General features: G+C 28.0%; 11 protein-coding genes across 18 annotated transcripts; 7 read left to right on the top strand and 4 right to left on the bottom strand.

Annotated features, from left to right (window-relative positions):
* Positions 1-3,192: 3,192 nt before the first annotated feature.
* On the bottom strand, positions 3,193-5,475 carry LOC129605936 (meiosis-specific nuclear structural protein 1). Of its 3 annotated transcripts, none has more exons than XM_055515967.1 (5): positions 5,399-5,475; positions 4,824-5,001; positions 4,174-4,764; positions 3,697-4,085; positions 3,193-3,636 (listed from the first exon to the last, which is right to left on the bottom strand). In XM_055515967.1, the coding sequence occupies exons 2-5, from the start codon at positions 4,896-4,898 to the stop codon at positions 3,498-3,500; spliced, it is 1,194 nt and encodes a 397-aa protein (XP_055371942.1). In that variant the 5' UTR covers positions 4,899-5,001; positions 5,399-5,475; the 3' UTR covers positions 3,193-3,497. The 3 variants fall into 3 exon arrangements, with proteins under 3 accessions (XP_055371942.1, XP_055371940.1, XP_055371939.1); XM_055515965.1 differs by lacking the exon at positions 5,399-5,475 and adding an exon at positions 5,141-5,331; XM_055515964.1 differs by lacking the exon at positions 5,399-5,475 and having other exon boundaries at positions 4,824-5,094.
* A 1,143-nt stretch (positions 5,476-6,618) lies between these two features.
* LOC129605866 (E3 ubiquitin-protein ligase MARCHF6) lies at positions 6,619-10,076 on the top strand. The gene is made up of 6 exons (XM_055515860.1): positions 6,619-6,797; positions 6,885-7,667; positions 7,735-8,363; positions 8,422-8,616; positions 8,673-8,913; positions 8,981-10,076. Exons 1-6 carry the CDS (start codon positions 6,743-6,745, stop codon positions 9,982-9,984), a joined length of 2,907 nt encoding a protein of 968 aa, XP_055371835.1. The 5' UTR covers positions 6,619-6,742; the 3' UTR covers positions 9,985-10,076.
* Positions 10,077-13,282: 3,206 nt separating this feature from the next.
* Positions 13,283-17,099, top strand: LOC129605864 (dipeptidyl peptidase 3). Of its 6 annotated transcripts, none has more exons than XM_055515857.1 (4): positions 13,283-13,375; positions 14,618-15,821; positions 15,888-16,030; positions 16,109-17,099. In XM_055515857.1, exons 2-4 carry the CDS (start codon positions 14,648-14,650, stop codon positions 16,946-16,948), a joined length of 2,157 nt encoding a protein of 718 aa, XP_055371832.1. In that variant the 5' UTR covers positions 13,283-13,375; positions 14,618-14,647; the 3' UTR covers positions 16,949-17,099. The 6 variants fall into 6 exon arrangements, with proteins under 6 accessions (XP_055371832.1, XP_055371830.1, XP_055371827.1 ...); XM_055515855.1 differs by having other exon boundaries at positions 13,344-13,468; XM_055515852.1 differs by lacking the exon at positions 13,283-13,375 and adding an exon at positions 13,555-13,931.
* Positions 17,100-24,863: 7,764 nt separating this feature from the next.
* On the bottom strand, positions 24,864-38,720 carry LOC129605926 (putative mediator of RNA polymerase II transcription subunit 26). The gene is made up of 10 exons (XM_055515954.1): positions 38,499-38,720; positions 37,361-37,578; positions 35,933-37,084; positions 34,532-35,792; positions 33,837-34,464; positions 33,006-33,777; positions 32,752-32,947; positions 30,836-32,671; positions 30,292-30,753; positions 24,864-26,505 (listed from the first exon to the last, which is right to left on the bottom strand). The coding sequence occupies exons 2-10, from the start codon at positions 37,397-37,399 to the stop codon at positions 26,156-26,158; spliced, it is 6,696 nt and encodes a 2,231-aa protein (XP_055371929.1). The 5' UTR covers positions 37,400-37,578; positions 38,499-38,720; the 3' UTR covers positions 24,864-26,155.
* A 3,883-nt stretch (positions 38,721-42,603) lies between these two features.
* On the top strand, positions 42,604-73,629 carry LOC129605900 (putative uncharacterized protein DDB_G0286901). Its single transcript, XM_055515905.1, has 3 exons — positions 42,604-42,804; positions 42,986-43,187; positions 70,835-73,629. The coding sequence occupies exons 2-3, from the start codon at positions 43,053-43,055 to the stop codon at positions 72,119-72,121; spliced, it is 1,422 nt and encodes a 473-aa protein (XP_055371880.1). The 5' UTR covers positions 42,604-42,804; positions 42,986-43,052; the 3' UTR covers positions 72,122-73,629.
* A 6,589-nt stretch (positions 73,630-80,218) lies between these two features.
* On the top strand, positions 80,219-82,857 carry LOC129605886 (N-acetylgalactosaminyltransferase 6-like). The gene is made up of 4 exons (XM_055515884.1): positions 80,219-80,268; positions 80,857-81,300; positions 81,361-82,123; positions 82,201-82,857. Exons 1-4 carry the CDS (start codon positions 80,219-80,221, stop codon positions 82,855-82,857), a joined length of 1,914 nt encoding a protein of 637 aa, XP_055371859.1.
* Positions 82,858-86,812: 3,955 nt separating this feature from the next.
* On the top strand, positions 86,813-88,911 carry LOC129605885 (N-acetylgalactosaminyltransferase 6-like). The gene is made up of 3 exons (XM_055515883.1): positions 86,813-87,369; positions 87,430-88,192; positions 88,254-88,911. Exons 1-3 carry the CDS (start codon positions 86,813-86,815, stop codon positions 88,878-88,880), a joined length of 1,947 nt encoding a protein of 648 aa, XP_055371858.1. The 3' UTR covers positions 88,881-88,911.
* Positions 88,912-89,398: 487 nt separating this feature from the next.
* Positions 89,399-90,810, bottom strand: LOC129605945 (ATP-dependent (S)-NAD(P)H-hydrate dehydratase). The gene is made up of 3 exons (XM_055515980.1): positions 90,580-90,810; positions 90,392-90,502; positions 89,399-90,335 (listed from the first exon to the last, which is right to left on the bottom strand). Exons 1-3 carry the CDS (start codon positions 90,758-90,760, stop codon positions 89,635-89,637), a joined length of 993 nt encoding a protein of 330 aa, XP_055371955.1. The 5' UTR covers positions 90,761-90,810; the 3' UTR covers positions 89,399-89,634.
* A 6,916-nt stretch (positions 90,811-97,726) lies between these two features.
* LOC129605944 (ER membrane protein complex subunit 10) lies at positions 97,727-98,922 on the top strand. Its single transcript, XM_055515979.1, has 4 exons — positions 97,727-97,984; positions 98,037-98,207; positions 98,282-98,656; positions 98,715-98,922. Exons 1-4 carry the CDS (start codon positions 97,931-97,933, stop codon positions 98,796-98,798), a joined length of 684 nt encoding a protein of 227 aa, XP_055371954.1. The 5' UTR covers positions 97,727-97,930; the 3' UTR covers positions 98,799-98,922.
* Positions 98,923-101,311: 2,389 nt separating this feature from the next.
* LOC129605899 (N-acetylgalactosaminyltransferase 6-like) lies at positions 101,312-105,424 on the bottom strand. Its single transcript, XM_055515904.1, has 4 exons — positions 105,223-105,424; positions 104,021-104,650; positions 103,185-103,947; positions 101,312-103,123 (listed from the first exon to the last, which is right to left on the bottom strand). Exons 2-4 carry the CDS (start codon positions 104,527-104,529, stop codon positions 102,464-102,466), a joined length of 1,932 nt encoding a protein of 643 aa, XP_055371879.1. The 5' UTR covers positions 104,530-104,650; positions 105,223-105,424; the 3' UTR covers positions 101,312-102,463.
* Positions 105,425-106,659: 1,235 nt separating this feature from the next.
* LOC129605856 (uncharacterized) lies at positions 106,660-111,672 on the top strand. The gene is made up of 5 exons (XM_055515833.1): positions 106,660-106,952; positions 107,590-107,765; positions 107,826-108,925; positions 108,988-110,456; positions 110,537-111,672. Exons 1-5 carry the CDS (start codon positions 106,865-106,867, stop codon positions 111,613-111,615), a joined length of 3,912 nt encoding a protein of 1,303 aa, XP_055371808.1. The 5' UTR covers positions 106,660-106,864; the 3' UTR covers positions 111,616-111,672.
* The last annotated feature ends 10,224 nt before the right edge of the window (positions 111,673-121,896 follow it).

Genomic DNA, 121,896 nt, shown 5'->3' with positions numbered 1-121,896 from the left:
CGTTAAAATATTAAAAATTTAAGAAAAACAAAGTTTTTAAATAAGAAAACCACAAAATAAGTTAAATAACAAAAATAATACAAAAAATTTAATAATGGATAAAAAATTACGGGATGAGGAAGTACAAAAAATTATTGAAGAGTTTTCAGAACCATCTTTACCAGATTTTTCTGCAGGTTCGGACGACGACTATGAACCGTTAGGTGACGAGGACGATTCTTTATCGTCTAATGATGAAAATGATGCCAGAAATCATAATACAAAATCCGTGGAAGGTCATAGTGCTTTTGTGTCAATAGGAACAGTTGAAGAATAAACAGAAATTGCGGAGGAAAATGTAGAAGTAGGAGAAAGCACGAAAAATTTTAGAAAGCGGCAAAAGAATGGATACAAATTCACGAATGGAAAAATTATGGATACAAAATCATAGCAAATTGATGCGAAATTCTGGACAACAATATCTGACTAAACATGGTAAATTAAAAAACCCAATCGACCTAAAAGCTGTATTAACAAATCGTTTTGGCAACTGAGCGAATATGGGGAACAACGGTTATTTATTAAGCATACAGTTTCTCACAAAATAAAAACGTTATCGGGAAATACTAGAAGAAATTTTACTTATAGTTATGAACTGAATGGTAAAACCGTTTGCAAAAAATTTTATCTTGCAAAATTAAATATTTCATCAGAAATCTCTGATGCATGTAAAAAATAAGGAAAAAGCAAACATAGCAGTGGAAAAAGATCGACGCGATTCACAAAACAATGCAAAAAAACTTGATCCTGCAATTGAAAACTCCATCAAAGAACATATAAAGTCCTATTGTTGAGTCTCATTATACTAGAAAAAACTCAAAAAAACTATATTTAGCCAGAAATTTAAGCATAAAAAAAATGTACGATCTACATATGTATATAAAGAAAAACACCCAGCAAATAAAGTTAGCGAATATACGTAACGAAGAATTTTTAATACAAGATTCAACATTTAGATAACAAAAATGATGCACGAGATGAAACAGAAAATGATAAAACTAAGGCCACGAATAATAGCAAAATTTAGGTACGCTCCTTGCTCGAATGTAAGTTAATTTTATTATACAAGAAAATTTGCATCATACAATTTAACTTTGTATGACTTCGTGACTAAAGAAGGCTATTGTAACTTTTGGATGGGAATTAATGGTGAACGAGGTTCTGATGAAGTTGGTTCAATTTTATTCAGATTGCTGTGGGGGACAAAATCGGCCAGAGAAATTAACCCAAAAAAATTTATTAGATGAACCAAATTATTCCGAAGATGAAACCGACGCTTAAAAAACATATAATTTGTTTTTGTAAAATTAAGCACCATGAAATTTTTGGAAAGTTGATATTTTGATTTTTGAATATTATGTTTTATTTTTGTTTTTGTAAAATATATTGAATAAAAAAAGTTTTGTTTGTCGAAATAAATAATTGAATAAACTTTATGTTAAAAATAAAACAGTGTATAAATAAAAATGAAATGGTATACCATACAAAAAAAATAAAATGAAACAGTGTATAATTTATTTCATACAATTATCTTCAAAATTAAAACAGTGTAAGAGGTACTCTAAACTTTCAAAACCACAATTTACTATGATCCATGCGAATCTATAATTTCTTTGAAGCGGAAATGTTTTATTAAAAGCTTTAAAAATTTGGTGTTGTCTTTCAAAATAATTACCGTGACTTCAATAATGCTTTAAAAAAGATTTAAGTACGGTATTAATACGGTATTAGTACCGTCTCAGAGCTTTCAATACCTTTACATTGTAAAAAAAACTACTAAAGCTTTTGATACATTTTGGAATACAATTTTTACCATATCAATACAACTTTGACATTTGTTTGAAAATTTTAATTTAAAGTTCTGTGCAAATGTTAATTTTAAAAAAATGAATGTGTTCGTAAATATTGTTGTAAATAATTCAATTGATTTTAATAGTAGCAACAGTTCAAGTAGTTGCAGCAATTTTAATAAAATTAAACAAATTATAACATTAAGAAAGCAAAAGAGATACATTTCTTATTACTGCAAAAATTAAATGTTAAATCAAGATTACATTTAATGAATTAAGGGTATAACTTACTGCTCTTTTTCCATTTTTTTCAAATTTAAAAAATAACATGTACGTGAATGTTTTCAAAAAACCTTTTTGTTTATGAATTTGAAATATGACAAATGACACTAAATTTTGTATAACTAACAAACGTTACCACACCACTGGAAAAATAGCATTCTTATGCTTTATTTTGGAAAAAACTTGATAGCTACCACTTTATTGCTGAAAATATATGCTAGTTTTTTTTAATCGGTTACTTCTGGTAACATTTATATGACAAGGTATAAGAAAAGCGTGCTCGATTTTTTCGATACCCGATTTACTTTTATTTTACGTCTCCATTACGTATAAAACGCATTTTGGAAAAGTGTACAATGTCAAGAGCTTTTAGTAAACTTTTTGGAATTTGATACTTTGTAAAATTTTACGTCTTAAGCGCATTATTGAAGTCACGGTTAACTTATATAAAAAGCTTTATGTACTTTTTAGACCATAAACGTAAGTTTAAATTTTCAAAAAACTTTAAATGCTCGAAAACTCGAAACTATATAGTAGGTATTTTTTTATACACTGTTTCATTTCTCAGCAGACGAAATTAAATATATTTATAAACGAAAAACCGTTTTGCTCTTAGAATAGGAAATACATACATCGGAGAAATAAAACAATAAGAGCTTTATCCTAAAACAAATGCAGGGGTACATTTTAATTTGGCTCAATCAAATACATGTATATAAAAATAAATGCAAAGAAAAATCTTGTAGTTTTTGGAATAGGAAATACTGCGGAAAAAAAACAGTAAGATCTTTAGCCTAACATTTAACGCAAAAGTGGCAATTGTTCCTTTTTATTATAAAGCCTTAAAATCTTAAAATTCGACTGTTTGAATGGTCGATAGCTCAAGTAAAAGAAAGCATTACACAAAAACAAAACTTAAAAAAAGTTAAAAAAAAAATTCATAAAAGTTAAGACCGAAAATGAAATGCAAAATAAACTGACTGGTTTCCAGCCCTTTATTAGGCTTTTAAAAATTCTGTTTGTTTGAAGCATCCATCTTCTTCAGAACAGGTGCTACAAGCAAAAAAAAAAAACGAACGAATAGAAATATGTGAAAGTTTATTAAGACTACTTTCAAAAACTGTCGAAATTTTACACCCAGTTAAAACAGAGATTTTACTCTTTTTTGATGCCATAAATCATATAAATATGTCAAAGGACTGATTACTCAATCAAGCTGTATATAAGTATAACATTTTATGTACTTATGTGTATACTTGCATCTTTCAAATTTCTACTTGCATTTTTCAAGTATTGTGATTTTATTTGCTTTTTTAATATGATAATTCTATTAAATGCAAAAACTTAAAACAATGGACGGTTAAAGTAGTGTTTTTAAAATATTGCCTACTTAAGATTTGCCTCTGATGACAACGGAAGGAATTCCTTGTCATTTCTTTTGAAAACACCTGGCGGGATGAATCCTTGAAGTACTGAAGCATGTTCTTGAAGCATTTTAATTCTTTCGTCTTCAATAAGTTGTTCCCTAAAAAATTGAAAAAAATTTATAATATCATTATATTTATTATATGTACATGATATTTACTTTCTCTGACTTTCTCGTATATCATTTTCTCTTTGATTAAGTAATTCAGAAAGTTCTGAAGCACGTAGTTGAACCTTTAAATCTAAATCTTCAAGAAATGCTTGTTTATGCAATAGAGTTTTTTGTTTCTTTTGTTCTTCCTTAACTTTTTCCAACTGGTCTTTTTTGGCTAGTTCTTCTAACAATATGTTATGATATAAACTATCCTGCCTGACTTGTTCTTGTGCCCTCTGTTTATTACTTTCTAGTAAAGCAAATAGTCCTAGCCTATATTCCATTTGCTTTTTTAAATTTTCTGCAAGCTGTTTTCTTTCTAACTCTTCATCGCGAGCTGCCTTTTCTTCTACTAACAAATCTTCAAGCACAGCCATTCTCTTACATTTCATCCGCTGAAAATTCATTTGTAATTTTTATCACTGATTAGTTTAATGCAATAATTTTTTTGAATCAAACAGTACATGTGTTAATAAGTCTTACTTCGTTCATATTTAATTTTTTTCCCAAATTTTCACTTATTTGCTGTCTCTCTGAAAGTTGAACTAGTTTTTTTTCTTTTTCTTTTTTCTCATATTCATCTCTTTCCTTTTGCAAAGCTTCGATTTTTTTATTTTCTTCAATTTCAGCTTCAAGCTTCTCTACTTCTAGCATTTGACGGACTCTAAAAAATTCTTCTGCATCTTTGTGAATTTCTAAACGTTTCTGGCTTTTACACTTTTGTTGTTCATGTTGTTCTTTCAAAATTTTTCGTGCAATATTATCTATTATTTTCTTTTCCTCTATATATTCTTCAATTTTTAAAGTTTTTTTATGTTCATTTTGCTTAATTTGCTTTTTCAATTCTGCCATAAGTACTAGTTTTTTGTGTTTATCTAACTCTTCTCTACGTCTTTCACTTTCTTCTCTTTCTATTCTGGCTTTTTCCTCCAATTCAATTTCGTAATTTTGCTTTTCTTTTTCTTTTGCTTTTAGAAACTCTCTTTCTGAAATTTGTGCGGCTAAACCTTTGGATATATAAGCAGTTCTCAATTTCATTTCTAGTTCCTTTAGTTCCTCCGTATTTTCACGCAACTAAATAATTGAATAAATTTTCTAAAAAATTTTGAACTCTTTAAAAACATTAAATCAACCTGCTGTCTTCTTTTTTCCTCCAAAAAGTTTTGTTTCTTCTGTTTTTTTAAGCTTTCTGCCATTTGTAAATCCATAAAGTCTATTTGATCTCTCGGCTTCAAATTGATTTTAAATTTTATACCATTCTCATTATCACTCGCTTTTTGATTGTAACTTTCAACTTCCTGCAATATTTCCCTTAAATTGGAAGACGAATTTTTAGCATATTTTCTGTTTTCAAAATAATTATTTACGCTAGGAATTTTATCTTTGAATGAATACATGTATTCTGTACAAAAAATCGAAAATTTATAAAAATAAATTATACACAACATACATATTATTATCATTATAAACATTCATGGTATCTTAGCAAGTAATAAGTGACATCTACCGTCAGAAATTTTAATCATCTACAATTTTTATTTTGGTCTCGTGAAGGGTGAAATGAAAGTGATGATTTTAAGTTTAATGTTTTTAAATTTTATTTAATTTAATTACTTAATTTTCGATAAATTGTTTTAATTTTAAAATACACTTTGACGTTGTCAAAATATAACTCAGTTATTTTAAAAGTAGCCTCTATTCGTATTACCTATTGAAATTTTACTTAGTTTTTTAGTTTTTGTCTCGTGAAAGAACCTTTTAATGATACCATGATACAAATAACAATAAATTTATTTTGGTCCTTTTACTGATTTTTTTGTAATTCGTAACCACATATGACAAAAAATCAAATCGGCATATGACAAAAAATACACGAAATTTGCAATACATAAATAAACCAAAAAGCACTCGAAAAAAAATTCGGAACAACTGATTTTATAATCTGATTTGATTAGGTAAAATATAAGATGAACATCGTTTTTTTCAAAATCTACATTAATTGTGCAAGACCCCGCGAGATGCCAATTACACATAATATTAAATATAAAGTGAAATCTGAATCTGATAAAAATATGGTCGAATGTAATATCAGATGTAATCTGCTGATAAAAATAGAAATCAATATCATCAAATTTATCAAATCTGATATGAATATAATTAAATTATCTGTCACATTTTTGAAAGCAACTAATGTTTTTTAAATTACAGTAAAATTTGTGTAGGCAGCAAAAGTACTCCAGGAGAATATATAAATGGAAACTAAACTATTCTTCAATTTTGGGCGGAAGATATTTTTTATATAAGCTGTCTAGACTTAATTAGTTATTAGTCTATTTATAATTATAAATATTAATTAATATTAGTTAAGTCTTTCGTTGGACAACTGTCCATCGAAATAATTGTCAGGTTCACATAAAACTCTTCATAAAAAAATCTTTACAAGTCCTTCTAGATCTTTATGTGATATTCAATTGAAATCAGTGGGAAGCAAAAATATCTCGATTTCAATTCGAAGCAAAAATAATATAACAATCACATATGATGTAAGAAACTGTATACGCATTTAGTTAAAACCCCAAGTCGTTTAATAATAATTGCGACGGAGAATATCAAAAAATTTGCCGTGGAAATAGTATTACCATGCGTTACATTTAAAAAGATTAAATGATTTTTTTGATTTTCTTTTGTATACTTCGGAAAATATGGAAAAAATTGTAAAAAATTCTATTTCTTAAATTAAAATTCATTAAAAAACATTAATTTTAGAGATATTTTTGTATGTAAAATTTTAAAAATCTTATTTTGAAGTTTCAGAGAAAAAATATTTCCAAAATACCTAAATTTTGAAGATGAATCTTCACCTTTGGTAGTGCTGGGTGGAATTCTTATTTTATATTTATATCTGTAGAATGTCAAAGTCATAAAACTAATAGTGAAGTCCGTGACATAAAAAAAACAGATCGGGAAGATTTTCTTATTTTTTTTATTTTAAATATTTACATTATTTAACCAAAGATTGCTTTTTCTTAAAAAATTTTAGAGTAGTAAGAGGATGGATGACATGTCTCAAAATGATATAATATCCCGGGAATGTCGTGTATGCAAATGTAATGCATTTGTATACATATGCACTTTATATACATAAAATAAAATGTGTAGTTATTTTATAATTTGCATTTGTGTTTTGTTTAAAGGTGAAGCTCAACCAGATCGACCTTTGTTTCATCCATGTATATGCACCGGTAGCATAAAGTGGATTCATCAAGACTGTTTAACACAATGGATGCGATACTCTCGAAAGGAATATTGTGAGTTATGTGGACATAGATTTACTTTTCAACCAATTTATTCCCCAAATATGCCAAGTGTTTTACCATTGAGGGATGTTATTGGTGGTTTATTGACTTCTGTTGGTACCGCAGCGAAATATTGGATACATTACACAATAGTAGCATTTGCATGGCTAGGTGTAGTACCTTTGTCAGCATATAGAACTTATCGTTTTATGTTTAGTGGCTCTTTTGAAATATTATCCCTGCCAGTTGATGTATTTTCAACAGAAAATATAGCTTCGGATGTTTTTAGAGGTTGTTTTGTTGTTACGTGTACCTTATTATCCTTTATTGGTATTGTGTGGTTACGTGAGCAGATTTTACATGGGGGTGGACCTGATTGGTTAAACGAACCCCAAAATATTCAACAGGATTTAGGAGATCCTAGAATGGCAATTTTAGGAGATTTAAGACCTGAAAATGATATTGGGAATGATGGAGTAAACGAAGGTCATATTGGTCTTGCTGATGAAGCCAACGATAATAATAACAATGAAAATAATAATAATGAGGTTGATGTAAATGATCCACCACCTGATTTACCAATTGACAATGCAGAACCTCCCCCACCAATTCCAGCTGCAGAAGCACCCGATGCAGCTGCAGGTGACGGAGCTGGTGATTTAGGAAATGGAAATGAAGAAGGTGAACAATTTACTGGTCAAACAGCAAAATTTTTAAGAGTTTAATTTATTTTATATGATTTTTTTAGGAAATTGGAACCCAATGGAATGGGATAGAGCCGCAGAAGAATTGACATGGGAAAGATTACTAGGATTAGATGGGTCAATGGTGTTTCTAGAGCATGTTTTTTGGGTGATCTCCCTAAACACAATCTTCATATTTACTTTTGCATTCTGTCCGCATTGCATAGGCAATTTTGTTATAAACTCTTTAGGATTGCAAAGACAAGACAAACCTTTAATGCATTTTCATGGATTCTTAACCACATTATTTGGGTATTGTAATATTGGAGTAACACTGGTTATATTGCACTCCATAGCACGATTATTTAAAATGCGAAAAATACGCTGGCTATTTGGTTTATGTTATATAGTTGTAAAAGTATCCCTTTTATCTGTGGTGGAAGTAGGGGTACTACCATTAGTTTGTGGCTGGTGGTTAGATATATGCTCTCTACCTTTATTTGATGCCACAATTAAAGATCGTAAAGCTAGTTTTAGAGCAGCGCCCGGAACTTCTCTTTTTATACATTGGATGTTTGGTATGGTTTATGTTTACTATTTTGCAGCTTTTGTATCATTGTTAAGGGAAGTTTTAAGGCCAGGCGTTTTATGGTTTTTTAGAAATTTAAATGACCCCGATTTTAGTCCCATACAAGTAAATATTATGTATTTATAATTGGTATTGTATTGAATATTCAAAATTATATTTTAAGGAAATGATAAATTTCTCAGTACTACGTCATACGCGTCGCTTAATTGCTTCCGCAGTTATTTTTGGAACCGCAGTGTTATTGATGCTTTGGCTACCAATACAAATTCTGAAATCATTTTGGCCAACGTTTTTGCCTTACGTTCTTTCAGGTGACGCAGAAGTTAATGAATTAAGTTTGCAAATTTTACTCTTGCAGGTATATACATTATTTTTATTTTAAAATTTTTTTTCATGTAATAAAAAATTGGCTAGATTATTCTCCCTGGCTTCTTTGAACAATCCCACACTCGTATATGGCTCAAAAGCCTGGTTAGAATTTGGTGTAAAAGTGTCGCATGGTTGTTGGGTCTAAAAAGTTATTTAGGAACTGAAGCAAATAATGATGATGAAGGCAACGAACGGCAGCCATTTGATGTGAATAATCAGGGTGGTCTAGGAGCAGCTCATCAAGCGTACTTGCAAAGAGGTGTTCCTGTAGCATTTCAACCATATGGTAGGAAATGTCAAATAGTATATTACGAATTAAGTTCTTTAACTATACTTATTGTTTTGTATTTCAGATCGGCCAACATTTTTTGCCATGCGGTTATTTGGTTTAATAGTTTTAATGTGCATAAGTCTTGTCATTACATCTCTTATAACATTAACTATTCCTATATGGATTGGTCGTCAGGCAATGGCATTTTGGTCTGTTAGTATTTCAAATCATAACAGTGCTACTAGTACTGTCGAAGGAAGAGGTGGAGAGATTCCTCTTCGACCACACGAATTGTATACCGCAGCTATGGGTACCTACCTTTGTTGGATATTTTCCCGTGGGGTTGCAATTGCAACTAATTTATTGCCGCAGGGGCGTACCGCAATAATGGAAAAGTTTCGTCATTGGTTGCAAACCGCTACAAGTTATGCTTTGGCCGCTATACTATTTGTATTGATGCTTGGAGTAATCCCTCTTTTGTTTGGGCTTTTATTAGAATTAGTTTTAGTAATACCTTTACGTGTGCCACTAGAACAGACACCAATTCACTTTTTGTGGCAAGATTGGGCCTTAGGAGTATTATACACTAAAATAGCTTGTGCTCTTACAATGATGGGCCCTGATTGGGTATTCAAACGTGCTATAGAAAGAGCGTATCGTGATGGATTGCGTGACATTGACTTAGGATTTATTATACGAGAACTGGCAGCCCCGGTTATAACTTGTTTTGGGTTAGCTTTATCGGTTCCCTACGTTATAGCTCATTCTGTAATGCCAATGTTTTTCACAAATCAACAAACACGAAGTATTATAGCCAGAGAAATTTATCCATTCTTTTTAATAGTATTTATAGCGGTTGCCATAATTTATTTCCAAATAAGACAGTTCAAGAAACTTTATATAGCTATAAAGAACGATAAATATTTGGTTGGTCAAAGATTGGTAAATTATGAGCACAAAAAGAAGAAAGCAGATACTCCGCCACCGGCTTCTCCAAAAACTGAATCCAGACCTCAACAAGCGAGACAAGACGATCGGGATAATGATTTGTTTAATTTTGATCCTGAGGTATTACCAAGAATATAAAGCTTAATTTTAAATTATATACTACGTGTAAAAATATTTATGTAATAAAATTTTTAAAAATCTTAAAATAAAAAACGCGAAAATTAAAATAATTTTTAATTTAAACTTATAATTCAACTTGTACATTTCAATAAAAAATCAAAAATGCTAATTTAAATTTTGAATTATTTGCCTTGCTCTTGAATATTTTACACTTTCTAGCAATTCTTTTTTTCCTTCTTCTATTTCTCTATCTAAATTTGATATTTCGTTTTGAGCTTTTTCTATAATTTTTTTTTTTGCCATACCTTCACTGCCTTCCAAATATTCTAAAACCAATGGCCATAAATAAATGTTTATTATATTTTCATCGAACATTTTCGACACAATTTCTATTTGTAACAATTTCTTATATTTCCAGTTTAAACGATCGTTTTTCCAGGTTTGAAGATATTTTTCTAAAATGGTTTTGTGCTGTAATTTATTCTTACACTTTTTTTGCTCAACGTTTTTGAAGTGTTTGACTTTCTGCTTAGCCCGAACAGATTGGATAGAATAAATATTTTCGGGTTTTGCTGATTGAGCTATTTGTTCTGCCGTCGGCTCTTTCAATCCTTCATCATCTTCAGAACTTGAATAATTTTTTTTCTCCTCTAATGCAACTTCTGAAGTGTCGTTGAGTTCCTTTAATTTTTTTTTGATTTTATGTTTCTGCAATATTTTCATTATAGGCGCGGGATAACAAAACAAATTACTACTAAATTGGTAAAACGTCAACTGGATGTCGAAATTACTTTATTTTGTCATCGCTACGGTGCGCTAAGATTTGGAAAATCAAATGTTTTTGACGTTAAAGTTCAAAACTTAATAATTTCATTTCAATATCATGAAGAGACGTTAAAAATGATTTGAGTTCGTTTACGGTGATTATTTTGTTTTGTGTTAATTTAGTTTATTTTGTTTATCAGCTTATTATGCAATAGATTTTCAACTCAATTTAGTTATTTTATCGGATCGCCTTCAGTTAAAAATTTCAAGTCAGTTCGGATGTGTAAATGACAATTATAATGACATATGGCTGATTTGACTGGTGGCATTTAACTTGAGGAATGAATACCAATTCTGCACTCTCTTTAGCAAAGGTAATATATAAATTTTTTTTATTACTATTTAATTAATTTATTAATTATTTTCTGCTATTATAGAATGTCGTTATTTCGTTTTTTGTCATACCTGACGTAACAAAAATATTTTGGACATGAATAATACATATAACTAAATCATTTCTTAATTGTCTGTTTGTGCAGTCAAACTTATAATAGGAGCGAATTTATTTTGATAACCTAACGTTTACTACGTATAAAATATACATAATTGATAACGCAATAATTGTAAAGCAATTTTTTTTTATAATAAAATTTTACCTGCAAATATTTCAAATAACCAAAATTCGCAGGTACGAGTATTACTAAATTTCAAATAAAAACAAATTTAAAGACGTTAACTTGTTTTTTTATTTTATAAATTGTTTGACAACTTAAAATTAAATATCTTATTGAAGTATAAAATCTTATGATATTAAGAAATATAAATCTTATGACCTTATTTTCATATATATTTAAAAAAATCATCAATTTCATTTGACAGTTTTATTCTACAAAATACATATTTTGTTACACAATATGCTACTTATATACATATTTGATTTTAAAATAAAAATACCCATGTTTGTGTTTGTGCTCCAACATATAACTATTTTAGTATATAAAAATATTTTTGATAAAATTTGGAGACTAATATTTCGGAAAATTTAAATACACTACATACATACATACATATTTAAGTTTACGTATTATATCTTTTCCGTTACCAAAATGAAACTCCTTATAATACATAAAAATTTGTGAAGCAGTACATCACATACCACTTCGCTTACAATTCATTTATTTTTGAAAAATTAATGCAAAAATTTTATAAATATAAATCATTTTAACTTAAATAAAAACTGCTCCTGTCACTCGAAACTTCATAAAAGAAAAGTTTAACAAATTTCCGAATTATTAATTAAAGTTAATACTATTACATAAATAATTGGTTTTATTTATTAAAATACTTAATAGAATTTACTTTATTCTCACCATTTTGCTGCAGGGTTGTTAGAAGTAAGGTGGCGACAATTACATAAACAACGGTTTTCCCCATTGAAATGTCAGAATTAATATAATAAAGAAATAAGTGAAATTACCGTCGTGATTTCCACGTCGGTGGTAAAATAGCCTAAATTGCTATATTACCGATGACATTTTTTTGGCAGCTGATCTTTTGCCATGTGTGTGTGACATTATATTCAAAATGCTGCGCAATTGATTTTGCCGTTTTGCTGTTGTTCTGGATTAACGAGGGAAATCGCCAGGTATTGCCGTTCACCGTTTTATTTCTGCTTTTACAGTTAGTGCGAAAATTAGTACTACGAACAGCTGATTTTTACTTTAGTCATAATTTCGTAGAAAATTGTTAGATTTTGACGTAAAATCCAAGATAATTTCAGTTAGTACGTAAACAGTTGTTACAGCCTATGTGGTAGATAAAATCTGATCTGATCTTTTTATCTTGATTTTGTCGTATAAATATGTAAACAGTACCTATTCGGGGTTTTTCAGTGTTCTAATGGAATCCTGTTTTCTTTTTTAATATACAATTTTTTAAAAAGCTAAGTGGCATGTGTAAGTAAAAGCTAAAAAAATAAATGTAACTTTATTAAAAACAAATAACTTTTGTGCTGTTTACATATTTGTATTGGACTTTTGTATAGAACTTAGTTTTTTTATGAGCAAAGTTTAAAAATTCAATATTTTGAAGCTACATTATTTAAAGGCTATAAAAAAATTTAAATACACAATAAAAAGCATGCATAAAAGGCACATAATATAGTGATATGTGCAATGCATCACTAGGCAACCAAATGTTTTTTTCACTTTTATGTGCTTTTGTTCGCGTATATGATATTGATGTCAAGTCAATAACCGTCTGCTGATGGAGAAAACTCTTTTGAAGTGCTTTTTCAGATTTTCATTCTTGGTCGTCATATTCTATGCATACATTGGTCTGAAAGTTTATTTTAGAATATAAGCTGCACACACTCATATTTGCAAAAATGTGTCTATGGAAGTCTTTTGTCTTCTCTATTTAGTTAATTCAAGGTTTTCCGTTTTTGTAGAATAGAATTCAAAAAGATAATGAAAAATAAAAAAAGAATGAAATGTAAATGAAAGAGACGTTCACAAAAATGCGAAGAATAAAAACAATCATAACACCATAACAGGTCTTGTATTGGTTGACATCGCTTGGTGAACATTGAACCGAGCTAAAAATTTTAATTGAAAATCTGTGTTGTTTAAAGTTTTTGTTGAAAGTTAGTTTTAAATTAAATTTACTTAAAATACATATGTATTATTTACTTAAAATACATACATGTTAAATACTTATTTATTTATATATACTAGAGGTTATACACTGAAGCTATATTTATTTTACCATATTTACGTTTTTTCATTTTCAAGATTTTTTATTTAATTAGTATAATTGTAAAATTTAGAGTGTGCATAAAAACTTGTTTTAAATTTTAGTAAACATTATGTATGTTACACTAATTTTTCTCTCGAAATTTCTTAAAAAATAATTTAAAATTTACATATTGTGTTTTCAAAAAATAGTTACATTTAAAATTAAAACATTTTTGCATATTTACATAATCACACGTATCCAAAGCAAAAAAAATAGATTGCTTTTGAAAATAGGTTGAAATTCAGAAAACATATGTCATATTTGTCAAAATCGAATTTTACGCTTACACAAACACATTAATTTCCGGCGTACACACAATATTGTAAAGTGCATTTCAGATTTGACAACAAATAAAAGCTGAAGACAAGTTTTCTTGAAAATAGTATAATTTAATTTAATTGAAGGTAAATTATCATAATTCAAACGATTCTAGATATGATAAAAAAGAATTTCCTCAAATAAAAGGTGCTTAATTTTAGAAAAATATTGTAAAGAAAATGAAACTAAGAATAACTGATAAATATTTATAATGTGTGATGACACAGCGTTTTTATAGGAATTTATTATAAAAACATTACAATGTCAGCAAAATTTTTAAGCAATTTTAAGCTTAAAATTAGACAAAATTAAAATTTTATACTAATTATCAAAATAGTTACATATAGATATTAAACAAAAATTTTTAGGTTGGCCAAAATCGTAAAGTTGCACATAAATGTATATTACCTATGTCAACAACCTTATTAGTAGCTCTAATAATTAAACCTAGAGCTACTAATTTATAACAATTTTTGTAGAAATTTTATGTTGGTAGGTAGGTCTAGGAATAATTCTATAGAAATAATTGAAATGTTTTCATAAAAACACATATAAGGACATAACTTGTTAGTTTTGTAATAAAAAAAAGGTAGAAATGTTGAAATATTTTAGAATACCTAATTTAGCACCGCATATATTGAGACAAAGAGTTATGACTGTAAGAAAATCTTTTTCTGACATGAAATCCATAAAGGTAACTCTTGACTATAGGTGGAATAAGTATGAAAAGTAATAAATAACAAAACTATAGAACTCTTATTTATTTTCACAGGCCACCTCAATTCTCAAACCGAAACTGAAAATGCTTGACGACAAACTGAAACAATTTGTTTTGCCAAACACTCAACCAATCGCTGATTTAAGTTGTAAAGACGCATTTCTTAATTTAACAGCGAAAGAAAAGTTATACGCACATTATTTTTCAAAAGCCTCATGGTATGGTGGATTAATTGCTTTAATTCAGTGTAGTCCTGAATCACCAGCTATATTTGCTTTACTTCACAAAATATTTAAAAATGAATCATTGAGTGATTTAAAGGAAAAAGCAGTAAATTCAGGGTCTATTTCCGACGATGAATTCACAGCTTTTTTGGTGTATGCTTGCGGGTTTTTTGCGAATTCTGGAAATTACAAAGGTTTTGGTGACAGTAAAATTATACCGAATTTACCAAAAGACAAATTTCAAAAAATTCTTGAGAATTCCAAGGTTTACAATGAAGACCTACAACTTCAGAAAGTTGCAAAGCAAATTTTAGAACAAATTTTTGAACTGAATGACAATAATGAAACTTTAGGTTTTTCTCCCAACGGTGTTACAACATATTGGTCTTCAAATTGTACTAAAAATGATTCAGAAATAGTTACTGAGTGGATGACATCCCGACAAATAGAAGCTTACATGAGCAGAACTTTTAAAACAATTGAAAATGAAAAACAAGTTTACAATATTAGAATAGCTTCCGTTGAAAAGGGTACGAAGGATGGCATTACGAAACCAGAAGAAGAATTCAAAAAAAACATCTTTCGTGTAACCCGAGGTGATTATTCGAAATTATTAGCTAAATGCGTTGAAAATCTTAAATTAGCTAAGCAATATGCTGCCAATGAAAATCAAAACCTTATGATTGAACATTACATTAAATGTTTTACTGAAGGCAGTCTTCCAGATCATAAAGAAGGTTCACGATTTTGGATTAAAGATAAAGGTCCAGTCATTGAAACTTATATAGGTTTTATTGAAACTTATCGTGATCCAGCTGGCGCGAGGGCAGAATTTGAAGGATTCGTAGCTATGGTCAACAAAGAAATGTCATCTAAATTTGGAAAACTAGTAACCTTAGCTGAAGAGTTTTTAAAACACTTACCATGGAATGAAGATTTTGAAAAAGACTCTTATTTGAAACCAGATTTCACTTCTCTAGATGTTTTAACTTTTGCAGGCAGCGGAGTTCCTGCTGGAATAAATATACCAAATTGTAATTTATAACAAACTGTTTGTTATTTAATAAATTCATATGTGTTTATCTTTTATAATATTGCAGATGACGAAATAAGACAAGATGAAGGATTTAAAAATGTTTCCTTAGGAAATGTTTTGTCAAATATAAATAAAAAGGACCCAATACCATTTTTATCAGAAGAAGATCAAGCACTGGTAAAGGAGTACAAAGTAAAATCATTTGAGGTAAGATTTCAAAAATATTAAATTTAATAATAGTGTGCGTGTATAAGAATAATAACAAAATTTAAAATCTTATTATAGGTTCAAGTAGGTTTGCATGAGCTTTTAGGTCATGGTAGTGGCAAATTATTCCGAGTTGATGAAGATGGAAAATTTAATTTTGATATAGAACATGTAAAGAACCCGTTAAACGGGGAGAAAATCACTAATTGGTATGTACCGGGAGAAACATATGACACAAAATTTGGATCGATGGGTTCATCCTACGAAGAATGCCGCGCGGAAGCAGTTGGTTTATATTTAAGTCTTCAAAAAGATGTTCTTAAAATTTTCGGTTTTGAAAGCGAAGAGGAGCAAGAAAAGATCATATACACAAACTGGATGAACTTAATATGGAATGGTGTAGGTGTAGCTTTAGAAATGTACAACCCGCAGACGAAACTGTGGATGCAAGCTCATAGTCAGGCACGTTATGTTATTATGAAAGTATTAGTTGAAGCTGGTCAAGATTTTATAACGATTATAGAAACTGAAGAGGGCAAAAACTTACTTCTTACTATCGACAGAACTAAAATTAATACAGTAGGCAAGAAAGCAATTTACCAATTTTTGTTAAAACTTCAAGTGTTCAAGTCAACAGCTGACATTGCTGCAGCAAAGAAAATGTATGATTACTATTCAGAAGTGAACGATTCGGGACCATATCCATGGGCCAAATGGCGTAATATTATACTATTGCATAAAAAACCTCGTATTATATTAGTACAAGCTAATACTGAAATAAATGGTGAAAATGTAGACTTAATTACGTATGACGCAAGCCATCAAGGTTATATTAAGTCCTGGGTAGATAGATTTCCAAATTCAGACATTGATGATGTTTTATTGGACATATGGGAAGAAAATAAGAAATTTTTTTAAGATAAGAATAAAAATTTTATATGCATACCATTTACAAAAAGTAATAAAATCAGTTATATCGGATTTGTGATTTTTCCATTACATGTATATAATTGAAATAAATATGTTAAGAGTTTTATAATTAAATCATTTTAAAATTTTGTTGATTAAATTATATTGTTCTTTATTTCAAAAGCTAAATAAACACAAAACAGTTTTCGAATTGCGTATGTTTGATAAATCTCTTCTACAAAACATGAAATATAATAGCAAAATTGAAAATATAGAGCCCACATATTACAAATTTACAAAGATAAACTATTTAACTTTTGCAGATTTTGTGATTATGCGAAAAAAAATTAGAATTGAAATTAGAACTTTAAGCTCATGTCTAATTTATAGATAATCTCTACATTTATAGATATTATTATCGTTTTATTTCTAATATTTTATCCTAACTTAAATTTTTCTATAAAATTTTAACAGTTTTCCGTATTTAATATGAACTAAATGCAATTTAAAAAGAACAAGAACGTGTTTAGCTGGTATTGAATTTGCAGTATAAAGATTAAATGACATTGCAGGAAAAAGAAAAAGTGAGAAAATAATAAATTCACTTGAGGTTTTTCAAATCATGTATGTGAAGAATAAACATGATTGAAAACATGGATTAGTAAGCTTACACTTATAGTGCATTTAATTATTTTAACTAATAATCATAATCTTACGTAAATTTTTTTAATATAATCTCCCATGTTCTGGATTACATGGGCGATGTAAATTCTGCTTTGATAAACTACTTTCGTGATTTATAAGTTCAGAAGATTTTCACCGGTTTCGGAGGATAATTTTTCAGAATATGTAATCAGTTTTTCATTATCTCATTTAGCTTTATAGATATTCAGGTGTTATTTTGATCCACCTATTCTATTTTTAAATCGATTTTGATCGACGCATTTTGATCAATATCCAAAATCATTGGTGATGTATTCAATTTTCATGGATCATTGTAAACCTGAAGTTTTAATATTTTATGAACAGAATTTTTATTATCCTCTTTGTAAAACACCATCTACTTTAAATATTTGAAAGTATCTTCTTACAAAATGGGATAATAATGAGGAGCGTCCGCTATGATTTATCTATTTATTGAATTTTGTATTTCTATGTACTTATATTTATTCTTTTCAATAATTTTCAAAACATGATATTCGTTTACGACTTGTCATCAATTATTTGGTTTTATTTATCGCACATAGTTTGTGAATGAAGTAATAAAGTCACTTGTTAAGTTTCTAAAAAGTTTTAAACCCTGTAACAAGGTTAAAATACGAATTTCTCAAAATATTATAACAATAATTAAAATAAAATATTAACAAAAAAAAAACGTAAATTGAAAACGTAAATGTTGGGTTTTGAAACAATTTTATGCAAATATACATATGTATGTATGTAGGTTTTTGTTGCAACACTAATTATTGAATACATACTTATTGTGGCATTTTGTTGCAACTAATTTAATGCCAATAAATAATTGCAACCTGGTATTTTTCAAATAAAATTTGTATTAAATTAATGTATTAAATTAAAAAAAAAAAACAAATTAATTTTAATTGGTAATTCAGTAAAATTTGAGAACAAAATAACAAAGAAATTCAAATTAATCAAACGAACATTAAGAAATTTATAATTTAAATCAAATGAAGCAAAACAATATTAAAACTAAACAAAAACTAATCCTTAAATTTACATCTTCCATATACATAAGTGTCACAGCATGTTACATAAAAATAAAAGCAAAAAACTTCATTTCATTTTGAGAACAATATAATAAGGCTTCAGAAAAGTTCTTAAATTAATTTTCAAATGTAGTCTTTTGAAGCAATTATTATATTCTGTCTCTATAATAATACAAACAAATGTAGGCAAAAAAGAAATTGTTTTGCAAGTACTGGATTTTTATACAACCAAAATTGGCCAAATTTGGGATTTTAATATAATCTCACACGTTGTTACCACTTTTCCTTATGCTACACTAATCAGTTATTGAAATATTTAACTATAAACAATAATAAAACTGTCAAGACATTCCACTAAAACTTCTATGACATATCAGAGTTGTGATTGGACACATAGCTGCCGAATTCATATAATTCATGTAATGTATAGCTGCCATAGCAGCTATCCGAATGTAAAGTTCGAATCGTTTTACTTAAAATAGCAACTGCCCTTAGCAGAAATAAAAAAAACAATTTTTAAATGTTTGGTGGTGTTTGTTCTTCTCTTTCTTGTTTTATTGTGCGAAGGAAGAAAGGCACTTGTTTAAATCAACGCAGAATTTTAAAAGAGAGCACTTATCAACACTCTCATTTATTTCGTTCGTAGCTCTGAAATTCGGAAAATAATGAATATCATATTATCAATCACGAATTACTACAATTCTGCTCTGTATATTCGTAATGAAGTAATCATAAATTAAGTTCGTAGTAAATTACACTCAAAAGAAAAAATCATTGTTTAAATTCTTTGAATCTAATTATGTTAAATACCCACATTTTACATATGTTTTAAATTTAAACTTCTTATTTTCCCGATATGATCATTTTTGTAATACAAGTGTGTGAGAAACAATGAGACATAAGGAACAGATTTATAATTTTAAGTAAGAACGTAGACGTGCACACGGACTAAAATCGCGCTAGATCTCTAATTAATAATAACTCTCAATTTTTTTGTCGAAATTGAACGAAATTTTAAATGGTTTAATTTTAAAATAAAATGTGTTTAAACTTCAAACGCTATTTTCGATAAATGATGCATGTGCATGAATATAGTACAATTCAAACTCATTTGCCTTCCGAATCCCACTTTTTAATCATAAATATGAATATATCTACAAAAGACTGTAAGTGTAAGAATTTTTGATTTACATGTTACAAAAATACTGTTTTCAGGAGATTACCTGATAAAAACGTATTATATCATTGTAATAACAAAATTTCGTTGTAATTACAAATTCATATATCATACATATAGAATGAACAAAAATTTATGTAATTTGAATTAAATCATTTTTTTATTATATTTAATCACAATTTTATTAAATTTGTTATTTTTATTATTTTTTTATATAATTTTATACTTTTCTTCTGTCTACCTAATCAAAGCCTATATTAAATATTTTTGAGTTTAATTTTTAAGTTTTAAATTTTATAATTTCTATACATACATTCATAGTGAATTTTTAGTATTTTTTTTATTTTTATTCTATGAAATTTCCAACGAAATTTCCAAAGAAGTTATGAAAAAATAAATTACAATTTTTCTTTTTATAATAAATTCTAATGTAAAACATTACGCATTATCCATGTTTCAGTGATGTTTCAAAGTGGTATACATATATATAAATTCATTATATATATATATATAATGAATATATAATATATATAATATATATATTATATATATTATATATATCATATATACTTGAGTGTATATACATTAGTATATATATACACACATGCATGCATGTGCATCATCAGTAAACATCGCATAAGGTGGTATATAATTTCAGAGAAGACTTTTTGAATTCCCAGTGTAAATGAAGTGTGAAACCAAACCGCGATGTTTACTCTTTGTCGCATGGTTCCGAAGTTATTAGCATTTATTTACATGCAGAAAAGATCTGTTACATTTTCTTTTTAACAGACTGTAGCTCGAAAACGAGTATATCTGCATTTTCCGCTCCCTCCCAAACAATTTTTTCCTGGAAATTGATCAAAGAAAATTATTTGCCACCTTATGCGAGACACCCTGTATACATGTATAGTCATAGAAATATATACCGAATAATGTATGCATATATACAAATACACGTTTTCAAAATTAAAAATATTTTTTTTAAAAAAACAAATCGTTTTGTTTATATAAAAATTTTATAGCATTATTTTATATAAAAATTAATGATTAGCTCAATTAATATTTTTTGGGGTTATTCAAAAAAAGCTGTTTGTTTTATTAATTTTATTAGTGAATCCTTATAGTAATTTTCAATAAATAGCTAAAATAATTATTTAAATTAACAAATAATTTAATTAACAATTCATGTTAAAACATACATATGTAAGCTTATATACATAACAAAATAAAAATGAGAATATTCTTGAAAATATAAAATTATCATTATACATATTTTGCTAAATGATTGTTAACTCGTTTTAAAGCCGAAATAAAATTCGAATTTGTGTTTTTAAAATTTTACAATAAAAAATTATTTTTCCATGTGTTTTGAAATATATTTCAAACATTAATTTCAAAGAAATGGATACAACAAGTGATATAAAGATTATAAAGATAAATTAATACTGAGAAATCACTTTTTTAACACATTATGAAAATTATATTAATTTCCCTATGTTAATAAAACATACATATGTATTTGTAATTTAATAAGTTGTATAATTTTGATTAATTAACGTTTTTATTAAAGTTATATCACTCTACATCACGAATCTTTAAATATACAATTCTAATCGTAAATAGTATTTTTTTTTCAGAATTATTAAAACTTTTTCAAATTTTATAAAAATATTGTTTTTGTTGCATATTTTCCTAATAATTATTTTTCTTTTAATAAAATAAAAACTTCCTAATAAATTCAAACTTTATTCAAACACTACGAAAAATTTATTATATTTTCTATAAATGTCCTATAACAGATCCAAATAAATTTTATTCCTCTCATCATTCATATGATGAGTGAGATCGTAAACTATTAACCTTGTAAACTTCTTTTTTCTGTTGAAACAAAGTGACTTTAGAGTGATAAACTGCATCAAGATTAAATTAATAATATTTATGCAGATAATGGAATAATCATAATTGTTAATTCACTATAATACTAGTAATTATATAATAATGTATTATACATATCTGCAAATGAAAATTACTATATAAATAATTTATATAACAATATCTTAAATTTGTGCCATTTCAATCAGTTTTTGTTTAAAAATTTTGACACCTCAATAAAACATTGAAATATTAATTTATAAAATTAAGTTTAAATTCTAGAAACCCCAGAAAATTTTTAGTTAAGCTTTATTAACAATTTATTTTGGAATTTAAAACATTATTGTTTTTTAATATGTGTAACATAAGTGTATACTGTATATAATTTTATAAAATTATGTGTATAGTTTTCTTTTAATAATTCAGTATTAATTTTATTAATAGAATGTTTATTAATAAAAATTAATTATAATTTTTATAAAAATATTGTTATTAATAATTTTTTTAATTCCTCTAATAAATTTTTTTTTGATATTCTGAATTATGCCAATTTATGTTGATTTTTATTTTAATTAGTTATTTTATAATATTGATTTTTGTAATTTGTGTCATATTTTTTTCAGTATTTTTCTGAATGCATGCATAAATATATATATAAATATATATGTATATTTGACCTTATCAAATTCTTCAGCAATGTATGTTTATATATATTCACGTATATGTTTTACTAACGGGAATTTTTAGTTTGCCTATTTTTAATAGAAACAGAGATAAATGTATTTAAAATTATATAAGCATACGTTATATACATACACATAATAAATATTTTTGTTAATATATTATTTTGTATATTTTATATTGTATATGTATAATATACATATATTTTATAAATTCTAAATTTTTAAATTTTAAATCATTTTTTCTTTCTGTTCTGAAAATGTTCTTGTTTTATATGATCTTAAAAGAAATAAAATTGTGGCAACTAAACAAAAAAAAACAAATTTAAATCAGTAATTAAAAGTACAATGTATTGCATATCTTTCTAATTAATTTATGTAAATAATTTTATTTTTTATTCCAAAATTTTTATACTATTTAAGTAACTATTTAAAAATTATGAATGAATTTTTTAATATATTATCCATTATATTATAAAAAATATTACAAATAATAAAATCGAAAATAAAAAATACAATAATCGTAATAATATTAATTGCTAAAATCCACATTTTTGTTCAATTTATTTATTTATTTAACATTTTTCAAAGAAAATAAATTAGTTTAAGTTAATAAAGAATAAATTTTACATTATTAAGAAATAGATTGTATTAAATGCATACAGTTAATGAATTGGCAGCATATTACCTCACACATCAAAATGAAACAATTAACTTTTAAATATGAAAATTGAATCTGCGCGATATTATTATATTTAGTTCAGATTTATAAATTATATAATAAATATATTATATAAAATATATTCATGCAATTTCAAGCAAATTAATATTTATAATTTATTTTTGTCGGTAACATGAAAGATAGGGCATATACATATTTATGTATAAAATTGACTTTCATAAGGAATGTTCAAAACAAACAATACATAAGATTCTTGATGACAATTCAATTTTAATAAAATTTTATATTAATTATTATTTGATTTTTAATAATACTAATATTTTAATTTTTGATTACTAAATATTTTCTCAAACTTTTTTTACAATTTTAAATTTGCTAACACAGGATTAATATGATAATAAGTTGATATCAATAAATATAAGCTAAAATATGTTAAATTTACTTAATATATAAATATACATAACAGAAATATATAACATATGTATATTATATAATATTTTACAAAACAGAGTTAGTTGAAAATTAAATTTCCGTTTTTATTCAGAAGTTTTTACTTTAATTTTTGATCCTAAAAGCCAATAAGGGTGCTTTTTATGCCATCAATGGCATTATAGCTATTAGTAAAATCAAAAATATTTAAAAATTAGAAACAAAACGTTAAAGATAATACAAAATTGACTTGTATTTTTAATAATTCAAAATGAATGACAAGTCATTAAACGCTCAGGAAGTTGAAGGTATTATAGAAAATTATTCAAAAATACATTATATATATATTTAAATTAATCTATTGAATGCTAGTTTTTCGATATATTAATTTAAGATATTTTATAGCACACAAAACTAAAATTGTGAATTTCTTAAAAGCAGAACATTCAATTTTTATATACAAAATGTAAACAACATAATATTTCTTGTCATTTAAAAAAAGAACCCTGAACATTTTAAACTTACCATTGAATAAAAAGCTCTTAGTAAAATACTATTATGAAATTATACGAGTTATTATACATTTTGCAGTCGTAATTCTGAACTTACATAATATCGAGTAGACTCTACTCAATTCTCTATAAAAAAATTTTACATTAATTATGTTATTTTTTGAATATAGGTAATTAATGCTTGAATTAATAATGTAATGCATTTTAATTCAATATATGCCGCGTGCACAATATCAGACACGCGTCTTTAAATACATATACATATGTATATTATGAAATATTTGCATATATATATTATATATGTATATATATATATCTATAAGCAAACTATATCTATTAAATATAATTATAATAATATGCGTGAACGTGTATGCATATGTATATAGATGTATATATGCATATAACTTATTGAGAGAATCTTCATTTTATTTTATTTAAATAATTTTCTAAAATTTATTGGAAAAAAATATCAATGGGAACAAAAAAATTTACGAAATTAATAGAATTTTTATGGGTACGCATTCCTGTTTTAACAATTTTGTTTTCTTTTTTACTTAATTTTTTATATTCAATATTATTTTACATATCCACTACTTATATCCGTTATTTATATATGTATATAAATTTCTAACTAAAAAATTAATATCTATCATACAATTTATGATGATTTTAACAAAATCGGAAAAAATATATATTTAAAAGAAAAAGAAACATTTCAAATTTTGTTATCTTTTTATTTTTAATAGTAAAATTTACTTATTATAACTTTTTTTTGAAATTTTTCACTTATTTTGTTTCTTTTTAATCCTAAGAGAAACATTAGACGATAATAATAATATTAATTAATAATAATTATAATAATTACATATCATGCACAATATAATTACAATATTATTTGTTGTTTTAATAATTAAACTTTATTTACTTAAACAGAAAATAATCATAAGAATAATAATATTAATTAATAATTATGTACAGCATTTTGGCGAAAAATTACCAATATTTTATATTTATGAATTGTTATTGCGTATAATATAGGCAAAAAAATAATAAAAGATTGACTGAATGTTTCATAGAATTCTTCATTACTTCAATTTGAAACAAGAAATAATATGAAATTACACATTTGGATAATTTGGGTTAAATAATATTTATAAATAAATTAAGTATTTTATTTTAGCAAATAATTTGAATAACAGTGAGAAAAAGGAATTTAGCCACCCAAAAGTAATACTATGCACTTTCTCCAACATCCACTGCTAATACGAATTATATGAAGTTTATAAGATATATTCCTTCTTTATATAAAAATAGAGACCTATTTTTCTTATATTCTCATAATTATTATAGAAATTATTTCTACGACTTCATGAGTCTATTTTGTTATTAAGGTGTAAAGGATTCTGTAAAATCTTTAACATTATTTAAACTGTAAAGTTATTTTACTTAGCGAATCTTAGCCAGTTCAAATTTAGCCGATTATGTATTCTAAGCATAAGAAATGCTAATCAGTTCTACACTCAAAAGGCACTATTTTAATTTGAATATTTTGAATGAAATTCTATGAAACAAACACTTGATTTTTTTTCGTATAAAATATAAAGTTTTATCCGAAAAATAATATGTACTTGATTTTCTAAAATAATTGAAAGTTCTTTTGACTATCAATGTTGTGCCTTTATTATTACCTATGGCGGTTAGAGCAAACCAACTGTAAGCTGATTTTATTCATTTTTACTATTTAAATTTTATAGATCTTATCTGAAATAATTATATAACCGAAAACTAACTTACTCCTATTGTGGTACCACCAAAACATTTTAAAATCTTTATAATTTTTCAAATTATTCCAAGAAAAAAAGGTTCTATATTTTTGTGATTTTAATATGGATTATAATATAATAATATTATATTATGTTTATATTTTTAATGAAGTATGTATTTTAAATATAAAAGATCTAAATATATGGTATTTATTTTATAGTTAAAAAATATTCCGAACTCTTCTTTAAAAAAAAAGTAGAAAAAAAAAGATAAATAAATCTTGAGTTTTTTTCCCAATCTTAATGTCTAGAAATGTTTAAATATTTTTAATGTATTCAACGATTTTTTATTTCACTGTATATTCTCAATTTTATTTATTTACATCAGTCGCCGATCTTCGTCGTTTCTGATTTGCTTGATTGGTCATAGCAACAGCAGCGGCTGCGGTTATAATACGCTGTTGTTGAGTTGGTTGCTGTTGTTGGGGTTGTTGCTGTGGTTGCCCTACAACATTTATGTTCGAAGAATTTGATGAATTTCCTAAGTTACCACCATTTGAATTAGAAATTATTTGCTGTTGTTGTTGCTGCTGATTTGTTTGCAATATTGTTTGTTGCTGCTGCTGAGTTAATCCTTGTTTTTGGAATTTTAATTGTAATTTTTGTGTAGTCATTACCAATGGATTGGCAGTTAAATTGGCTGTAGTTAATTGTGATGATGCTAAATAAAGAAATATAATTGAATTTTATGACAATTAGATAAGCAAATTGATATGCAAATTATAGCTATGTAAGCATTTCAATACCTTACTCATTAAAAGCTTCTAAAATATTATGTAGAAAATAATTGCATTACGCAATTGCATTGAGAAATAATTGCTACGAAGAGCATGTAGTTACATTTAATTTTTTTTTAATTGAAGTTTTACCAAGAGTTTCCGCAATAATGAAATCTGTTTTTAGACTAAATGGACATATTCTAGAATCTTTGGTCTTTTCAACAAGGCGTGAATTAATTAAGTAATATATTCCATAGGGAAGAAATATTGAAAGTAAAAAACTTTAAGTACAAAATATCTAAAAACACATTGGCCTGGCCTGTCTGTTATAATATTACTTTCTTACTTGTGCAAAGTACATATAAATTTGAATTATTTAGCCATGACATTTATCTATATAAATATATATATATTTATATAGATATGTATATAAACCTAAGATATACATATATATATATATATATATCTTAGGCTTTTATACGTGAGTCAAAAAAGGTTTTATACACTTTGAAGGTTTTATTTTCAAGTCCCAAAAAATTCATTTTTTGAGTTAATTTTTCAAAATAAATTTAAGCAATAGTTTCTTTCGGAAGTTAACAAAAAAGTTTATGTCAACTTAAAAAATGTTTATACGAAATAGAGAAGTCCCCGAATTAAACAGAATTTTAAGCATAATTTTTGATTAAAAACATTTTTCTTTATTAATATTCAAAAATCATTCTATTATTGTGTTACTAGTGTATTTTTGTTTTGGTAAAATTACTGTTATAAAAAAATATAGGCAGGTGCATAAAAATTTTAACAGGCATGCAAGTTACATTTGGAGCAAACATCTCTTCGAGATATTTTAGTCAGTGCAGGTATAAGTCACGCCACGGTCCAATATGTGATAAAAATTTAGAAAGAAAACAGAACAGCAACTATTAAACCACGAAGTGGTCGACCAAAAATATTCACTTCGAAAGAACAGCCGGTTACTGTCAACATGGTAAAAAATCTGATGTGGTCAGCACATAACCGACCGCAGTGTGTATTGTCTAGTTAAGTGAAAATGTTACAGAATATTATAAAAATGTCTGTTAAATACTTCTTTTCAATTTTTTGGACATTAGTAAGTTAACATACCTAGAAAAATGTAAATTTGGCTCTTAATAGCATTTCGCTTTGTGCTACCCAAATTCTCTGAAATGCTCGCCAGCTAGTTTCGTTAACAACCAGAACTCAAATATCAAATTTCACGAAATTCCATCAATTCGCTGCATAGATATGGTGAAAAATGTAAAATCAGCCCGCAGATCAGTTTTCGAGCCCTGATCTTTCCAAAAAATTTATATGTTAATTGTTTTAATACGAAGAATTTAAATATTTAATTTCAATGAAATCGGTTGATTATTTCTCTTTATATACGCAAAAATGTATATTTTACCCGTAATAAATGTCCAGTTGCTGATGCCTCATTTCTTCCAAAAGTTAGGAGGTTTTGCGGACGGTCGAGCGCAGCTTATATATGAAATTTCAAGCAAATCGGTTGAATATTTTCTTTAAAATGGTCAAAAATGTAAAACAGGCCCGCTAAAAAGTGCAGTTCCCGAGGCCTGATATATCCCAAAAGTTGATCAATCCGTGCCATGGTTGAAATTAACTTACATATAAAATTTCATCAAAATCGGACAGGTTGCTAAAAATAGTTTACTTGCACTTCCCTATTATGGAGAAGTGCATTCCCACCGAATAGTCGATATGCAAAATTTGTTGCCATCACATAACCTACCTATTGTGTGCACAATACGGTCAGCAAAAACGAACCAAAAATTTGAGCTTTTTCTATTCAGCACAAAATGAAAGATTTAGCAGAGAAGAACTGCATTCCTCAAACAACTCGAAATATTTTACAAAATGCTGGTTTTAATGGACGTTCATCTAAACAAAAACCTTTCATATGAAAGATTTTTATTTAGATGAACAAAACGGCTTAAATTTGCTAAAGAGCACTCAAATAAATCGAATGATTCTTGGAATAACGTCATTTTATAGTGATAAAAGTAAGTGTAATATTTTTGGTAGTGATGGTCATCCAAAATTGTGGCGAAAACCATATACTGCTTTCAACAAACGATAATGTGCTGTTGGAGTTGGTAACCTCGTTTTTATTGATAACATTATGAACAGAAATGGGTATTTAAATATTTTGCGAAATAATATAAAGCCAAGTGCCGAAAAAATCATAATGTGCGATCATTCATGTTTCAGCAGGTTAACGACCCTAAAAATTGTGCGAAAATCGTTAAAGAATGGCTAATTTTCAATATGCCAAAGCAGTTACGATGTATTAGAAAACATGAAATTACGTCAGCAACATCGTTTAAGGGAGTTCTTTTAAATGAGTAGACAAATATAACACCTCAAGAGATTTCCAAATTGGATGGTGGTATGAAAAATCGTTTAAATGCTGTAATAGCAATAAAAGGCAACTCAAAAATATATTAATAACAATTTTTTGCAATAACGTGAATAATAATATTACTGTATGAATACTTTTTGATGTTATTTTTTGTTAATTTTTTTGTTTTTTTTTAATTTTTTTTGTTGAATTAAACTTTAAATTATTTTTTGTTATAACTTAGTACAAATAATTGCTGTAAAAACTAAAATACAAAAATTAAATTGAAAATCTTTAACGGTTTAAGTTCTAGAGCTAACGAAAAAAAATAGAGTTGAATTTGTTATCTTATGTGCGAATAAATATGATATAACTGACTATGGGACAGATTATGACATTAAGTTGCCGTATTACCATATTAATTTATGCAAAATTTCAGTAGTGTTTTTTTTTCAAAATACTGTATGTGCCAAACTACTATTGAAGTTGTATGGCAGCTACCAGGAAGACCCAAGCAATTTTAAGGAATTTTATCAAACACATCGGCCCTTGTGCGACATATCAATATTACAGCTTTTATAGTTTCTGAGATATAGCCAAATGACTTTTGAAGTTGTACGGCAGCTACCAGAAGGAGCCAAGCAATTTCAACTACCTTTATCAAGCACATTGGCTCTAATAATATATTCGTTTGTGTGAAATTTCAATACCACAGCTTTTATAGTTTCTCAGATATAGCCAAATAATTTTTGAAGTTGTATGGCAGCTACCCGAACCGGTACCCGGATCATGTCCAATTTGAATAGGGCTCTGGCACTTTCAACAATAAATCATTTGTGAAAATTTGGTGAACTTAGCTCAATTAGTTTTTGAGTTATTGCTGGGACGGGCGGACGGACAGACAAAGCTAAATCAATTCAGAATTCGACGATGATCAAAAACATACACTTGAGTCTATATCTCAGAGCATTATTTCTTAGCGTTACAAACGGTAAGGCAAATTTAGTATACCCTTCGAACATATGTTCGTACGGGTATAAAAATATACAGAATCATTCAGTGTATGAAAACTTTTTTGACTGGCTGTATATATCTATATATAATTTTAGGCTTTTATAAAATACTTATATGTATATCTTAGGCTTATATATATATCTTGGTCTTACATATGTATATATCTTAGGCTTATCTATAGCTTTATATTACGTTACACTGACTGACATGTGTCAAAATTTGCTTTTTATAAGTCCACGGATATTAACAAAAGGAAGGGAAGACTTTTAGAGAAGAATATGAAATATTTTGATACAATCTATATTCTTGAATATGTGCGAATAAACCAACTTACATATTTTACCACTTATTGGTGTTGCTATTTTTAAGGTTTGGCCACCTATACTTCGTTGTGTATTTACAATTTGATTAGTACCGGTATTTCCAGCGATTGTAACATTTGCGCTACGATTACTTAATTGTTTAGCACCAACAACTTGTATGCTACGAGGTCTTTGCTGTAGAGTTCCAAGTAGTTGTATGTTACCAGTTGGATTCGTTTGCGCTGTTACATTGTTACTGGTTATTAAATTTGTATTAACCGCATTCTGTTGAGCTAAGCTAACGTTATTAATGCCACCAACTATACTAGATGTATTTAATCCCGTTGCTTGAATTATATTGCTAGTATTTACAACATTGGTCACACTGGTATTTTGCTGTGCTTGTTGAGATTGTTGTTGCTGCTGTTGCTGTGGCTGTTGAACAGCTCTTATAGTTTGTGGATGCATTTTTACTCCTGAAGCAACTAGTTGAGCTAAAAGAAAAATTTTCGGTGAATTTTACAATAAATAGATTCAAATTTTGGCATATTATTTGCACGAAAAAGCAACACTAACCTAATGGTAATGATAGTGAATGTGTGCCAGGAACTAAATTTTGTCCTGAAGCATTTGTTAACACAACCGTCTGTGTCGCGGCAACACTAGCAGGTACAGTCACAATATTCGTATTACCACCATTATTACCAATTCCATTGTTATTATTGCTAATTAAGGTTGGCGTGCCATTATTACCACCATTACCAGGAACTGTTTGAATTGTTTGTGTTGTACTTGTTACAGGAACTGATACTAGAAGGCTTGTAGTTTGTTGTGTTTGCTGTTGTTGTTGATTGTTTTGTTGATGCTGTTGATGCTGCGCAGCAGCTATTATTGCATTATGTTGCTGTTGCAAAGCTGCGGACAAACTTGCACCTGACACCGATAAGTGAATTGGTTGAGCTAAACCAGGTATTTGAACTTGAACATTTTGTAAACTAGGAAAGGTTGCTATAGCACCGCTTAGTGAACTTAAATTAGTTCCTACTAAATTTAATGTTGTAGTCTGCTGCCCAGAATTGTGTTGTAAAGTTGCTGGTGTTATTTGTATTTGTTGTTGAGTTTGATGTTGTTGGTGCTGTTGTTGCGGCGAAGGTTGGGCTTGTTGTGGAGGCGGACTAGACATAGGAGATATTGAAGGAACTGGAGATTGGACATTAACAATTTGTTGTTGCAAAATAGATTTTTGTGTTTGTTGCTGCTGTTGTTGTGATTGCTGAGGAGACAATCCAGGTTGAGTTGTTGTTGCCACTGGACTGTTTGCACCAACCATATTTGTACCACTATTCAGTCTTTCTAATAATGTCTGATTCGTTATTGTTTGACCAGTTTGCGTAATACCAACTAAAGTTCCTTGTTGTCCAGCCGCTTGTTGCGGTTGTACTTGCGTTGAATGTTCATTAATAACATTAGCAGAAGGACTAGGTGTAGCAGGAGCGGCTAGCAAAGCACTTAAACCCGGCATCGCGAAACCAAGATTCGAAGTGGCTGATTGATTTGATTGATTTGAATCACTTCCTGGAGAAGGAGCCGCGACGTTGATTGTAGAACTATCCCTACTTAAGCGTGTTGTAGAAATTATTCTCTGCTGCTGTTGAGACGCCACTGGAGGTGGTGGAGGTGGTACAGCTGGTGTCATTTGCGATTGAACTGAATTATTGTTCGATGGCTGTGAAATGGTGTTATTTAAAATTTTTATGTTATTATTACTAAGTGCTATGCTATTGCTATTATTGGCTAGATTTGTGTTAGTTGCAGCAGCAGCTGTATAAAATGTAGCATTAGCATTTGTCATTACAGCAGGCGGTGAAGCTAATTGCGTAGCTAAGGCGGACATGGTTACTCGTACACTTTGAGGTTGTTGTTGCTGTACAATGATTTGCTGTGTTTGTTGTGAAGTTTGTGTTTGTTGTTGTGTAGCATTATTATTATCCTGCTGTGACTGTTGTTGTTGCGGATGTTGTTGTTGATTTATTGGACCGACATTCACTGCTATCAAATTACCTCCTTGATTAATTATTCGACTTGTAGTTGTTTGTCCGCTCCCTGTTGTAACCATATTAATTTTTCGAAGATTCGAATTGAGCAAATTTTGAATGACTTCATTTTGTTTACGTTGTTGCGCTACAGCATTTTGCTGTTGTTGGTGTTGTTGTAATATTGCTTCTGTTGAAATAATTGCTGGATGAGACTGCGATTGTTGTTGTTGTTGTGGCACTAACGTGGCTTGGGACTGACCAGCAGATATTGTCGTAAAAGTGCTACTGGCCACTGGAGTACTTGTCATTGCTGCTGGTGCGCTATTAAGAAGACTTAATATGGCGGCATTGCCAGATGAACTTGGTTTGGAATGAACTGAAAGTTTTATTGATATTAAAATATTAAAATTATCTTATTAAGACATTAATTATTAATAGCCAATTACAATCAATTACCATTAGATTGCTGCGATTGTTGTTGTTGTTGTTGGAGTTGATTTGCAGTATTCATAAAACCAGTTACAAGCGCATTAATGGTAGGATTTGTCGAATGCATGGTTGTTGTAACGCCGGTTGATTGATTTTTTTGTTGAATTATTTGTTGTTGCTGGTTTGTTGTGGTTATAATAGGTGCCGCTTTTAATTGCGCTTGCTGTAAGAGAACATGAAAAATATCTAAAAGATGCTAAAAACAAAAATTGAATTTATACCAGTATTGGCACACTTGAACTTAATTGTGCACGTAAAGCATTTGCGCTAGCACCTGTGGCAGCAGCCAGTTGACTTGCATTAATAATTTTTTGTTGCCCACTGGCAGTTTGTATTGTTAAACCAGTAGTTACGCCAGAAGAATTTTGTCCAGGCTGCTGCTGTACTAATACTAAGGAACCATTACTCAAGCTTAATTGATGGTGTCCGCGTGTTTGTGTCTGTACTTGTACAGTTGCTCCTGTAGCATCTATAAATTGCTGCGTTGTTGGTTGTTGTCTTATATGTTGAACATTTCCTCCTGAGGTCGTTATTCCAACAATATTACCACCTTGAATATTTAAATTTAGTTGTTGATTGCCAGTTGCTGAAGTAATTAGTTGAGGTGTCGATTGAATTTGTATATGCTGTTGATGTTGTTGTTGTGTTTGTTGTTGTTGATTATGCACAGTAGTTATAATAGCTTGATGCTGTAATTGTTGTTGTTGTTGTTGTTGAGCTAAAGCAACTAATGCTTGCTGCGTAAGCTGCTGTTGAGCAAGGTGTTGTTGCTGCTGTTGTTGCTGCTGTTGTTGTTGCTTTATGTGTTCCGTCATTCCGGACGTTAATGTAACCTTTGGATTCTGACCAGGAAATAAATGAGTAATTTTGACCGATTTACGTCCTTCCTCTGTAAATATTTCTGTAAATTGTTGGATATAGCGATTCGCATGAGCTCGTGTACCAAGCGTAAAATGGCATGACTCGCCATTTCGCTCTCCTTTGCGATAGTCACTGTAGAAAATTTAATATTAAAACATATACCTTTCAACTAAATAAATGATGATTCTTACCGATCAACGTACAATTCTCCTAAATACTCTGAATTCGCTGGTCTTTGATAAATAGAAAGTTTTATATGATAGACTCTACCACCTTCACGATCTGTCTCTAATATATATTCCTCAACGATTTGCGGCATGCAGTCTTTAGTCTCTCTAGATCTTTCATATGCTTTAGCATACTTTTGAACTTGAACATCATCAGGTATCGTTAACGGTGGATAATCCAAATTTGGTACTCGCATAGATTTCATAACTTCCACTGGTTTTTTTGGCAGTTTTGATGAAAACGAAGACAAAATACTTTGTGTTGTGGCAGCTATTGATTGAGCTAAGTTAGTTGTTGTATTAGTGGCGCTGTTCGTGCTAGTGTTACACCCCGTCGTTACAGCTGACGTTGACGAATTCATATGGCTGCTTAATAGGCTATTTCCTAAGCCGGAAGTAGCAGAACTGCCAACTCTAGGCCTTTGGCGTATTCTTTGTAAATAATCGCACAATTCCAAACCATAATTATGAGTAAATTGATCAGTTTTTCTTTTACGATTTATCGATATTTGAGAATATTTTTTCATCTGCCTTCGCATTTTTTGTGTATTAAACATTTGCTTTTTAAATTGTTGATTAATAGCGAAACGTCCTTTGAAAGGTAATGTATTTTCTAATATTAATATTTTTCATGTGTATAGCTTACACTGAATACTTACCAATACGCGGATCTGGATCCAAACATAATGGCTCTGCTGTTGCTAATATTAATTGTGACTCTATTTGCAATTTTTCCTCAGCAGTTAAATCATTATCTGATTGTAATTGTTGTATATCAGCATATAATGTATCATTGGTGGGTCTCAACAACACATGATATATATCACAGCTATTTGGTGAAATTGGAAAAGTTTGTCGAAAATCGCGTACCTGACATATGATACAACCGGAGTAAAAGACATTGGGTGTCCGATTTTCTAGTAAATCTATGAAAATTTGTGGTAAAGCTTCATTATCAATTGATTGCAGTACATCATCTACTTCGTATGGCCAGCGCATCACTTCGATTAAATTTTTATCATCTAAATTATCTTTTTCCGTTGCATTAATTGAGTTGGAGTTTATATTGATACTTATATTATTAGTACCTATCCCATGAGTAGCTGCAGTAGTCGTTGTTGTATTTAAAGAAATATTATTTTCTATGTTATTGCAACTAAATAAATCAATAGGATCATCAAAATCCAAAAATAGATTATCAGGAATTGTCTCGTCTATAAAACTAAATGGATCATGATCTAAAGATAAATCCGTTTGTTGAGCATTATTACTACTAGTGTCTAAAAAATCATTTTCATCAAAGTCATATAAAGTTGGAGCGTTTGATGTATTTAGCTTCGGATTATTTGATTCTATTTGTTGTTGCTGTTGCTGATGTTGTTGTTGTTGATGAAATAATGATGATTGTTGTGGTTGTGCCGTTGGTTGTTGTTTTTGACTACTACTTTTTTTATTTCCTTTTTGAATTTTGTTTCGACTAGAGGTTGTTCCAACCTTATTAAAAAAACTACTTCTACTCCAACTGTTGCTGGTAATACCACCAATGTTTCTTATATTATTAATTCTATAATTGCTAAATGGTTGAGTTGTTGTTCGGTATATATTGTTACTAATATTACTAGTATTGTTATTTAAATTATTAATATTATTATCATTACTTAAATTATTAAAATTGTTATTATTTTGACCACTTAAACGATCATTTGGTAAATTATCTATAGAGTAATTTTGATTACTATGATAATTATTGTTGTTTAAACCTCCTGTTTTTTCATTATTTACTGAATTTACGTTTTTGTCATTTTGATAAAATGCTAATGAGTATCCTTTATTGCCCGGATGCAAATTTAATACAACTGTGTTTAACTTTTCGCGTTCCACTAAGCGCTCTAAAACAAAGGAGCGGGTCCGATGACGACGCTGAAATATGCAAAATCAAATAAAATATTAAGTGAATGAACTCTTTTTATTACACTGGAATAAAAGTTTTGTAAACATGTACAATGTACTGCCAGCTATCTAATTTAAAACAAAAGATCGTTTAAATAAAAGATACCTACCCGATGTTCTTTGAGGGATTTTTCGTCGTGTATGAGTAAATACAAGTATAATTCTCTAATTTTTTCAAATATATCGAAAAATTTTGAGGGTGTTGGCGACGTGTTTTGATTGAATCCACTATTAATTCCTCCTAATATGCTGTTATTAATCATATTCGTTGAAGTAGAAGCACCACTTGACAACGGTTTTTGTTGTAACTGTTGATGCAGTTGCTGACTTTGTTGATTTAAATTACTATTTAAGCTACCAGCGCTGTTATTTATTGATGAAATCAGTGTGGGATGTTGCTGTTGAATGACAGACATTGTGTTTGCTGGAAAAGATGATGATGAAGTTGAAGATAATGGTTGCAATAAAGGTGGGGATGTAGTAGAATGCGTCCCATAAGTTAAATTACTGGTATTATATCTAGGCTTTTTCGGTGATGATGTTGCTACTCCGCTGTTACTATTATTACCTCCCCCAATGTTTACAACATCATTTAAAATAACTGATCGTTTCCCTGGTTTCTGTTGCGAATGCAGGTGCATCTGAAGTTGTGGCTGCGATTTTGAGGAATTTGATGCTGGTATATTTATTACTGGTGATATTGATAATGGAGGTGGAAGAGATAATGGCGGTAAAGATGGTGGTGGTGGTGATGTTTCAACTGGAGTACTTAATAACGTGTCGGGTACTATAGGAGATGGTGATATTATTGAATTGATATTAGAAAGTAATGTTGGAGACGGCAAATCGGATGTAATATGGTTCTGTTGTTGCTGATCCGCGGCAGCAGCAGCAACAGCTGCAGCTGCCGCAGCTTGCAATTCTTCATCTGTAAGTGTTGTTAAATTATAATCTGGAGGAGAATCAACGCCATCAAATATATAAGCTGGTGGTTGACTTGGTATTTGTGTTATATTATGTAATAAACTTGATGTTGATGATGAAAATGGGGTATGAAACGGCCCAGTGGAACTTTGTAGTAATGTTGATTGCGGTTGTGTCTGAATTTGATAAGATGTTGCAAGACCAATATCACCATCAATACCACCGGCACTTGTTGACGCCGTTTGATGATATAATACATTTGATGTATTAGAAGATGCCGCTGCGGCTGCAGCTGCGGCTGATCCTTGTAACTTTAATAGTGTGTTATTTATTATGAACTAAAATATAAAACATTTGTATATTACATATATTTTTTCAAAAGATCAAATCCTAAATTAAGATATTGAAATAAATTTTATCAAATGAGGTGTTTTTAATCTTTTTTAATGTTTTTAATTTCTTAAAAAGTTGAAAAATCATTATTTTTTTCAGACTTATAACTCAACTTGGCTTTTACTCAAGTTTGAGTTCTAAAAAAAAAAATCACACGTTTTGGAAGTAGAATTTATTTTTTTAAGAAATAAAGCTTTAGTAATTATGCATGATAAACTTACATCAGCTTCTTGACATGATGAGTCCAGGGTACTTTGCATGGTGCCGCTGCCTGAATCGTCGACATCCAATTTATTATCTAGTATGATTTCACTTATTAAATTGTTAGTTAATAAATAACAAAAGGAAAAAAACGATCCTTTTCACTTTTACAGATTACTTTTGTTTTAGTTATATCTTAAAGTTTTATGTTTTTAAAGTAAAATTTTATTTGAGAAAACTAAAATGAAAAAAAAAATAAGTAGGTATTAAGGAAAGTAACTCAATTTTTTTAATTTAAAAAGAAATGTACATGTATGTATACTGTACTGTAGGTGTTAAGGAACCTTCTTATGTTGCGCCTAGTGAATTTTACAAAAAAAAATCAAATAAATTTTATTCGTCTTAAGAATAGACTTTGCTATGGTATATTTTCTTGAATGCAGCAAAGAAATTAATGTTTACTTTAAATTTCAATATTATTTGGGACATATATGGAATAAACAATTCTAAATGGATTACAATTCGAAGCATTTTTATTTTTTGTTTTAAAAATAAATCAAATTGACAGTGAATTGATTTCTTTATCAACAAAACTTTAAATATTAAACATTTATGTTAAAGCTTCTTTTAGATTTTTTTTTGATTTCCAAATAACTCTTAATAAAACAAATATTAGTTGAATTTTTATGTAAAGCAATGAAAATACGACTCATTTAAATTTTTTTAACTTTTTTTTGTGGTAAACTTTTTTTAATTTTGTCAAAACATGTCATTTTGACAGTTAAGTGAAAATCCAACACGCACACATTATAAATTTTACGTCAAAATAACAATTCTTCTACAACAGAAATACGTAAAACGTGTGCATTTTAATAGTATTAGTTATTAAATAAAAGAGTGAGATCTATTCTCATTAGAAGAGTATGACTATTTTAAACAGCAACATTAAAAATACCAGCCAAAAAAATTGACACATTTTCAACGAAAAATTTCTTAATTATACTTTATTTTCATGTTATTTAGTAAATAAATTTATCTCAATTAAAACTGCATCCATACCATGCACCATATTTCAAAACCAATTTTAGTTTTTTAAAATAGATATAAACATTTAAAAAACATCATTTTTTATTTTTAATACTTTTTTCATTTACATACATTCGTCTCTTCGCACTATATTTCTCTCTTCTGCACACATTGTTTTGACAATTTATACTTATTTATGCACTTTGTATTTTTTGTCTTTGTTTAACGTATTTGTTAAAAGCATTTATATGAAAAATATGAAAACGCCGAATTTCTTTTTTGCATTTTATAAATCAATTCCTTTTATATAATAACTAATATTAATTCAATTCATTTTATCATATTTAAGAACTTGATTATATACAATATATTTTTTCACTTTTTTTAATAAAAGAAATTTTATTTTTCTTGGACAATTTTTATATATAAAAATACAATTTTTGGGACGAAAATTTCTCCCGTCAGGCCGTCAACCAAACTGCACGAATAAATATGCCCGAAATAATTTTATGTCAAATGAACATACTTATGACATTTACCCAGTAGACAAGCTATAATTTTTATGGATAACGTTTAGAAATTTTCTATAATATTATTAGATATATCACTTTATACTTAAACTAAAATAGTTTGGTGACAACAGAATTTTTGTAAACAGACTGATTACTTATCAGACTGAAATTATCTCAAACCGTACGTCAAAATTTAAAAGTTTGTTGCGAAAATAAATATAAAACTCAGCTGATCGCTGCTCAAAACTCGCAAAAAATTAATTTTTGCTAGTTACAAATCTGACCGTAAATCAAATGCGATTAGAATAATTTCTATTATTTGCAGTCAGACAAAGGCTGATGGTAAAAATGTATTTTTAAAAATTCCTATTTTTGGAGTTTCTATTCAATTTATGTTTGAAGGGATATTATGTTGTTCAATTTTCACAGAGATTGAAAGCACAGTTGATTTTAGAAAAACAATAACTTATTTGTAGAACTAATGTCTTTATATCTAACAAGTCCCAATACTCAATTTTTTTTAGCCTCGTTGTTGGTTTTTTCTTTAAATGCCACTGATCGTGTCATATTTTTTATTATTTTTTTCTTTTCTTTTACGTAAAAAAGAGTTTAATATTTTAAAAAATCTCAGGATATTATACACATTTTTTAAAAAGCTTCCCATTTAAATTCTATTGCACGAAAAAGAAAGAAAGGTAGGAGGAAAGAAAAAATGATAAAAAATTTCAAATTCATAGTTCAGTATGGTTTCAAATGTTAATGAGGAAGGATGTATGATTTTTCATGCACATTTTGTATTTCCCAATAAGGCAAGTTGAGTAGTGTCGGCTAACAAAAATGTTATTAAAAGTAATATAGGTTGACACATTTCAACAATTTGAATTATCTCATTTCGGTTATTTATACGTTACTTATAAAATTGTTTCAAATAATTTCAGTTAGTTTTTAAGTTATTAAAAATAAATATGTATGTACCTACTTCCAATAAATTATTTTTTAAATAATTATTTTAAAACTATTTCAAACATGTTATATTGGGTGCTTCAAAAATTTTACTGTGCTCATTTTTCATATTTTATTAGCAGGTAAACAAGAGCAATCTATTTATAAAATGTCCCTGCATGTGTATGTTTGACCTATCTTAATTCTAAAAGGAAAGTATTTTAAAATACCTGAACAAAATTTTTAAAATACCTGTTATTTTACAGTCGGAATTTTTGAGTCATTTGGTAAAATACCATTTATTTCAAAAATAGAAAAATATTCAAATCCGGTCATAAAAATATATGATTGTTTTTTCCAAACATTTTAAATATTTTTTTTTCTTAGGTAATTGATATAAATGATAGTAAGTTTTTAATATTTTTTCAAATAAAAGTAGAGGTAAAATTTTGAAGTTTATATAAAATTTGTATTTAACAGTTAATATTTGATTGTATTTTAGATATTATTTTCTCCCTATTAATTCCCTCTTCAAATTTTTTCTTTACTACGTATTTATATCAATATTTAATAATTATCTTTCATTAATTATATTTTCAACTTGACACCACAGGTACTTCCCATATCTTGAGTTAGCTTACCCTATGAGAAAAAAAAGCTGTTGACTTAAAAATAATGAAATGCTTTCAGTAACATATAAAACGTTGAAGGTGAAGGTTGTGTTTGTTGTTTTTCCGCTTTTTTTAAAATAATTATCAATGAAAATATTAATATATTTTTTTGATTTTTCAAATATATGTTCTAAATTTTACCTGCTTTATAATAAGTGTGAATTTATTTTAATATTTCTTCTCAAAAAATAGCCACTTCGATTTAAAAAAGGCCATATAAAATAAGGTCGTGCTTTCAAGTTTCTCTCTGAGCATTGGGACTTGTTAGATATAAAGACATTAGCAGAACTGTACACAGTATAACTCAGCAACAAGTTAGTAGCCATATATCACCACATAGGCAAAAGACGTTTGATAATGAGTAAAATTTTTCTTTGGAACATAGTCAATTCCGAACTTTTCACGAGCTACAGAAATTTTAACATACCTACATAAGTTTTGTATTTATAACTTTAATCTCAAATAAGATAGAATAGCTCTTTAAAATCATAAAATTAAATTTTCTTAAAATAACAATTCTTAAAAGCGTCAATTGTTTCTGAGAATGATTTTTTTTTATTCAAAATCAATAATAGTTGAGATAGAACTTAAAATTAGTAAAATCGAAGATCGTGATAATTTTTTGTGTTTATACATTTTACTAAAATCTTGAAATAGATCTGAAAATCTTCAAATCCTGTTTTTTAACAAAAGGTTTTGTAACAATAACTATTGGAAATTTTTACATACGACTGTAGAACAGATGCATGACGTAATCAAAGGTAGGAGTCAAGGCAAAATGTCTATTTATATATTCTTGTGATTGCGTGTTTCAAATAGAAGATTGCATGTAGTATCTCATGTAAACAATACTTAGTAATCATGTGGATTGCAGCAAAGTAAAGAACAATTTTCCGGCAATCTCCATGCCTCTTTAGCTCAGTTGGTAGAGCGTAGAAAACGGTAGGTCACTGATTCGAGTCCCGTTTGAGGAGAAATTTTTTTAAAAATGTTTCTGCTATGACCCGTTCCAGTTGCATGGAAAAATTCCATTAATACAAAAAGTTTGGTACAAAAAAAATTCGAAAAAAACTTATATAAAAAAAAAATATATTCAACTCAAAATTTTGAGTTGAAATTTGAATTTTTATATGTTGCTCAGAAAACTCCATATCTTATTTTTTAGGTTTTAGTCAACTTTTAGTATAGAAAACTCGAATTGAAAATAGGAAAAAATCATAACTTTTCCAAAAAAAAAATATAAAAAAAATTGATTCTTCAGAAATGTCATTTTGAAAAAAATTCATATGCAATTTTAGCATATCGCCATTGAAATGTGGTGGCAAATATAACAATTTTTAAATTTAAGGTTTTCAAAATTAAATTACATATTTGATGTATTCAATGCCAGAAAAAACTCAAGAGAGAATAGGCCTTTTCAAAAACACAGTATATCGTGTTCATAAACAAATGTTGCTAATCAAGTTTGTTCATAAACATTAGGTCTGTCTGCGATAAGAAACAAAAAAAATTTATTTATTTTGGGCCAAATAGTATAAAAATTCTATTTCGGGAAAAATAAAAATTAAGAAGAAAGAAACCTGAAGCAAAAAGAAATTATATTAGTTTTAAGTACAACAAATAACAATTAAAAATGTAAAACTAAACTGCAAAAACTAGTAAAAAATGTACAGCTGATTTAACTGCGCTAGCTATGGTAATAATAAAAAATAAATTTTTTTTGCTAACGACATTTTTTGTTCATGAACACAATACTGAAAATTCAATATAGAAAAAGTTTTTATACAACTGTCAAAAATGTATTGCGTATGTATCGCATTATTGTTTCGCAGTATTGTGTTTATGAAAATCTCTAATAGATTTACAATATATTTTCCAAATTTTGCTTTTTTATAACAACAAAATTTGAACACCACGTTTGTGTCTATAGCTGATTTTTAATATAATAATATTGAAAGTAATATCGTTCAAATATGGCATATGACTCTTTAAACTATTGCGACTTGTCACATTGTCAGTTATGTATATTATGTCAGCAACGTTAAGCAAAAAGCACTTATTTGACAGTTACATCATATAGACAAGACAATCGATGTCAAAAAACGTAAAATGTATTTAACAATTTGACAGCAGAATTTTCTCTTCCGCAATTTTGGAATTTCTTTTTTTTCTTTCTGTTTAAAGTATTGCAGTTTTAAAAAATATAATAGTGTAAAGTAAATTATAAATAAGTGAATTGATTTAAGAAAGGACGTTGAATTTAGAGTTATTTGAAATTTAATGTTAAAGTAATATACGAAAAAAAAGATTCATGTAAGTTCCATAAAATATAAAATAATTTAAGTGTTTGTGTGATTTGTGTTTGAGTTAGTTTTCCCTATTTAATTATAACAAAATATGAAGGTACTTACTTCTATTGAAATATTTAACTTGACATCTCTTTAGTAAAAAAATATGATATAAATTATTCAACATTTTTTTCATATTCTTCCAGATTATTATTTTCTTTTTAATTTTATTTTGACAAAACATATACAGAAAGCAAAGCCAATTTTCTTGAAATGTCAATTAATATACAACAATTGATCTTGGAGGCCCAAAAGATGGCTAATCGAAACAAAGAATTAGTGGCGTTATCTAATTCTCTTTTGGTCGAAGCCGAATCAAATAATCGAACTTTAGAGGCAATGAGACAAGTAAGTACTAAAATATGTGCTTTAATGATTACATATATACATATATACAAATATAATACACATTTACATGCATATACTTATACTCACGTATGGTAAGTCATAGAATCATATTATTTTGTTTGTTAAATGTTTTAAATTAAACACAGGCACAGAGCAGAACTGAAATTTTGGAGTTGTTTTCAATAAATTTAAGCACTTAATTATGACAAAAATTAAATTTCATATTTGAAATATTTTTAAGGAGTAAATAAATATATACATGTCCGTTTATATGGATTTTGTAAAAAATATACATATGCATGTATGTATACCTAGTCATTTTTTAAGCTAAAAAAGAACTATGGGTTTGTTTAGTAAAAAATCAAATAAGCAATTATATTTTGTACTCGGATTTGCATATGCGTAACTTGAGATATTTGCTTTAGTAAATTAAATTTATTCCTGTCTTATATCAATTTTTAAGAACTTTGTAGGTACCTACCTTCCTAGCAAATGTTGAATTTTGAATCCCTTATTTTTTAAACCAAAAATAACTCAAACATAATTTAACGGAATAATTTCAGCCTTATTTTTTTTTAGAGCTGCAGAATTTTTATTCAAATACACACAAATAAAAGTGAACACAAAAATTCGTATTAAGGACAACATTTAACCTTCATAAATTGATAAGTAACAATAATTATAAATTTGTCCTATAATTTAGTCGACTTTAGTTTAGTTGCCGTTTTTAAGAAATAGCTGCTCAAACAAACTTTTGAATTGAAAGTAGAACATTTTTCAAAAAACGCTAATTATCTCAAAAAACTGTTATTTTTTTTCGATGTGCTACATCATCCTCTACTTGCTACTTTCGCTAAACGATTCTTGCATTTTAAATTTTAACACTATGTAAATCGAATATATTGGTCCTACAGAATACTACTTTCGCATCCTTCTCATTTACTTGCCATTTTTTTTACGAATCTTGCGTTATTGCGAAAGTCTTAAGTTTTTGAAAAAATAAAACTAGACAATGTATCTGTTGCATTTATTTTACTTTAATTAAAAACAGCTTGCATTTCAAATTTACTTTCCAGTTTTTTTTATGGGGCTTAACTTTTTATCTATAGTCTTACAAGTTTGGATTATAACTGAAAAGGTTTGCTAAGCACGAGCAATATTTAAATCTTAGCCTGAAAAGTCTTTTCCTATCCATATTTTAAAAATATAACTATAATCGCCTCCTTAATATACATACATATATTTAAATGTATATATATTAATTAAATCGCCTCCTTAATATAATATTATTCTTAAATTAGTCAAATATTTCAATGTATGACTATTTTAAAATAATTCAAATGATTACTTTGAAAAAACTGTCAGAAATTTCAAAAACAAAAAATTTTAGAAAGTACTGGCAGTTCAAAATTTTTGCCATGCGATTTTGTTACATAGTACCAAACCACTTGCGAATCGCAAATCAACTTACGCAAATTTGCGACTTTCGCTGTTTTACATAATAAGCCACCTGTAAAAGGTAGGGCTATAATAAAGAAAAATACAGCTAAAAGTTTATATTTTATGATAAATATTATTTTATTAGTTATTAGAAAAATGAACGAGTTAAAAATTGAATACAAGATAAGAGTCGTTTACATATTGATCAGTATCTTCGACTCAGAAATGAAACATCGTGTAGAAAAAGCATAGGATTGAGTAAAACCAAAGACCATGTATTTAAAAAGAATACCAATCTACTGAAAAATTAATAGATAGGAAAAATTTTAAGATTTTCAGATTCTTGTTAGACCTTTCTAGCGAGCTTTGTTAAAACCTGTACCAGGTTTCAATCAAAGTACATCTACCAAGAAGTAGTTTGACTCGTTCCATTCCGCTATTTTTCTTTAGAAATAAATGGTAATAAGAGTTGTGTAGGCAAGAAAGAAATAAAATATTGTAAACAAACGAGTGTATCAAAAACATCGAACTGAAATAAAATTACTTAATTTAAATCGGTAAAATTTTGTTATTTTTATTTTGATAACAACGAATTTTTTTTTTCATATTTTATTTTTCATTTCATAAAAGTAAGGTAAAAACATTCGAATGTATGAAAGTAATAGTTATAAATTCAAAATTCATGCTTTGTTATACAGTACATACCGATTCAAGGTAGATGCACAATATGATGTAGTAATATGTATGTAACCCGTTTATATGGCTGCTTCAAGCTTATAATTGTCTATATAAACGTTACTTGACCTGAAGCCGGCCTCACTCAAGTCGCTTACTTGACTTGAAATGCTAATAATGATTTGAAATTTAATAGCTAAACGTCGTTTTCGTTTTTAAGCTAACATAGTAATTGAAATAAAAATAAAAAATTCATAGTTTATATTACAATAAATGTAATGACAATTACTAATTACAAATTTTAAATTTTTTTAATATTATTTGTATTCTTCATACATATTATATACTCGTACATATAATATATAAATTATAATTTTTTTTATTTTAATTGTCAAATTTTGTTTTTAAATCGCTTTGCTTTTATAATATGGATGCACAATTTCTACCACCTTCTAGTGGAATAAATTAGAGAAATGAAACTCGCTTTTAAAATCAAAGTATATCTACTAATAAGTAATTCGGCTCGTTTCATTCGTTAGTTTTCCTTTGCATCTTGCAAACGAGTAAACAAACGAGTGTATCAAAAACATTGAACTAAAATAAAATTAAATTAACTTAGGTAAAAATTTTGTTATTTTTATTTTGATAATAACAAAACTTATTTTTCATTTTATAAAATTTAGGCAAAAAATTCGAATGTATGAAAGTAAAAGAACTTGAAATTTCTTGTATGAATGTACACATGCATGTACCTGGGTACAGTAGATACACAGTCTGATCAGTATCAGGTAAAGACATAGAAATAAAGTAATTTATAAAGAAAAAAAGGTGTATGCATACTGATTACTTTATGAAATATAATAATTACCGATTCGTGGGAAATATGTTCTAAATTTATTAAGATTGAAATAAAAATAAAAATTTAAAGATAATTTATATATTTTATTTATTAATAATTATTAATTACAAATGCTTAACACTAAAAATTTTTTGTTTTATATAATTAAATGTTTTATAGTTTTATTAAAACTTTTTATTATGTGGTAAATTCTAATTCTTATATATAGTTTAATGAAATATGTTTTGTCGGACTTCTCACAACATTCATAGTTGAAATTATTTTTTAAGTGTTCATATATTTTACATTCTAAATTTCTTTCTGTAAAAATATCATTAAAAAGTTTAATAAAAGTATTTTCTAAAATCTTTAAATTATCCATGAAATTCTTGGATGGTTTATAAAAATCTGTAAAATATTTTTTTTTCACAACTATTTAAAATTTTTTTTAATATTATACGTCTTTTTAAAATTTATTATTATTATTTTAATTTTATCAAAATTATATTATATAAATAAATAATCATTTTTTTAAACACTTTTTTTCCGCTTGGATTTTATAATATGAATACACCTTTTTTGCCACCTTTTACTGGAATAAATTACAGAAATTATTGGGTCGCTTTTAAAATTCTTAATATTTTTCCCTATACTTTATATACGAGCAAATAATAAAATGTCGCCTTTCAAAATACATTATAAAAAAACAGTTCGATCTCCGTTTACATCACACTGATGCAATCACTCACCAATATTTGTATACAAAAAATTCCCTTAGTTAGAAGAGTTAAGCAGTATACCTTCTTATTCTCATTTTTACACACATAAGAATTTTTGGGAAAGGAGAAGAGTACGCAATAGATGTCTACCTGCTTTTTTATAATGTATTTTTAAAAGCGGGAGTTATTTATTTTTCCCTATATAAAGTATAGAAAAAAATATTAAGATTTTCAAAAGCGGGAGTTTTTTTTTGTAACTTATTCCAGTATAAGGTGGCAAAAAAGGTGTATTCATATTATAAAGGCGAAGCGGAAAAAAGTGTTTAAAAAAATTATTATAATTTATATAAAATAATTTTGAAAAAATAATAAAAATTAATTTTAAAAAGACGTATATTAAATAAAAATTTAAATAGTTGTGAAAAAAAATATTTTTTTTATAATAACGGGTAAACGTTATTTGATGTGTCGACACGAAAACTTCATTTGTTGCCAAAAGGTAAATATGTACTTTTGAAAATATTTTAAATATTTAGTGTTAAGCACTTGTAATTAATAATTATCAATAAATAAATAAATTATCTTTAAATTTTTATTTTTATTTCAATCTTAATAAATTTAAAACATATTTCCTATGAATCGGTAATAAATGTATTTCATAAAGTAATAATCAGTATACAAACACCTTTTCTTTCTTTATAAATTACATTATTTCTATGTCACTACCTGATATTGTGTATCGTCATCCATCTACATCGTGAAAGAAATATCCGTAAGAGAATGGGAAATGATATTAAGCTTCTGGAAAGAGGGCAAAAATTTTACAGAAATAGGCAAAATCGTAAAGAGAAGCCACTCTTCTGTATGAAAAGTATAATAAATAATTTTAAAGAAACAGGTTCTCTAGTCTTTAAGCCCCGTTCTGGTCGCCCATCAAAATTGACTCCTAAGGGGAAATACGATATAGTCAAAATTGTAAATGTGAATCCACAATTGGCGGCTTCTGAAATTGCAAAAAATATTAAATTTAAATTTAAAAAAAGCATTTACGCTAATACTGTGTGCAACACTCTCAAAAAGGCTACTTATAAAGGCTGAGTGGTACGTAGAAAGCCATTAATATATAGAGTAAATCGTTTAAAACGTATAGAATTCGTGTAAAGGCATATTAATAACCCTAGGAGAAAGTTGGATTTTCGGTAAAACTAAATTTTGCAATTATAAAATCCAAGGACGTCAGTTGGTGTGGAGAAAATGTGGTAGCGTGCTTAAGAAAAGAAATTTACTTCAAACAGTAAAACATGGGAAAGTGCAGTGGTAATTTGGGGGTTTATGGCAGCAAATGATATAGGACTCTTAAAGTTTATAGAATTAATTATGAAACAAGAAAAAATAGACTTGACCGTGTCAACTCTGTGATAACCGTACGAATTTGTTAACTTTTGAAGTTGCATGGCACGTACTAGAGGGAAGCAAACAATTTCAACGACTTTTATCAAACAATTAGCCCTACTAATATATTTGTTTGTGTGAAATTTCAATTCCAAAACTTTTATAGTTTCTAAGATATAGTCAAATTTTGAAGTTGTATGGCAGCTACCCGAAGCAGTACCCCGATCATGTCCAATTTAAATAGGGCTCTGGCACTTACTATAAAAAATCGTTTGTAAAAATTTGGTGAACTTAGCTCAACTAGTTTTTGAGTTGTCGCTGGGACCGAAGGACGGATGGACAGACAAACCTAAATCGACTCAGAATTCGACGCTGATCAAAAACATACACTTGAGTCTATATCTCAGAGCATTATTTCTTAGCGTTACAAACGGTAAGGTACATGCGTTCGAAGAGTATACTAAATTTACGAAAAAGAGGATTATTTAGATATTTTAAACTAAAATGTAAAGAATAGTGTTGAGAATTTTCAGCATGACAATGACCTTAAGCATACCGTTAAAATTGTGAAGCTGTGGCTATTGTATAATGTCAGAAAAAAGTTGCATACATCACCCCAATCCCCCGACCTAAATCTTATAGAATATTTATGGGATTTGCTAGAACGTAAAATCCGTAAACGAACCATAAGTTCTAAAAAAATGATGAAAGATGTCATAACAAAAGAATGGTAAAAACTCTCAATTGAAGAAACTTCATAACTGGTTCTTTTCAAGTCAAAAAGGCAACGAGAAGTTATACTAATACTATTTTTCTGTTTGTTACCGACCGTATTGTGTAAACAATAGGTAGGTTATGTGATGGCAACAAATTTTGCATATCGAGTTTTCGGTGGGAACGTACTTCTCCATAGTAGGGAAGTGTAAATAAACTATTTTTAGCAACCTGTCGGTCTGTCGGTCTGTCCGTCTGTCGGTCTGTCGGTCTGTCGGTCTGTGTGTGCACGCGTGTATCTCAAGTTCGGCTGAACCGATTTTGATGAAATTTTATATGTAAGTTTGTTTCCACCATGGCACAGATCGATCAACTTTTGGTATATATCAGGCCTCGGGAACTGCACTTTTTAGCGGGCCTGTTTTACATTTTTGAACATTTTGAAGAAAATATTCAACCGATTTACTTGAAATTTTATATATAAGCTCAGCTCGACCGTTCGCAAAAATTCGTATGTTTTGGAAGAAATCAGGCATCGGAAACTAGACGTTTACTACGGGCCAAATATACATTTTTGTGTATATAAAGAGAAATAATCAACCGATTTCATTGAAATTTAATATATGAACTCCTCGTATTAAAACAATGAACATATAAATTTTTTGGAAAGATCAGGGCTCGAAAACGGATTTGCGGGCCGATTTTACATTTTTCACCATTTTGAAGAAAGTATTCAACCGATTTACTTGAAATTTCATATATAAGCTTTGCTCGATCATACGCAAAAATTCCTAACTTTTGGAAGAAATCAGGCATCAGCAACTGGGCGTTTACTACGGGCCAAATATACATTTTTATGTATATAAAGAGAAATAATCAACCGATTTCATTGAAATTTAATATATGAATTCCCCGTATTAAAACAATGAACATGTAAATTTTTTGGAAAGATCAGGGCTCGAGAACTGATTTGCGGGCCGATTTTACATTTTTCACCATATCCACAGAACAATTGATGGAATTTCTCGAAATTTGATATTTGAGTTCTGGTTGTTACCGAAACTAACTGGCGAGCATTTCAGGGAATTTGGGTAGCACAAAGCGAAACTCTACTAAGAGCCAAATTTACATTTTTCTAAGTATGTTAACTATAAGCTTACTAATGTCCTAAAAATTGGAAAGAAGTATTTAACAGACATTTTTATAATATTCTGTAACACTTTCATTTAACTAGACAATACACAATGCGGTCGGTTATGTGCTGACCACATCAAATTTTTTTTCGTATGAAATTTTGTTTTTGTTTGTTTTTTTGTTATTGTTTTTATTTTTTGGAAAATGAAATGTTATATTTTGAAATGTCAAGTTCTATAAAAATCATTTCTAATTTTAATCATCAGAAATTTCTAAACAATATATTATATAGGAACGCTCAGTGTACGCTGACTTTTTCTACTAAGTGTATATCAATCAAATATAATAATATTTTCATTTACAATTATTTTAAAATTCCTAAAATACATGCAAAAAAGCGGAAAAATTACAAGCATAGCCTTCGCCTTCAACATTTTATATGGTACTGAAAGCATTTAATTACTTTTAAATAAAGAACTTTTTTCTCATAGGGAAAGTTAACTCAAGATATGGGAAATATTTTATATTGATATAAATACATAGTAAAGAAAAAAATATGAAGAGGGAATTATAAAATAATGCTTATAATACAATTAAATATTGTTTCACCAATACAAATTTTATATATACTTCAAAATTTCACCTCTGCTTTTATTTCAGAAAAATTTTTCAGACATTTTTATTTTTAAATTATAATTGTACATACATATAATTATTATTGTACAATTATAATTATATGTATTTAATTACATATAATTTTATATTTATAATTGTACATACATATTTATTTTTAATAACTCAAAAGCTAATTGAAATTATTTCAAACAATTCTATAAGTATCTTTTAAATAACTGAAATGAGATAATAAATTTGTTGAAATGTACCACATTATATTACTTACATTACACTTTTTATTAGCCGATGCTACTCAACTTACCTTATTGATACAAATGTACATAAAAAAAGTCATACATTATATTAATATGTATGAAACCAAACATATTAATATTTGTATGATTTATCATTAATATTTGACCAAACTGAAATATGAATTTGAAAAAATTTTTCATTCTTTCTTTCTTTTTCGTTCAATAGAGTTTATATGGGAAGCTTTTTAAAAAATATGTATAAATATTCTGAAATTAATTGAAATATTAAACTCTTTTTTTTACGTAAAAAAGGAAAAAATAATAAGAAATATGACACGATCAATGAATTTAAAAAATAAAAAAACAGGAACCAAGGCAACAAATCAGAATACGTATACTTCATAAAAAAAATTGAGTATTGGATATTATAAAAAATACATAAAAAAATTGAGTATAAAGATATTAAAAAGATACCAATCTTTTCCTGCATATAAATAAATGCTTATAATTCGCAACAATACGGCATAGAGTAACCGTCGCTTAATTTATGGACTATTGATTGCTCTTTATTTTTGGTCTTACAATCAATTTGATTTGAGCCATAGTTTTCGAGAAAAAGCTCGTCAAATTTAGAATTTTTGTTTTTTTTTGTTTTTGAAAAGTTTTTTAAAAAAAATCAAAATTTTCTCGAAACATTGTGTTATTATTTTTTTTAGCACTTTTCCAAAATTTTTTTGAAAAAAAGTGCTAATTTGAATTTTTGACACCTTATGTTTCCGAAACCGCAAGCTTTTTCCAATTTCTATAAACGCAATCCTTAAAATCGAGCATTATGTTAACCCTACTTTATATTAATTTTTGCTTTATTTCAAAGACTGCATAAATCGTTCATCCGAAATATATGTAATCCTAGAAATAGTTTTGTGTATGAATGAAAATAATTTTAATAGTGTGATAGGTATACATAGACTGTATTTAAAAGCAGAATTTTCAGTTGTTGAAGAGAAAAGTGCTACAATACAAACCATTGGTTTGACCCAACTTTATTTTATTACTTTTTTTCGATGCGCTACAATGAAAGCTAATCCATATAACATTTTCCTCTATTAAATGTGTTAAATATACTAAATTTTTGTTTCGCACACAGTAATCAAATTTTTGTTGATTTTCTGTCAGAACATGATAACTTCACGAAATAAGCCATGAATTCAGTGCTTTCTGATCGAAAAAAAATTAAATTACTGAAAAACACTAAAATTAATCAATTTTTGCTCTAAAAAATTTTTGACAAGGTTAGATATAAACAGTTATTCATTTTTCGGGATAATAAAACTATCTAAGAAAGCATTGAAATATATGGATGTTGTTTTACTTTTTCACATGTTATTTTTCATCGTTTCGTATCATATTCATCTCATGTTGACCATATTCATAAAAAAATCAAACGCTTATTTCAAATCAACGAAAACATACATATGTACATAGATATAGAAAAATGTGTTAAAAAAAATGTTAACTTTTTACACCATCTTCAATAAATTTTTAGTAGATAGCTTTTAAAAATAACACAAAAAGAATTTAAACTCTGTCTTACTTGAAATAGCAAAAATGTATTTATCATGTTCTAAAAGAAAACTATTCAGATTTAAAAGAATATGTCATATAAAGAAAAGATTTTAGTTTCTTTTGCTTTGTTTATATTATTATGCGAGATTGAATTCTGTAGTTGTTGTTAGTAAGCAAAATACCAAAGTATATCTATTAATAAGTTATTCGACTCGTTCCATTCAGTTCAAAAACATTGAACTGAAATAAAATTAAATTAAGTTAGGTAAAAATTTTGTTATTTTTATTTTGATAATAACAACATTTATTTTTCATTTTATTAAAGGTAGGTAAAAAATTCGAATGTATGAAAGCAAGAGTTTGAAATTTCATGTATGAATGTACACATGCATGTATCTGGTACAGTAGATACACAGTATCAGGTAGTGAAGATAATAAGGTATATGCATACTGATTAATACTTTATGAAGTATAATTATTACAGATTCATAGGAAATATGTTCTTAATTTATTAAGATTGGAATAAAAATAAAAAATTTAAAGATAATTTATTTATTTTATTTATTAATAATTATTAATTACAAATACCTAAGACTAAATATTTAAAATATTTTCAAAAGTACATATTTACCTCTCCACATCTTTTGGCAACAAATGAAATTTTCTTGTCGGCTTTTTTTCATCCCAAACACTTCAAATAATGTTTACCCATTTTTATAAAAAAAAAAAAATATTTTCACAACTATTAAAATTTTTTTTAATATTATACGTCTTTTCAAAATTTATATTTATTATTTTTCAAAATAATAAATATAAATTTTGAATTAAACACTTTTTTTCTTCTTCGCTTTTATAATATAATACATATTTTTTGCCACCTTGTACTGGAATAATTTACAAAAATAAAACTCCCGCCTTTAAAATTCTTAATATTTTTCCTATACCTTATATAGGGAAAAATAAATAACTCCCGCTTTTAAAAATACATAATAAAAAAGCAGGTAGACATCTATTGTATAAAAATGAAAATAAGAAGGTATACGGCCTTTCCCAGTATCGTCAAATGCATGCAACTGACGTTAGTCATGAATCCCAAGGCAACATGGCGCTAGCGTCATAAATCCCAACATATGTTGCTAACGCAATTGATTGTCATTTTAGTTTTTTTTCGCATGTTTTTAAAGGCTAATGCATAAGTGATTTGTTTGAAAATTGCTCAAATTACAGGTGATTGTCATTTGCTAAATCAAGCGATTGACGTGATTGACATGATCGTCAAATCTTTGACATACTGGGAAAGGGCCATACTGACTGCTTAATTCTTTTAACTAAGGGAATTTTTTGTATAGAAATATTGGTGAGTGATTGCATTAGTGTGATGTAAACGGAGAGTCGAACTACTTATTAGTAGATATCCTTTGGCAAAATAAGTGAGCAATAAAGCGCTCTTCTCAACTCTGCATAATATTTTTTTTATATTACGCATTTTAAATTTTGCTTTTTACAATGTGTTTCATTTCGGTGCGCTAATTACAGTCGAATTCTTTATTGTATATTTACATACCATACATGTATTTTGCGCTTTAACATTTGTGCTTTGTGTAAGTAAAGTGGGTGAAGTGGACAAGTTATTCTTGTTTTTGTTATTATTACTAAACTACTTATATTTTTACTGACTTTATTGTGTATACAATAGGTAGGTTATTTGATGGCAACAAATTTCGCATATCGAATTTTCGGTGAGAATGCATTTCTCCATGGTAGGGAAGTGTAAATAAACTATTTTTAGGAACCTGTCGGTCTGTCAGGCTGTGTGTGCACTCGTGCATTTCCAGTTCGGCTGAAACGATTTTGATGAAATTTTATATACAAATTTAATTCGACCATGGCACGGATTGATCAACTTTTGGGATATATCAGGTCTCGGGAACTGCAATTTTTAGAGGGCCTGTTTTACATTTTTGACCATTTTTAAGAAAATTGCGAATGAATACATATATACATTTTTGCGTATATAAAGAGAAATAATCAACCGATATTATTGAAATTTAATATTTAAATTCTTCGTATCAAAACAATGAACATATAAATTTTTTTGGAAAGATCGGCGCTCGAAAACTGATCTGAGGGCCGATTTTACATTTTTCACTATATCTACGCAACGAATTGATGAAATTTCTTGAAATTTGATATTTGAACTCTGGCTGTTACCGAAACTAACTGGCGAGCATTTCAGGGAATTTCGGTAGCACAAAGCGAAACACTACTATGAGCCAAATTTGCATTTTTCTAGGTATGTTAACTATAAGCTTACTAATGTCCTATAAATTGGAAAAAAGTATTTAACAGACATTTTTATAATATTCCGTAACACTTTTACTTAACTAGACAGTACGCATTGCGGTCGGTTATATGCTGACCACATCAGATTTATTTTTTTTTTATTTTCATTATTATTACTTTTATATTTGCTTTGTATTTTAACATTTTTACATTCTAATAATGTTTAAAAGAAGTGGAAAAGAGGGAAAAAAACGTTTTCTCAGTTGTTTTTGTCTTAAAATTTATTTTTTCCGAAAATAAGTGTTTTCGATGGTTACTATAGTGCTCCGAAAAAAAGGTTTAGATTTATTTAAAAATAGTTTTGAGGAAAAATATTTGAGATATATATTGTTTACTTATAAAAATAAGTAAACTTTTTCACTAATTAATTTTAATTTCTGGTAATAATAATTTATAATTTTTGATTATTAGAAAATTGAGAAATATTTGTCTCAGAAATTTTGACAATAAAATAATTTTTACTTATAAATATTTATTATTGTTTATGGATATTATTACTTTATATTAATTAATAATTTTAATTAAAATGTGTATGTTATATTTTAAATATATAATTTAAGATATAGTAAATTTTATGAGAAAAAAAATGAGTATTGAGTTTCTATCAGAGGACAAAACCAAAATATAAAGGTTCAACTTAAGTGGTTCGTTCTTGAAATAATATAAATATTAGATGGAAATTAAAATTTACAAGGCAAATTGAGATCTTAAAACCCAAATTTAATGTTCAACTTATAGTTTATTGTTCAATAGTTTTATGTTCATTAAAATTAAAAATTAATCTTACAAAAAATACACATTTTCTCGGTATATTATTTATTTACTAATTGTTCCTTGAAAGCTAAATTAGTTGAAACAATTTCGTAGTTTTATTTGATGTTAAATATGGCAACACGCAAGTGATTTTGTATTTGTGGCATTCGTGAAAAATCTCTGCGTTATCCAGATAGTTACCACATTCTACAGCTAACTTTTATTTTTTTTTTTCAAATCCGCGACTGCTGTTATAGATTTAAAGATGGACAAGACGCTTTTTGATATCTTCTTTTTATATAAGGCGTCATTTGAAACTAGTTTGAAGGATTTTGTAAGAGTAGGTTAAGTGGATAAAGGTAGTTTTAAAATTTTATGTATTTTTTTTTTGTTCAAATAGATGCGTGATGCAACATTATACACAACAGTATTTTTGCTTAAACGTGTTTTTGATGAAATTCAAATGAAGCTGTAAAATTTTAGCATTTAATTGAAATTTAATTAAAATTTTTCAATTCTTATTAGTTTACAAAAATTTCTTATTAATTTACAAAAATTTTGACGAAAATATCTTTTGTATACTTATTTCATGTTTATAATTTTCTATTTGATATACGAGTACATATCTTCACTCTTTGGTTGCAATATGTTTATATTATCTTTGAGTTAGTGCCTTCTAAAAAATAAATTGCCTCTTAAAGATCCAGTTTTAACGAAAAATGTTAATTTTTTCTTGCAAATTTTTTGATTCGCACAAACAGTGAATAAAAAAAATTCGTTAACTATTTAATATTATATTGGCAAAAATATGATTCTGGTACTTAGTATTGATCAAGTTTTTTCTGACTTCCATGGAAATGTTGTTAGTTTTTTATATTTCTAGACAAGCTTAAATTTTTTTTGAGAGTAAACATAAAAATTATTAAAAATGTGAAATTGGCTCTTGCCAATATAAATTTTTATGCAAATTGGTGATTCAACCCAAGCGAACAAATAAAATTTTTATTTTATATAATCGAAAAACGAGACCTTTAGGCTGAAACTGAGGCATTGAGACAAATTTCGTGCAATAAAATTTAATTTAATAAAATAAAAATCAAATCTATTCATGTTAGTATTCAAACTGAGAGTGTTTAATACATATTTATTAAAGTTCAATTTGAAGTTATGTTAAAAACCCAATCAAACTAAATATGTAAAACTTTCAATTCTGTTTTGAATTTTTTTAATTATAAGTACATTTAAACGCTCAGCATTTTCTTTTTATTTTGATAACATGAAATTTTTTACATATTTAATAAAATAGGTGGAATTAGCCATTAATATTTGTTGTATTAAAAAAAAGTAACCTTGAAATTTGATGTTCTTATATTTTTTTCTTTGTTTGAAAAGCTTATTTAGGATTAGGATACAAGCATTTAGGATAGCAAAATAAACATCACTGAGTCAACAAACGTGTATAGCCAAGTAACTATAACTAAAATCGTCATCATTTACAGATGGAAAGGAAAGAAAAGGAAAAATGGGAGGAAAAAATAATACAGTAGTATTAATTTAATATTAATAAGTAAATTAAAAATTAAGAAACCAACACCAATCGTATACAACTACTGTAAAGATTTTTCGCCACAGAAGAGTCATTTTATTCGCTACACCACCTCGTTGTAAAACCTGGAGCAGAATTTGCCCTATTAAACCATCAAATTGAGAAAAGTCTTAAATTCGATTCAACATAACACCTAGATCATAAATTTCATTATTCCTCTTTAGAATTTGCCCATTGAGGCTGTAACTAAACCTTACCTCTGTAGTATAACACATCCTAGACCTGACATTTGCCTATATTGAGTTTCAAATTATTCCTATTACACCACAATGGGAACCCATTAATTTCATTTTGCAGACCAATACAATCAGCCAGAAGGTACCCTGGATTAGTTGCCACAGTAAAGAAAAGGGGACCCAAATGTCTACTCTGGGGAACCCCAGAAACAGCCAAAAAATATCCGAAAGACAAGAGCGAAAGAAAACGTGGTTATCTTCAGCAGACAGATAAGTGGAAACCCACGACAAGATACGAGAGGAAAAGCCTATGGACCTCAATTTCAAAATAATAACTAATCTCAGTAAAAATTACATCAATCTAATTACCTTACTCAATAAATCATGTAGTTTCAGAAACAAATTCGACTAAATTAATTACGACAGACCTCCCCTCCCGAAAAACATGCTGATTAGGAAAAACAAATAGCCTATAATAGGAATAAAAGTAATCATATAAGATTTTCTCGAATAGTTTAGATGTAGACAACTTAGCGACGGTCCTATAATTACCAATAAAATCACGCGGGTCCCTTTTATGAAGAAGGGTAACAGAAGAATTCTTCCAAGCTTCTAGAAGTACGCTACTCCGAAGCGAATCAATCAATACGAATCAATACGAACCACAATTCCGCAACACAATAGGAGGAACCCCATAAGGACCTGAAGGACAATCACCAAAAAATAATAAATGTTGTAAGATGACAAATCAATAACTATCCAATCTATATCAAAATCGATCACGTGAAGATAACTATTGACACTGTCATGAACACTACCACCCATAGAAAAAACAGCATCAAAGTAAATCAATTCAATCAAATAGTTTAACAAATTTAAAACTTTCTAACGGAAGTCACAATTCGACTTCTCACCAGAAATCCCAAGACCAAAAATCTGTCAGGCAATTTATAATTGACTGAATTTTGTAATTGATTCTGAAATGAAAATGAACATGAATTCGGCTTGTTGGATGATGAAGAATTATATTCTGATGTAGATGTAAATAAAATGGACAGCAATAAAAAATATGAAAATGATTTTTTTGACAATATTAACTCCCAACGATTGGGAATCTGAAATTATATCTCAGGTACAATCAGCAGATGAAGTACTTAAAATATAAAAAAAGCAATTTGAAAAAATGATTTGAAAAAAAAAATTTTTGAAATAATCAATGTTGAGTTCAAAGGGAATGAGTTGCTTTCTCTTGATATGCATTAACACATGAACACCATTATTTTTTTTTCAAATATTTCTTCGATAATGATATCTTTGGTAATCTTGATTTATATATAGTTGTCAAAAAAGCATTTCCCGTTCATATTGCTTAGAAAATTATGCGTAGACATTCAAAGTTATGTTGAAACATGCATTCTAACGTTACTTTTTCAAAAACCAAACATCTGAGGGTATTAGAACAGCACATTCGCTTGTACAAAGAACTATGCCTATAAAGCAATTTGACAAAATTAGGCAATATATCAATTTCAATAATAATTTCAAAATGATACGCGAACACTACACAAAATTCTTCCTTTAATAAACGTTTTGACAAGAAATTTCCAAAAAATTCCTTTCGAAGAAAATGCATATTAACTATCCCTTATAGTAAAAAAAATCTGATGTGGTCAGCATATAACCGACCGCAATGTATATTGTCTAGATTAGTAAAAGTATTCCAGAAGATTATGAAAATGCGTTCACAATTTACAATTCTTTACAATTTTAACACTAATGAGGTTGTGTTTAACATAAATCGGCCTCAGGTCAGAAATTTATATGTTATTGTTTTAGTACAAAGAATTTAAGTATTAAATTTCAATGAAATCGGTTGATTATTTCTCTTATATACGCAATAATGTATATTTGGCCCGTAGTAAACGTCCAGTTGCTGATGCCTGATTTCTTCCAAAACAGGAATTTTCGCGGCCGGTCGAGCTAAGCTTATATATGAAATTTCAAGTAAATTGGTTGAATATTTTCTTTAAAATGGTCAAAAATGTAAAACAGGCCCCCTAAAAAGTGCAATTTCCGAGGCCTGATATATCCCAAAAGTTAATCAATCCGTGCCAAAGTCGAAATAAACTTACATATAAAATTTCATCAAAATCGGTTAAGCCGAACCGACAGGATGACAAAAATAGCTTTTTTACACTTCCCTACCATGGAAAAGTGCGTTCCCACCGAAAACTCGATATGCAAAATTTGTTGCCATCACATAATCTACCTATTGTATAAACAATGCGGTCGGTAAGAATACAACTTATCGGAGGATTTATTAGATTCCATGAAGTAAATTATTTTTTACCATTAATCGGATAAAACATTGTGCAACGCGTGGATATTGTACAAACGAGTGCAAGTTCAAAAAAAAAATCATAATCATTATTTGATTTTAAACTTGAAATTTTGATACTTTTTATCGTGTGCGAAAATGCTAAAATTGGGCGTCCATCAAGTCTTTAACAAAAAACTGGAAATTAAAAGAAAAACAGCAAACGTGCAAACAATACTATGTGCAAACTGAAAACAGTGGTCATTGAACTATTTGAAATTCTGTCAGCACAACTTTCAAATTTCCAGGATGCAGCAAACTTGGATTTGTCAAATGAGGCGCTCAATGCATTAGTGCTTGCAAAAGTGACATTTCGAGTAAATTGCGTTGAGTATTGAATTTATAAGAATATTTTAAAAAGGCAAAACAAACGTATGTCAAAATATAGTGAAAAGAGGAGCAAACTAATTATTTTGAAAATATAGAACAATTCTTTAGGCTATAACAGATCTATTGAACATAATAACTCATTTTTGCAAAAATGTTGGATAGGCCACTAATGCCTGAGCGAGTAAAATGTAATAAATGTGACGCAACACTCTGTTTTATTAAAGACCGAAACTGCTTGGTTTCGTTTCATATTTAATATCACACAACATTAAATATGTTGTGATTCTGGTTCAACCCTTAAGACTGAGTTTACGAGGATTAATTCATTGTGCAATGTAGCTTATTACTTATAAGCCTCTTTTGTTTTTGATTACATTTTTTTTTAATTAATTTATTGAAAAAACACTTTATTGTTTTTAGCACTTTTCCAAAAAATTTTTTAAAAAAAGTGCTTATTAGTTTCACTCTGTCCGTCCGTCCGTCCGTGGATACTTCTTTTGTTTACAAAACTTCTACACCCTTGAAGATGGAAAGCTGAAATTTAATACGCACGTAGATCTTTACTAGAAACTTTACTGTAGTCAAACTTTAAAAAAACCCTGCATACTATAGTCAAACTTTAAAAAAACAAAATGGCCCTTTAAATTTACCGTTATCTAAAATCCGTTTTTTCCAAATTTTTGATGTCGTTTTTCTTTTAGATTCCAGGTTGTAAAGCCTGAAATTCCAGCAGCTTTTAAACACTAATAAATAATTTATTTTGCTAGGAGAAATTTTTTTTCCATCCCCACCCCCTCTCAAGTTATCGCCTCTTGAAATTTGTAAAATTTGAATTTTTCACACCTTATATTTCCGTAACCGCAAGCTTTTTCAAATTTCTATAAACGCAAAAAGCTAAAGGTAAATTCCATGACACTAAAAAATATAATTATTTTTCTTAACTCACACAATTAACCCTTAAAATCGAGCATTATGTTAACCCCACTTTATATTAATTTTTGCTTTATTTCAAAGACTGCATAAATCATTCATCCTAAATATATGCAATCGTAGAAATAGTTTTGTATATGAATGAAAATGATTTTAATAGTGTGATAGGTATACATAGACTGTATTTAAAAGCAGAATTTTAACTTGTTGAAGGGAAAAGTGCTGCAATACAAACCACTGGTTTGACCCAAACTTATTTTTTTATGTATTTTGAACAAATTTTGAATAAAGAATTATAATAAATTGTTATGAATTTTGGTGAATTTAAAATATGAAAAGATTTGTTTTTTAATTTAATATACTTTTTGTATTAGCTAAGTTGTTATCCATCTTTATTATATTCAAAACTAAAAATAATAATTGACTATAAAAGACATATTTTGAATAAATTGAAATAAGAAAAACATACGAAAGTCGTGTAATGAAGGGTTAACGAACAATTATACATATGTGAATTCGTACTTGCTTTGGTAATTTCGTATCATTTCCTATTTCTCTGGGTTTCTATAATATGTGACTTACTACTTTTGTTGCTGTTTTGAAAGTACGAGTATGTAGTTGCAAATTATTAATTGAGTTTGAAAATATATTTTATAAAAAAATTAACATAATTTTAATACATTTTTATAAAAATTTTATACTCGTAGGAACGTATGTTCGAAGGGTATACTAAATTTGCTTTACCGTTTGTAACGCTGACAAATAATGCTCTGAAATATAGACTCAAGTGAATGTTTTTGATCAGCATCGAATTCTGAGTTGATTTAACTTTGTCTGTTCGTCCGTCTATCCCAACGATAACTCAAACACTAATTGAGCTGAAGTTTTGATGGAATGGGTTGACAGATTTGGGTAGCTGCCATACAACTCCAAAAACAAATTTTAAATAATAAAGAAGATTCATGAAACTTGGCAATTGTGTGTCCAACTATAGATCAGACATACCCGTGCAGTTTCTATAGTGGCTTGACAGATTCGAGTACTTACAACAATTGTCAAAATTCAGTGTATAATTCGGTCGGTTTATAACTTCAGTCGGTATAACTTGTGTAATTAAAATTTGTTTAGCACATGATTTTACGCATTCATGATTTATTTGTTAGGAGCTGATAAATATTTTCATGTGTCTAACATATGTAATAAATGTGTAAACAATTTTAGTTATTTTAAATAAATTCAATTAAATAATTACAATTAGGTTAAAATTTTTATATTGTAGAAAAGTTGTCAAGTTTTTACTGTTGCAAAATTAACCAAAATTAACAAATGTTGTACAAGCTTGTAAAAAAGTGAATAACAATGATAGCAAAGTGTTTTTTAAATTATTTTATTTATATTTTCAACATTATTGTTTTTGTTTGCTATAAGGTTCAATACCCATGACTGACTTTTGTAAAAGTACTATATTTTATTAAACCATATCTAATAATTTAAAAAAAATTTATAACACAATTAATTGTAAACTAAAATACAATTTTAAAACTGTGATCATTTGACTTCTTAAAAATTATATAGATTGCATTTTTTTGTCATTCAGATTTTGAAGTTCTTACTTTGAAATAATATTTTCCTTATTAAAATGATATTGACGTCAATTAATTAGTTAAGCAGTCAAATCACAAAAGTTAAGACTTCCTGTAATGTAGTAAGTGTCAGAGTAAAAATGTTAAAATAAAAATTTTTTTAATTGGAGGGATATTCCATAATTTGGTATAAATAAAATTTTTCAATGATTTTGTGTGCCTCTTAATAATACTTACTGTTAATTTATTCAATAAATTATGTAAAAAAATTGCAGAAATCATTTTATTGTAGAACACAAACCATTTTTTCATTTACAAATTTCATAGCTTTTTTAAATAAAATAAATACATCTTTTTACCGACCGCATTGTGCATACAATAGGTAGGGATATGTGATGGCAACAAATTTTGCATATCGAGTTTTCGGTGGAAATACACTTCTCCATGGTAGGGAAGTGTAAATAAACTATTTTTAGCAACCTGTCGGTCTGTTGGTCTGTCGGTCTGTCGGTCTGTGTGTGCACGCGTATATCTCAAGTTCGGCTGAACCGATTTTGATGAAATTTTATATGCAAGTTTATTTCGACCATGGCACGGATTGATCAACTTTTGGGATATATCAGGCCTCGGGAACTGCACTTTTTAGCGCGCCTGTTTTACATTTTTGACCATGTTGAAGAAAATATTCAACCGATTTACTTGAAATTTCATATATAGTTTTGCTTGACCGTCCGCAAAAATTCCTAACTTTTGGAAGGAATCAGGCATCAGCAACTGGATGTTTTCTAAGGGCCAAATATACATTTTTGTGTATATAAAGAAAAATAATCAACCGATTTCAGTGAAATTTAATATTTGAATTCCTCGTATTAAAACAATGAACATATAAATTTTTTGGAAAGACATTTTTAACCATATCTACGGAACGAATTGATGGAATTTCTTGAAATTTAATATTTGAGTTCTGTTGTTACCAAAAGTAACTGGCGAGCATTTCAGAGAATTCGGGTAGCACAAAGCCAAATTTACATTTTTCTAGGTATGTTAACTATAAGCTTACTAATGCCCTAAAAATTGGAAAGAAGTATTTAACAGACATTTTTATAATACTCCGTAACACTTTCACTTAACTAGACAATACACAATGCGGTCGGTAATGTGCTGACCACATCAGATTTTTTTTATAGTTGTTCGATCCTTTTTTATGCTCATTATACAATGATTTTCTATATTTCCATTTTTCCAGTAATACTCGTAGCAGTGTTATCCAACTGTTATTTCTAGCTTTAAAATAGATGGTTTTTGTACACATTTCTTTTGCTTCTTGAATATGTAGTCGACTATAATTTGTTCTATGTATTACCTGCGTTTTCATAACCAACTTTTTGGACATCCCACATTTTGCAGCAACTATAGCTAACTGATGATCTGATAAATTATTATCTTCTATTTTGTAATCGATATTTAAATTATTATTAACATTTGTAATTATATGATCGACTAAGCTCTTTGTTTGTTGTGTAAAGAAAGAGTAAAGTATAAATGATCTGAATTATTTGTTAGTTTATTTTCTAAATATTCTACAAATAATTTGCTGTTTTCTACTGGAGTTTTATGAAATGCACCGATTTTTATTTCCGATTTAGTTTTTTGAATTTGAATAACCGTATAATTATATTTTTCTTCTTTACAAATTATATTAAAAGAAATGCCGTTTTTCGAAAAAATAGCAGTTCTATCCCTCTCCCCCTTTTTTTTTACTTCTCTGCAGATTATATACCGCTGTGTGTTTAAAGATGTTGTGTAAATTAATTTCGTTATTATATATCCACATATACTCCGTCAATACTACTACGTTCACATCCGTCAGTTCTGTAATCAACGCTTCCAGTTCAACAATTTTGTTCATTATGCTACATATATTCAGATATAAAATGTTTAGGAGAAATTCCATGTCATTTTTTGAGTTGAGCATACGTAATACTTTTCATATGGTTTCTCAAATTCTCTCTTAAATGTGGCACCTCTGACAAGGTGCTCCATAAATTTATAATCAATGTGGCGTCTGTAATATTTTAAATCTTTCGTAACTTCTTCATTAGAAATTCCAATATTGGAATAGTATGTATAATAATATATTCTTTGCAATTCATGATGTTGCTTTGGAAGACCGTCTTGATCAATTAACACTCTCAGACTTATTTTTGTCATACTGTTGTTGTTATTGTTTAATTACATTATTATTGTTATAATTACTATGATCGTTATTATCATTATCAAGTTTAATTTATGAACTTTTTTTTGTTCAAAAATTCGGAATAAATTTAAGTAAGTTTGTATTTTTTCTTCCATATTCATTTACATTATTGTTTTTAACGTTCTGAATAAAATTCTTGTTTAAGTTATTATAATCACCATTGTTAATTAGCTTTTTATTACTTTTATCCATATTGATACTGTTCTCACTGTTATAGTTAAAATTGCTATTATTTTCTGCATTATTTATTTCTATATTAGAATTTTCCATTATCAAATTATTGTCACTGTTATAGTTATAATAATTATTATTATGAATCACTTCTAAATTATTTGTTTTACTTATTACTTAAAATTGAACTTCATATTAGAATAACCTTCACTTATCTATAATTGCTAATACCCAATTTTTTTCTTTGACTCGTTTAGTTTTTTCTTTTATACTTCGCTTTCTATACTTGATGAATTATGGTTTATATTTAAACCCAATTTGAAGCTTTCATTTGCCTTTTTGTAGTTAACACATATTTTCATTTCCTGTTCTTTACACTCACTTGTTTTATCATTTTTCGTATATTTTAAACACGCCACTTCATTTTTGCAATCATTAGACTTGTGATTAAAACCATTTCATTTAAAATATTGTTGCATTTTAATTGAATAATAATTTTTTTCATGAATAATATTTTAGTAAAAGATTCCTTATCGACCTCTTTAACTGTATTTTGCTTTTGTTTATTAAATATTTTGACCATACACAAATTAATTATTTTCATTTCAGTCTTTTTCAACATTTTTTTTTATCGGGAGGACGGGTGAAAAATCTCGAAAGACACTGCCAGACGAAAAGCAGTAGTGTGGAACTTTAATCCACTAAAAAACACCCTCCTCAAAATAAATTATAAAACTAGTCGGAACGACTAACCATTAATTTTGGTCCAACTTTTTTGATTATTTAGAAGGTTTTGATATGGCACAATCCGAGCCGCCTCGATGTTGACATGATTGGATAAACGCATTTTATGATTGGCTGCTTGCTTTTTAATTTCGTGTGTGACACGATCGTGAGAACCCTGTGTATATCGGCATTACGGACATATCAAGGGTTGTTTACAATGTCTCGTAATACCCTATTTTGAAATATTTGAATAAATTGAATATGAGTCTGCACAGCGCAGCCCCATAACTGAATACCGTAAGCCCAGACAGGCTTAAATATTTGATTATATATCAAAACTTTGTTGTATATTGACAACGAAGAACATCTTCCCAAAAGCCATATAAACTTTCTGTATTTCTTCTCGAGTTGAGATCTCTTTTTCTTTATGTGCTCCTTCCATCTGAGCTTTGCGTCCAATGTCATTCCCAAATACTTCGCCGTGTTTGCGAACGAAATTAAGACGCCATTTATCCGAACCGAAAATAAATTGTCTATTTTTCTACTGATTTAACGCCGTGTACTGATTTAACCCCGTTAAGTTTTATATTCCACTTTCTAGTCCATTTTGAGATCTCATCACTGGCCCTTTGTAATTTTTATATAGATGCATTTTCAGCAAAAATAGCTGTTGTCCGATTCAGGAATATCACATGTGTATAACACGTATAATATCGAACTTAATATACTCCCTTGTGGTATCACCGACCTGATAACCTTAAGCGAAGAGTCCTCCTCCTCCAGTTTAACTTGAAATACCCTATTAATAAAAAAATTTAGGCAAATACTGCCCCGGTAGTAATTGCCTAAGTTTTTTTATTAATATACAATGCCAAACCTTATCGAAGGCCTGGGCTACGTCCAAAAATGTGATGTGATTTCTTCCGGTGAATTTTGTATTAGGTCAGTTATTCGATGAATCTGATCTATGGTTGAGTTGTTCCGGCGAAAATCAATTGGATGATTCGGGATTAACTTTTTACTTTTAATTATTGGCTGAAGCCTTCTCAATAAAAATTTCTCTATCGGTTTTGAAATATTCGACAACAATGATATTTATTATCTCTGCAACTTTCCAAATACCAGGCACGTTATTAAACCTTATACACGCATTTATTAGGCGCGTAAGCATCGTTATACCCCTTTTGGGTAGTTTTTTCAAAATATCGGCCATCCTGATTTCCTCTATAACATCTCTTTCCTTGACAATTGGAATAGTCACGCTATCTTCAACAAAAGAAGATTCCTCATCTTCACGCATGTCCTGACTGTCATTCGGACAGAATGTATCGACCAAATAGTCTGCAAACGAATTTACTTGGTCTTTACCAGTTTTTGCCCACGTTCCATCTTTGTTTTTTTTAAGGAGCCAGATGTTTGATAGGTTGCTTCATTTTCTTTGTTGCCCTCCACAAAGAGCAATTGGTTTTATCACAAGCCGTCTAGCTTTATCAGTAGCATCATACATTTGCTGCCACCTCTTTCTCGCCCCCCCTGCTTTGTGCTACTTTTTTTAGTATATATGGAGGATAGTTAAAGGCATAAACTAATATAGCATTAATTCTCGAACTATTCCAGCCGCATTTTGAATAATTTTAGTAAAATTTTCGGCCTCCTTATCTATCTGCTGGGTTGTTCTTATTCTTTTCCTTAGATCTATTTGTCGTTCAATCTCTAAACGAAATCTTGACCAATCTGTAGTTCCATTTGTCGGCGTAGGTTTCGCTCTTTTCATTACAATATTTTCCTTAAGTTTACGAATAATTACTGAATGATCGGGGTTAAGATCATAGTTATCATGTACCTCAATGAAGTTTTTCGCAATCCGTTTTGTTATGAAGAAATCTATTAAATCTGGACACTTATTAACATCGGTTGGCCAATACGCTGGCTTCGCAGTAGAGTGAAAAAGGCACCCCGCGCCGCCAGTTCCTGTCCTAAGTTCTCTTCCTCTAGTTGAAGTATGCCTTGAACCCCAATCAGTGTGCTTGGCGTTGAAATCACCCCCAATATAAATCTGTCGCCTAGGTCGCCCAGAACGTTTTAAAACATTATTTTAAATCTGGGGTGACAATATAAAGCAGGCACTCCAAACTTTGCTTAGTCGACATTTCATTTGCTTTCAACATTTCATTTTGTTTTTTTAGTTTTTCAATTAGTTCACCTGCACTTAATTAATTGTCCGTGTGCACAATTATTTTCATTCTATTATAGCACAGTCTGTTTTAATTATTATCATTCCATTATATCTATTTTCAACATTATTAATTCAACATTATTATTGTTTAAATGTTTTGGATCCATCTTTGTATTTAAGTTTTTTTTTGCTTTGATTTACTATTGGATATTGTCGGTTCTTGCTCAGTTGTTTTCTTTATTTGTTTTCAAAACATTGGCGAATGACACTGTTTGAACTACATTGTTATTATTATTTAAAAATTGAAATTGAATTCACTAGTGAATCTTTTAATTTTTCTGTATGCTTGTTGAGAACTAAATTCAACTTTTCACTTTCCTTCCTGAACCCTTCGACGTTTGAAACTATTTTTTTAAACTCTTTTTTTTTTTTGTTCCTTCTTTAAGTCATTTAATCGCTCTAACATATATATTTTTGTTCAATAGTTTTCAGTACTTCCATTATTTAGTTTTCGCAGCCATTCTATAGTTGACTGCGATAACCGTTGTACTAAGGCAGTAGTTTTTACACGATCTTACGCAATCTTATTTTAATTTAAATATTATTTTTAATTTTGCCGTAATTAAAGTTCCAACCGTTACGTTTGACAATTCAATTAGAACTTGATTTTTAAAAATACATTGTAACTTAAAAAATTATAGTTTTGTTGCTGTATCCTGCGTTATAACATAACATATGTATAAAATATCGAAATATGAGTACACTTCGACACATTATGATATTTTTTCACATTATGTTTAATGAAAGTCATTTTGCAATGTTATACAGAATCAAACATTTTTATTATGCAGTTTTGAATGCATTTTGATTTTATAAAATATTTTTCTCGTTATATAAATGTAATTATCGAAATGTGTACTTATTTCAGTTATACAAATTCAATAAAAAATCATTGCTTACATGAGTAAAAATTTTCAAAAATTGTACTTTAAATATATTATAAGTAAAAAATAACTTCACCTTATTTTGCAACATAGCATTGATTTATCATTTTATAATACGTACTAGTACGTGTAATGAAATCGGCAGAATGAAAAATAAATATAAATTTTGATTGAACGGTTGTCTATTTATGATAAAGGCAGAAATGAAAATAAGAATAGTTTTAATTGTACCCAATAGAGCTTCGAACAATTTTATTTGGATAGCGTGCTTACATGTCCAGCATGATAATGAGGAAAAAATATGTTTTTTTCTTTTAATTTTATACTATTCTCAGTTCAGTTCAGTTGTTTATTCAACTGACTTATTGGCTTGTTTTTTCAGTTACCATTTGCGTTAATGCACGTACATATCTTTCATGAATATTCATTTAAAGGGTTTCGTGTAAATGTCTGTTAAATCAATTCAAACGCATAGGTGTAAAATATATTGGCCTCAAATGAATTTTCAAGTCCCAAATTTAAGGATTTTCTATGATGTATTTTTATGTCGAGACATAAAATTTCATATATATTATTTACATATATATAACACAGTAGTGTTGTTTTTGATATGATAATTTGATATTAATTTAATTTATTTTGTGACATAAGTTAAAATAAGTAGAATGAATTTTCTAATATAGAATAATAAATAAAATTATTTTAAGTAATAAAATTTGATCGCGTATTATTATATTTAGATGTTAAATTTAATAGAATTACAAATCTGTTTTTTTTTTCGAAATTTTCTTTTCGCAAATAAAAAAGAAGTTAATTTAATTAAATTATGATTGTTGGAAACCTAATTTAATTTGTAGAAATATAGGTGCCATACAGCGTGTTTAACATTTGGCAAATACTTTCACGGACGATTATTATACAGGCGATTGTTTTATTATACATACTAAACTAAATATTTAATAAGGAATTTGTACGAAATGTATGAACTTGTTTTTAAAACACATTTAACAGGTTTTGTTGGCAGAACTATGCGAAATAGAAGAAAATGTTATATAGATTCAATTTTATTCTCATTGTAGCGCATTGAGAGTTAAAAAAAATGACGCATTGTAGAGTTTTTAAAAAAAAATTTCTGATTTTGAAGTGTTTTATCTCGAAAACTATGACTTAATTCAAATTGATCAATCGCGTGTAAAGCAAATCCCGACACTTACTCTATGGCGCATGGTTCCGGAGTTATAAGCATTAATTTATATGCAGGAAAAATATCGTACGCTTAATGACCGTCTGGTAATAACGAAGTAGTAGTAGCAAAATGGCACATATATGCTAATTGTGGTGCGGTGGACCTGCTGCACCCAACCATATCTAATGTAGGTTCTCTTTGTGAGAAACCTCTTATTCTGATGTTTTCGAATTATATTTAATAATAAATCTAGCTCCTTAAACAGGAGTTACATTTAAAATTTCAAAAAGTAAAAAAACCAGTCGAAATTGATTTTAATCCCCTGTTAATCCGAATCTGTTGAGGTGTGATCATCATATCCATACAAAAGAGCATCATATGACCGAAAATAAAAACCAATCAACCACCTGGAAAACAAATTGCCGATGATTACTCTTTGTTGTATGATTCCGAAGTTATAAGCATTTATTTATATGCAGAAAAAATTTGGTACCTTTTTTTTCAACAGGCTGTAGCTCGAAAACGAGTGTAATAAATATAAAATGCTTAATAATAGGAAAATCACCTAGGTCTAAAACAATCAGTATTATTTATTTCTTGATTTCTTTCTTATCAGAAATAAAAATAAATCGTTTTCCAAAAATCCTAATGGTGGCAAGCATCAACAAAAAACAATTATCCAAAAATTTGTCCTATATTTTTAATAAATACTAACTTTCTCGTTTTTTTTATTTTTTTTTAGTTTCAAGACGATATCGATTCTTTAAATAAACTAGCTCGCAATAAGTCTAACTCCGATATGATAAATCGTATAAATCAACAAAATCCGAGCATTCGAGAAACTCGTAACGAAAATCGTGAACTAAAAGCAACATTAGAGGATCATCAACGTGTTTTAGAATTGGTTATGCAAAAATACCGCGAACATACACAACAAAATTTGTTTAAAAGTCAAGTTAATTTCAAAGAATTGTATAATGAAAAATTATTAGAAGTAATAAGAAAGCAAGCTGAGAAAATTAATGAGATGGCAGCTGTAATGCAAAAAGCGGCGCAAGCAGATGACGATGATATTTATAAGGAACTGGAATGGAATACAAAACTTAAAACAGAGAATCAAGCTTTAAGAGAAATTTTACAAATAGCAAATGATTTTGGATCAACAACACCATTATGTTCTGGTATTGTTGATGTTAGTAGTGTTTGCAATAACGTTATCGCAGCCAGCGACGCTGTTGGTAGTTCCAATGATGATATTATTTGCATTGATGAGGTTAAACAAAATTTATTGCTTCATAGCCAAATTGCAACATCGAGTACTTCATCTGGTTACGGTTCGTCATCTATTGGAACAAATAGCATACAAAGTAGTAGAATACTATGTCGGCCATGTGAAGATAAAGCTATACAAACCGAAATCATACAGCAGCAACATATAGACGAGCAACAACAACCCCAAAAACTTCTAGAATTACAACAACAATCATTACATCTATCAGTTAATAAATCATTAGAAAATGACGATGAAGATAGTGTTATTGAAAATAAACAAGTAAATTTTATTGATGATGATAACGAACAAGTCGTGTTAAGCACTATGAAAATATACAATCAAGTTTTAGAAAATGGTAATAGTAATAAAACGAATATAAAAAGTAAATTAAGTACAACTGAAATAAATAGCGAACAGAATAGTAATAACAATTCACCAAATAAGAATAAGCAACAACCAAAAATAAAACAGAAAGAGCAACAGAATCTTAATAATGAAAATAATAAAAATAATTTAACAGCTTCTAAGCAAATTAGTGAAAATATCAAAACAATACCAGTACAACAAAAAACCGAAAATAATTTTGTTGAAATCACTGAATTATCAAAATTAAATTTAACAAATGGTACTGTTGACAGTATTGTTGAAAATATTGAATCAAAGCAACAATTACAAATTAATGATACTAGGTTAAATAATTCAACGGTAAAAGCAGAGATTCAAGAAAATAATAATAAAAGTACTATATCGTCGTGATAGATAGAACTTAAATGTATTATGATCTTAAAAAATCATAAGAATAAATTATTTAAATAAAATATTTGAAGGAAAAACAAAAAAATTAAATATGAATTTCATTTTAAGTCAAATATGTATCTTATTATTTCAATCTTTTTTTACTACAGATACGCAATGGAGTAATATTAAGAAATGTAAGAAAAATATGTTATATTAAGATTAAATTCATGAAAAAGATAAAAGTGAGATTTAAACTTTGTGGGCAGTTAAAATATTTTTGTTTCTATCTTTATGATAAAAAATTTTTGAATCAAGTTGAAATGACTTTATTCATTAAACTTATTATTTTCTTATTTACTTAAATAATAATTATCGACTTCGCATTAAATATGTGAATTTAATTCAGCTGAATAAAACAAATTATGAAAAACCATTTTGTTCAAATGAAAAAGCAAAACATCCACATCCGCAATATTGGTTAAAATTTTGATTTATATCGATAATAAAAAATTAAAAATATAAATATTCATCAAAAGATTCACACTTGCTGCAGAATTTTAAAATTCTTGAAAGCTTTATCTTAAAAATGAATTTTAATAAAGCCTAAGATAATGTTGGAACGTATGATTTCAATTACACGAGTTTTTAAAAAATTTATTTTTATTTAAGCAAACGAAATAATACAACAGTTGTAATATATTAATCGCTACTATTGTAATTTGTTTTGTTTCTGTAAAAAGAAGTCGTGACTTTATTCAAAAATTTATTATTTAGCTTTAATAAAAAGCATCGAGAAAAAAGTTATTCTTGACGCATTATAAATTAGAACGAAATTAAAGAAAAAAAATCTGTAGTACCAAAAGGTAAAAATGTTATTTAATAATTTCAATGTTTTTTCTAAGTTATTTACATATTTATGCTTTATATTTTACCTCTTTTTTGGAAACAATTTCTTCATATTTACTATTTTATTCAGTGAAAAAAAAATTATTTTCGCTTTATGTATTATATATATAAACATTTTTGTATTTTGTTGAAATATTTATTTTATACCATTTACACTAATATGAAAATATGTTAATGTAATTTACACAAAAAGCAAAAAAAAAAAAAAAATATTAAAAAATCAATTAATAATCATATGTATAAATTAAAATAAAAATAAATTATTGAAAAAACAAAACTTACAACTTTTTACTTTCCTCTAATTTGGTGGTTAGATACCTGAATAAAAATTTCACTATTACCATTTTAGGTCGATGGTTAAATTTCCTACCACCAGAAGTGGAAAACTAAAGAAATATTGTCAGCTGCTATCATTTAATCAAAAATAATATAATACTATTAATTTTAATTGAAGTTAATTTATCTTTTAAAAAAATAATAAAAATACACATTTGCGTTTTCATTATTTTTAGCTCCTATAAAGGTCTGCATCAATAATAATAAAAGATAAGTAAATTCAAAAATTTAAAAGTAGAGACAAGCTGTTTGTAATTGTATATATACGACATGAATATATAGATAATTGAATTCATATGAATGTATTAAATTAACAAAATAAAAAAAAAATTTTAAATACAATATGTATAGTAATTTATTAAAGAAACTGATGAGTATAGTTAGTAAAAATGTTTCTAAAAGTATGTTCGATACATTTAAACGTATATTCTAAAAGTAGAAACGCTGTAATAATAATATTTTAATCATTTTTATAGTTATTTTGTATTAAAAATAAAATACTAAAGTAAAATACTATAATTTAATATTCCTTAATATCATGAAATAAAACTATAAAAGGAATGAAGTTATTTTTCACAAGAGTAGCATTTTTTGATACGTAAAAATCAATTTTTAGATAATTTAAAGAAATCAAAGTTTCTGTATGAAAATTGTTTGAGGCTCAATAATTAATTCGAAGAAAGAAAAAAGTTATCAGTTATTAGGCATAAAATATGTTACTAAAAATGGCTTTCAGTCATATGTAACTGCCACATTGATCGATAGTATAATTTATTATTTGCATGGGTTTTTTCACCGGGAAGTTTTCTTATTGTTTGAATTTCTCTTCTCATCTAACAGAGTATCTTTAACATACGAAAATTGTATTTTATCTTTTGAACTGTTTTGAATTTTTTAAATTAAATATTAAATGAGTTTTTCCTTTTGAATTTTTTGTATCCACCTGAAGATTTTTACGTCACAAATGTTTATAATAAAAATTAAAGCAGAAAAAATTTGTTTATAAATGTTTTTGTTATAATTTATAGTTCTATTTCATGTTCTTCGACTAAATTTTTGGCAATTTTTCTCTTAATTTCTTACAATAAAATCACTGCCTTTATTAAAATTTTAAAACTTTTAAAAGTTACAAGCTTTGATTTTGTTTTTTGTTTATTATTATATACAAATTTTACTTACTACTTATTTATGGTATGATAAAGTTAAAATTTATCATATTGTGAGCATATAAATACATATATTGAATTAAATTTTCAAGTTTTAAGTACTTATTAAATTATTTTTTGATTGTTAGTATTCAAACGCAAGTCAAAACTTTGTAAAATTAGATAAAAAATATTTAAAATAAAAAAGAAAAAATTTAAAATAATATTTACAAAAATAAAATTTGAAGTAAAAAAATTAAAATTATACTCGTATTGTAGAAAAATAAAAAATATATGATGAGAATGAAGATTTTGCAAGCAATAATAGTAAAAATGAGTATACTTGAACTGAACAAAAAAAAACTGTAGCTATACATAATATATTTCTTAATTTTGTTTATCGTTATAAAAAAAATGAAGTCTCTAAATGTTTATTTATGTTGTTTGTAAATTTTAAATAAAACTTAAAGTTTGTAAGTACATATAATAAATTAAAGGCAATACAATGTTTTTCAAATGTAGCAAAATAAACTTATAGTTTCAAATTAGATTCATTTTTCAGGTTCAATATTATTTCATGTTTTTTTAAAAATCTGGAAATTTAAAGTTAAATGATTATTGATTTTTATATTATAGTTATATTATGTCTATTATTAAATGTTTTGCAACAAACATTTCAAAAATTTTTTGTTGTTGAATGTGTGATGTGTGAATTGTTCTTTTTCACTTGACAAAAATTATGTGGCAAGAATTTGTAACCAATAGTTTTATTTATAATATTACTAATCTTTTAATATTGTATGTAAAATGATTAACAATTGATAAGTATACAATTAATCAAACAATTTACTGTTTATGGATAACTATATTTATAAGTATAGCCTAAATGACAATTTTATATTTAGATAGACAAGATTTTATATTTTGATTACAAATAAATATTTTTGTTCTCTAGGAAAGTGAATTTTTTTTTAAAATTCACTATGGGGAAGTGAATTTGTTTTTCTTGAAATTTCACTTTGAAGGAGAAACATAACTTTTATATTTTCAGAACAAAGATAACAAAAAAGGAAATGAAAACAAATATCAAAAACGGAAACAAAATTTTTACTAATTTTTTTAAAAAATAAGCAAAAAATGCATACTTTGATTTCTAAAATTTTGAATATTGTAACAGTTGTACCAAGCTGCTAAAAGGATTAATAAGAACCGTTTTTTTATTAACAATTTTTATCCCTATTATTTTGATATATTATATAGTAACAATATCATTACGTTTACAATAACAATTATTCTTACAATAACAATTATTTCCTTCTCGAGAAGAAAATCAGCTTTGATAAAGTGCGTATGTAGCGCACGAAATATATTAGCAAAAATAAAATAAAAAAAAAGGATTTTATTCCGAATAAAAGGAAGTTTTCTTTTCATACCAATAAAAAAAAGAATTATATTTCGGAAAAATTATCAACCACTGAAGAATTTTTTGAACAATTATTCTATTTGAATTTTATTTTGAGAAAAATAAGGGACTAACTTTTTTGTACGAGAACTCATAGTTTTTTGTAAAAATAAAAAAACAGATTTCCAGTACTAATACTTAGTATTACATGTGGCAAAGGTTTTGTCAAAACACATTTAATCGATTAAATTTACAATACATATTTTAAATTTGTGAATTTAAGTTAATATAACAGTATGTTTTCTTCTTCAGCATTTAATTTTAATTATTTATACTTTTTTTGTAAATCGGAAACGCAAATATGCTATAAATATATTTTCAAAAAAGTTCTACAAGTTGAAACGATTTGACTTTTTTAATTTTCAACAAATTTTGTTGCTTTAAGTAGCTATATTTGATTAATTTAACTGATATATGTAGTAAGTAATATTAAGATTTTTTCGATAGAAAATTGGATTAAATTCAATTCAAAGTATTCGAATTTTATATGCAATTAAAATAAATATTCATTAAATAATAAATTTTGATTTTATTAAAAATATATGGACTTATTTAATTAATGTTAAAATATTTGTATTCTAGTAAATGGCTATTATGTAGCAAATTTTAGTGGCTACAGTATAATTATGAATTGTAAAACATAGCTAAATCGTAATTTTATAAAATGAATTATTACTGAATTTGCTAGTTAAAAATTAAAGTGTATATCCATGACTTAATTATTTATTCTCTTGGTCCACTTTCTTTTCAATGTATCTAATCATGTATTTTACTCATTTTTTATTTACTTTCAAATCAGAATTCTTAGTATTTTCTAATGGATGTTTCACTTTTCCAATTAAATTGATTACTCATTTTTTTAATTGCATTTTTGCATTTTTTCTCAAATTATGGAACGTCTCACTTTCAACAACAAAGTGAATAAATTTTGCATATCTTTTAGAAAAAGACGAGATACGCGATGCCAAACAATTCTGCTAACTCGAAAATTACATTATACAAGTATGTAATAGCTACTAACTTTACTTCTCACTTTCCGAGTAAAATGGCGAGATAGACGATCAGGCCCTTAATAAATTTTCATGATGTTTTATGAAGTAAGCACATTTAAAACAAATTTTTAAATACCATGATTTTGCAATTACTTTAATATCTACTTATAAAATGGTAAAAATCTAATTTTTATTTTTATAATTTGAATTAAAAGAATGATGTATGTATGTAAATGTCCATTTATTACCAGCTCAGGCTTATAATTATAGATACTTTTTGTTATATTGTTTTAGCTGTTAAAATATTTACGATGCTGTGTTTATATTTTACAAAATCAAAATTTATTATATATTTTAAAACTCATAATTTTTGTTATTTTCTCTAAATTTGAATTTATAATTGCGTACCTACATATTTATATTTAATAATCATAATTTTTTGTTTACAAAGCAGTATTTGCATGTATGTATATGATGTCTATTTTATATTGTTTTTATTATTTAAATATTTTGCTAATAACTTTTTTTTTCTTTGTGAAAGTTAAATATTTATAAAACATTTTAATGTTTAAATAAAGTAAAATATTTAACATTTGACTTCTTTTATAATCATATAGAAAAGAAACATGTGTTTAGCCACAATAGTTAATATAATATGATTATACCCATGAGTGTATATTATAAAATCTTATATGATGAAAAGCGTAATATTTATAATGATGATGTATGTTTGTACTCAGTCTGTTGCGCGTTTTGAGTTTTGAATTTTTACAATAACTTAATATAGAGTATAAATATATTGTAGTTGTGTACTTTTATACAATTTGAATATATCATGAATGATGAAATAATTATTTTTGTTTCTCAAGTTATTTTCTTAACAATGACTTCTTGATACATCTGTCATCCAATAATTAACTAAAGAAAGCAACATTATGTATGTTTTGAGTCAATACAGTATTTAGGACGGAAATAACAGTAAAATAGGTCGTGATTGGAAAAACCTGAATAAAGTATTTAGGAAAAAAACAATCACTTCAAGTAACAAGTAAAGGTTTTGTGTACCTTTTATTTAATGATATTTAAACCTACTATGTAGATTGTTTACTAGATTTTTAAGGGCTGATAGGTATGCATGTTTTAATAACATCGGCAGTCTGACATAATAATAAACTCCATAAATCCAAATTCCATAGCAAGAAGAGTTTTTTCACTAAACCATGAAAGTTCGTTATTAGATGGACCATAGTAAATGTGAAAACTTTCAGTAAATATATTAGTAAGAAAAATTTGTGAAACCCTGTTGTGTTGCATATTGATCTCATCCAGTTATCTACCTATGTACATATGTATTTTGTGGATATTTAAAATGTATAACACTATACAGTGCAACTTACTGATTTACGAACTATCGATTTACGAGTTTTTGTTTTTCTAATATTATTTTTTCGTTAGTTAAAATTGAAAAAAAAGGTAAAAATACTGATTCGTTAGTTTTACTTATATTTAAAGAAAGCAGAAAAAATATTCTGTTGCGACTCTATTAGGTATATCCATGAAAATATCAATACTTTTATGACTATTTCAACGCATGTCTTAGTTTATTTTAAAATAATAGGTCTGTCTGGTATAAGAAAGTTTTTAAAAACTTTATAACTTGAAGAAATAATTTTATAGTTTTTATATGCAAAGCATCTAGTGTTTCTTTTTCAACAAAATAATTTTTCAACAAAAATGAGAGAAAATTATGGCGTTTTCATTTCCTCAATGCTTAAAGTTTTTTCCAGACAGAAATTCATTAATAGAAGAATTCATTAATAGAAAAAAATAGGTATGTATGTATGAAAGACGCATATTATGTATGTATGTATGTACATACATATGTATTTCAATAGTTAATTAATAATTCAATTAAAAATTTATGAGATTCAAATTACAAATTATCACACTTTTTTCAAAACAAAACATTTATTTTTTCTCATTCCTTATTTTCTAAAGATATTTAAAAACTGTTTCTTAATTGTTTTTTACAATTTTAATTTTTTTTAATTATTAATTAATCGACATTTAATTTAATTTACCAAAAGCTGTACCTATGTATACGTAAAAATGAATACACAAGAAATTTTTTTATCGGTTCACTATCCTCAACAAGCATGGTGTATATTTATAGTATAACTATTAAATAAGTATAATATTTATGTATAATTTAATATAGCAGTTTGAAATTTTAAAAGGAAAAATATAAAACAATTTTCAATAAATTTATTTATTGATGTTTTGTAATTTTATAGAATTTATGTTTTAATTTTTTATAAAAATTTTAATTGCCACAAAAACATGTTCTAACAATCCGTAATTTTCAATTTTACATATGTATATATATGTACATATATTATGTATTAAATAAATACATAATATCACAAAATTTTTTTTTTATCTTAAATATTACTAATTTTAGTGTAATCTGAAATAAAGTAAAAATTAAATAGAATAATGAATAAATAATTATATTAAAACGCATTTAAAAAAACCAATAAATATTGTTTTCTTAACTTTTTAGATATATGTATCTATATGTACATATTTATATCTAACTCGCCTTAAGTTAGTATAAGTATACGTCACTAAAAAATTGTTAAGCAATTTAGTTACATAATACTTTACCTACAGTTATACTCATTTGTAGATAAAACTTGAGGAGTATACGTACATTATAGAATAATGTTTCGGGATGAGTAAAGTATATGTTTATCAGCCAAACAATTAAATTCAAATGTTTAATAATTTCACACGTTGAAATAACAGTATTGTTATAACAGTCTTGAAATAACAAACATAGATACACAGTCTTGTTAACTTCAGTTTCAGTGTTAATAAACTTAACCGCATAATAATGAAAACTAGAACAGACAAAAACAATCAACAATATAACAAGTATGTAACTAACAAATTTTTTATACAATAACAATAAATATATTTAAGACTGGTAGTACCTAGAAAATTATACACAAATATGATCGAAATATTGGTTCCTTTATTGGTTCTTTCAAAAATATTTTATTTGAAGTTTTTGCTTTTCTTTGAACGGACGCTATGAACAAAAAAATTTAAGCAAGTAGAAATTTTGTGAAATTTTCTTAAAATTTCCGCAACCTAAAAATAGTTAATTAAAAGCAATACTTTATGCATTATTGACATTAAGCATTTATTAATAAATCAACCAACATCTTCCTAATATATAAATTTATTATATTACTTCTTATTTATCAAGATGTCTTCCCCTTGCCTAAAGAACAATACTTTGACATTTTTTATTGCAAAGTATAGTTATTTTTTTTACCGGATCTACCATAATAATAGATTTGTTAAAAGATATCTTATTCACGTAGTACATACTCGTATATACATGTATTCCATCTTCTACAAAATAATTAAATTAATATTTTTTTTTTGTTATTGAATATTTATTTAATTAAATATGCTTAGTTATATTTCAGACGTTTTATTTTATAAAAAGTCAAATGCCATTAACATTGCTGGTTGTATTAAAAATTTGATATATTCAATTGATTAAAACCTTGACTGTTTAGTAGCAAAAAGTAACTGGAGCTTATACGAGTTAATTTACATAAATAGTCGCGGTTAAATATTATTATTCTTTACCTACATACGTACATATGTATGAACATATTCAGGAGCAAACAGTTTTCAAAATAATTAAATAATATTAAACAATAATTTTTTTGGTTTCTTCTTTGCTCACATTTTAAAGCTACGTTTAGTACATGTTATTATGTTAATTCAAGGAGATAAAACCATCAACAAAATGCGAAAACGCAAGAATATTCATTTAATAAAATTTTTAATAATAGTATTGATTCTTTTACCTATTGGGCTGATTATCTCCAGTTGGATTATATCAAGACAAACATCAGAACTTTTAGATCTAATTAGGCTTGATACATGGAGCCGAATTGATATAGTAGGAAGACAAGAAGCTCGTATTGTTGATATAAAAAATTTCAATCAAATTTTAATTGAAGTCGAAGAAAAAATTGAAGGGGTTACTAAAAATTTTCTAGTGAATGTTCATAATATTGAAAGTGCAAAGAAAGCAAGACTTTTACCAATAATTCAGGAAGATGATGGATTGGAAAAAATAGATTGGCACGATAGAAATTATATGGAGAAAGAGAAACTTAAAGTCGGTATAGGTGAACAAGGACGACCTGCTTATCTTATGTCTTATGAGGCCGAAAGTGAAAAATTATTATTTAACGAATATGGTTTTAATGGCTTATTAAGTGATAAAATTTCTCTAAATAGATCAGTGCCAGATATTCGTTACGAAGGGTATTCAAATATATTTTTTATATTTGAAATAAATATTGTAATTTTTATTTTAATTTTTAGTTGCAACTCAAAAAAATATCTTGCAGAATTGCCGTCGGTCAGTATAATTATAGTATTTTATAATGAGCATTGGAGTACATTACTTCGATCTGTATATAGCTGCTTAAATCGTTCTCCATCTCATTTAATCAAAGAAATAATTTTGGTGGACGACTGCAGCGATAAAGAATTTTTAGGAAAGCAGTTGGATGATTTTATAGCTGAAAAATTACCTAAAGTTCAGGTAATACACCTTCAAGAACGAAGTGGGTTAATTTTAGCACGTTTAGCTGGAGCAAAGCAAGCAACAGCAGAAGTTTTAATATTTTTAGACTCACATATTGAAACTAATTACAATTGGTTACCTCCACTATTAGAACCTATTGCACTAAACCCCAGAACATCCGTATGTCCCTTTATTGACGTGATAGATCATACAACTTTTGAATATAGAGCGCAAGACGAAGGTGCTAGAGGAGCATTTGATTGGCAGTTTTTTTATAAGAGATTACCTTTACTACCTGAAGACCTAATAGATCGAACTAGACCATTTAACAGTCCAATAATGGCTGGTGGGTTATTTGCAATAGGAAAAAAATTTTTCTGGGAACTCGGAGGCTATGACGAAGGTTTAGACATTTGGGGTGGAGAACAATATGAACTGAGTTTTAAAATTTGGATGTGTGGTGGTAAACTAATTGATGCACCTTGTTCAAGAGTTGGTCATATATACAAAGAAGTTATAACTTTTAAGAATCCTAGATCAAATGACTACCTTCATAAGGTAATTGGTATATTATTTACAGACATACATACGTTAAGTGAGATGAAATGAAGAAAAATTACTTTATTGTTATTTAGAACTACAAGCGTGTGGCTGAAGTTTGGATGGATGAGTATGCCGAATACCTTTACGATCGTGATTCTGAAATTTATAGTAAAATCGATACCGGTGATTTAACGAAGCAGAAAACTATCAGGACGAATTTAAAATGCAAATCATTTAAATGGTTCATGGAAAAAATTGCTTTCGATTTGCCAAAATATTATCCTCCTGTTGAACCACCAGATTTTGGATTTGGTGTAATTCAGAGTTATACTAATCCGAGTTTTTGTCTTGATTCTTTAAATAAAGGGTTAAACGAAGAGGTTGAACTTAATTTCTGTGCACAAAATCTAACACATCCTCATGGAAGTCAAAATTGGGCTTTAAGTTGGCATAAAGATATACGCGTTAGACATAAAACTGAATGTTTGGATGTTTCACAGAGTATCAAAGATTCGCCTGTTACATTATATGCTTGCCATGGACAACATGGTAATCAATTATGGCATTATGACATAAAATCAAAGTGGCTTGTTCAAGGTCAAAGTATGCGATGTTTAGAAGCAGCACCAAAAGTAGGAAAAGTTTATGTCAATGATTGTAGTGAATCAAACTTAAACATGAAGTGGAATTTGGGTTACGTAAATGTAACTGCAATTGAAAACTATGGCTTAAATTCTGATTCTCTCTAAGATCATATAAATTATGTTCTTAGGTATACTAAATGATAAAATTACTTTAAATTAATTATTCTGAATTATTTAATTAAATGCGTTGTTCTCATGTCATAAGAATTTTTGTTATATGTATTTTGTTTTCTGTTTAATTATTTAATATGTGTATGTATACACATAAGTTTAATAAAAATACGACATATTTATTGTTATACATAATTAATATGGAACCGTTTCACTGCGTTTGATCTTGTGATCTTCAGCTCAAAGACGTTCAAAATAATTTGTTCAGAGGTTTAACAAGTTTTCTGTGCACTAAATTGTAATTACTGCTCCATTAACTTTCTAGTCAATATTTTGTTTAAGTTTTTAATTGTATTACCCCTATAATTATTGAATATATTATACATTCTACTGTAATTGGATTTACATAAAGGCATTATAGACTATTTACTAAAGTAAAATGTTAAGAAAGTAAAAAAAATTTATTTAAAAAAAAAAATACACAAATTTTAAACCCAGATTCTATTAACTCAAAGATTGGCAACGTATGTAGCACATTTTTCGTATGGTAAACAATATCTATACCAAAATTGTATCATGTGCGAAAACATTATAGCAAACATTTTCCAGGAAAAAAGTGAAATTAACGAAAACATTAGTATGATGGATGAAGTCGAAGGTTTATTTAATGAAACCCGAAATCTAAAAATTGTTTTTCATTGAAATCTGAAAGCTTAGAAGAAAATGGAAGTAAAAAATAAAACTGTTCCGACGAAATAAACCACTTATTAATTTCCACAAACTCTTAAACTCTTAAAATCTTCTGCAATATACCAACGTTTTTAACGTTTGTTTTTAAGTAATGGTTTATTTCAATGGTCATTTTTCTGATGTAATGTTTGTCTATGCTTTTTCGCGATAGAAATATAGAAGGTAAATAGATGGATGGACAGAGGAATTAAAATAAATTTACATTTTTTTTAATGTTGTTGAAAAAGCGCTAAAAATAAGAATTTGTTTTTACAAGTATAAATTGCTTTCAAACACGTAAAAGTTATCAAAGCGACGATTATTTTTAAATTTTTTTCGAAAGAACAAGAAACTGTATCACATATTTTGGTATGTATCAGCGGATTGGAGTAGAGTAGCTAAATTAAATCTGGCAGACAATAAAGATATAACTTGTTATACCCGTACGAATGTTTGTTCGAAGGGTATAATAAATTTGCCTTACCGTTTGTAATGCTAAGGAATAATGGTCTGATATATAAACTCAAGTATATTATTTTGATCAGCATCGAATTCTGAGTCGATTTAGCTTTGTCTGTGCGTCTTTGCGTCCGTCCACCCGTCCGCTCGTTCGTTCGTCTGTCAGTCCGTCCGTCCCAACGCTAATTAAGCTAAGCTAATCAAGCTAAGTTCACAATTTTCACAAATGATTTATTACAGTAAATGCCAGACCCCTATTTAATTTACTTATAAACATGGTGCTGGTTGGGGGACCTGTCACACAACTTCCAAATTTATTTTGCTATATCTCAGAAACTATAAAAGCTGTGGTATTGAAATTTCCGACAAGTAAATAAATTAGTAGGGCTAATGTGTTTGATAAAGTAGGTGAAATTGCTTGGTTCCTTCTGGTAGCTGCCAAACAACTTCAAAAGTTAATTTGCTATATCTCAGAAACTATAAAATCTGTGATATTGAAATTTCGCACAAGCAAATATATTAGTAGGGTCAGTGTGTTTGACAAAAATCGTTGAAATTAATTGGATCCTTCTGGTAGCTGCCATATAACTCTAAAAGTTATTTGGCATTATCTCAGAAATTATTGGAATTTTAATATAGAAATTACAATTTGTTGTGAGTGACAAAAATGTTGTGTGTGATAAAAATCCTTGAAATTTCTTGACTCCTTGTGCGAGCTGCCGTACAATTTCAATAGTAGTTTAGCCATATATGTATATCTTAGAAAATATTGAAAGTACAGTACTGAAATTTTGCATAAATTAATATGGTAATACAAAAACTTGAAGTCATAGTCAGTCCAATAGTCAGCTATGGTATATATTTACTCGCTATGGATAAGTATATTTCTAAATAACACAGTTGGGAGCAGGATAAATCTCGGTATATATAAGATTCTATATAGAGGAATTAATTATGTTTGAGGAATTTAAGTTCGAAACTTTAAATATGCTGTTGCTTTTGGAAAATAGAAAAATGTTTATGTATGAACTTGTTTTTTTGAAAGTGGTATAAGTCCATTTTTTCATATATTGAGATATTTAAGGGTTTGTTTTCAATTCAATTTAAAAATATTGGCCATATAAAATAATTTGTTTATTTTATGTCTAAATAGAACCCTATTGAAAGAGTGATTGTAACTGCGGAGATAAGGTGTCTATAGCTCATCAAAATTGCCATTAACTTAGTCTTTTTAAAAAGTGGACTTATATCACTTTAAAAAAAATCAGCTGTTATGTATGTACGAAAAGAAATCGTTATAAAGTAGCGGAGCTATACGCAACACATGTTATACAAGATTAGATCTTGGATGATCTATTGATTATCCATGATAAATAAATACTAATGGTTTACCGTATAATTTGCAAAACTACTTATGGCGCAAAACTAATAAAAATTGGGTCTGATTATATAAGGTCTGGGATAAAACATGAAGAAACTTTAAAAAGTGAAATAATGACATAATTTTTTTCCAAAAAATTCATTTAAAACAGTAAATAAACCAGACGGAAAACTTTAAAAAAAACTTTTGAAAACTATAAAAAAACTTTTGAAAACTTTATAAATCTGTGATAAACGTCAAATTTCAAAGTGTTTATCAAACATTAACAGCAAATACGTTTTGGTAATACCAAAAAACCGAAAATTTTGATTTTAGATTATAAAACTGTGAAACTTACACAAAACAATTTTTGAACCCATTTTGGTTATTTTATTTTATTTTTAATTGAATGACAAAAAGTTATTGTTGAAGAAAATTTTTTTTTTTTTTTCAAAAATAAAACCTTCAGACATAACTAACAAAAACATATGTTTGACAGCGGTAAGATTTTAAAAGTTCTTAAAACACTAAATTTTACTTTACAAAACTTGAAAAAACTTTAAGCATTAAGAAAATGAGAATGTCATCATTTTCTCTCGTTTTTGTTCAAAAAGTATTATCCCAGAAAACTTTATAAAGTTTTTAAAGGTTTTTAAAAACTTTCTGATGCCAGACAGATCCATTCACGTTACAACTTCATATAAAATAGCAAATACATTAAAAATTAAAAAGTTGTAATATAATCATAGACTTCAAGAGCCATTTTTCCCTCCTCTTTAATTTAACTGTAAATATTTGAATTACAAAAGACTTAAGTGGTACGTTAAACTGTCAACAACCAGAATCCTTTAAATTATGTTCTATTGTGTAGTTATTTCATTTACTCAATAATGGTTCAAATAGTGAATCTATATTAAAAGATACCTTATATATGTACATATACGTATACATATGTACTCGTACATATGTACATATCTACATATATTATATGTTTTACTTTATACAAAAAACTTGATTTCATATTTTTTTTATATTGAAATATACTCGTATATTTATTTATTATATACATTTGATATTATGTTATTAAATTATATTTTATTATAAAAATATAAATTTACAAACTTTGCTGTTCGTGAATTTTAAAAATGGTATATAAAATTGCTCTCAAACTTTGGCTATTTAGTAGCAAAGAGCAATTAGAGCTTTCATAAGCTAAATTAAGTAGTTGTGGAAATATATTCTTATTCAGTAATTAAGCATAAATTCGTAAGCAGTTTTTCAAGTAATGTGATATTTAATATTGGGAAAAAAATTCCTTTATTTATCTTCGATTTGGCATTTTCTGTAAGATTTGCGCAATACTCACATTTTGAAGCTATAATTTTATAAAAATTCGTTATCATGTTAATTGATGTAGATAGACACATTAGTATAATTAGAAAGCGCAAAACCGTAAATTTAACGAATTTCTTAATAACAATATTAATTCTTATAACTATTGCACTGATTATCTCAAGTTGGACCATATTACGACAAACATCGGAACTTTTACATGTAAATAGATTAGATAAATGGAGTCGAATTGATATAGTAGGAAGACAAGAAGCTCGTATTGCTGATATAAAAAATTTTAATCAAATTTTAATTGAAGTCGAAGAAAGTTTGGAAGTTACTAAAAATTTTCTAGTGAATGTTCATAATATTGAAAGTGCAAAGAAAGCAAGACTTTTACCAATAATTCAGGAAGATGATGGGTTGGAAAAAATAGATTGGCACGATAGAAATTATATGGAGAAAGAGAAACTTAAAGTCGGTATAGGTGAACAAGGACGACCTGCTTACCTTATGTCTTATGAGGCCGAAAGTGAAAAATTATTATTTAACGAAAATGGTTTTAACGGCTTATTAAGTGATAAAATTTCTCTAAATAGATCAGTGCCAGATATTCGTTATGAAGGGTATTCAAATATATTTTTTATATTTGAAATAAATATTGCAATTTTTATTTTAATTTTTAGTTGCAACTCAAAAAAATATCTTGCAGAATTGCCGTCGGTCAGTATAATTATAGTATTTTATAATGAGCATTGGAGTACATTACTTCGATCTGTATATAGCTGCCTAAATCATTCTCCACAGCATTTAATCAAAGAAATAATTTTGGTAGATGACGGCAGTGACAAAGTGTTTTTAGGAAAGCAATTGGATGATTTTATAGCTGAAAAATTACCTAAAGTTCAGGTAATACACCTTCAAGAACGAAGTGGGTTAATTTTAGCACGTTTAGCTGGAGCAAAGCAAGCAACAGCAGAAGTTTTAATATTTTTAGACTCACATATTGAAACTAATTACAATTGGTTACCTCCACTATTAGAACCTATTGCACTAAATCCAAAGACATGCACATGTCCTATAATTGATGTAATAGATTATACAACTTTTGAATATAGGGCGCACGACCAGGGTGTCCGAGGAGCTTTTGATTGGCATTTTTCCTATAAAAGGTTACCGTTACTACCAGAAGATTTACTGGATCGAACTAGGCCATTTGATAATCCGATAATGGCTGGTGGGCTATTTGCGATAAATAGAGATTTTTTCTGGGAGCTCGGTGGCTATGATGAGGGTTTAGATATTTGGGGCGGAGAGCAATATGAATTGAGTTTTAAAATTTGGATGTGTGGTGGTAAAATTGTTGATACACCTTGTTCAAGAGTTGGTCATATATATAGAGATGTGGTTCCTTTTAAGAATCCAAGATCTAATGATTATCTTCATAAGGTAATCAAAGTATATTATGTATGTGAATATTTTGAAATTTATATTACAAATACACTCATAGAATTTTAAGCGTGTGGCAGAAGTATGGATGGATGAATATGCCAAATTTATTTATGATCGTGATCCTGAAAGATACAACAAACTCGACGCTGGTGATTTAACAAAGCAGAAAAGAATTAGAGCAAATCTGAAGTGCAAATCTTTTAAATGGTTTATAGAAGAGGTTGCATTTGATTTACCGATGCATTATCCCCCCATTGAACCACCAGACTTTGCACATGGTGCAATACAAAGTTACTCTTATCCGAATTTGTGCCTTGATACTTTAAATGCTAGATTTAACGAGCAGGTTGGATTAAGTTTCTGTACACAAAATCTTACACATCCTCCTGGTAATCAAAACTGGGCTTTAAGTTGGCATGAAGACATACGCCTCCGTGATAAAACTGAGTGCTTAGATGTTTCGCAGAGTGTTGAAAACTCCCCTGTAGTCCTATATCCGTGCCATGATACACAGGGTAATCAATTATGGCATTACGAATTAAAATCAAAGTGGCTTGTACAAGGTGAAAATAAGCGATGTTTAGAAGCGGAACCAAATCTCAAGAAGGTTTACGTTAATGACTGCGATGAATCGAATTTGAATATGAAATGGAACATTGGATATGTTAATTTGACTGCGTTTTAAATTTACAATTATTACAATGGTAATATGGTTATCAAAGGGCGCTGTAATTTTTATTTATAATATATAAATATAATAATGTTAAATATAACCATTTATTTTATTACCAGTAGTTATATCGTCGGTTTAAAAGAACAATTAAATATCTGCAAAATGGGCTGTTTTGACTTATTCTGCATAAAAAATGTTATAAACATATTGTTTCCTTTGAAAAAACTGATATGCTTACTGGCGCTTTTATTTGCAAATTTTCGCAAAAAAGTTCTTACTGTGTGTTCATTAACTAATTAAAAGTTAAGCCACGACTTATAATTTATGATTTCTGCAAATGTAAGCTTTAGTAGATAATCAATTTCGCTTTTGAGTCGATGATTTCTATTGCTTCACGTCAGTGCTCGAAGTGAGGCGGGATGGAGTGGGATGCCATCCCAGAACTTTTAAATAATAGGAAATCCGTCCTACTACTTAATAGGAGAGAAAAATGCGTTCCGGAACATGTTTTTTAAAATTTAAAAAAATAATTGGTTTTACGATATTAATTATATTTAACGTTTAAAAATTTTACTTCTATTTTAATTTCTTTGCTTTATTGTTTTTTTTTAAATTTTCTTTCAATAAAGTACAAATTTTTGAAATTGAAAATAGAAATGGCTTAGCTTCAGTTCGTTTCAGTACGCTTAATAAACATAATAATGTTTAAAAATTCTGGGCCACCACCTATTTATATTCAATTTTTAACGTGCATCACTTATTACGTTCAGACCCCTAATTCTGGAGGCTCAAAATAATCATCAAATACATTATGAATTTCTTTAATCATATCTGAAGCTAAAACGCTTCTACCAAATTTTTGAAATGCGTATGAGTTACTTTGTTTTATTAAATAACTGGCTGCTGATATAGCTAATAGTTCTGGGTTTTGCTCTTCAGATTCTAATGCCCAATGATAAAACGTAGCTAAAGCCCCGGCTAGTAAATCACCTTGTCCACCGCAACGGCGACCGGAACCACCGGGCGGTAATTCAAATTTTTCATTTGTTTTTGGCATATATATTCTATCATTCCGCCCTTTTTCCAAAATAGTTACACCAGTTCCAAAAAGTTTTATACGATTCGGAATCAATTCCCGTTCGCTACCGAATAACCTTGAAAATTCAATAGCATTGGGCGTTAGTATAACTTTATCATAATTTTTTATTAAATCATTATGTTGTTGTATCAAATGAAGTCCGTCAGCATCGATTACTAGAGGTTTAGATGCTTTCCGAGCAAATCTAATTATTTGTGCAACAGTTTGCATTACGTTTCTGTCACGTCCTAATCCTGGACCTACTACCAAAACATGTAACCTTTCCAACCATGGTTCAATTTGATCCAAAGCATTCTCAGAATCCAATAGTGGATGAACTATAAGCTCTGGACTATAAGATTTTATAACAGGTGCTGCAGAATGTTGACCTGAAATTTTTATTTATAATAATTGTTCATTCAAAAGGTAAAAGTAAATAAGTTACAAAATATATGAACAAGGTCAGCACCAACTCTTAAAGCACTTATAGCAGCAAAAAATGGTGCTCCTGTGTATTCTAAAGAACCACCTATCACTCCAATTCTTCCAGCTTGCCCTACAAATATAACTTTTTTTAATTTTGTACATATGTATGCATGTGTACATGATCACATATACAAATTATTACGATACCTTTATGTTTATCATCATTTAATCTTGGAACAATACGTTTTATGCTTTCTAACAATGACTTAATTTCAATTGTGTTTTCCTGCATTATTCCTGAGTAATACTTTATAGCAAAACTTTTTTTAAAAAAATTCTTCGAAATATTATAAACCGGCGAATAATTTAATGTTAAATATTTTGACATTTTAGTTATTATGGTGAATACATGAGAGTTATTTTTAATACATACTCTTAGTGTGGACGTTTTGCAATTTTTTCTTTACTGAAGCTGATTTGATAGTATGTATGTATATCACGGCTGACAGAAATCATTTTTGTTATGTCAAGATGTGAATACATATTAGAAGTTAACAGCCTGATCGTGTATGTCGTTTTTTTACTCACTTTTTATTTACTTTCAAATCAGAATTCTCAGTATTTTCTAATAGATATTTTACTTTTCCAATAAGATTGTCCATTTCTCCAATTGGATTTTTTGCTTAAATTATCGACTGAAAGTTTCCCTTTCAAAAACAAAGTGAATAAATTTTGTATGCATTTTAGAAAAAAACGAGATACGTAATATCAAATAGATCTTCTCACCCGAAAATTACATTACACAAGTATATGATAGTTACTCTCTTCTCACTTTCCGAGTAAAATAGCAAGATAGACGATCAGGTCCTAAGAGTAGCCATCTACATTTTAAATATTTAATGTATATTTGGCAATACTCTAATACTCGTAAAAAAAATATTGTACTCGCATTGGATTCAACAAAGAAAAAAGCCAATGAAAAAGCAATATTGATCTAAAAACCTATGTACATACATTTTCTCATTAAAATTATAAGTTAAATTGTTTTAATATATAAAAAAAAAGTCATTTTTCAGGATCTAATTGAATTTCAAAAAAGTGAGTGACCGTGATGTATTCGTATAATATAATTTCCAATTCGAAAGAAAAACCAAAACTTTACTCCAAAAAATGTACATATTATATACTAAACTACCAAAACTTTACTCCAAAAAATGTACATATTATGTACTAAACTTAGTTACCATTCAATCATTTTCTATTAGAAAATGACAAGTTCAGTTATTATTTTGATTGAATGAAATGAAATTGTAACAAAAAAGTGGGTTCTTCAAAAAATTTGAAAATTTTTAAAAATTTTCCAATATATTGAATTACATATTGGAATAATATTACATTATAGAAACCGATACAAAAATTAGAAAATAGTTTAGTAAAATTATAAAAAATAATGCCTCGAAGCCAGTTTTAAAATAAGTCAATTAAACAAATAGCTAATTTATTTTTTGACAACATCAAAGAATATAATTCTTAGGGTCCAGTTATATATTAGACTAAATCTACAATTTAGTCTACAATAAAATCTAACGAGCATTTACACATCAGATTCATTTTATTGTCAGACTTTTGACATGTGTCAAATATTAAAAAAATAAAAATCGTTGCAACATTTTTTTTTAAATTTATATTGCGCCATGTTATTTTAAAAAATTTGATAATAATCGGATATGTTTGTATTTTTCTAATCAGATTTCATCTAATGTCAGACTTTGATTACACATCAGATTTTGGTCGAATAAATCAGATATGTAACAGACACTTTTAAATTATTACGGCTTGTCCAAAAATTAAATAACTTCTTAGTGAAAAAAATTCTTACGAGATAAAATTTAATTACAATGTCGCGCGGCCTCATGAAGAGATCTATTATGTTGGTAAATTCATAAATTATTAGAAACTGTGTTTGATTCTGATGCTTTTTAACATATTCAAAAATATCATATTCTTTTTATAATTTCTTTTTCTAAATTTTTATTTTAAGACTTGTACCCAAAACCTGTACTATTCCATTTTTCTCAATGAATGCTCTATTGTATTCTTTTGTATACTAATGTAAAACCAACTGTTGATATTTTTCGGAAAACAAATTATTATTTTGAAAAATTAAATTACAGTAAATGTCAGAGATTCGATTGGTACTTAATGAAAACATAAAATATGTAGGTAAAAAGAGGAAAGAGAAAAAGGGCAAGTAAAATAAAGTGCCGAGCACATCTTGAAAGAATAATAACAACAAAAAACATAAAGACTAACAACAAACCGACCGCCAGGCAGGCAGAAAAGAGAAAAACGAAATGGATAAGGATAAATAAAGACGAGAGAGAAAGACACGAACAAGAAAAAACAAAAATATTATTACAAGTTTAAATTACACAAAAGTCTACATCTATGAGAACTCTTATTAATAGCAGGATTAAATACCAAAAATTAGAATTAAGAGAATGCAACTTTTTAGTGACCAGCTCACCCCTACCATAATCAGTAGAGAGATAGGGAACATTATACAATTGAACAGATCTAATATTTCTTACGTTATCCCTAATAAAAACTTGCGCCAACAAAGAAGAAGACACAAGACCCCCGACACGAGCTGATGGATAAACACTATGTCAAGGACAACCCTACGCGGTCTCAAGGACAAATCGATCAACGTCAACCTAGCTTCATACGACGGCAATCTAAAAGGATCACACCAGCCCAAACCTCTAACCAAAATGCAAAAAATTTCCTCTGAGCAGATTCAATATGAGAAATTTTTCACGAAATGGCACCCAAATCTGACAAGCATACTCAAGAATTGGCCTAACAAAGAACACATACAAATGGTTCGCAACATACGAATCAATAAACTCCCTAGCCCACCTTATTACGAAACCCAGCTTCGAATTATCCCGACCAAGGATCATATTCAAATGAGCACCAAAATCCAGTCTGTTTAGTTCCAAGTCATTTACCGGACACCAATCCCAAAAACCTCCGAACGAACGAACCATCCTCAAAAACTTGGAGTCATCTGCGCGGAACCCACAACAGAACGAAAAATAGCCTTAGTTGCGACTAGAAAAAGTGTGGAAATGGTTCAGCGACTAGAAAAGCATGGGAGCAGAACGGAAAGAAACCTGACAAAACCTGCAAGTTAAATAGGAATAAACCCACATAAAGCTATGAAGAGAAAAGCAAACGTCAGCCGACATTCTCAAAATAACCTGGTTCGGAATAGTATCAAAGGCCTTACTAACATCTGTAAAAATAACATCGACCAGAAAATTCGAATGAGGATGGATAGCCATCAAACCTATTTTTAGAATTGATAAATTCAAAAAACTTCCGCAGATTATCAAATATACTACGCCGAACATCATTAAGATATGCCCCATACAAATCACCTGTCAGAGACCTAGGGCAAGCAAAACCTGGTATAATCCGTCAAGGCCTCAAAACCATAATGCCCGCCAAACAGAATTTCTAACGTTCCTAACACGCCGCAGCTCAGGGGTATACCAAGGAGGCGAAGACACACGTATCCTATATATAACAACTGGCACAGAAGCACACAAGCAATCGAAGACACATAAATAAAACTTGCGCAGACAATCTTCAACATTTGCACCAGCCAAGAAAATACAGTCAAACTCAACCGAGCGCAGCAAATCACTCACTAACCCAAAATCGACCCTCCTAAAATTATAGCTGAAGCCTTGTTCTCCTCGGACACAACAGCAGAATCAATCATGCCGACAGAAAACAAAATAGAGACAGGCGAATGGTAATCATCCGGACAAAAAATAAACTGGTCACAAGAAAGCACAGCAAAACTACCAGGATCAGAAAAAAAAAAAGATATAGCTGCCTACCAAACCTGTTACAAACACCACTAATCTGCTGCAAGTCACAGGAACCAATATCATCGAAAAACAACACAAACACAAAACACCCACGAACACAAAACTATCCAAAGAATTCATACCATCAAAAACGGATGCAACCTGAGCAGACACAAGATTATACAAGAACGAGAAAACCACACCAATTTTCACACACACAGATTCAAACACATCGCAAGGCGGAAGAGACCTAAGCCAAGACAGGAACGTCGACCTCACGGCCAACAGAACCCCAGCACCCCTCGAACCTACACTTTCCAGCTTATCCGGCCCAAACACCTGAAATTAGACGAAAAAAGCTCCTCGCTAAAAAGCTCACCATTAAGCCACGTCCCAGTAAGGGCCACGATATCATGCGGAACAGACTGCGACAGCAAGTCGCATCCATAGCTTTAGTGCGAAGACCGCTCACAATCTGATAATAGACACTACATTCTTCCCACCCAACAGCGAACCCCCAACTAGTTTTTTGAGTCAGCCCGTACCTCCGAACCCTCGGGGCAATTCCGTGGCATCAACAACCGCTCAAAGTGCTCCTCAGGAACAGCAAACCTAAACGATGCATAATGACCAGCCGCCATCTGGGTAACTGCAACCCCCGCACGACTCGAACACATCATCTGGCTCAGTGATGTTATAAAATTTCTTGTTCAACAAATAAAATTTATAATTGAGACCTATTTATTTTATAAAAGAAAAATAAATGCTGAAAGAAGTAAAATAATATAAGTATTAGCAATTGAATAAAATGGAATGTGTTTATTTAATGCGCAAAGCGCTATTGATAATTTTGCTGAACTTAAAACAATAAACCTTTGCACGTGTACTTTACTATTTTACTCGCCAAGTGCAAAGAAAGTAAATAACAATCATGTATTTGTATAATGAAATTTTCGAGTGAGAAGAATAATATACACCCAAGATCGGTATCTTAGTTCAAATGTTTTTAGAAATTTTAATTTACATTTAGAAAATTTATGCAGGTGAATAATAAATCATAATAACTGATACAGACGTACAGTCATAATAACTGGTTATTTTAACGTGACTGGGTAATAAAATAATAATACACAAAATAAGTTAGGAAATATAATAATTGATATGGTTTCAAACAAGTAATAAATGAAAGTACTAGAAAAGTAAAAAACTCTAAATCGCGCTTATTTTGGCTATGTCACGGATTGATCAACTTTTGAGCTATAGCAGACCTCGGGAACTTGTTTTTTTTACGAGCCGATTTTACATTTTTACACATATGAAGAGAAATAATGAACTAATTTCCATGAAATTTAATATTGAAATTTGGGTTGTTAAAAAAATGACCTCGCAAATCTCAGAAAGATCAGGACTCGGAAACCGAACTAGGGGTCGATTTTACATTTTTTATCAAATCTACTGAATTATTGATGGAATTTGTTGAAATGTAATACTTGTGTATTGAAAAATAAATAACTGGCTAAAAATTAAATAAATGTTTATAATAAAATATTTATTAAGTTTTATAATAATTAAACTAAATAAATATTTTATTATAATATTCTATTATACACTACTAAATAAATATTTAGAAATGTAATTTGTTAAATTAAAAAAAAGTTGAATTAAGTAGTATTTAAACAATAAATAAATAAAAATAAATAAAATAAAGAATTTTTGTTTGCTTATTGATTTTTTTTAACTAAAATGAACTTTAAAAACAGAAAGAGACACATTCAAAGTAATCGAGGTGTCAAAAGCATGATAAAATTAATGTCTTTACATATAACAAGTCCCAATATTCAATTTTTTTTACGAAATATTACGAATTTTTGGCTTCTTTCCTATTTTTTTCTTTAAATGCTGCTGATCGTGATCATATTTCTTATTATTTTTTCACGTAAAAAAGAGTTTAATATTTTAAAAAATCTCAGGATATTATACACATTTTTTAAAAAGCTTCCCACTTAAATTCTATTGCACGAAAAAGAAAGAAAGGTAGGAGGAAAGAAAAAATGATAAAAAATTTCAAATTCATATTTCAGTATGGTTTCAAATGTTAATGAGGAAGGATGTATGATTTTTCATGCTCATTTTGTATTTCCCAATAAGGTAAGTTGAGTAGTGTCGGCTAACAAAAATGTTAGTAAAAGTAATACAGGATGACACATTTCAACCATTTGAATTATCTCATTTCGGTTATTTATACGTTACTTATAAAATTGTTTCTAATAATTTTAGTTAGTTTTTAAGTTATTAAAAATAAGTATGTGTGTATGTACCTACTTCCAATCAATTTTTTTTAAAATAATTATTTTAAAACTATTTCAAACATGTTATATTGAGTACTTCAAAAATTTTGCTGTGCAATTCTTTCATATTTTATTACCAGGTAAACAAGAGCAATCTATTTATAAAATGGCCCTGCCTGTGTATGAATCTTAATAGTAAACGCAAACGGACAAAAATTTACATCAGTACCTACACCTGTCATTTTACAATCGAAGTTTTTGAGTCATTTGATATTCCTTAGATACTATTTATTTCAAAAATAAAAAAGATATTCGAATCCGGTCATAAAAATATATTATTGTCTTTTCCAAAACCTTTTAAATATTTTTTTGCTTAGGTAATATATTAAGTTTTAAAAAATTTTTTCACAAATAGAGGTAAAATTTAGAAGTGTATACAAAATTTGTAATTAAAAAATAATATTTGATTGTATTTTATATCATTTATTATAATTTCAACTTGACACCACAGTTACTTCCCATATTTTGAGTTAACTTACCCTATGAGAAAAAAAAGCTGTTCACCTAAAAATAATGAAATGCTTTCAGTAACATATAAAACGTTGAAGGTAAAGGTTGTGCTTGTTGTTTTTCCGCTGTTTCAAGAATTTTAAAATAATTACGAATGAAAATATTAATATATTTTTTTGTTTTATCAAATATATTTTCTAAATTTTACCTGCTTTATAATAAGTGTTATTTTATTTTAATATTTCTTCTCAAAAAATAGCCACTTCGATTTAAAACAACCCATATAAAATAAGATTGTGCTTTCAAGTTTCTCTCTCAGCATTGGGACTTGTTAGATATAAAAAAGACATTAATAAAATACCTAATAAATACAACTTGAGCTTTGCTTTGTTATATAGAGTTAATTACGTACATAAATTGAATAAACCCAAAAAATATTAGTTTCTGTTCTGAAAATGTCAAAATTATAATAGAAATGGAATGTTTTACAACGATTCCTACTTGCTGCTTATCGTAGAGGTTTTTTGAGTATTTATCGAATGCAAATTGAATGTTGAATATACTTATTTATTTTACCTTCATCTCGAAAAACGGTTGACAGAATATAGAGATATTCTTGCTATGTCAATTCTTAAAGTGACAAAGATTTGATATTTTATCGAAGTCAAGATATACATACATATATTGATTTAATTGCTTTTTTTTGTGCGAAAAGTTGGTGTTCATTTTTCATTTAATTGAGGGTTATTAAATGGACAAAAATAATAAGATAAAAATATTTAGAAAATTATACTAAAAACATATCTTATTTTTCACATTAATACATCTTGTTTTTGGATCCTTATTAAATTGTTACATGTATACATTTATTAAAATATGTCGTTTCTCATATTCACAACTTTAGTTTTACTTCAAATATCATCAGGACTCGTAAGTTCAACAAGGTTTACTTCTTTTTTAAAATATAATGAGTGAATTTTAGTGCTATTTGGACTACGACAGCTGGTTAAGTATAGAATTGCAGCATGCAATTGATCCAGAAAATTTAGACAAATTCACTTTCCGCGGTAATGTTACGATTCCTAGCTTGAACGTTGGGACGTCAAACATTGTTCAGGAGCCTTTAGGTTTTAATGACAGGCAAAATTTAAAAGTGCGCCTTCTATTTTAAGTATATTAAGTACGTCTTTTTGCATAATTTTATGTGCTTTGTTTATAATTTTTTAGAGACTTGCGCAAACGAATCAATTTTACAGGTTGAAAGGTATTGTCCTTTTTAACGATGGTACAAAAACTACTTATTTAACATCTTCAAAAGCATGTACATTGGCAACATCTCAACTAACGGATATTCTTTGGATATCCGTAGATAGTATGGGGTTTGTAACTGCTATAACTCAAACAGTAAGTGGAAGCGCGGATTGTACTGGAACGAATATTTCAACAGAAGATCTTGAAAATTTTAATACTGATATTTTGGTTAAGCATATGGAATTGGCTCCGGTGCCGGACACAACAACTTTTATTCAAAAGATGGAAAGGGAACGAGAAGCTCGGGAAAGAGGTGAAATTCGCGATAACAGAGGCTTTTTCGCTAAATATGTAAGAAACCACAAGTTTAAATGTGTAAATTATAAAATTTTTATTTTTTAATGTATAGTGGATGTATATTGTGCCAGTAATTATTCTCATATTAATATCTGGAACAACAAATCCGGAGGCTCAAGCTTCAGGCGGCCGTTAATGTGTATTTGCATAAAATTAGGAAAATATATGTATGATTAATGATTTCAATCAAACGGTATTTTAATTTTAAATTAAAACGGGCTATGTAAATAAATTATTATATGTATGTAATTTTCGATAAACCATTGTTATTTTTAATGTCAAAACTTCTTTAACGGTTGTTTAATCAAGAAAAGAAACTTGGAAATTAAATGCAACATATCAAATAAATCAAATCTAAATCTATATCTTCGAAATAAATCAAATAAAAAATTTTATATCACTTTAATTTCATTACAAGGTTATTGTGCAAAATTTTGTTTGAAACTAAATGAAAAACAAGATTTCCGCGATTTGATATTTGATTATTGTACAAGCACTTAAATTTAAAAGTTTTGGTAAGATTACCAACCGAATTGTAGCTATATTAAAAAAATGTTAAGCATATGGAATGTTCTATTATGAATGTCCTACTATGTAATGCTGCTTTCGCTGAACGATTTCCACATCTAAAATTTTAATACTATGTAACTCGAATATCGCAAATATATCTAAAATTTACACCTAAGTATATAATCGAATATCGGTATGCGTAAGTAGCGAAAGTGGAACTACAGAATGCTACTTACGCATACATTTCATTCACTTGCTATTTTGTTAACATATCTTATTGCGAAAGTCAAAGTTCTCGAATAAATAAAACTAAACTTTGTAAATGTTACATTTATTTTGCTTTATTATATTAAAAAAACTTCCATTTCAAATTTACTGCATTTAACTAAATTTTTGTAATCAATAATTATAATTACAGGTCCAAATAAGACAAAAAACCATTCAAGTTACGATAATGGCAAAATTCACGCATTATGTCAAATTTGTTTCGCTTCTCTACTCCCGACCAAGTAGTAGGTCCCTGTAATGGCGAGGGACTGAATAAGCAAAGTTACATTTATGTTTTACGGCGGGTCTCTTGCTTCTTGAATTGCAGCCTGATACCTCAGCTAACGACAGGTCAAGTTCCAAGTCAAGGTGGAACAGTATATGCCTGATATCCAGAGTCATTAATAAGCGGACTATGGTTACCAGGCGCCATCCAATTATTAACGACAATAACAAAAACGTTGGCAAGAAAGACAACAGGGACATCAAGGCCAAGAAAATGATCGGTACTCAAAGTTCTTCGGAACCAGAGCGCGTTGCAAGAGGAAGATATCGGGAAAAGGTCTTCCTCTTGGACTTCCTACTGCTCCGTCTCGGTTCCGTGCCTATTTCTGTCAGGACAACGTCATATTGAACTGGCCAGTGAGGTCCTGAAGACGGCTGTCACTTGTGCTTATCATCGAGCCAAACCGAGACGGAGCAGTAGGAAGTGCCCGTGATTAAATGATTCAGCGGTTAGAATAAAAACCAGAAAGCTCTTTAATAAGACAAATTCGTGGGGTTCGTGGGAAGAGTATAAAAGTAGAAATACAATAGATTAGTAAGAAAAGTGAAAAGAAACTCATGGGGGTGTTCTACAAGTGCATAAATAAAGTCCCCAGCAGTTCGTGTCTTCACAGGGTGCTTTCCAAAAAATATTCCAGCAGGTCAGGTCTAATGGAATGTCTGAGAACGGAAAGCAGGCGTTACAGCCGAAGGCCTCATCGCACTTTTCTGACTCGAGGGTTTTTGGAATCATTCGGATGCAGGTTGGGATTGAACCAAGGGCATCTTGGCCCGACAGAGATTACTGGCAACGGCCACGTTCGGTTTTCACGGTGGATAGGATTAGGTGGTCTGTTTTCTCTTTCAGGCCTTTCAAATCTTCAGGTGATGATGGGCTATATCCAGCCTTTTCGCAGAAGGGGTACATTCATCAAGTGTGAAGGGGTAGCCAAGATAGCGTACATTCCGAAGACAGCAACCATCCAAGCTCTTTTCGCCCTATTAGTCTTTCTTCTTTCCTATTGAAAACGATCGAAAAGGTAGTTGATAGATTTATACGCAAGGATGTATTGGGAGCCAATCCCTTGCATGAATCTCAGTATGCCTCAGAATCGGGAAAGTCAACTACGCTCGCTCTGCAGGGTCTAGTGGAAGTCCTGGAAATCATAGCTGGCACACTCCTTGTCCCCGCTGCAAAAGGGTGTGCGAACGGCGGGGTTCAAGGATTTTGAGACACGATTTTCGACCTTTTACAGTAAACCCTACGTTTTGTGGAAACATGATGGAGATTCGTGGGATTAAATATAAATCCTGCAAAATCACCTTGGAAGTCTTCACCAGGCGAAGGAGTAAGAATAAATTAGGGAGCCCAATTCTCCCTAGCTAGTATTGGCTATTTTAGGGAAGTGAAGTAACTAGGGGTAACTCTGGAAGACCGCTTCTCCTCGAATACCCATATAAAGAAAGTCATTGGGTGCGCTATAGCGGTCTTATGGACATGTAGAAATTTCTTTGGCAGCACCTGGGGCGTCAGTCCCCACGTCCTACACGTCAGTCGTGTAGTGCCGCTCAGTTCAAGGTTCAACTGACAAATGTGCAGGCCAAACTGCAGAAGCTTCAGAGGGCTTTGTTTCCCGGTATTTAAGGCGTATGGTACGCTGACGAGTCCAGAATGGGGTCGGATGTGGGCCCGGACACGCGTAATATTTGAATCTGGGTCCATATTGTACGGTTTTTCAAGCTGAGATACATATAATAGAAATGTGGCTGAGAGTCAAAAATAAAAAACCGTAGCATTTATATATTGTCGAACAGTAGGGCGACGCGGCAGACACTCCGGCTGGCTCAGATTACATTCAAGCTGGTCTAAAGCTGTTTTGCTTCATCCCTGAAATTGACATCAACAAACAGAATCAACAGAGTCACGCTCAGTTGGGATCTATTTTTGGTTAATAAATATTCGAATAAAAAAATATACTACATCAAATTTTTGAGTTATAGAAACAAATCTTTATTATAAGTTCGTATAGGATTTTAAAATATTGCTTCAATAGCCATCTTAACTTATAAACTATAAATATCAATATTATTATTTCAAATTATCAAATTAGTCATTCCTATTAATATAAAATATAGTTTTAACAACAGTTTATATGTTTGATTGAATAGAAATAGTACAAAATTACAAGTATATATTATTATTTTAACTTTAATTCAAAAAATGTATACATGTTCAAATTTTCCGCATTGAATTTAGGTTTATGTTTAAGAAAGCAAGAGTTCAAATAATTTTTAATAAATTATTATTTTCTCACATTATCTTTTTCGTGATATGTTGCTCTTTTGAAGTTTTGTGTTGAAAAAATATTAAATACAAAAATTAACCAGTCATACTTTTCAATTAATTACACAGAAAAAAAAAATTAACTTTTGAACGTTACTAATAAATGCATTAAGTTGAGGTTAAGTACAACATTTACCTATTTTTAAATCATATTTTCTTAATATTAACTTTGTGAAAGACTAGAATAAAGCAAATATATTTTAAAAGTGATAAAAATTTAATCAGAAAGCAAAGTAGAGAAGGAAATATACCTAGTGTATGTAACAACATTGAAAACTATTAAAATTATATATAAAATTAAATAATACTTAAATATAATTTCTGCTGATGCGAAACTAATTTCATTTAACAAAATGAACTTTAACGTTTAACATTAATTTTATCACTTAGTTTAGTTGTGTCGTAAAATACTTAATTTATTTTAGATAATCGAGGTTTTTGTCATAGTTTTGAAGTGCTGTTATATTTACGAAGCCTATGTTCCATTTCATGTTTGAGTTAGATTCGCTACATTCATTGACATAAACCTTACGCACTTTTGGTGCAGCTTCTAAACATCGCATATTTTTACCTTGCACAAGCCACTTTGACTTTGCTTCATAATACCATAACTGATTTCCTTGTTGACCATGGCAAGCATATAAAATTACAGGCGCATTTTTAGTATTTCGTGAAACATCTAAACATTCAGTTTTATGTCGAACACGTATATCTTTATGCCAACTTAAGGCCCAATTTTGATTACTATGAGGTTGCGTCAAATTTTGAGCGCATGGGTACAAACCAATTTCTTCATTGAGTCCGCTACTTAAAGTATCAAGGCACAAATTCGGATTTGAATAACTTTGGATTGCACCAAATGCAAAGTCTGGTGGTTCAATGGGTGGATATTTTCTAGGTAAATCAAAAGCAATTTCTTGCATAAACCATTTGAATGATTTGCATTGCAAATTTCTTCTAATAGCTTTTTGTTTGGTTAAATCTCCAGCATCTATTCTGTTGTATCGTTCAGGATCGCGGTCATAAAGGTATTTGGCATATTCATCCATCCATACTTCAGCTACTCGTTTATAATTCTAAAATAAAATTATTATTTTTTAAATCTGTTGACTGCAAAGTTATCAATGTTATTTTTACTTTATGTAGATAATCATTAGTCCTGGGATTTTTAAAGGGTACTGCGCCTCTATATATGTGACCAACTCTTGAACAAGGCGCATCAATCATTTCGCCCCCACACATCCAAATTTTAAAACTTAACTCGTATTGTTCTCCACCCCAAATATCCAAGCCTTCATCGTAGCCACCGAGTTCCCAAAAAAATTCTCTTCCGATAGCAAATAAGCCCCCAGCCATTACAGGACTTCTAAACGGCTTACTGCGATCTATTAAGTCTTCAGGTAACAAGGGCAATCTTTTATAAAAAAATTGCCAGTCAAAAGCTCCTCTAGCACCCTCATCTTGTGCCCGATATTCAAAAGTTGTGTGATCTATTACGTCAATAAATGGGCAAACGCATGTTTTAGGATTCAAAGCAATCGGTTCTAATAGTGGGGGTAACCAATTATAATTAGCTTCAATATGTGAATCTAAAAATATGAGAACATCAGCTGATGCTTGCCTTGCTCCAGCTAAACGGGCGAGAATAAGTCCACTTCTTTCTTTAAGATGAATTAACCGAACTTTAGGCAATTTTTCCTCTACAAATTTATCCAGTTGTGTACCTAAAAATTCCTTGTCACTACAATCATCTACTAAAATTATTTCTTTAATCAAATGAGACGGAGAGCGATTTAGACAGCTATAAACAGATCGAAGTAGTGTACTCCAATGTTCATTATAAAATGGAATAACAATACTGACTGAAGGCAAATTCTTCAAATATTTCTTTGAGTTACAACTAAAAATAAAAAAACATGTTCTTAGATTTCTTAATATACAAAATTAATTATTTGAAAATTAAAGTTACCTACCCCTCAAAACGGATATCTGGTAAAGATCTGTTCAGTGAAATTTTATCACTTAATAAGCCATTGAAACCATTTTGACTAAATAATAATTTCCCTTTCTCAGCTTCATGCAATGGAAGTTTAGCAGATTTTCCCTGTTCTCCTATTCCAGTTTTGAGTTTTTCTTCCTCCATATAATTTCTGTCATGCCAATCTATTCTTTCCAATTGGTTATGTTCTTCTAAACTTGGTAAGAGTTTTGCTTTTTTGGCACTTTTAATATTATGAACTATAGCAAGTGGGAGATTTCTACTATCTACGTAATCATTTAGAATTACATTTTGATCAAGAGCTTTTTCATTAGCCAGAACTTCATGCAGTTCCATTAGATGATCTTCGTTCCATTTATTCCCCCTATCTATATTTGATGTTTCTGATGATATAACCCAACTAGATATAATTAGTCCAATAGTGATTGCAATGAATGTGACTACTAAAAACTTGAGCAAGCATGCAGTTCCACGTCTCCTCATTTTGAAATTTTTTTATTTTAATTTGTGGAAACTGTATTATTATACATATGTACATATATCAAATAAACTCGTCAATAATTAGTCGTTTTATACCCTCTATATGCAACATTACAGGACCATTCTGAAAACACGATTAGAGAAGGTAACATATTAGGCACACATGTATACATATATAATTTCCTTACGAAAATTAAAAATAAAATACATATGTACATAGGTATGAAATTTGCAAAATCTGGTCGTTTTATGACGTGAATAAGGTTTGAAGTTAATATGTTAATTTTTTGAATAGATACTATATTAAAGTGTAGATTTTACTTCAAAAACTTGGAAAATCATTAGACTTTTTCATATTTTGTGTAGAAAATTTTCTTTCAAATACATGTGAATATCCCAAATATAAACCCAAATGCTTGAACCTGCGATTTTACTGAATTAAAATGCGATTATTCAAAAGAGGAGCATTGTCTGAGATAAGGAAAGGGTAGGTAAGTAGGTACTTTCTACAAGTTAATAATCTCAAATTAAAATCTATCCATTATTTGTATCTAGTATGTATGTAAATAAATTTTTGAACCTCGAAATTGAGAAATTGCGATAACGAAGATTTTAAAGGAAGTTCTCAAATACCTACACATATTTGCTGTGTGTTGCTAAGTTTATAAGAGTGAATTATTTCAATTGTTACATTACCTTTTGATATATTCATTTATAAAAAACAATTTATAATATGAATATTGAAACACGTACTCTATATCAGCTAATGAATTTTTTTAAACATTAAATTTTTTTTTGATATTTATGTATGTATGCACTATTTTGTTGGAATTGCATAGCAAGCAATTTGATAAAATTGAAATGTTCTGAGTTCCTATCTTACGTATCAATATTCCTTATACAAATTATACATTAACCTTATACAAATCCCTCTTGACATTACAAAAATTTTTAACATTTTTTGGATGTCAGGATATATATTGCCAGTGTTCCCACTCGGTTAAAACGATATATATCAAATTTCTAGAAAAATATGTACTCAAAATGTATCCAACCTCTTAAAGTAGAATTATTATACTAACTCGTCTAATTTTTTGAAAATTAACTTTTCAGCAATATATTAAAACTCTTATTGTCGAATAATAAACTAAATTATTATTCAACAATAAGAGTTTTGCTATTTATAGTAAATTTTTTCCGAAATCACATTCAATTTCAATTACATTTTAAGAGCCTGATCGTGTATTTCGCTTTTTTAATCACTTTTTATTCACTTCCAAATCAGAGTTCTCAGTATTTTCTAATCGGTATTTTACTTTTCCAATTAGATTGCTCATTTTTTCAATTGGATTTTTGCGTTTTTTCTCAAATTATCGACTGAATGCCTCACTTTCAAAAATAAAATGAGTAAATTTTGTATGCATTTAAAAAAAAAACAAGGTACGCAATGCCAAATAATTCTTCTCACTCCAAAATTACATTATACGAGTACAAGTATATGATAGTTACTCACTTTTCGAGGAAAATAGCGAGATAGACGATCAGCCCTTAAGATTACTTTTTTAAATTGCAAAAGTATTGGATATAATGACTTATATGGGAATTTAGCAAACTAATTTTTTTAAGTGTTTATTTTACAGTGCAACAGGTAGAAAATTTTGAAGAGTTCGTTTTTAACAATTGAAATAACATTTTTCCTTTGTCTGGTTTTTATTATTTATTTTTCAATAAAGAACTAAACATTTTTTTGTTTTTATAAAGAACTAAAAATTTTTTTTTGCAGATATGATATTATTATTTTCAAATTACAAATGGCTAAATTTTATTGAAAATTGAACAGAAAGTCTGAAAGTAGTTCAAATTGAAATAATATGAGTGCATTTCAGTTAGCTGTCAAGATTTTTGTATTGTTTGTAGGTTTCTTGTCAGTAACTTGCTTAAATACGAATTCCAATAATAGCAAATCAATTTTGAATGCTGGATTAAATTTGGGTTGAATACTTGACATAACAAAAATATCTGTATTTATGTCAGCCGTGGGTTGAATAATCAATTGAGTAGAAAAGGGAGAATTATAAAATTCTCATTTTATATTTTGAAATGTCAAAACTACAATTACCCGAATTTTAAGTACTTACTTCAATTATTATATACTTAGGGATTGGTGAACTTGATTTATGAAGTTTTTTTCAGTCATTTTCTTATAATAAAATTTATGGTACCAAAATTTGATTACTTGATGGTGTTGTACATATGTACAAATAAATAGGATATCAATATAAATATTTGCAGTTTATAAATTACTATTCACTTTAAAAACAAATAATAAAACGATAATATGGGAGTAACCGGCCTTTGGAAATTAATAGAACAATCAGGAAAGGAAGTTTCAATAGAAACTTTGGAAAACAAAGTTCTTGCTGTTGGTAAAACATTTTTCCGATATAAATTTTTGGGTTTAATACAAATACCAAGGTGCACCTCTTGCTGTTATTTAACGTTAGTTGCCTTCAAACAAGCGTTATTTAACCTTATTAAAATGTAAAAGTCGTTTTTCAGCTCTAATTTCATAAAATTATTTTTAATTGTAATAATTTTACACTTTTGATTGTTGTATATGAAGTTTTTAGAGTCCTGAATTGAAATAAAAAAGATGGTAAATTATAAAATACTAATTTAAAAAAGAAATTTAAAGAAATTGCTTAAACGAACCTGGTGATAAATTATCCAAAACGAAATCGCAGTTTTAAAAACAAAATACCTGTAAGCAGTTAAAACTGAAAATATTCACAAATGAAAATTGAAAATTTAACAAAAGTTAAAAATGCAGAAAAAATTCTTCTGATTGTGTAAAATTACAATCAAAGTGAATATCAAGCTACCTGCAAAAAAATCAAACGGAAGTTTAATAATATAATAAATATTTTCTACAAGTTTCGCGTATTACATCAGTTTATTAATTTTCGGGGTATCTTTGCTATGTTTGATTAAAAATCTGAAAAAAAAAACAATATTCTATTTTTTTAAGGCAAACATATTCATATAAATTTTATCACATTTTAGATATTTCAATATGGTTACACCAGGTTATTAAGGGCTTTCAAGATAGAAAGGGAAATGCTTTGCAGAATGCACATTTACTTGGTCTATTTAATCGCCTTTGTAAATTACTCTTTTATAAGATTAAACCAGTTTTCATATTTGATGGATCAGTTCCCATTTTGAAACGCGAAACAATTGTATGAACAGAGCCTACAATATCAATTTGTGAGCATATATTTAACTTTTTCTTTGTATAGGCGAAACGTCAGCAAGGACGTACTAAAATACTTAAGGAAGTTGAAAGAATACAAGAATTACTTCAAGAGGCAATGAGCAAAGAAAAGATTTTGAAACGTGCCCTTAATCCAGTCGTTTCAAAAGAATTGCCTTCTGATGCAAGTAACGAAAAAGGAAAAAAAGAAAACGATGAGGGCATATTTACAATTCCTGAGTATTTATCACCTACAAAAGCTGTAGAAGACCCCACTTCTTCATCAGACTTAAATACATCATTATCTGAAAATGATAATTTTGATGATAGTAGCATGCAACATTATTATAATATAAATCTACAAAGCATTGACGTGACTAGCTCACATTTTAAAAGTTTACCGGCTGATGTCAGGCTAGAAATTTTAGCGGACATAAGAGAAATGAGAAAACAACATTCTTGGGGGCGGTTGCATGAGATGCCAACTGAAAGTAATAATTTTAGTGATTTTCAAATGAAACGGCTACTGAAACGGCGTCAAGTGCAGGTCTCTTTGGAAGAGGCAGAAAAAGAATTGGAAGGAAGATGTTTAACTCTAAGTGAATTGGAAACATTTTTAAGTGAGCAAGGAATCGTTCAAGCTGAAAAAAGCGCTAAAAGTCGAATTAATTCTGATGCGAACACAAGGTTTTTATTAGTAAAAGATTTGAAAAAGGCTATTGAAAAAGCAGCTAAGTTGGAGCTTCCAAAAAACGACTCGACAGAAGTAGGTGTTGTTGTCAAAGAAGAAAAGAATATGAAAGATAATGAGGGGGATTTTAGTCAAGATGAAGTAATACTTGATGCATTCGGCATTAATACGAATAAAAGTTCAAGTTCAAATAAAAATTGGGATAAAAATAATTATATTGATACTGATTTAGAATTAGCGATTCAATTATCATTAAATCAAACAAATGCATACAATGACAAAGATTATCTTTCAACAAAAGCTTCCCTAAATAAAGAACAAAAAAACATGTTTAAAAATGCTACAGGATCAGCAAAAGATTATTTACTAAAGTACGGATTGATAAAAAATTTAGATGTAGATGAAATTGACAAAAGTCAAATTGAAATAACTGAAAATTATGATCTGTTAAATAAGTAAGTTTATAAAAAAATAATTATTCAATTTTGCGTTGTAATATATTATTTATAATTTTTAGCTTAAAACACAACACATCTTTAGTAGCTGAAATCAAGTGTGGTAAAACTAATCTTCAGTCTACTAAAAATAAGCCTGTATCAGACTGTGATTTGAAAAATCGAGAACAAAGTACAATTAATGAGGAAGCCACAATCGGTTCCGATTCTGATACAGATAATGAGGTTGATTTTGTTGAAGTTAATGACTCTGACAATATAATTGATAATTTAGAAAAAAATGAAATAATTCAAATTCAGCTTGATGCTACGAAAACTATTAAACCGCAAGACGATATGTTCGCTGATATATTTTTAAAAGAAAATATAAAATCTACAAATAAGAAATGCCATCTTAAAATTAAAACTTCTCAAAATAAGAAACGAAATATGACGGACATTTTGGAAGGACTTCAAAAAGAAGTTTTAGATGTAACAAAGTTAAGCCTGGATAATATAATTTCTGAAAACATTTTAATTGAAGTACCAGATTCACAAGAAACCGAATTTTCTAAAAATAGTATTTTGGAGAATAATTCTAAAATTTCAATTGAAATGTATTCTAGCTCATTGGAAAGTATAATTGAAATACCAGACTCTCAAGAAAATCATTTCGTCAGAAAGTTTGACACCAATTTAAAAGATAAAATTTCTGAAATACAGAGCCAAAATTCTTTTGAGTCTGATCGTGTAATTGAAATTCTTGATTCTCAAGAAAATGAACTTGATAAAAAAAATAAGATGAAACTTTTGGAACACTTTTCAAATGACGAATTCAAAACCGAAATTTTAAAAACAATTGAAACTGAGATTGATAAGTCAGATTTACAAAATGATGAAATTATTAATGAAGCAAATAAAGATTTTGAACTTTGCCAAAATAAAGTCTGTAACTCACAAAATATTGATATAAAAACAGACGATTCTGTAAAACTTCTTGAAGCAAATGAAGTGATAGAAATAATTGATGATAGTTTTGGGGTACTGCAGAAAACACCATCAAAGCAGAAAATAGAAGATTTTTTTAAAACGGAATACCTCATCAAAAAAACTCCTGGTAAGGATGAAGATAATAAATATATGACCACCCCTTCCAAAGCCGTATCAAATTCTTTATTAAAAAAGACGCCTGGGTCTAGTGGTAATAAGGAACCGAGGGAGGATAAATTAACAAAAAGCCTTTCGAAGGTATCCAAAGAACTTTTTGAACTCGAAAATAAAAAAAAAGAAAATAAAACCGAAAAGGAAGCAAAACTCATTGAAAAAGAATCAGCATTATTAAGAAATGGTAAAAGTAAAGAAGAATTAGAAATTTTGGCGACTAAGTTAGATCAAGAAAAGTATGAGTTAGAAAAAGAAAGAAACCGTCAAGATAGAATGGGCCTTACCATCACAGAAAAGATGAAAAGAGATTGTATGGATCTTTTAAAATTATTTGGTGTACCGTATATTGTTGCACCCATGGAAGCAGAAGCACAATGCGCTTTTTTAGGTAAGTTTAATAATAATGGGAAAAGGGTTTTGAAAAGTATTTATTACAAAAATTAAACAATATTGCTTTTCAAATTTTAGAAGCGGCTGAACTCACACAAGGAACTATAACAGATGATTCTGATATTTGGTTGTTTGGTGGGCGAACGGTGTATAAAAACTTTTTTGATAAGCAAAAGCATGTTGTTGAATTTAAAAGTGAACAAATTCATCGAGATTTCAGTTTAGATCGGGATAAACTTATCCAACTAGCTTTTTTAGTTGGTAGTGATTATACAATTGGTATTAAAGGTATTGGAACCGTCACGGCTTTAGAAATTTTAGCTGCATTTCCGAATATTCCTGTTGTAAAGAATGAAACTACTAGGGTAATGTCGATTCTCTCATCATTGCGAAAATTTCGGGATTGGTTTAATAATAATAAAACAGAAGGGGCTGACAGCGTTAAAGTAAAGCTAAAAACTCAATTAAAAAACATTGAAATTACTACTGGATTCCCAAACTTAGCAGTTGCTGAAGCATATTTACACCCTTCTGTTGATGATAGTGAAGAACCATTTACTTGGGGCATTCCAAATTTAGAAGAAATTAAAAAATTTGCTAGGAAATATTTTGGGTGGACTCCCGTGAAAACTGATGAGACTTTGAGGCCCGTGCTAAAGCGATTAGAACAGAAAAAGTCGCAAACTACAATAAAAAATTTTTTCAATGTTAAACATTCTGTATATAAAAAAGAAGTTAAATATAGTAAACGTGTTGAAAAAGCTGTTAAAGCCATGGTCAGAAATAATAGTTCCGGAGAAGACGAATTGGTTAAGAAAATTGAATCAAAAAAAACTCAAAAATCAAAAAAAGATAAAGATAGTGGTATTAATAGTTCAAAATGTACATCAAACCGCAAACGAAAAACCAAAAATGGGGCAAATATGATAGTGCAGCCCGACGAACCATCAACCGCAGAGCAAGCGTTTGATGGAAGTCCAGAAAAGAAAATTAAAACTACTGAAACTGATGATATCAAAAAACACTGTATTCCACAAGCAAAAGAAGTTATACCACAAAGAGAAAACGATATAAGTGAAATGAATAAAAGAAAAGAAGTAGCAAGTGCATTATTTAAAAGAAGTCGGGCAGCTGCTAAAAAAAGTAACAAAGTCTAGCTTTTCAAATTCTGTTTTATTAAAGGATTGTAATAAATTTTGTGTTATTTTTAATGATTTATTTTGTTTTGTACATATTCAGATTTTTTACTAAAAGAGTTGATTGTTTCATTAGTTAAAATCGTAATAATATTTTGTGTACTATGCCCTTCAAATACTCGTATCACAACGAAAAACCGAAATCTGATTATTTTCCGTTATATGTTCTTTAATTGTTTTCTAAATGAGTTTGCTCGTATATTTTATATGGCTGATTTTTATTTTACAAAAAACAAAAATCAGCCATGAAAAAAAAACAAAAAAAGGTAAGAGTTAATTGCGACAAATGTATTTGTGTTTATAGTAAAAAGTTTTTGCTCATAAGAAAAAAAACCAACTAACAAAAAAGGTTATCGTTTTTGAATGTTAGAAAAGTTTCAATTTTCGGCTTCTTATATTTCCATAACAGCAAGCTTTTTCAAACAGTTTTCTTTAAAAAAAATATAATATTTAAATGATTAAATGTACCAAAACTATGAGCCTTATTCTAGTTGTCGAAGTAGAGCGACAATTGTCGTCACGACTTGAATTTGATATTCTAAATGGCGATTACAGTGACACGTGTCGTGGAATAGCGGCAAAATGTGTAGAATTTTTATGTTATTGATAGATAATAGCATTTATAATCTTTAAATTAACTGTAATTTTTAAAACTTTCTATTTAATTTACTATAATTTCTAACAATTCCCTAACTAGCTTTATGTTCTACTAATTTTTCAAATTAATTTGGGGAAATCTATACAATATTAGGTTTTATCTATAAAATTTAGAATTAATTGGAATCTATTAAAATTGCTGACCGGTTAAATTTTAATAAAATAAAATTTTATATATTATTTTAATATTAATTAAAATTTTATATATATATTTATAAAATAAAATAAATATGCATAATATACATAATATATATAAATATACATAATTCGTATGTTTTTCACCAATTAATTTTCTATTGGAATTATTTTTACTTAATATTTTTTTATTTTTAACTTTCGAATATTATAAGAGAAATTAATAATTAAAAGCATTTATTTTTAGGTTTTCTAATTAAAGTTTTAAAAATAATTATCGCATAATTATAGCTGATGTTTAATAAATAAAAATTGTACTTTTGCAGATTTATTGGTTAAATGATATAAATTATAATCATAGATAATATATATATAAAACATAATTAAACAATCCAATTTGGCTATTTACACAGTTCCAAAATTTTTTTATCCGATAAATTATTTTTTAATTTATTTACCTTACTTATTTTTTCCACATATTTAACTAAACAAAAAATATTTTAAGAACTTTTAAAAGCATTAGATCGCTTTGTTCTTATATTTCAAGGAGTGCTTACAAAATATCGTGTAGAAATTTTACTTTTATTAGATATTTGTAAACCTGAAACAAATTTTTATTATTCTCCTTCAGTGGTCGAAGTGGAATACTCAAAGTGGTGGGATGGTAAAAAAAAAAAATATTATTTTAGTTATTTTTTAAAAAAATAACTCAACAAAATTTACCAAACTTTGGAAGTAAACTAACGAGAATATTTATATTCAAAATTAAATCAACTAAAAATTTAATCAAAAACTGTGCTAATTGTTACCAAAGTAATGCATATACTACTATGTAGTAACGAAAATTTCATTAATAGAAAAAAATTATACGTTACTATTTGAAATTGGTCTTATTTAAAATTACATACATACATACATATATTTAATTTTTTGTTAAAAAAATTTTTAAAATTCATTAGAAAATTTTCTTAAATTTTAAAAAACATGTTCCGGAACGCATTTTTAGATGTAGTGGGATGGATTCCTAATTATTTAAAAGTAATGCATCCCACTCCATCCCGCCTAACTTCGAGCACTGTTCTCCTTATAAAATACCAGTTATTTCAAATATTTGAAAGTCTCTTCTTACAAAATGGAATAATAACGAGAATGTCCTCTATAAATTCATTTATTAATTAAATTTTGTACTTCTATGCAAAAATTGAAGATTAAAAAATTTTTTCTTTGGAATAATTTTAAAAACATCAGTTTTATTTACGATTCGTCATCAACTACTTGAGTTTATTGATCACGCTTAATCTATGATTGAAGTACTTTTTTTCACTTCTTAAAAGTTTTTAAAAAGTCGTTTAACACTGTTTTAAACAGTTTTTGAACAGGTATAATTGAGTATTATGCGTCAGTGTAAGCCTTTCGCTGACAAATTCAAATCATACATAGCCTTCGTTAAAATATACTTTTGAAAACGCCTGAGCATTGCTGTACTTTAATGTCCGAATCTTTTAAAAACAAACAAAAATGTTTCAGTCAACCTTTACAGATATAAGTTGTAAATATGTCTTGACAATTGATTATAAAACCAAGTCCTAGCGAACTGGTTGAAGACAATTTTTGAAACATGTATAAACTATAATTTTGCACTTTGTTACCGAATTTCCGGGTTTCACTCCAATCGCTTCTTGTGCTACCCAGCTACTCAGCTACCCGGAAATGCCAAGACATATCACTAAAACTTCTAAAATATTTGCTAAATAGCGACCCTTCATGCACTTTAAAGGGCTTTATTACTTCAAATATTTAAAATTAGTAATTAAAGTTGTATAGCAGTTATCCAAATCTGCCAAGCTATTTCATAGAAACTTCCACAACATACCTGACCTGAGGTGATTGAACACATGATTTTCATTAGTTTTATTAGTCTTCGAAATATTTAAAATAATCTTCTGAGTAGCATAGCAGCTAATCGAATCCATGGTTCGACTTTTTCCCTAAAATTAGCAACAGTCCCTTGCAAAATAAGAAAACAATTTTTGAAAGTTTGGTGGTGTTTTCTCTTTCTTGGATAATTGTTCAAGGGAACAAAGGAATAAATTTCGCGGGAATAAATGTATAGTGATAACGAACTTCATACCGAATTATTAGTAAAAACCATTTTTCAAATTCTTTCCATCTAATTAGGTTAAATGTTCATATTTTACGTACATATGTATGTATGTATGTATGTTTTAAACTTAAACTTCTTATTTTCGCGATATAATCATTTTTTTAATGCAAGTATGTATGTATATGATAAATAATGCGACATAGAGAACAATTTTTTTTTCTTTAAGTTTGTGCTATTCTGATCTATATCCATGAATTTTTGATTCACGTCAAAGCGAACATTTTTGATCGAAAAAGTTGATATGGATCAAAATGGAACTGGACCTTCTCTAATTAATTTACTATAATTCTCAATCTCTTTATCGAAATTGCCCAAAATTTTATAGTCAAACTCTTAAAACTATAATAAAACTAATGACAAAAATTTTAGAAATCCATCCAGAAACCCATCGTTTAGTGTTGAAATAGTGTTGTTAAACTTCCAACGCGATTTTCTCGATTTCAAAGTCATGGCGTATGGATCAAATAGGTGTGCCTGGGATAAAAACTTTAAAAAACTTCAAAAAGTTTTTATTCACAAACTGTCTGAGATAATACTTTTTGAACAAAAGTGAGAGAAAATGATGACATTCTCATTTTCTCGATGTTTAAAGTTTTTTCAAGTTTTGTAAAGTAAAATTTAGTGTTTTAAAAACATTTTAAATCTTACAGTTGTCGAAACATAAGTATGTTTTTCTTGGTTATCTCTGAAGGTTTTATTTTTGAAAAAAATTTTTCATCAGCAATAATTTTTTTTTCAAAACATTTCATTAAAAAATAAATTAATAGCCAAAATAGGTTCACAAACGGTTTTTTCTAAGTTTCACACTTTGAAAATTCAAAATCAAAATTTTCGGTTTTTGGTATAACCAAAAAATATTTATTTTTGATTGACAATTACTTTGAAATTTTACGTTTATCACATATTTATAAAGTTTTCAAAAGTTTTTTAAAGTTTGCGTAAGTTTTATCCCAGACAGACCTAATATATGTAACTAATACTATACTCAAAAAAAATCATTGTAATTTTTACGAAGTATTTGGTAAAAAACGCTTAACAGTCATTTTTTGGTGATATTTACGATTATTTTGTTAATTTTAAAGAACAAAAGAATTGTTCTTTAAAATTAACGAAAGAAATAAAATTAAAGAAAGAAGAAACATTTTATAAGAACATAAGAATTGTTTTGTAAAAAATACAAAAAAAAAATATATTTTACAATTAGCATAGTAAATTTTGCAAAAACAATTGGTGAAAATAACATTTTTTTTTTAGTAAATATAAAAATTGCTTTGTGTAAATAATAAAAATTAATCGTAACGTATATATACAAATTTATTGTTATTCGTAACGCACAACATTGTTAATTTCACAAAATAATCTAGTAAAATTTTACCATATTTTTTTATCAGAGGAACTAAACTTTCAGTAAAAATTTACAAATTAAATTGGTAAAATTTACTTACTTTATAATGTTTGCCATATTTGCTTTTGTAAATTTCACTAATGTTATAAGTTTTACCATTTTTTTTAAGTAGATTTTACAAAAGCTTGGTAAATATTACAAAACAATTTTTAAATAACTTTGTAAAAGTAACAGCTTGTTGTAACACGTCATCGCGTGAGCGATAGTCAAAGAGGAAGAAGGGTTTTACAACCTTAGTATAAAAGTCTTAACTAATAGAGTTTAAGTTACAATAAAATTAAAATAAATAAAACACAGTGAACTTTATTGCTTAATAAAATTAAAATAAATTAAAAGTAAAAAGATAATTCAGTTCTTAAATTAAAAAAAAGTTAAGTGAAGTGAAACCAAAAATTAACTATATTAAATGGAAGAAAGAAATAGAGCTGATTTTTAATATTCTTTAAGCATTTCTGTCATAAATCTTCCTTATTTTATAATAAAAATATAATTACTTTCAAAATTATACTTAACAATTGATCTTATATTCGTTTATAAATTTTTTTATTAAACGTGACACATTGAAAATTCTAAATTCATCTGATTTCGAAAAAATTTTTTCAAATAAATTGTCATACATACATACATATATACCATAGGTCTACAAATGAAATTTGAGAAGCAAATAACATTATGGCAACAAGTAAATTTAAGGCTATTGTTTCAAGGTATCTGATGGTATCAATTAAATATAATTTTGGGGACTATATTTAACTTAAAAAAACACTGTGTTAATATTTGTACTCATATTTAGTTTAAAAATTTTAATGTGCTTTACGTAATCTAAATAAAAATAGTGATTATAAAGGTGCAGTGCATTCTTTTATATTAAATATTATCAAACATATTCTACTACACGCATCATGTGACATAACAGTTTCTACTTCAAAAGTTTTGCAGCTTCCAGTATGGAAACTTAAATTTCAAATAAATTTTTCCTAAACTCTCAAAATTTTTGAAAACTAACGTTACTTTACGTGATGTGGTCAGTGGAATATGAGTGAATAGATATATTTCAAATAATTTTTTTTTATATTCAAAACTAATTATACATAGATTTTTGTTTTATTAAAATATAATTTACTATTGAATTAAATAAGAATCTATTGCTACTCCATATAGATCCTACCCCTTTTTTTTTAAAAATCTTAAAAAGAAAATGAAAGTTGCTCTCTTACTCTGCGATGGCTTTATACTTATCAGTACACTGACACCACTATTCTTAAAATTACCAGCCAACTGCCATTTTCTCTACGCAATATTTTTTAAATTTTTCAAAAAATGTTTGATTTTGTCTTTTGCTTCTTTTTATAATTATTGTTATAACTCCTATTATTAAATTTATCAGAAAATTTAAATTATTAAGTCTGCCTCGAATAGAACTGGAAAAAACTTTACCCATTTTGGTTATTTTATTTTATCTTTAATTGAAACGTTTTGAGTAAAAAGTTATTGTTAATGAGAAATTTTTTTCTAAAAATACAAACCTTTGACATAATCAAGAAAAGCATTTTTCTACAGCTGTTGCTGGATTCACTGGTTCGTCGCTTTCGTTTTCGAGCTAATGTATTTAGCATGAAAATTTGAATTTTAGACATTCTCTTTATTTTTGGTATAGTATTTTTTCTCTCTCTCAAAGAGTTGAATCAACTTCAAGTTTAGTGCGGAGGTTTTTTAAAACGTCAAATTTACGTATACATACTGAATTATTACATATAATTACATATACATAATTCTTGTCAAAAAAGTAATAAATGCATGATAATAAAAAAGACGATCAGCTTTTTTCTGACGAACCAATGAACAATCAAGAGAACAAATTGTTCGACTACAAATAGTTCAGCTTCAAAAACGACGAACCAATGAATCCAGCTTTAGTGTTTTAAAAAACTTTTAAAATCTTCAGTCGTCAAATCTTTTTTGTATTTTTTACAAAACAATTCTTTTGTTCTTCTGTTTATCGAGTAGGTACATTTAATAGAAATGATAAAAAGTTTAGAGCAAATTAAAAAAGCGAATTTGAGTTGCGGTACAATGCTGTTTTGCAAAAAAAAATAGTTAAAACTTGTAAAAGCAGCTAAATTCTTTGAAAGCCCAGAAACTCGAAACGATTTACAAGTGTGTTTAGTATAACAAAAGAGTTATTCACAAATAAATTCAGCAGAGTTACTTAAATTTGGGTGAAATGTTTTTATATTAAGATATTTTAAACCTGAACGTCCACAATTTTTGGTATATTTCAAATCCGTTTTGAATTTTTATATACATACATAAATAAAGCATGAAATTTTGTTTCTTTTTAGAATTTTTTTTAGGCATACTTACACATTTATATATTCTGCAAACTAATACATAATATTATAGTTATAAGTTTTGTTTGATGCCTTTATAAACATTATGTACATAATGTATATATTCAGAGTTGGGATATTTGGTCGAGTAAATTGTGACAAAATAACGCACTTTTCTCTCTAAAATTTTGGGAGTTCAAAGATAGTTGAACTGAAAATCGAACTTTTTTTTCTATTTATCGTATAATCTATAGATAAATTTTACAATCTTAAAAAAATTAACAAAACAATTTCAGTTTTAATACCTTTGAAAAATATGAAATAAAAACTGAACATTTCAATGCCTAAGATTTCGACGTTAAATATAATTACATCACCTCTTATGTTAATCGCTCTGTCTAGAAAAATGAGTCAATTTGGAAATTTTTTTAAAAATTTTTCAATGCTTTTTAAAAACGCTATTATACAAAAAATGCACTTGTCATAATCTTTAAAAAACTTAATGCAAAACGAGGATATTATATACATTATGGCAAATTTGGCATTAAAAATGTCAATACACTGCATATATGTAGCTCTATGTGGATGTAATTAAAACTAAAAGATTTCCTAAAATTGTTGAAAAATGTTTGAGTTGAATTTGACATACTTATATCATTAATTAGTTATGAAATAAAAAAAATTTAACCGAGAAACAAATTTTAAACAATTTACAATTTAAATTACATTAGCTACATACTTCAGGAAAAAAAATCAGGGGTGCAGATATATGTATTCGTTTTCGAGCTACAACCTGTTGAAAAAAATACCACACTTTTAATTCATTCAAATAAATGTTTATAACTTACAGCATAACAATGTTTATAACTTAAGCATACAAGCATAGAGTTATCACTAGGTTGAGCCATAGTTTTCGAAATACAGCTCAACAAATTCAAAAATTTTCGTTTTTAGATTAAGTTTAAAGATTAAGTTCGCAAATGGGCGTACGAGGGAGAAAAATTGCTATTTGGAATACATAAATTTTGTAATGTACTACTTTTTATTTAGAAATGAATTATGTTATTTCGGAAAATCGTTTTGAAATGAGCAATTTCATGCTTAAATTACGTAATTATGGTCATCTTTTTAAAAAATTTCCTGGCGTAATTGTCAAAAATTTGTTAAGTTAACTTGTGCACCATTTATTTCAAAGTTTCTTTGATTACTTTAAGTTTTTTTATTAAATCGGAAAGTATACTAAAAAAATATCAAAGATTTTTTTAATAAATGGCGATCAATCATGTTGAATTTAAATTTTGAACACGAAATTATTTAAGGTTGTATCAGAAATTTCACAACTTAAATATGGAACCTGATCGTATATTTTGCTATTTTACTTGCCAAGTTAGAGGAAAGTGAGTAACTATCATACATTTGCATAATGTAATTTTTGAGTGAAACTCGTTTTTTTCTAAAATGAATACAAAATTTATTTATTTTGTTTTCGAGGTAATACGTTCACTCGAATGTTTGAGAAAAAATGTAAAAATGCAATTGAAATAAAGTTGGGTCAAATTAATTGTTTTTAATGTAGCACTTTTCCCTTCGACAAGTGAAAACGTTGCTTTAAAAAATAATTTATAAAACTACGTTATTAAAATTACTTTCATACATATATTTAGAATATATTTCAAAGATTTCATTCATTAATGAGGGTGGAGAAAAAATTTATTCTGATGAAATTAACTATTTATAAGTGTCTAAAAGCTGTTAATATTTCAGACTCTTATAATCTGGCGTCTAAAGGACAATGATATCAAAAATTAAAAAAAAAAACGAATTTTATATAACAATAAATTTTAACAACCATTTTGTTGCTTTAAAGTTCAAGCATGGTATTTCAAGATCAAGATTTGAACGATGCATATGGTTTTTTTGCAATAAATAGTTACAAAATGGCGTTTTTGGGGTTTGAGAGGTAATAAGTTTTAGAGAGGGGAGATAGGTAAAAATGTTTCTATTAACTTCGCAAATAAGTTTCTTGTAATATCTATGTATATATGAAATTACAGCTTTCTATCTTCAAAGATGTAGAAATTTTTTTAACATGTCCACGGACGGACTGATTGAAATTAATGGAGAACTGTGATTTGAAAGTGGCATAAAAAAACGTGATACACAATTAGGCTGATAGGATGGATGACACAAATGTATACATAATGTAGATTGAAAAAGTTAAATTTTAATAGTGTGATAGTTATACATACACTGTATTTAAAAGCATAATTTTCACTTGTTGAAGGGAAAAGTGCTACAATACAAACCATTGGTTTGATCCAACTTTATTTAATATGGAGCAAGAGCTGAATATGAGATATGTATGTATACATATATACATTTATTTGTTTTATTTTTTATTTCTTTTGATACTTTTATGCACATTTGATTTCTATATACGTAAAATATAAATACATAGTTACAAGTAGGAACGTAATTTGGTAGCTTAACATTACATGGTCTTAGCAATGATACTAAATTTAGGGTTTTCTATCAGAATATGATATCTACATTTTTGCTATTTCGAGTAAAACATGATTGAATTTTTTTGTGTTAATTTTGTTTTACATATAAGGGTATATAAAGTTAATATTTTAAAATTGTTGTTATATAACGTATGTATATAAATATGGGGGCTCAACCGGGATTAAGCTTAAAAATTGGGCTAAAATATATAAATTAATTAATATAACTTTAAACTAAATCGTGAATTTTTGATGTACAGTGCTTGTGGATATAAAAATCTGGAACTATAAAATAGAAAACAATATTATGATGCTGAAAAGACAACACGTGGATGATGTTATTGATTACTGAAAATCAGGCTTAGTAGCAGTAATCGACCGATACATGTTGAAGGCATTTATGAATCAGCATATTTTGAAGATCAATCACTACCTGAGGAATTTTCACCTAAGATTTGTAGTGCAGAAATTCACAAACAGTTGCAAATGAGGAAAAAGAATATTGATGAAATTGTTATTAAAATAATTACTATGATCGAAAATTACTCACCCAGAATGTTGAAAGAATCAGCAATCCAAAGGAATAAGTCCAATTTTTATTTGGGTCTGTTCAGAACAAGCAATCAAAGTAAAAATTGCCTTTACAACTGTTTGAAGTTATATAACGATTTGACGTCAGATATGAAAAATATTGATAGTATAGCAAAGTTCAAAAAGGAAATAACAAATTTTATATTGCGCAGAAAAAGATGGTGTTTAAAAAGAAGTTATTTAGTTTTTTTTTTGTTTACTTTCTTAATTTTTTTCATTCGGGTTTTAAATATTTTCAAATGAATGCATTAAAATTTCATCAAATCGTAAAATTTACAATTTTATTAGCTTTTAAGATGTAAATGTGATATTATTTTTTCACATTAAAATTTAGCTTTTAATATACCTCGAGTTTAAGTTAATTTGTGTACTATTTCTAATTTAATTTTTTTGGATAATATCGGCTAAGCTGAGATCAAGGATTATTTATTTTTTCAATGTATGCATATGTGTATA

Source organism: Condylostylus longicornis, unplaced genomic scaffold, assembly GCF_029603195.1.
Source record: "Condylostylus longicornis isolate FDR11 unplaced genomic scaffold, ASM2960319v2 ptg000016l, whole genome shotgun sequence".
Classification (NCBI taxonomy): Eukaryota; Metazoa; Arthropoda; class Insecta; order Diptera; family Dolichopodidae; genus Condylostylus; species Condylostylus longicornis.
This window is presented reverse-complemented; position numbering and strand designations above follow the sequence as displayed.

Bases quoted from the DNA above. Each gene is read 5' to 3' on its own strand.
- LOC129605944 (XM_055515979.1), top strand. From the start codon at position 97,931: ATGTCGTTTCTCATATTCACAACTTTAGTTTTACTTCAAATATCATCA. The intron at 98,208-98,281 runs GTGCGCCTTCTA...ATAATTTTTTAG, and splicing joins ATGACAGGCAAAATTTAAAA to AGACTTGCGCAAACGAATCA. The intron at 98,657-98,714 runs GTAAGAAACCAC...TTTAATGTATAG, and splicing joins GAGGCTTTTTCGCTAAATAT to TGGATGTATATTGTGCCAGT.
- LOC129605866 (XM_055515860.1), top strand. From the start codon at position 6,743: ATGGATGACATGTCTCAAAATGATATAATATCCCGGGAATGTCGTGTA. The intron at 6,798-6,884 runs GTAATGCATTTG...TTTTGTTTAAAG, and splicing joins GGAATGTCGTGTATGCAAAT to GTGAAGCTCAACCAGATCGA. The intron at 8,364-8,421 runs GTAAATATTATG...TTATATTTTAAG, and splicing joins CCGATTTTAGTCCCATACAA to GAAATGATAAATTTCTCAGT.
- LOC129605945 (XM_055515980.1), bottom strand. From the start codon at position 90,760: ATGTCAAAATATTTAACATTAAATTATTCGCCGGTTTATAATATTTCG. The intron at 90,503-90,579 runs GTATCGTAATAA...TTATATTTGTAG, and splicing joins AAATGATGATAAACATAAAG to GGCAAGCTGGAAGAATTGGA. The intron at 90,336-90,391 runs GTAACTTATTTA...TAAAAATTTCAG, and splicing joins TGACCTTGTTCATATATTTT to GTCAACATTCTGCAGCACCT.
- LOC129605856 (XM_055515833.1), top strand. From the start codon at position 106,865: ATGGGAGTAACCGGCCTTTGGAAATTAATAGAACAATCAGGAAAGGAA. The intron at 107,766-107,825 runs GTATGAACAGAG...TTCTTTGTATAG, and splicing joins TTTTGAAACGCGAAACAATT to GCGAAACGTCAGCAAGGACG. The intron at 108,926-108,987 runs GTAAGTTTATAA...TATAATTTTTAG, and splicing joins AATTATGATCTGTTAAATAA to CTTAAAACACAACACATCTT.
- LOC129605926 (XM_055515954.1), bottom strand. From the start codon at position 37,399: ATGCAAAGTACCCTGGACTCATCATGTCAAGAAGCTGAT. The intron at 35,793-35,932 runs GTAGGTATCTTT...TGCATATTTCAG, and splicing joins AATCCCTCAAAGAACATCGG to CGTCGTCATCGGACCCGCTC. The intron at 32,948-33,005 runs GTATAAATTCAA...GTTCTCTTACAG, and splicing joins GTTCAAGTGTGCCAATACTG to CAAGCGCAATTAAAAGCGGC.
- LOC129605885 (XM_055515883.1), top strand. From the start codon at position 86,813: ATGTTAATTGATGTAGATAGACACATTAGTATAATTAGAAAGCGCAAA. The intron at 87,370-87,429 runs GTATTCAAATAT...TTTAATTTTTAG, and splicing joins CCAGATATTCGTTATGAAGG to TTGCAACTCAAAAAAATATC. The intron at 88,193-88,253 runs GTAATCAAAGTA...ATACACTCATAG, and splicing joins CTAATGATTATCTTCATAAG to AATTTTAAGCGTGTGGCAGA.
- LOC129605899 (XM_055515904.1), bottom strand. From the start codon at position 104,529: ATGAGGAGACGTGGAACTGCATGCTTGCTCAAGTTTTTAGTAGTCACA. The intron at 103,948-104,020 runs GTAGGTAACTTT...TTTTATTTTTAG, and splicing joins CCAGATATCCGTTTTGAGGG to TTGTAACTCAAAGAAATATT. The intron at 103,124-103,184 runs GTAAAAATAACA...ATTTTATTTTAG, and splicing joins CTAATGATTATCTACATAAA to AATTATAAACGAGTAGCTGA.
- LOC129605886 (XM_055515884.1), top strand. From the start codon at position 80,219: ATGTCTTCCCCTTGCCTAAAGAACAATACTTTGACATTTTTTATTGCA. The intron at 80,269-80,856 runs GTATAGTTATTT...GATTATCTCCAG, and splicing joins TTGACATTTTTTATTGCAAA to TTGGATTATATCAAGACAAA. The intron at 82,124-82,200 runs GTAATTGGTATA...ATTGTTATTTAG, and splicing joins CAAATGACTACCTTCATAAG to AACTACAAGCGTGTGGCTGA.
- LOC129605864 (XM_055515851.1), top strand. From the start codon at position 14,441: ATGTTGAAATATTTTAGAATACCTAATTTAGCACCGCATATATTGAGA. The intron at 14,540-14,617 runs GTAACTCTTGAC...TTATTTTCACAG, and splicing joins CTGACATGAAATCCATAAAG to GCCACCTCAATTCTCAAACC. The intron at 15,822-15,887 runs GTAATTTATAAC...ATAATATTGCAG, and splicing joins TGGAATAAATATACCAAATT to ATGACGAAATAAGACAAGAT.
- LOC129605900 (XM_055515905.1), top strand. From the start codon at position 43,053: ATGTCAATTAATATACAACAATTGATCTTGGAGGCCCAAAAGATGGCT. The intron at 43,188-70,834 runs GTAAGTACTAAA...ATTTTTTTTTAG, and splicing joins CTTTAGAGGCAATGAGACAA to TTTCAAGACGATATCGATTC.
- LOC129605936 (XM_055515964.1), bottom strand. From the start codon at position 5,087: ATGTATTCATTCAAAGATAAAATTCCTAGCGTAAATAATTATTTTGAA. The intron at 4,086-4,173 runs GTAAGACTTATT...ATGAATTTTCAG, and splicing joins AAAAATTAAATATGAACGAA to CGGATGAAATGTAAGAGAAT. The intron at 3,637-3,696 runs GTAAATATCATG...TCAATTTTTTAG, and splicing joins ATACGAGAAAGTCAGAGAAA to GGAACAACTTATTGAAGACG.